Raw genomic sequence first — 117,443 nt, forward strand, 5'->3', positions numbered from 1 at the left:
TAAGTTTTTACATCCTTAACAAGCCCTCGCGCACCTTTTTCTGGATTTCTGATTGTGGGTATTTGAAGTACATTTTAGTTACAATCGCTTGTATTACATCCCATCCGTCACTCGGGGACGTTACATCACATGAGGCCATCCTCAGCCCAGCACGCGCCCAGGCAGTGCTGGCTGCCCCCTCCATCCCACCGCCTGCCCCCTCCATCCCACCGTCACCCATCCTGAGCTCGGCATCGGCGTTCCACGCCAGTCAGAAGGCCTCAGCCATGGCCTCCCCAGGGCCCTGCCTTACTACAACCCAGCAAAGCTGCACCCACAGCCTGCCCCGCACCCACTAGGCGGGTGACCTTGTCCTAGCAGGATCTCAGATCACCTAGACGGGACTTTCCCTTTGTAAACCCATGCTGTGCATGCCTGGCAAGGACATTGTCCTTGAAATGCCCGTCAGTAGCACCCAGTAGGATCTTCTCTGTAATTTTTCCAGGTACTAATATTCCAGCCTAATATTAGTACTTGGAACTAACTACAGTACCTGGAACTAATTAGCTCTACCCCAGGGAAAGGGGAGAAAGCAGCACAGGTGGGGATAGCAATGCCACCTGCACTGTCAGTAACACCGAGACTTCTTCTGCAGTTTTCAGGCCTTTATTTTCTTTTACTGCCTGAGAATCAAAGTGCCAGGAGCCCTTGACAGCCGGCACGTGCCCCAGCTGCTGGCCCAGCCCTGGTTTTGGCAGCACCTGGGGCATCTTCTAGTGCTGCTGGTGGGGTGAGCTCTTCTTGGCTGGAGAAGAGGCCTTGGGGCTGCTGGCCCTCCTCTCAGGGGGTCTCCGCAGCCCCTCCGGGGAGCATTCCCTGTCCCAGCTGGAAGTAGATGGACATGCTGCAGCCCCTTGGGGCTCCTCCTGGGGCTTTTCTTGCTCCCTGGGGATAGAAGCAGGGGCAGAGAGATAGCTGCCAGGACATCCACAGAGAGCAGCTGCTGAGGTTCTGGGGAGGTCCTTCATGTTGGGTCCTGCAGGGCTGTGGGAAGGGGCTGGGCCAGATGTGGGAGACCTTCCTGGGGAGGCACCAGGGTTGGGGGGCAGCTGCAGGGCCACCCTCCCACTGCCCAGCAGCATGGCTGTCCTCCAGGCCCAGCAGGTGGTGGGCCTCCTTGCTGCACTGTTGTATAGTGACATCAATAAGCTGGTGCACAAATGTCACCACATGGTTTTGGAGGTGGGATCCCAGCAGCTGGACCAGTAGATCTTCATCCAGCCTGAAGAGGACCAGGAGGAGTGTGACGAGGCCCTCCACTATGGCTACGCACCAGTGCTGGTTCCAAAAGATCAGTCCCAGCTCCAGAGGCATGCAGGTCAGAAGGGGCTGGAGGAGAGCTGGGTGGTCCCAGAAAAGGGAAGCCCAGATGCTGGGTTGGAGGCCACTGGGAAGAGTCCTGGGCACCATCCCCACAGGCTGTCACTCTGTTACCGCAGGTCTGCAGGCAGCTGGACAGCCAGGAGCTCCTTCTGCCTGGCGGCTGACGACTGATGACGCCACATGGGGTGTGATGGCATGCTCCTCAAAGTCATCCTCCACCCACACCAAGTGCAAGATGGAGACGATCCTCCTCTTGCAGAGGGGGCATTCAGGCTTGGTCTCAGCCCACCGCAGGATGCACGGGTAACAGAACTGGTGGAGGCATGTCATCACATAGCTGGCCTCCTCCCAGCTGTCCAAGCAGATGGACAGCAGTTCTCCAGCTCCGCGGCCATGCTCTCCACATGCTGCGGTGGGCTGGGGGGAGCCAGGGATGGTGAGCAGCTCCCTCTCACTGGCGCTGCAGCAGCGGGTGTCACGCTAGAAAGGGAAGAGAGGCCACGGTCACTGGCTGGCCTGGGGAGGGGTGGAAGACATGCCCAGGCCCCCCCAGAAGGAAAGCCTCCCTGCTCCCCAGGGCGAGGTGTCCCCTGCCAGCTCACCTCTGCTGCTGCGAGCGCCCCTCCTGGGTGCCCCGGCTGCCTGAACCTGGCAGGGCCGGGGGAAACCCTCCGATGGCTCTGGGCTTAGACATGGAGAGCTGCAATGCACAACTTCCCAAGCATGACACCAACACCAAAGGCCTTGCTTAATAATCCACGTGTCATGAACTCGGTCAGCTGGAGCATGGGCACAAGCCAGATGGGTGAGGCTCGGCCTGTGGATATTAAGCAGGGAAAGACACCTGGTCACAATGCATTGCTTGGTGATGCTGTAGCCCATGTCATGGAGTAATTCATCCCTCGGTGGCATCAGACCAATTGCTCAGTGACATCAGAACCCATTGCTCAGAGATACCACAACGGGACATCCTTGCCTGCAGCGCTCACCCCAGCAGTGCCCCAGGACAAATGTCTGAGGTTTCTGCAATGCCAATGCCCCTCTGCAGCCCCCCACCTCTTGTCTTGTGCTTAGCATCAGTGTTTCATGCCAGTCACCGAGGCCTTGGCCATGTCTTCCCAGGGGCCTGTGATGTCACACTGGTCAAGGCAGACATCTGCAGGCACATATGGGAAGGGGGTTCACTTGGTGACACCTCCTGCCTCTCTGGGAGGCTGCAGGACAAAGTCCTACAGGCTTTCCTCACACCCCAGCACTGGGCTGGCCAGCCCTCTGGGCTCCCCTGATTCCGTTCATGGGGTGTCAAACGCAGCACATCACTCACATAAATTTTCTCCTAACTTTCTTTCCCATCCAAACCATTCTATGTTCTCTGACTTTATACTTAGATCTTAATGGCAAATCTCTCATCCTTGATGAGACTCTGATAGCGAAGAACAATCTCCCAGACCATCTCTCCGTAGCCAGTGGTTTAGATTCATTGTAGGGTGTCAGAGTTACAAAACAGAAACTCCAGTATGTTATCACCTTTTATGATGTTTGTACTTTTGTTACTGACTTTATGTTTAATCTAAGGCTATTATCCTCTAAAAAGAGGAAATGTGTTGCTTTTGGCAACTCAACACTCTACCTTTCTCAGAGTTAAAGCTTTACGCATTCAAGAGACAGGCTTGAAAGAACCACCAAGTTAACATTAGTAATGAACAGACAGTAATCACAGAAGTTCAGTTGTTCACAGTCAGCCTTGATTTTCCACAAAACTTCTCATGAACTACTTGCTTTTTAGAAGAGGGAAAATAAAATATTGCTTTGTGGTCCAGCATGGGCATGATATCACTTTTTTCTATTATCCATGTTATTCCAAGATCCATCCGAAACAAATGAAAAACAAAGGAAAAAAATTCAAAGCATTTCCCTTCTTTCATTAGAAACTTTTATTACATTAACCTACAGGTATGTGAAGTGAAATAAATGGTAGTGAAGGACAGAATGATGAACATCAGTCATCTTTGGAAAATAGATATATTTTCACAACCAAACACTTTTTGTTACAGCTAAGAAAAAAAGCCAAGCATATTTGATAGGTTTTCTTTAAAAATATATTACAGTTCAATCATATCAAAGTGAAGTCTTGTGGGCTAAAAAACTGAAGACAGAAGAGTTAGATTCAGTGCTCTAGCACTAGTATGAGTGTACCAAATTACAAGATATTCTGTATAGTAATTAATAAACATGCACCCATCTGTTTTCAGTCATTTAAACAACAATATATACAATCTTTAATATAAAGCATTTTTGTCAAAATTAGCTCTGTATTCTTCAGTTTGGACTTTAGAGCTTCAGTATAAGGATTATTATTTGGACATGTATCTAATAAAAAATTCAACTGTAGTCACAGTACTTGGAAAATACAATATATTTTAAATAACGCATTCCCCAGTTTTGATTTTATTTTGTTCTAATTTCACTTCAATATGGACTTGACTTTGCAGATTGTCTCAGCAGAAAGTATGAGTATAATGAAATCTTCTTTCCCCTGTAATCTGCATGCACTTCTCCAATTAAAATTTATGGGAATTCTATGGATATCAAGATAAGGACAAATTTTGTGTGTAACAATGTGTTGTGATTAAAAATCTTTGATACAGTAAAAAGCCTTGAGGTTTATTATGCTTCTAAATGACCAGAATTAATATATCTACATTATTGAAAACCTAAAGTTTATACTCACTACTTACTTTTAAATCAGCCGTTAATTTTGTGCAGTATTTTGCACTTTATTAAGCTGATAACAAGTTGCTAGGGAATAGCTATCTCCATTTTCAATGCTATGTTTCTCACTACCGTAACATGAATATATATAGAGAGGCAAGGCATCTCTTTCCATTTCTGTCTGTGGTGAAGCCAGTTCTCTCGAGTAGATGGTGTTTGCTGAGATTATTATATCAACTTACTCATTAAGTTCCCACCACCATACAGTATGCGTGTTCAGAAATATTTAAGTTCTCTAAAGAGCATACTGCAATCTACAAAAAGAGCTATGTGACAGTCACAAGGACTGAGCTGAGGGTCTATTAAATTGACAGCAGAGCGTACTCCAGAGCAAGCCTCCCTAGTCACGCAAGAGACAGCAGGATTATGAATGCAAGTCCCATGTGCTTTTTTACCTCTGGAATGATACACAGCTATCATTTAAGAATAATGCATTACCCCTGCAGGCAATCTGTTTTCTGAGTGTCTACCAACAACCATTCACTGAAGTAAATTCACAAGTTGTTTACTTGACCTATATGTATTGCAAATCCAGCTCAGATATATGCATACATTGCTTATGCTGACTACACAGCAGGGGTTTTACCCACATATAGAAAGGCAAACTTTGGTAATGTGTATATTTAGAACATACACAATAGGCAAAATTACCAGAAACTCATCTGTTTTCATGAATATTTGGCTGAATAGATCACTTGAGGATATGGGACATAGTCAAAATTTTTAAACAAATACAATTTAATCAGCTCTTCACTTTTTCATATAAAATCAGAACTGTTTGTATTATGAAGATTAATTTGTGTAGTGGTCTCCACATTTTACACAGAGTAAGAAAATAAATTTTTGTGAGCTCACAATTGCTAAATACAGCATTTGCTATTCATGGCTTCAGAGAAGAAAGGTTTTATTTTAAAGTGTTTCACACAGTACAAACATGTATATACCAGTAGCTCTACATGTTACCTTTATGCATACAAACCCAATCGATACTTTGTCTTACAGAGGAATTAAATTGTAACTGGCTTTTGAAATCTTATAGTTAATTTCTGTACTTGCAAAATCCAAAGATAATAAAATTATTTATTCCAAGGATACACAAGCTATGCCCAGGGAATTGCAAAACAGACAGTGCTCATGGCCAGCGAGAACGAAGAATGTTATGGGGCACTTCATACAGGCGTATACATTGTCAGGCCTGGGCACATTTGCAACGATGTCTTCAGATGCACATCTCTCATCTGTCATCACTTCAGTTACAACAAATAAAAGTAAACTGTATTTCCATTTCATCTCTGGGGCTCCTTTTAAAAAAAAATTGTAAAAAATTTGTAAAAATTTTTTTTCAGGTTTTCTTCCAGTTGAGCCTCTGTTGTATTTAGTATTCCAAAGGCAACAGGTTGCAACTGTGGCTGTCACAAGTTTATTCTTTGCCTCAGACTGTTTTGCAGTCCAGAAGTAAAGACAAAAACGGTCATGGCACTCCTTGTGCTAAGCAGGAGAGCACATGCACCAAACTCTTGACCTATTGACTGCTCTTCACATCATTATAGGATGTCACAGGTGTCATACGCCAAAATGTGACCTCAATACGGAAAGAAGAGAGGACTGGTGCTTCCCATTATATGCCATACAATGCAACTGCCTGTATCCTTTCTCCATCCATTGGGGGTACAGCAACCCTCAGGACAAACTACTCACAAAAAGCTACAGGGTCACCTCTAGGACATGGTGGAAAAGCCTGCTGGGTGGGGTTATGTTATAAGCATGTTAGCAGGTAGCATCACTGACAGCAGCAGCAGCTGGAAGTGATGCTGCCACATCATTTTTAGGTTTCTAAAGGTAACTTTCCACTGAAAGAGAATGTCCAGTTTTATATCAACCATTTTATTTTTAGGCTGATGTGTCTAGGGGACAATTTTGCTTCAATGGATGGATACTTTGGCAAATTTAATTTCCACCAAATTGTGCAGTTCATAACAGACTCCCCTTTGGAGGGACAGAAGGCAGCCTTGTGGAAAGATAGTCTCCACCCATACAGTCAATAGAATAAGCTAAACTTTAAAAAGGGACTGTTCTTTACTTTCTTCTATATTTGTGTTATTATCCTTGACAAAAACACATTGATTTGTCTTCCCTATTAATTCAGTTATGCTATTATGCTAACCACCTCTGACAGACACCAGTAAGCCATGAATTCTTGCTTTAATCCTCTTCCCTCTGCCCAGAGGTCCCTTTAACCAGACAAAGTAAGGCCAGTTCACAAAAATGCAAAAGAAATGGACACACAGTAGAATATTTTTGCAATTACAAGCTAGATCACTAGAAACACAGACACATAGCATAAAAATGGAGACAAGTTAATGAAGAATGAGGGTATATGTGTCACATTATTAGCAATGCAAAAGACCAGCTTAAGCATGTGTTTCCCTACATCAGCTATAAAAAAGAAAAGGTGCCTTTTTAGCAAGTATGCACAGAGATTGCTTAGTTATTTCTAAAAAAAAAAAAAATCAGAACAACTTACTATTTTTATCCTATATTACAGTCATTATTACTACCTGTTTATAAAATGTAAACCTTTCCTTGCAGTTAAGATTTACAGCAGTCATCACCTTTGTCCACTCCTTACATAATCAGTCCATGGTGACAAAAATAAACAAACTGATTTAATGAAGTAATTACTGATATGTTATGGATTATTAGTTGTGTGTGGCAAAAACAGACATCAGAACTGCAAAATACAGAGTTGAACAGTAGCAAAAGATTTCTTGAAGATTGGTGCTGGTCTGGAGTACCAAGAGATCTTGAAACATCATATAATACTGATGTATGCAATGCTTTTACCTCCAAAACGATTCAAAAGTATACCCACCACCAGTAATGGACAAAAAAGCCTGTTGATGGATTTCCCAAACAATTGCAGCATTGTGCTTACTTATCCCCAGCAGATTTCTTAATACATCCTGACTAAAATGGAAGGTAAAATTTGGCAAGGCAGTTTTTCTTCTACAGAACTGGTGAATCAGATCACTTGTACTAGGTGGTATTTGGTAAATTGCACTGTCTTGGGAGTATTTCTACTCTGAAACATGAGAAATATGAAGTCTATATTTAAAGCCGGTGAAATCAGATGTTATCAAAACTGATCTTCAAACTAGTATTTTTAAGCCAGTATATTACAGTATAAATGTGTTGCATACATGTTTCTATAAAATTTACTGCCATGAAAAAAAGAATGATCAGGATCCCCAGAGTGTGGCATTTGTCCATCTGTCACTTTTATACACAATACAAACCTCATGTTGAGATTCTGTTTAATGTACAGCAGTTCTCTGCTGGACAGATTAGGAGCCAAATATGATGGTAAACTACAGAAAGGAGCACAATCATGCCACTTTGCCCCTTGAGAGTCCCACTGTGCTACACATCAGCTTTTGGGGTTATTCATTGCTGACCCCCTTCGCAGGGGATGTGGGGCTATCTCGAACTGGTAGCAAGTCATAATGACATGGAATATGGCTGTTTTTTGGAAGATCATAAGGATCCTGGCTGAAACGTCTGCTGCTGCTGAATGTTCCCTGGACAACACTCACCGTAGGTTCTGCGATAAAAGAGAGCACACACATTCAACACTACAAGTGGCAAACAAAAGGCAAACACTGTATTTCATTTCAATTTGTGTTACAAAATATCCTCTCCTTTCTGCTTGAAATAAAGATTCCTTTTAATGATGAGTCCTGAAATGCAGGTTAAAAGAAAAGGTTGATGTTGAGGGGGTTTGGCTTTATGGTGAGTTACACCTGTGGGCTCGCAGCAGGGCCCTGCCACACTGACAGAAGTGGACCAGCATCTGTTCTTTGTGTGTGGACAAACAAACAAACAAAAAAAAAATCCCAAATTTGGGGCTTTCAATCAAGATTTTATAAAAATCCTTAGAAACACAATAGGAATATTGACGGATTTCAGAGGAATCTCTAACTGGGGACAGAATATCCTACAACATGTGAAATACACTTTATTCCAGAGTACAGAGACCATTAGGATAATTACCATTCCACAAGACCCCAAAGTTTCCTGTAACTATGGTAATGCAGTAACTAGATAGGGCCCACAGCAGTGAAATACTATGTTCCTATGTCTGTGGGTGAAGATGCTGCTTTTGCTGATCAGGGGGAGGAAACAGATCTTTTCTATCCCTCCCATACACTTACTCAAGCTGCATTCAGTACTTAAAAGCCAAATCTAGAGCTGAATTGTATTGCAATGAAATGCTAAGTTTATCTCATGCTGTTTAAAGAAAGGTTTTCAAGCCAGGAAAACGGAGAGGTTATAAAACAGGGCTGAAGGTATTTCAAACTCTGTTCTTGTGAATTACACCACTTGTCTCAAAAGAATGAGATTGTTGTTATAGCTTTTGAGTAGAAAATATCATCTGAATGCATTATCATTTTTTCAGTGGTTTTTCATGTGTTTTGCTTAAACTGATTAAAATAAAAATGGCCCTGTGCTCTCGACCTTCAACATCTAGAAGTATATTTTGTACTTGCCAACTTCATAAACATTCTTATTGGCTGAAGCAGAGCCGGCGATCTCAGCATATGGGGAGTCCCTGCGTGCTGGTGACTTCATTTCAACATATCCGCATTCTGAACTTTTTGGTACAAGAGCTGGTGGGTCTTTTATGGTAGCATATGGGTTCTCAGAACTACTTAATGAGCAATTACTTAAATTGTATTCTGAGTTCTTCACTATATCTGCAAAAAGAAAAACATATTACTTTGTCAAGCATGCTACTTACTATGAACATGGCTACTAATCAGGGCTTTCTTTAATTTTGAGTTCTAAAAAGTAACTCATAAATGAACATTTAAATGGAAACCAGTCATAACATTTCAAAATAGTTATACAGCAATTAATGAAAGCACCTCTACTGCTATGCTCTTTTATGGGATTGATTTTGCCATCAGTGAACTCCTGTTTCAAAGTCTGAGAACCTTCAATTCTGGATAAAATAGTAGCTAGCATGAAATACAGCTAACATGTAGAATCAGTTTTTAATATGCACTTCAGAATACTTTTTGCCTTTCCAAGTGTTGAACTCAGGATGCTATTAAAATAAGTGATCTAAGACTGTTCCCAATAGCAATGTCTGGGCAGATGGTAAGGTGACTTCCATGGATGGCCTGTTTGGTGCAAAGTCTGAGTAAGCAGCCATAATAAAAGAGTAACAAGCTTGTCTTAAGTTTCTGTAAGGTGCACATAGAAGAACTGAAATGGACAAATCAGGTGGCTTGTAATTTCAGGATTTAACTGAAGGATAGATAACTAGTTTAAGAGAAGATGCATTTTCTTATGCTGGGAAGAGATTTTGTGGTGTCTGTGTTACTTTGTTCCTGTGTTCTTTTGTGATATGCTGTGTTATTACAGCTTTAGAGCTGAGACTTTCTCAGTTGTTCCCAGCATAAGACTGACCGCGGTGAACATATCAGTGCTCACAACTTTGTGACTCCTTTAAGATATATAAATTGGGCTTCTCCTAATAATAGAATCATAGAATCATTTAGGTTGGAAAAGACCTTTAAGGTCATTGAGTCCACCTGTTAACCTAACACTGCCAAGTCCACCATGTCCCTAAGTGCCACATCTACACATATTTTAAATACCTCCAGGACTGTGACTCCCCCCACTTCCCTGGGTAGTCTGTTCCAACAACTCTTGGCAAAGAAATTTTTCCTAATACCCCATCTAAACCTCCCCTGGCACAACTTGAGGCCATTTTCTCTTGTCTTATTGCTTGTTACTTGGGAAAAGAGACTGACAGAGCACTGGAACAGGCTGCCCAGAGATGTTGTGGAGTCTCCTTCTCTGGAAACGTTCAAAACCCATCTGGATGCAATTTTGTGCAACCTGCTTTAGGAGAACCTGCTTTAGCTGTGGGTTGAACTAGATGATCTCCAGAGGTCCCTTCTAACCTTGACCATTCTGTGAATCTGTCTCCCTACAACCTCCCTTCAGGTAGTTGCAGAGAGTGATAAGGCCTCCGTCAGCCTCCTTTTCTCCAGGCTAAACAACCACGGTTCCTTCAGCCACTCCTCGTAAGACTTGCTCTCTAGATTTTTCACCAGCTTTGCTACACTTGTTTGGATGCACTCCAGCACCTCCATGTCTTTCTTGTAGTCAGGGGCCCAAAACTGAGCACAGTATTCAAGGTGTGGCCTCATCAATGCGAAGTACAGAGGGATGATCACTTTTTGCTGGCCACACTGTTTCTATACAAGCCAGGATGTTACTGGCCGTCTTGGCCACCTGGGCACACTGCCAGCTCATATTTAACCAACTGTCAACAAACACCCCAGGTCCTTTTCCGCTGCACAGCCTTCCAGCCACTCTTCCCCAAGCCTGCAGTGTTGCATGGGGTTGTTGTGACCCAAAACCAGGGAATGTCAGGTATAATAAATCACTCCTTCAGCTTAATTGGTTTGCATTATACTCAAGGTGACAAACCAGCTGCTGTTGTATACATATTTAACTTATTATTCATATGGACTTAGCTACACTTTTTTCATTGTTTGGTTATCCAGGCATTCCAGTCACTGTTGGCATACCTTAATCATGTAACAGAAAGTGCCACATACCAGTATGGTCCAGTATGAAGTCTTACAAGAAAACTGTATAATTCAAAAGATCATAATATCACCACCACCCTACCTTTCTGTAGCTTTTCATTCCTCTCTATGTATTAATATTTTGTTACCCTTTCCAAAGGCCTGTACTGAATGGGATGAAGCACTGCAAGCTTGTACTCATGCAGTCCTACATTGACCACATCAGTTGCAAGAAGATTTGGCTCTCTTCCAAAGCCTTTCATGAGAGGCAGCATACATCCTTACCTGGCTCACTAGGCTGAATTCAAGGCCATCCCCCTTGTGCTGTCTAGAATGGAGCCATTTCGTGACTCGAGCATTACAGAAACGTTTGATGTATGTGACACATAGGGGACTTAGAAATGCTTGGTTTGTTGGTTTGTTTTTTTAAAACCCTCCCCTCAAAAAAAGAAAAAAAAAAGCAGCAAGCAAACTTCATGCATCAATTCATTATCTAGGAATAATGTAGTCCAAAATTATTTTACATTGTCTTTACAAAGAAACCAAAGATAATTCAAAAGATTAAACTGAATGTCTATGTCACTTCCTCTAAATGCAACAGAAAATAACCTCACCTTTCAAGGACTTTCCCAAATATCCTCTATCAAGTCCAAAAGCACCTGGGAAAAATGATGTAAAAAAGAGTAGTTTTAAAGACAAAGAAAAGTGATTAGATAACAGCTTCTAAAGCTGGACTAATTTCTACCTCAGCAGAATAATTCTCTTACAAGCACTGTGAAAGCGCACAATATAGGGTTTCAGAACCATTGTTATTACTTGTTTGCACACTTTCAAACAGTAGCTCTATGAACAGGGAAGGTAGCTAAGGTCATAAGGGACCATTAAATTATCTAGCTTAACCTCACAGGCCACTACATCTTCCCCAGTCACTCTTGAATGAGCCTAAAAATGAATGTTTGATTAAAGCATATTTTTTGTCTGGGTAAACAGTATCTACCAGAAAGGCATCCCATCTTGACCTGAAAATCTCAGAGTATGCAAAGTTTACTCCAATTCTTGGTACTTTGCTTCCAAAGTTAATCACTCCCATTGTGTTGTCCATGGTCACTCTGTTCCAGTCCCTTGACCTGCAGGAATGGCCTTAAATATGTAGCATCTACATATTTAAGACTACAGCTTTGCAATCATCTGTTGGTAATAGATTTCGCTCAATATAAATGCCAATATGAACATCAGCAAGCAGCAATGCCTGACAACTGAATTCAGAGCTTTGATTGATATTATGGAGTGCTGGTTTTTAATCAGATTGTGTTGTGGTACTATGCTAGAAGCCTTACAGAAGCCTATCACTTTATCTATACATCTTTATAAACAAAATCCATAGTTTCCAAGAACGAAATTATGTTATTTGAGGAGATCTGAACAGGAAACTGCCAGAACCCCTGCCTCAACAAGTTCACCAGATGCACACCACTAAGCTTAAGCCAGAGAATTGATTCAGCAGGTGGAGGTCAGTTGGTAGGCAATAAATCAATTCCTGGTAGAACTGTGCCCTCAGCCCCACAACAGAATTTAATTGATTTAATAGATTGTGCAATGTTAAAACCACTGATTAGAGGATTCTGTCAATTCTTAAACCCTATCTAGCTGCAAAACAGGATGACATTAAAAAAATACTGACTATAATAAAAAACAAAGCAATAATACTCCTAAGTAGCTCCCTACATGGGTGGAATTAATGTAGGGCATTGTGAACTATAGTAGTGAAATGGGCTGGGACGATACACCAGCTGAAAAACAAAACCTGAAGTTATGGGGAGGAGATCACAAAGTAAGACCCTTGAAACAGGGGACAGAAACTAGATCAAAGGTAAGCAAATCTAAAAATCCGTGAACCGGAGGAATTAATTATGGAAGGATGCATTAGTCCCAGGCATTCCCTGATTCCAGGTCAGCCTACTAGCATTTTTTTGAGTCTGACTGAAACATTCCAGAAACAAGATAACGGTGAAAGGAAGGAGCATATTTTAACAGTCCCCAGAAAGCAGACAGCCCTTTCCTCCTTCTTAGCAAGGAATTGAAGGACATGAAGTGAAAAAAAAAAAAAAAAAAGTAATGTCTGGAAGGCAATTGGGCCTTTGGGCCTGCCTGTTTGGAAAGTGGAAACTTATCAGTGGATAAGTGATGATGGCCCACAGATTTTAATTCCAGTTGATCCTTAGAGACAGTTGGCGAAGCTTTTAATAGACACAGGAGCAAAAAATTCAGTTCTAACACACCAAAATGCCAAGAAGCCGGGTGCGTGATCTGGACAGCAAAGAGTTAAGATTACCAGTGTGAACAGCTTGTAATCCTCATACTGATCTGGAAACCAAAATTTTAATAGGGACACGGCTAACAAACCTGTGATATTGTTTGAGATAATAGACTAAAACCACTTGTGTGTATTAAGGTGTTGATCTAAAATGCATGTGTTTGTATTATTAATTCGGAACTTCAGTTGTCATTTAACAAACAATAGTCCTAATACTATGTGTGAGTAGTTTTAGGTATATTTACAGTCCAAAGTTATCGTACCCAAATGAAACAAAGCTGTAGGCTGTGAGGTGAAGGATATAATTAGGGTAAGTTATGCTTTGGGTTAATATGCTTACGGATAATACTACACTTGGAATCAAAAGATACCCAGAGTAAAAACAGAACATCATCAGTCCAAGTCACCCATGGTTTTATAACTTAGTTCTAACCTTTACATAGGGATTTTCAGTTGCCTTCAATGAATCTATTATTCCTGCTTGTTTGCCTCTACCTAAATCTGTGGAAGACCCCCTTCCCATGGGTATTCTTCCCACAGACATAGCAGGGAGCTTGCTGAGATTGTGGAATATAATGGATACCCTCCAAACAGTGAATCTTCATTCCTCTGAAAAAAAAGTGTTGCTGTGCAATTCAGCTAGACATTTGATTTCCCCACCATTAGTAGCACAAAGTGTACGTGTTTTGAAGAGGAAAATGTAACTTTCCCTGACATCATATCATATGGGCAACAACAGATTTGTGACCGCGGATACAAGTAACCAACAGCCTGAACTATAATCAACTTGTAACTACATCCTGTGTGTACAGTGGAATAAAAGGCAAGATTGTCCCAAACCAGATATCTGTAATTATAATTGTGCCTGGTTCGGGTTTGATGAGAATGGACCTCAGGGTTTTATTCTGTTTGACCTGGGATTCTCTTTTGTCTCAGTGTCAAATGAGTCAGTGTTTTGGTCTTGCCAAAATGTGATAAATTGTTCTACTTGGAACCAACACGATTGGGTTAAATACTATTGGATGCTTTACATCACCCTAAAAATAGACTGTCTGTGCTGGAATCACAGTATAACATATAAGGCAGTAAATGTAGACTTTGCAGTGATTGCTGTGTTACCCCTGGTGACGCTCCAGATGGTTTGATCTGGGCCTGTAATGATGGTAATATGTATACCTCTTTATGGGCTGGGTGACCTGAACTCCAGTGTACCTTCAGCTTCCCAACATTGTGCTCCATGTGAAAAAGGACTAGTGTCCGACCCCACTGGGTGGTTCTCATGGAACAGATGAGAACAGAACTGAGAGGACATGTGGAGGGGTGGCAATACTCAGGAGCTGCCACCCGCATAACCTGGGGAATGGAAGGATCATGGGGATTTTGCTCTACTGAAGCCAGTTTTACAAGCTATGTCACAAATGGCTCTTTGGAATCACATGGCACTGGACTTTACGTTGTTACATCAAAATGGACTTTGTGGCTACCTAAACCTCCCCAGTACTGATTGCTGCATCTATATCCATGGTACACAGGACCTCAACATCCAACTAGAGAAGATATGACAGGTGGAGGAAGACACCTATGGACTTTGAGAATCAATGAGGAATAGCTGCCTTTCAAATGTGTTTCATTGGTTTGGGCTTGGTGTTACTAGTTGGATCCAAAGTTTAATACAATATGCTTTGATGTTTATTGTGATTATAATTATCATAACCATAGCAATATCTTGCATAAAATCAGCTATAATGAAAGCTGTTAACATTAAGATGATTCAACTTACTAATTATACACCTTTACTGGGAAAAGATGAAAACATGGGAGAGAGAGACAGACTCCTCAGTCTGTCTAAATCCACATTATATGGTGGTCCGCTTGGTGAGTTGTGACTAAAGTCCACAGGGTGGGATGTGGTGGTGTGCTCCCCACCTCCACCATCTTGACCTAACAATGAATGGCTGTATTCAGCTCGAAGTGGAGTGCGGAGTTTGACCTGAGCAGCAGCTCTATCCCACCAAACAGATAATGGATGCAGTCTGACAAGTAGGCTAACTGAGTGACACCCCAGGTAGGCAGGGACCTCACAGCCTGGTGTTGCTTCAGTGAAGACCAGGAAGACTCCTGCACATCTGTAACCATAAATCTGTGTCTGTACTGAATCCTTCCCACTCATGCACTGAGTCACTGGGCCCAACTGACCTTCCCGAACTGACACCTTGTTAAGGGCCAACTGGCACACCATCTTGACTTAGTCCCACCCTGCCATAAGTATAAAAACTGGCATTTTAGATTTTTTTTTTTTTTTTTTTTTTGAGGATGAGAACTCTTAACTACGTGACAGACTGACATGCCTGGACCTCTCTCCTCACCAAGAAGAGATGCCTCTTTGGTAAGATTTGCACCACTGACTACGTCAAATGTTACTTGGGATAATATTACTAACAGAAGTGCTCTACTCTTAACTCAAGCTCTATTTTTGCAGCAAGTGTATTTACCAACAGCAATTCCACACTTCTTGTATCTGTCACTTTAATAAATCATCTATTTGTTCAACTTTGTGAAACTGTTTCAGTGAAAGTCTTTAATGGGACTCTGACAGGCAAATGTTGACTCTCAGTGAAAGTCCTTAAACTGGGCTCTAACACGCAAATATTAAGTCTGATGAGTGGCTGTACATATAATCCTTTAGACTTAAACACATCGACCAAGTCTGAGACTAGGATTGGATCTAGCTGCACCTAGAGTCCTCTCTGAGGAGTTCAGAAAGCAAGGGGACCCTTTCTGAACCTCATGGTTCAACAGAAGGGCTGTCTAAAGTCTGTCTCCCTCCCCATCCTAGACGTATAATCCTTTAGGCCAAAATACCAACCAAATCTAAGACTAGGATTGGATCTATCTGCACATAGACTCCTCTCTGAGAAGGTGTCTAGAAAGCATGGGGATCCTCTCTGAACCTCATGACTCAACAGGAGGGCTGTATCGTCATGCTCGTCCACTCATCAGACACCCCATCTTTATTTATTTGATCTCATGTCAGCTGTTCTGTTGTTTTTACCAAGACTAATGCCCAGGTCACCAGCTTAGAGTAACCCAAGTAATCTCATTTGATCTTCTAGAAAACAGACATAATACCAGAATTCATCCAGTCCTCTAGAATCTCTGTGTTACTCAAGATCTACTGCAGTGGGTTAACCACAGCCATTATCTTGCAGCAGTCTTAAGTGCTAGTACAAATGCTCTAAGAAAATGTAAAGTTAAACACTGACAATTTTGACTGAAAACCTTTCCTAAAATAGATCTGAGCCTGAATTGTGATTAGACCAAGACTGGGGATGAGCACAAAAAATTTAATACTGCATACTGTTGTTCCGATTCCCACAATCTGATCCTGATAAGGACCAGAAATGAAGGTAATTAATTAAATTATACTGGCACTAAAAGTCCCTTTTAAGGCTTCCAGTGGTCAGAGATATGGTCAGTGCAATCCAATCTTTCTGGAATGCATGAGATTGGGAAAGGATGAAAAGACAGCAAAAGATAGCATAAAGCAGGATATGGCAACTCTCACCACTTCTCGGGAATTTTTCTTCCTAAGGACAGTGCTCTGTCTTTTGACAAACAGGAGGCTTAGTTGGGAAGATGCTCATAGAATTTACGTCTGAAACAGCTCAGATGAGAAACTACTTTCTAAAGCTTTGACTCTATTTGGTCAAAATTTAAAAAAAAAAAAAAAAGGATATATGTAACCTCTCATTTCTTTAACAAAGATAGGTAATTTTGCCAAAGCAGACTGTTAGTGTACAATACCCATTATTTAATGAAACTATTTAATAAGCAAATATTTTAATAAAAATAATAGGAGTTATTTTGCATATCATGTCTGCACTGGGCATGAGACTGATTCACCATTCCTTACAAGGAGTCACATTTTTACCTCTAAGGATACTACCTTAAAGGAAGATCAAACCTATAATCCTGAACCTCACACACAGTCTGAGATGCCTGGCATTACCTTGAGCAAAGAACCAGGAAAACAACCCTGCCTTCCAGCCCACTGCAAGCACAACGAATCATACCCACATTCTCCTCCTCTGTTGTTTTTTTTCCTTACCAAGCTCATTGAGGTAGCCACCATGTTTCCAGTCTGCAGGCAGTGTTCCTGTGTAGTCCATGACGGTGCCTCGTTTTCCAGGTTCCACATTTTTAAGGTTCACAAATAGCTGATTGTTTTTTGCCTGTTTCAAAGAAAGACAGGTAATAGAAATTAAAACCAATGGGAATTTGCTGAATTTCCATGTTATAATCAGGGAAAGCAAAAATAAACCAAATATGAAAAATTAGGGAAAAATGTAAAATAAACCAAAGGCTGGTTTACTCAGAAGCATCCAGATTTTTATGCTTTACCTTTGCCAGGGTCAGTCTGTCCATGTTGTTGACATGGGGGGGGGTAGTGCATTGAGTTAGAGTATGATAACTAGGGTTAGAGAAATAGTGACTGTTAGCATTTCCTCCATTACCGTGAGGGATGGTTTCTGAAAAGAAGAAGAAAGGAAAATGAACAACTAAAAATAACGTGCCATTTCTTTCTTAAGACGTTTTTGGCAGTGCTGCACTGATTTCAGAATCTGAATTAGTTTCTTGAAAAAAAAATCTAAAAATCTTGGACTCACTGAAAGAAATTAGAGATACAGTGCAGAAACTGACTAGTCATGCTCTTGCTTTCAGCAAAGTGCGCTCACAAGTGTTACTTGCTAACTTCTCTTTCTGCTGCGATGTCTTGCTCTCTTTTGCCTCTGTAGTCATAGCATTGTCCTAATGATATACACTTTTACCATCGAGTTCACAGCAGTATTTTTTAGTGCTTCAAGAGCATCACCACCTTTGCTGACACATCTTCCTTGACTCTGAAAACTGTTTCTGTTGGCTGCTGCTTTTCTTAATACCTGTGTGCAAAAAACACAGTATTGCCTGAAGTTTCACGTACCCATTGCATCCCAACTCAAATTCACTTTCATAGGTCGAAAGCGCCTGCTTTGTTTCAGAAGCATTGCTCCTTCCCTTCGTTTCAAACTTGAGCTACTCTGCAATCTGCCTGTCTACAGAATCTTGCCACAGCTAGTGTAAAATCCTGATTTTCTACAGCTAAAGCAGTCTTTCGGTATTCAAGCTGTTGGCATTAAATTTAAAGTCTCGGTAGGAACCATATTTCACCACACTTTTCAATTCTGTTTAAAAACAGGCACAAAGGAATAGAAATGCCCATAGTTCTACTGTTTCATGCAGAAAAACATTTGAGGATGCAAAATGTTACGTAATAAAGTGAGGTATCTGGTCACTTGTTCCTTATAAGTAACACATTTTACCAGGGTAAGCCACCTTCACAGTTTCAAAAGCAGAGATTAAAAGACTATGATGCAGAACAAACTAAGCAGCTACAGATATAGGGGCAGCATCTTTCTGAACTCAGATAAACTGTCTCTGATAGCTGAAAGGTAAGCACACAGGTCTACCATCACATCCCACTGGTCTCATGTCCCAGTTTACCAGCACCACTGTCAGTTTGATCTCAGGGGCTTCTTTCCTGTGAAAAGCAGTTGAAGGCACTATATTAGTCTTCCGCTTCCTAAAGAGGGCAATGCTTCCCTGCCTCTCTTTCCAGGAAGGCTTCCAAGGCAAAACTGTAGACACCCTTTTTGAAATCGAGTATGTCCTGTTCACAGCAGTCCTCGCTAATACAAAAAGGTGAAACATGCATATTCAAGCCCTGTTAGGGGCAGATCTGAACCCCTTCAGAGCTTAGCTAAAACAGCACAAAAAAAAAAAAAAAAAAAAAAAAAAGAGAGAGATAGAGAAAAAAAACCTGTTCTAAATATAGCTTACCTGAAATGGTATAATCTGCATTGATGACCCTCATAGCAGGGGTATAGGTCACTGCGGGCATATTTGTTTCTTTTCCTTTCTGCTTATGTCTGTAAATGATGAACAGCACTAGCAGGAAAAGCACAACCAGGACAAGAATGATGATGCCTGCTATAGCCCCTATCTGGTAAGAATCAGCAGGGATGGCAGTACTGGTACGGCTTAAACTGTTCAAGTTTCCCACTATAATTACACCAGCTGAAATACAAGAAGAAATGAAAATATGTGGCAGAAATTCAGAGACTTACGTGTCAAAGGCTGAAGAAAATATTTCACTTCTAAATCTTTCTCCTAATTTAACTCAATTTTTAATGCCAAAATGGAACTATGTCAGAAACCAGTGTGAAGACAATCCTAGCCTTAAGGAAAAGCACTCATCTTCTTCATAGAAAGAGATATTTTCATAGAGTTTAAAATGTAAAGAATATTCCCTACTCAAAAGCACAGAGCAGGTACAACACACGCTCTTATCAGCAGGTTTGGACAGCACAGCACTAAAACATTTCATGCAACCTACATTCGAGTGCTTCATTCCAATAACCTATCACTGAGGCATCTAATATTTACAAAATCTATAGAACATTTATAATTTAATAGCATGGACTATTTAAACACACATGCCTTATCAGATCGATTTAATTTACAATAATTTCATTGCATCTAGGGTTTACCTTGGTCACACCTAGCCCCTTTCCAGCCTGGGCTGCAGTAACATGTTCCCGTGATGTGATCACAGGTTGAGTTGTTCAGACAGTCACATATCTGCCGGCATCCATACCCATATGTACCTTGAGGACATTCTGCACAAAATAAGTGTGAATAAAAATCAGACATAGTCAATATTTCTTGAATCTTTTGGTGTTACAGATCTACAGCACCCTACGAGGTAGCATTTGTTTCTAACCCCATACGTTTCTGTACAGGGCCAGCAGATGGCAATGTGTTATTAGAGATAGACCTCTATGGAAAAGATTTTCTTAAGAGGGTATCTTATCTGTGTGTGTGTGTCTATGTATGTATGTGTGTGCTTGTAGGAGCAGGAAAAGGAGAAGGAAAAGGAGAAGGAAATAGTAATCAGAAGTGATTTTCCTTTACCTGCAAAGTTGCTGCCACTAAGACAGTGAAATTAGGGGGAAAATCGAAACAACAAAGATTAAAAGCGTAGAAGACAGTGAAGAAATGGTCAAAATGTGAACAAAGTACCAGTTCTACACAAGAATGTCAGCTCTAAACCACGTAATCGTATGAGTACAGCTAGACATGTGGACGGTGTTATGTCATATGACAGTTGTGCTGATGTAGTAACAGAGCAAGAGATTAAGTGCCATAACAACGAGTCTTATATTCACCACTCATTTACATAAAAATAAAACTGGTCCTAGGCTGCTTATAGCATACTTTGATATGTAATCTATACATTAAGAAACTACTTACAGGAGACTAATGCTAAACTATGAAGAATTAGATAACTGGAAGAGTTTTGCATGATTTTTTCTCTCCCAGAATGGTTTGAATACAATAATTAATTACTGATCAAAGTGTCTCTTACATCATGTAATTAGCATGGTAAAGAATTATCCTACACTGATAAAAATTCTTTCTTTTATACTGCTGCTTCTGTTACTGGGTGGCTTGTTACATTATTGTTCTCATGGTTTGAGGAAGTGTGGCATTTCTTCACCTTCTGAGACTCAATTTTCTGATATCTCTCAGGAGTTTTATAACTATACTACCTTGGTTTTGTTGTTTGTTTGTGTTTTTTTAAGAAGCTAACTCATCTTTAATGTATTCCTAATTTATAATAATTTGCAAGATAATGTAACACAATAGATGCCAGAGAAATGTTCTTGCAGTCTTGATAAATTGAGACTCAAGTGGAATTTCATGCTTATATACTTTCTCCTTTTGGTTACATTCAATAAAACAAGTTTATAACTACTGAAGTCAACGGCTGGGCAAAAACCATCACCCCATAATATATTTTGACATTTTGAAATCTCAGTTGGAATGACAAGTCACTTTTTAAAACTGACGTTCAATTCACTAATACCAAAACATTTGTTAAATATTACTAAATCATTATCAAATTATGGTATAAGATATAAATTCTATAAAACATAATCATAAAGTTAGATTTGCCAAAGTATTCAAAATTGTTTTTTGATATCATGACATCAAGAGAGGATCTTTAGAAGTTTATCTTTTCCCAAACATTATTGCTCTTTTGAAGTGAAACACTGAAATCATTGGAGTGGAATAAGAAACTATAAATAGGTAATAATTACATATTATCAGCTATTATTTCATTGAAATAAATATATTCCTCTAAACCATTCAGATTTTGTTGTAACTATATTTGTCTTAGAAAATAAAATCCACTTCCAAATTTTTAGTGGATTTATTATTTTTTTAAAATTTTTATTATTTATTGATTAGCCTGAACATATTTCCTGTTGCAGCTGGGGTTAGACCCAATGCCGGGGAAATAAAGTGTCTGTAAGGATGGTAACCTCCCCTCCCTTTTGTTACAGTGCTGCCAGGTGTGGCACATGCTATCTTGGCTACTGCACAGCCCTTCAGATCCAGGTGCTGCTAAATCAGTTCCAGTTACAGGTAATTCATAGTGTCCTACACACATCAAAAGCAAAGGCCTTTGCATGACACAAGGATAGGTTTAAACCTTCACAGTAGTGCGCTGAATGGATTGCTTTGCACTGCACTATAATGGATGAGGTGTGGGAGCACCACTCTGTGATGTTAGCAAAAGCTGGACTGAGTTCTGTGCTTATGAGACAGATTATTCTTTCAATGTTATACAATGTTATACCACCACTGATGTCAGTGATGTTATTCTTGATTTTCTTGGATAAAGAATGATACACATATGAAAACAAAATTCCATTTAATATGTTTTTATAATGCAATTGTATTGTAAAACCAAATTGCAGAGATTAATTTTATCCACGAGGATTGATGTGGTACTTGTTATCTTTAGTTTCCTAACTATCAGTTTTAGTTGTGGTTTATGCTAATGATAGTTACTTGGATTAATTTGTCGCTTTTACATGTCTAAGTTGTTGGGGTTTTCTTTAGTTTAAAAAAAAACCCAGAACATAATACAAATGACTCTTATGTGTACTTATAAATTGAAGTAAACAGCCATCAGAATCATAATCAGTCTTAATAACTACTTCTGTGGGCTTTTATGTTTGGAAAAAGCCTAGGTCCAACTCCTGAAACTATTTTGGCATCAAAATTCCCACTGAAGCCGAAGTGCTGTATCACAACACTGGCCAAAACAACAGAGGGTCAGCTCAGGGTTTAGTATTTGCTATCAGGCACAAACAATTCCCATCCCTACTCACTCTGCTCACAGTGCTTCCCCATGAACCCTGTGCGGCAAGTGCACTGCCCACTGATGTGGTCACAGTCCGCTCCGTTCTGACACTGGCATACCAATGCACAGTCCTTCCCGTAAAAACCTAGGGGGCACCCTGCAATACAAGGAGGGAGAGGAGAAAACGAGTGAAACAACCACTCTAGAAATAAAATGCAAATATTCTGGTTAAGTATGTTACCGAGAAGTCATTTCTGTAGCCCTGCTACTCAACATGGCATTCTATAAACACAATAGATCCAAGACCTACCCTATTTCAAGTGGTTTAAAATACACATTAGGCAAATGCTACATGAAAAAGAGGTTGGGGAATTGTGCAGACAGCAGATGTTCAGAAGAATGCAGCAAGAGGTGCTCCTTGAAGAAATGGGTTTAAGAAGATATTTGAAGGAGAAGAAAGAGGGCAGTTTGTGAACCAGAGCAGGGAGTCTGTTCAGTGATTAATGAACCTTTGGACATATTTTCTGGACAGTTGATGTTGAAACATAAAATAAATAAAAATAAAAACAAAATAAAAACAAAAACAAAAAAAACCAAACAAACCAAAAACCACCCCAAAACAAACCAAAACAAAAAGCCCAAACCATATTGTATCTCAGCTCCTCACAAAGATACCATTTCAGTATGAAGAAGACGTATCACTGCAAAGAGATCATTATTCACCAGCAGGAAGCAAAATAACCATGATAGCTGACAGCTGAATCAGTATAGTAAATGTCTTCCAGAGCTGCATCCATATGGCCTTATAATATACCTGTTATTTCCTGCCACTGACATTATTCAGTTGAAAAACAAGAGTTCTGTTTTTATGAAAAACTTGTATTTATACTCTGAATGCAAAACACAGTTAGCAGTCTTATTTTTCTTGAGTTCAAAGACAGTGATTGTGCCCAGATTACAAACAGTGGGGGTGCCTGGACTGAAGATAAACCAAACTGAAACTGTAATATAATAAAGATAAGAAGCCAACTTTATCAATATCTATCTAACAAATATTTATTTCTCAAACTTTGCATGAACTCTTACCCAGCATATAGTAAGTGCCATACACCTACACCCAGTCACTGTACAGCTTGTGCTTTTATTTTAATGAAAAGCTCCTGGAAAAAAACCATTATTAATACATTAATTACATGGGGAAAATTGCAAAATAAATTATAACATTACAGTCTAGTGAGGTGAAGTTTCTAAGTTCCAAATAAAATACCTTCTGTATCAGCATATGAATTGCAGCAAAGCTAAAGCTGTTGTTACAGTTGCCCCTGGGAGGCAGCAATTACAGATATGAGATGTACTGTACAATCACTTAGCAGTGACTCAGGGACTGTGCCTCAGTAGACCACAACCACAGCTAAGCTAGAAGCTATTCTCATGGCTTCAGTCAGCTCTGTGTTATCTGACAGTCTTGGTTGTTGGGTTCTTGCTGCTGGAATACTTCTTGGGGAGGTTTTGGAGAGAAATGTAATTAGATGCTACCATCATTCCACCCCGTGGGGAATGCCTGCAAAGCTGGCACCATCTACACTATGGACTACAGTCATAGCTGCCCATCTGCAGTGGTAACATCTGAATGTCAGTCATTCATTCTGCATGTGCACACGACACTCTATCCACAGGGATGCACAGCTCCAGCCAAAAGTTGTCTTCCTCTGAAGGATGGCTTAAGAGGAGCCCAAATGTAGTGGTACGCACTCTGCCAGGTTTACACAGGGGCCTCCCCTGCAGCTATGGAGTTAATGTTCACAATCAAAAAAGGCAACTTCACAATCAAAAAAGGTTCAGCAGCATCAGTGAATAAAGTATGAAAAAAACTGAAGGAAAATTCTGTCACGGATTTGTAGACCAAGAACGGATAACAAAAGTCACTTACTTTGTGTACAGTAAAGGCCAGTCCATCCTGGGGTACATTTGCACTCCCCATCATAGGCACTGCAGTAAGCTCCATTATGGCAGTTGCATGTATGGATGCAGTTTGGTCCCCAGTGGGAAGGTGGGCAAGCTAAAACAACCCAGAGCAATTAATTAACCACAAATGACAAAGATCCTTGATACCCATGAATAGAACTGCTTACATTCACATAGCAGCACTGCTTCATTTGGGGTTTGTTGCTTTTCTTTTGAACACATTTGTTGGGCTACTCCATTTTGAGCAAATAGCCACAGGTATTTTTCTTTAACTAAAAGATCATTTTACTCTAGATAAAGTTCTCGAAAAGATCCAATGTGTGAAAGAAACCAGTGATAATACTTGATACTGAGTAACTGGGACATTCACAGTAGCTTTCTCATAGAGAAGCCATGTAGGTTTCCTTTCCTAATTTATTTTTTAATCTGCAAACAGGTCAGTTGAGCACAGTCAAGGGATAAGCCTTCTAAGCCTCAAAACTGAAAGAGAACAGAGAAGGCTGAAACACATGCTATAGCCTACAGCTTTAGAACCAATACTAAGCTTACTTCTTTTACTTCCACTGTTAGATTCTACAAAATTGCCTATACATGGTGCATATAATCAGGACTATACCTTAATCAAGTTAAGTCAGTTGCTTCTGAAGGTCCATTAATCAATACAATATTTCTAAAAACCAAGTAATTATCTATAAAGTGGAGATTTTTTTCACTCACAATCATGTCAACATGTTATGAAATAGAATTTTACTAACTGCTTTGAAAAATGTCATGCTGAATGAATTTGATATTATGTGCTGCCATTACAATAGTGAAGTGGTTCCAAAATGCTAATTAGTATTCAGAGACAGCAAAAGATAATTTTCTTCATGTCAGAATATCACTAAATGCAGAGGGGACTCTAAGAATAGCCCCTTTCTACTGATTAGGATTCACATCCTTAAGTTTTGTTTGTCTTTTTAGTAAAGAGATGCATAATTTAAAAATAGTTTTGTGGAAGTACAACACAAGTATTTCACAGGAGAGAAGAAACAGGTCAGACACAGAAGCCTTGGCTTTATTCCTGTGTAAGTTTAAGAAGGTTGATACCTCCTTGTTGTTGTGTACTAATTTGGTTGTCCAGAGACCTGTCTGAGAGCAATAAAAATTCTTGAATCCTTTAAATGTTTCCATAAAGATTCATCTATGTGTGAGCTGTATTTTTGCAAAGTGTTATCTTTGCCCAGATTGTACTTCATTAGGAAATATACTATGTTGTATTGAAAAAAAAGTATACCAAGTTTGTTGTTTCCACTTCAATTGTGTGTTATAATGATTTTTATTATTGTTTTGTATTTGAAATTAGTGGCCAACTAAGAAGGAATGTAAATTACATATAGATGAAAGGTTAGAAGTTTCAAAAAGGTCACTAGTTCCAAAAAGAAATTAATGGAATCATTATTTTCCATGTGAACGAAAGGCCTTTATACAAAGCAAATAAACTTCCTCTGTTACGGTTCATGAGCACAGCCTCAATAGACGCTTCCATTCATATTGCTGGCACCATTCTCTTGTTATTGATTCAGTGAGTAAGTCCCTCCTCCTCCTAAATACCCCTATTCTGCTACTCTCCCAAGTACCTACTTATTTTACCATAAAAACAGGGACCTTTGTTGCTACTGCCGTCCAGAGGAATAGGCCCAAGATTTATTTTGGTATCATATTGAATTGTGCATGCTAATCACTTCACAGAATTTAGCCAGCAAAGGGTTTTTTTCCAAATTGACCAGATGTCACATTGCACTGGTACAGAGCCAGCTAACCTGGACCAGTCAAACCATAAATGATATAAACCAATGAGGCATGTTATTAGGAAATGCACCTCCCTGGAAACCCCAGCACAATGTCTTTAAATTTCTGACATATCAAGGTCTGGTATAGCTTCTTTTATTCATAAAAATGGGTTGACTAAAATTTTGGCATGTATGTGTTTCAGACTGTGCAGATTCTGGTACCTTATGGAATTGGATATGCTGTTTGTGAGAATTTTGCTTCAGATATTTCTTTCCTGTCATTGGTAATTTGCATAGACCCAGCAAGGCATCTGGAGAAAGCCTTATTATTTACTAAAATAACTCTATGAAACATAATAAAATCAGGGCCTAGCCCTTCCCATTTTTAAGTCTGTAACAAAGTCTTCACTGAGTTTATTGTACCAAAACAATACTCAGTGAGGTAGAATGACACTAAAAATGTGCATTGTGAAACATTTATAAAAGAAAAAAAGAGAAATATCCACCAAAAAGTTGTAAGCACTTAAAAAAAGTTATAGTGAAAAATTTCTTAACAAAATGTTCAAATGTTTAACAAGAATAAGGATGGTCTTGCAGCCAAAGCACTAACTTGCATCTGAGAAAATCTTGGCTTTGTTCTGAGCCTTGCCAGTTGCTCTCTATGCAATTGTAGTAAGAAAAAAATCCCCTGTATTTCAGTGCCTCAGCTCCTGATTTGTAAAATAATACCTTTGTTATTCATGACTGTCCTGAAGCCCTGGTACATTCACAACACTAGTGTGATAAAACTAAATAATTACACACAAGCAAACAACAGATCAAGAACCCTCTTTGCAATGCAAGATTCATCAACTCACAGACTTTTTCATGTTGGAAGAGACCTCTAGCATCACTTAGTTCAGCATCCTACTCAAAGGATCTTCAATGACAATAATTTCACAGCCTTTTCCAGGCTGGAGACTTCAGAGACACTCTGGACAGTTGCTATGCTTGACCACTTTCACAGTAATTTTATTTTTCTTTTCTCTAGTAAAAGTCACTCTTGCTGCAACCTGTGCGCATTGCCTCTTGTCTTTTCACAGTGCATTTCTGAAACAAGTCTGACCCAGCTTCTCTACAACTCCTCTTTGGACAGTGGAAGACTGGGAATTGATCCCTTCTAGGAACTCTTCATTACATACCATAAGGTCCTCATTTCTGACTTAATGTTTCTTTACCAAAAGGTAGAGAATTTAAATAGCTGAACCCTGATTAATGGTTGTAAAAATGAATAAAAAAAGTGGATACTTACGCTGAGAGCAGTCACTACCGATCCAGCCAGGGTAGCACTGACAGGATCTATCAATAGGATTACACGTTCCATTATTGGTGCAGGTGCATATTCCAATGCAGTTCTTGCCAAATCTGCCACTGGGACACACTAAGAACATATTGTCAGAATTAGAATTCCTTAGCAATCAGAAGAAGATTGTATTTTCTTTATTTCAAGAGAAAGCAACTGATGTTTGGATCAAGAAGCATATTGCTTAGTATAAAGTAAGGCATTATAAATTCTGGTAAGCCCATTATACACATTCATTATACAAATCATACAAATAAGAATACAGTGGGTTTCATACTTAAGGATCAGATGTTTAAGCAACTTAAACCTGCTTAAGATTCCTAATTTATAAACTGCACACACTAACCCTGAAATTATTTCTGATTTTATAGTTTCCAAGTGATGGAATGTAAATGATTACAGTGCTTGGTCTCTGGATCCCACAGAGTCTTTATTACAACTTGTACCTTCATTACAGAGGGCTCCTGTAAATCCAGGTAAACAGTCACATAAGCCGGTAATATGGTGGCAGGGACCACTACTGTGTACACACTGGGGGCACGTCTGGCTGCAGCGGTGTCCATAAAACCCAGGGGAACAAACTGGAATCAGAAAGAACAAACTGTCACTGCTTCCTGCACCTTCTATACAGCCATGAACTACTCTTCAGTGCACTTGTTCCTGATGTTGAATTAGCTCTGTTTTCTTTCTTTTTTTTTTTTTCTTCCAGTAGTGATTGTCATTATTAATACAATTCAATGCTTTACACTCATGAAAGGAGATCCGCTTGTTTTCCTCAAGGGTTTAATATATTCTGGTTAGTAATGACTTAGTTGACATTCTATTACTTGTGAGACCACACTGTACTTGGGTTATGTTTGAAATGCATATATACTTCATATATTATACATATTTGGCTATACATTATATGTCCTCTACAATATGAACATATTTTAAAGCATATTTGAAGAAAAGTAATTAAAAACCCCAGAGTGAATAGTTTTATCTGTGGATGAGTAATCTTAGACTTTGACTTCTTATGTGCTTCCCGACTTGGAATACAAATAGCCATTACTTCACAGACAAGAACGTAAATGTTTTCTAGTCATCCTTTTGTTTAGGTATTCACCGTACTCATTACATGATACAGACATCTATGCATCACCTAATATTTAGAGAACCTGAGACAAGAAATGCAGAGTTGTCCACTTAATACTTATGCTAAAGTCCCTAGTTTCTTAAAAAAAAAAGGGGGGGGAATGCTGTAACATAAAATCTCTTGCTCTTTTGGCATTTATTTCCTGATACGTTAGAATATTAGGTAATGCACCAAGAGAAATACCTGTTGCACAGCAGCAATTAACACTGACAAAAACTAACTCGGAATCTTTTCAATATTTTAATTTCATTCAAGATTCAGACTTTTAATTACACGCTTGATACGAGTTATGTGGCCAAATCTCTAGAGAGATTAACTTTTCCAAGTGAAACAGTGCCAAAAGGTCTTCCTGTTTACTGAAAGGCACTTTCTGACTGGGATCCAAATTATTCGTGTGACCTTTGTCTTCTTGGCCTCCAGACTGTGCATCAGAGAGGGGCACTGAGAGCCACTGGACTGGAAGCCTCTTCTCCAGGTTATAGGCACAGTTCCAAAACATAGGGAACATTTTTACATGTAGTGTTACACTTAGTCTGCCTTTGGATTAACTGATTAACTGCAAGGCCTTTAGAGATGAGATAGTGAGAATAATTACTGCACTTAGTTAGAAATGCTTAAGGAACACTAATGCCATACTAATGTGGGATTTAGTAGTGCCATAGGCAATCACATTCTTCAGCTTGAAATCTTGCTGTTCCCAGACTGTTAGGACTTTGCCCTCCTCTGGTTCTCCTACCTTCTAGTAATCATTTCATGTCATCTCCTGCCTTTTAAGCCTCTTGGAGGATGTAGTAGCATCTCTGCTTGGCCCTACTCCACCTGCTTTTGTACCTGGCTTCTGGGACACTTCTGAAAACAGGGCTACCCTCCAAGGGCAGAGGACTCACATTTCTCTTCTCTGAACACCTTTCCCTCACAGCTTGAACAACTCAAGCTGAAGATGGCTAGACTGCTGGTGAACTCAGACAAATCTTCTTGGGAGGCTAGATATTTTGCACATCATCCTATTTTTGCCTCCCTGTTTCTGGTATGATTTGCCTCAGTTCATCTGTAACTCTTCTTGTGACATTTAAACTTTAGAGAGACAAATTTTTCAAATGCAGCTATGGCTACCTATGATATCTTCTACTGACTGTGAGGCCCTGTACTGGTTCTCTTCATGGAAGCTGGTATGGGGCTATGTTTCGGATTTGTGCTGGAAACGTGCTGCTAACACAGGGATGTTCAGTCACTGCTGAGCAGCGCTTACACAGAGTCAGGGCCTTTTCTGCCCCTCGCCCCACCCCACCAGCGAGCGGGCTGGGGGTGCACAGGAACCTGGGAGGGGACACAGCCGGGACAGCTGACCCCAACTGATAGTCCATACTGTATGACACCACAATCAGCATACACAGTTGGGGGAAGAAGAAGGAAGAGAGGGAGGGACATTCAGAGTGATAGTGTTTGTCTTCCCAAGTCACTGTTAGACGTGACGGAGCCCTGTTCTCCTGGAGATGGCTGAACACCTGCCTGCCGATGGAAGTGGTGAATGAATTCCTTGTTTTGTTTTGCTTGTGCATGTGGCTTTTGCTTTACTTATTAAGCTGTCTCCATCTCAACCCATGAGTTTTCTCACTTTTACCCTTCCACTTCTAACCCCATCCCACAGGAGGGGGAGCGAGCGAGTGGCCACATGGTGCTCAGTTGCCAGATGGGGCTGAACTACAACAGGCCTGATCCCACTAGCCACTCTTTGCTGCTTCAAAGTAAGTGCTAAAAAAGTAGTAATTAAGCCAATGATTGCTACCGGACAACAGGCAGCTAAGGATTCTAGCTTCTAAAACTCATGCATGTTTTATTTGCCTACCAAAATACGTATTACAAAATTCATGTTCATCAATCACATTTGGAAATGCTTTCCTTTAGAATGGAATCCCCTACTAAATTCATTTCTTAGAAAGTCACGTGCACAATAATGTCATGGCACAGACAGTGAAAAAATGTAAAGTTGTACCATGACAAGAAGAGCACTACTAGCTGGAAACATCTACTAATTCCAGATAACAACTCACTTCTGTATATTCACACATTTTGACAAAACGTTCAACCAAGGAGTGTTTCATAGTACTTCATACTACAATTAACAAAGCATCATGGTGTTAGATCATATGTATTCAACGATCAATCAATGATTCAATGCATTAAAAAATCAAGAGATTTTAAAGCATTTATCTTGTTCTTACTTCTCTGACAAGTGGTGCCTCTGTATCCTGGTGCACACTCACAGATTCCATCATCTGGAGAGCAGGATGCTCCATTTTTGCAGTAACAAGACAATGAGCAATTTGGACCCCACTGTCCCTCAGCACACACGCTGTCACAGTGGATGCCTGCAACATAAATAAACAAAACTGTCAGCCTTTGCAAAGAACTCTTATGCATAGTTAGGTTAAACCGTTGGTCCTCAGAGGTCCTCAGAGGACCCATTTTAAAACACAGCTCACAAAACCTGTTTATGAAAGTATCACTAATATCTGGAACATAGAACAAGAACATGGTAAACTTGCATCTCTGTTCCTGCCTTCCCCCCAAAACAGTGAATTTCTTTTGTATTCTAGTTTTAACGATATGTACATGAAGGCTGATCCTGAGCTCTGTAGTAGGGAAGCACTTCTGCAGATTTACATGGAAGATAAGAGCTCCATGGGATGCTACCTCCAGGCTTCCTGCCTGCCGATATTTTAAGATCTCCAAAGATGAATGCAAACCTCTCAATAGCATAAAGAGTTCCATAATTTTCCAAGTCCTTTACACATACAAAATTTTAAAAAGGTCTTTTATTCCTCTCACTTTCACTGCTGGTATCAATAGAGAGAACTGAAAGAAGAAATTAATTTAAATGCAGCAAAATAATGGCTTTTGCCTTCTCCATAACGGCTGTTTCAAAAGAGCAAAAGCTTATTTTCAAATTTTATGTTGGAGAAATGCATGACAAAAGGTATTGCAGAAACTTTTCCTTCTGAATGTAAAAATTCTTAAGGTCTGACATAATTTTCTGTAATAATGGGGCACAGGACATGGAATGATTTCTAATTAGTGGTGAGCTGATTACTGCTCAGTCTCATACCAAATGGAAAAATGTAGAGCACACAAAAGGTTTCCAAACACACCATGTGAGCATTCCAAAATGCTTAGCTGCAACAGTGTTAAGGATGCTGGTCAGTCAGTGCTTTGTCTAACCATTTTGGCATAAAATTGATTACAGAGGCCACAACCTGAACCCTGTGCATAAATCACAATACAAACCACTAATTTTAATCATCCAATCATGGGATGTTGTTTTTCTTTGCAATGCAGCAACATTAATTATAACTTTCCTGTTTGTTTTTTCCACTATCTGCTTTTAAATAGCATGCTGCATGTTAAATGCCAGCAGGCACCACTGTGGAACTCAGACCATATTGTGTCTACAGTACTTTGCATTAACAATTAAGTATTATGGTAGTGCCTCTACTGAATGAAGCCCTTTGCTACGGGAAAAGTGGACTGAATCCAACCACAAGCATGTCTTGCTTTGTAAGTATTTCCAGCAAAATATGACACAGGCTTACTAGTTGCCAGAGTCCTAAAAAAGTAAAACAGTTTCACGTGTGACAAGAAAATAATCTTTTTAACTTTGAAGAACAAAACTTACTGTTCTTCACAATACTGAAAAATAATTACACTGTTTACTGATAGACCAGACTCAGAGGTGATTGACTCCTCAACCACCACAGCCTGTGCTTTGTAAATCTGTGTATATTCAAAGACTAACTCTCTAATCAGAGGAAAGGTAAAACTCCAGACTCTCACAATGTTTGTTTCTCTGCAAGACAATCAACAGATAGAATAATCAAATATGTTTCAGCAGACTGCACCAACTAATGCCAGCAAGAAAGAAAACACTTGTCTTTCAGAATCTAGATGCTAACTAGCAGCAGACAGTACATGGGGCACCTAAAAGCCCCAATTGTTCAATGATCATTGATTAATACTGACCTAAAACAAACTGTCAGAAAATGAAAGGCTTCTTATATTCTTACTTTTTCTTTATTGCCTGCATTGGCAATGTCATTCTCCTATCTTTATCTACATTTGAGAGGCAGTGTAGACTTGCTTCTCAGTAGCCTGGGTCAATTTTTTCATTAACTACCTATTTGTGGATAAATAGATAAAAGAGAGTGGTTTGATTTTGAGAGATGCTGATGTACATGAGCAGGATGAGACCACAGCATATTTTTTTTGAAACAAGACCACTTATTTCAGCTGCATAAGACTGCTCTGCTTGAGGTTCCCAAATTTGAGAACTCAGGTTTGTAAGTCTGTGAAAGCACAAGCAGACACATGCAGAGCATTTCAGCATTAAGCCTGACATTCTCTTCACATGTTATCTGTCATATCATACATAGCTTCATTCAGTGAACCCTGCTAGAGAAAAGACATGTTTCACGGAGTCTTAATGGGTTTCAGTGGTGTTCGGTACACAATGGTCACTATTAACAAGTCAGCGGTTGCCAAGAGTTACCATAGTGCATTATCTGAGATTATGTAGACCAGTGACATACAATAACACCAGGCTCAATTATATTATCTTGATCTGTGCACAGAGGATGCTTTATGACAGCATGGTGTCAAAGGGTGATACTGGGTACACTGGGATGTAAAAGACAAGGGGCCCTGTGCTGCATAGAGTCATGATACTTAAAAAAGCCAACAACTACCATTAAAAAAGGAAGAAGTTCCTCCAGTGCACATCAGGGAAAATGATCCATTAGGGTAACGGAAAAAATTAGCTTTTCTTTCCCACTTCCACCCCTTATGAGGAGGCAGTCAGGTGAAGAATATCCCTCTACTTAGCCAAGAAACAGCGTATCCTAAATACCACTGAATAATAATTATGACAATATATTGAGAGAGTGCTGAACATTACTTCTGTCTCACTGTAAAAGGAATTTTATTACATAGTCATTATTAATCATAAGCAAAACCAATTTCACTCCTTTGTGTGTCAAGAATGAATGTAGCAATGCAGAAACACTAATTTAATGATTTATTGCATCTCTACTTATAAAAGTAGTTTAAAGTCTCATTCACTCACTGTTAGGTAAGTTCACAAGGCACTTAAAAATGAGAAACTGAGTTTCACATCTTATAGCTGTAAAAATCAAATGTTTATTTTTGAGAAAATTTAGAAATATTAAAATGACTAAAAAATAAAAAGACATTTTCAGACTGATGTTTCATATGAAATTTCAGCAAAGCAAGCTACTTTTTGTAGAAAAACTAGAAATTAGTGAGGAAAAAGAAACATTTTTACTAGAACTTACAAAGCAAGATTAGGCTTAGCTTTTACAACAGTCGTATCAACAGTGTACTGGCTTACGATTGCCACAATTTCAAGTGAATATTAATCTTTTATGCAATAAAATTGTTTTTTGTAAGTTTTCACATTGATTTTGATACTGATAAGGATATCTGTGAGGAAATGTTTTCGCCAGAGCTATGGACAAAGAGCTCTTTGATGGCCTTCACGAGTTGCTAGGCAATAGCTGAATGGTCATGATAAACTTCAGCTAAGCTGCTCTGAAGAAATGCTCATGCATTTAATGCCCAGTGCTTTATGCTGGGGGCCTCACATCTAAATCAGCATTCCACCAGCATTTGTAATTGCATGAATGAAGTAAATAATTATTTAGAGATACCAGTGTTTCTGCCCATGCTAGCAGAGTGTTTAGATACTCCCTATGCTATACTTTTAAGTTGAGACTCCATGGTCCAGCCAAGTCAGATCAACAGAGAGCTAATTTGTTTTAGCACTCAAAGGGGAAAAAATCTACCAATTATTTCTTACAATCTTCCCAGGCAAATTTATTACTGGACTAAGTGCAATTTTCCATCTTAGGAGTCCATTAATCTGATTAAAAGTTATCAAAACTTTAAAAAAAACCTATTTTTTTCATATAGAATATGTATTTGCTATACAACCTATCTCCATGACTCATGGAACTTTCCAGTATAGTCTCATAGAATTAAAACCTCTTTGTATATTGGTATACTTCCTATATGTCAGAGCTAAATAGAGCATACAACAGCTTAAACCAGACAAGGATCAAGTCCTCAAAACTGGGGGAAATGTTGGTGTCATTAAAGCTAATGATACATTTCCATCATGGTCCAAGATCTCAACCTTCATATTTGAGAGAAACAAACACTTGATCATTACTGTTCAAGGACGCTGAGACTCACTGTGAGAATTGCTTCCCTACTTCTCTGTCAAATGATGGATGAGCAGCCTAAAGAAAGGGGAGAAAGAGCACAGAGAAGAGGTGAAAACTTCATAGGCACTATTCAGAAGTACTCTTATTGTCTTTAAGGGAAGAGAAGTACGCTGCTCCCTAACTGAAGATATCCAGAAGACTCAAAGTAAGGAGCTAATTGAACGTATCAAAGATTTTTCTCTAGGAATTCAGACCGCTGCTTCTTCACTGCAGCAGCAGGAGAGTTTGTGCCCATGAGTTTTGGTAGGAAGCCAGCTGCAAAAGCTTGTCAAAAAAACCAGCCCTGTATCAGAATTTGAGGACAAAAATCAGCATCTGCAAATTTTAGTGGCAGGATCACTTTTGAGATATCCCTGGTATCCTTCTGAAGGCCATACTGTTGCTACATACTGTTATCCACTCCAGTGGTGCTCTGCTTTTCATTTACTTCTTTTAGGTAGCCACAAGAAAGTACTACTTCTCCTTTTCTTATCTTCTTGATAGGCAGAAAATAAATTTACTTAATCTACTGATTTAAAGTTCTTCTTCTAAAAGGGTGGTATATCTTCCACATAAAGGACCACCACAACACACAGGCAATAAAGATACAGACACGGTGAAGTCCAGACATAGGGGCAGGCCAAACCTCTTATTGAAGAATTCATCTTCCTAAGATTGGTAAGTAAATAATACTGCTTATCACGACACAGTGCCCACATATGATATCATTTTGCAGTACACTGCATATCCATCACAATGGGACCTTGTGCTTCAGGAGCCATGGGGAAATTGGACAAGGTGGAGGTAGCCCATGTTCTTGCAGGAGGTTCTCAGCTTGGGTGCATTGGCGTGCCAGCACCATGCACGCCACTCCAGCAGCGGCTCGTTTCGCAGTCTTAAGATGAGGAAGATCATTGACAGTACTTTTATGCCTTTTTTCTTCTATGTAGCAGGGGGAAAATATACGCACACATTAAAAGCTAAGGAGCAAGGGAGAGTTCTAGTTGACACTTCCCAGGGGACCTGGTTATTTGCATCAGCAGGGCAGGTGTCAGATGACAGTTCTCCCTGTTATAATCCAGCAACAAATGTGCCTCTTAGAAATAATGTCAGGAGCACATGGAAAGACACAGCACTTCCTCACAGAAACAACACATCTGGTGATGGGCAATCTGACTAGTGTCAGCAGGTGTCCGGCACAGCAAAAAGTCACCAACACCCTATCTGCTGTAGCATATGGATGAATACTATGCATGCTGGTAAAATGTAGGCTGATATTACTGCATCTGTCTTTTCCAAAAACCAACGCTATTGTTTTGGTACAGATAGCAGACTAGTGGTATTTCATAATCCCTGGCACTGCATAACCTTTAAATTGATTTTAAAAATAACAAATGTTGTATCAGTATGACAGGACATTTCTTCACAAACAGAAAGGTCCAGCAGAACCGCACTCAAGAAAGCACAAAAGTGATGTGTTATCCTAACACCCACATTACCATAATACAGTAATAAACAAACTCTGAAGAAAAACCTCTGCCCTTTTTACAATGCTTTAATGTGAAATCTCAGTTTGCAAGAATATGAATTCTCTAATCTTTTAGGTAATTTGGAAAAATCGTATTTTGACAGCTGCTTGCAGAACAGATAAGATTAAGGGATGAAATGAACAGTTACTGTGGTGCTTGCTGGGTTGTGGTCACTGAAAGAAGCAGTAGAGGTGGCTCTTTAATGGAAGTTAACAAACTTTTGGTATAAATCATTAGGAGAATTAATTATCATCACCTACTAGGAGAGTACATTTTCTGCACCTTTCTTCTGCTTTCTATTTTAATGGTTCTTACTTTTTTCCACTGTCTAGTTATTGCACTCCCTTCCAATGAAGAAAAGTTATTTATAAGATACAGTGAAAATGTCAAGGGATGAGAGCGTTTGGGGCAGACATCATCCTCTGCGTGGGCAGATGTTTCTCTTTTGTGCCATCCTGTCATGTGGCTCCTGGAACATGATGGAATGGTCAGATTGCCAGGAAAAAAACATCACCCTTAACTCTTGCTTTTCTATGCAGAATTAAGCTGCTGTATAGGGAGCACTTGGTGTACACTACAGAGCAGGTAGGATTTCTAACAGGAGTCCTATAAACAAAGTCACTTTTAAGATGAAAAATCTAAGTATAATCCTACGAAACAGAATTTAAATTAAAAAAAGAAAATATGAATTAAAACAGAACCTCATTAAAACCATTTTTAATTATTTTGTGACTTTTGTAACAGGTCATGACAATGCAATAGTTAATAACTGAACTTACATTTTCATTCATAACTAGGACTTACAGAGTAAAAGATAATACATTGGGCACGTTAAAAACAAAACAAAACAAAACCCCTACATTAAAACCCTAAACTATATAATATCTTATTGTTGACCCAATGTCAGCTGCAGCTGTATTTTGAGACTAAAACACAGTAGCATGTTAACCAGGCTGCCCTTCAGTACATGACAACAGCACTTGTGCCCACTTCAGCAGCTCATAGTTCCCTCACTACCCAAGGGAGCATGCACTGTACGGGGCCAGTGACACCACCACCCCCACCCCCCCGGCCAGCATGTTTCCTGTTCCCCAGCATTATGGTACAACTATGTCATCCAGCAAGGGAAAAATCTTCCACTCTTTATTTATTTCTGCAAAGTTATACGAACTACTCCCTCTGATGAAACTCCCTGGGGAACATGTAGACAACTGCTCTGTTCACAAGGCTGAGAAAAATACTACATTTAAAGTATTTGTCTGGAAACGTCAGATAAATTTGGGAGCATCAAAACATTTGGGGAACTTTACTTTGGATCCATCAATTTATTCTTGTTGGAAAAGAAAAAAAGACTCACAAGTTCACATTTTTAAGCTTCCTCGAATGTATTTACTTTTTAATACTACCCTCCCAATGGTTATTAAACAACTAAATCCTTCATTTGGGTTAGATAAGTATTAGACTGATCCAAAATAAATTGCTCCCTCTCTCTCTCTTTTTTTTTGGTAAGTAATACTAAGCACCAAGAACTAGTAAGTCTGATGGTTACTTCAACAAATTTAACAGAAAAAATCTAAGCTGTTCTAATATAATTTGTTGCATTTTAGTACCTTTGTATGTTTTCACAAATCCTCCATCTGCTTGTCCACCTATTATGCATGCAAATATGTATACAACCTCCCTTCTTAATCCTACAATCTAATGCTATCTCTGCAATGTAACATTACAGTACAGCTATTTGGGAACCTGCTTCTAAAGTATTCTTTCCATTTTTTTAATCATTCTAAATATAAGTATCTACACAAAGACCAGATTCCTCATAGGCATTGCTCTAACATGTGAAGTGTAGGAGGAGGATTTTTTCAGACACTGAGTATAAAGCAAACTATGCCATTTATGTTCTGTTGTGTGTCTGGACATCACCAACATGTTGAAACTAGTCTGTTACACACACTGTTGTAATGACATCATCCAGGGACAGATGCTCAATTTTATCTTTCTGGTGAAATCTTTTTCCTTTCCAAATATGAACATGAAATCAGATTTCACTAAAGGCAAAAATATTGTCTCCTTCTCAATACCTGAGCTCAAGCACAATCAAGCTTCATGCTGTTCTTGAAGGCTTTGTCATGTCCCAGGCTAGTTTTATCACACTGGCTATGTAATTTTTATAATCTGTCATGAAAAGTTGCTAGATCTTTAGTATGGCCTTTCAAAACTACCTATTTTAATCTGGTTTCATTCATTAATGTACTTTTGGTTTCTCATGATTTCCCTTGATTTTAGAAAACTCACAAGCTGTAGTTTGAGCAGTACATCTGGAACTTTTGAACGGCTCTACTCCCTACACCATGGTTGCTCAAGATCAGCACCCGTTCACATGTTTTTTTAATATGGCTATTTGCTTAATAAATTTAAAAATTTAAGAAATTGTATTTTGAGCAGATCCAAATATAAGTTTGACAAAGTGTGCCCAAACACACACATTCACAATTACCTGAAGCTACCTGAAAGTAAGAACAGTCATCAAAGGCCATTAACATCATAACAGCATAATCACAGATTAGTGTCTCACAAAACAGTAATAGATCGCATAATGCTAGTAGTATTTTTTCATAATTGGCTCAATTAATTTTTATTATTTTTCCACGCTTGTGGCAGTCATTTCCCAGAGGTATCTCAGTGGCTGATGGTAAGTCACACTGCAGCCTGGGGGAACAGAATGAAATCAGCAAACTCCTGGCTCAGCTAGGTGAGTGCTAGCTCTGGAAGCTTCCATCTTTCACACTGAAAAGATGACAGTAGGGAGACTCAGCAGTGAGAGGGGCTCACTCAAAGAACTTGGCAGAAGCCTAACATACGGACAATTTGCACAAATAATAAATGGCTTGGTCTTTCAAAGCAAAGCAGGAGCTCTTCCTGCCCATGTCTGTTATCCCCTACAGACTTCCACTTCCTATCTCTCAATAATCATAAAAGTCATGTTCAGAACAGAAAAGTAGAAAAAATACTAGGTAAGCTGTAAACAACTGCAACTAATCAACCTGAACTGCAGACATAGAGTATTACCTACTTTGAACAAAATGCCTGTGATCCATCTCCAGAGCTAGAAAATAAAAGCACATAAAAATCTAAGTTGGTGAAAAAACTCAGTAAAGACTGGATCTGGGGGAGTCACAAGCTCTACACAAACTTTTGTGAGCACAATGATTTGCTAAACTTGTCAAATAAATGACTTGCTGCAGATTGTCTGCTCACCTCCACCTACTTCATATGGAAGCACCAGAGAAAAAAAAATATATATAATACATCATGAACCTGTACAAGTCAATTAGGAAAAATACTAATTTATAAATGAGTGAATGGATAATAAATAATACTGTTATATCTGAAATCTCAAGAAAGAAATAATCCTTTCTTTTCACAACAGAAACATGCTTTGTTCATTAAAGGCATGTTTTTCATGCTAATTCTAATTATTAAATGGAAGGAGTCCATACAGACAGGCAACATGTAATCTGACCCTTGCAACACTACAGTACCACAGTGAGACACCAAGTCCAAAACACTCTGAGATGCAAACTTATAGTGCTAATTAAACTGTATTGAAGATGGAACAGTCTTCCCTACACTTAGAGCTTAGAAATCTACATGAGAACTAAAACTACATTCCAGAGATAAAAGATAGCTTGCCCTTTGTCATAGTTTTATCACGTTTTCAAAAAAACTTGTTTTCCATAAACAAGAGTGCAACAACAGTCAAACACAAAGTTTGATGAATAATTAAAAAGATATATTTCTTAAAACAAGATTGAAAATGCTGGAGAAATTTTGTGAAAAAAGTGCAACAATTTTCATACAGAAAAAAGTATGTGCAGATAAACTTATTTTCTTCAAAAGTTTGAGAAACTCAAATGGCAGCAGAGCTTCTGCATGACTTACCCTCTTTATGGCTGCCTAAGGCAAAGTTTTCTGAGTGCTTGGATGTGGTGCTTTACCTACCAAAGCTGCCAGCACAGCCTTGAATATTTACAGTTATTTGCCACTTTCACAAGGAATCGTATTATGGAGGCACCCAAGTTTTAAGATTTCCCCTTCTGTTCCCAGTTTTCTGCACATCCCATGCTTCACAAAGTTTCCACAGTTGTGACTCACAGAAGGGACACAGCAGCCACAGAACTGGACCTTTTCTCTTTCCAACCCCACATACTCTCCTCAACCCCACATGCTCTTCTAAGCACAAAACTGAAAGTCAACACCAAGTACCACCACAATGGAAACTCTCTTTGTCCTTCATGACGGTCTCTTTTGTACCTGACCATCCTGGTAGACAGCGACAGTAACCCGTGGTGGGATGACAACCGTCTGCGTGGCTGCAGTCACAGCGTTCAGCACAATCCATACCATATGTGCCGTCCTGTGGCAACAACAACAACAACAAAAAACAGCTATGAGATGACGACAACTGGGAGTTAAGAGGAGAACAAGTTCTGGTCAGTACTGCCTCAAAAAGCAACCACAGACCTCTTCTGAACCCATGATCTACTTTCTTAATATAAAACATCTCTGCATTTTGGGAGATCTTAGTCTCCTACATTTTCATCCTTTCATTTAAGAGGGGAAGATAAACAATTAATTATATTCTCTTGAAAAACCCCAGACTAATGGACCTGGGGACAGTGATTCAGAACACAGTAACATAGACTATCAGAGGCTACAAGGAAAGTGTTCATGTAGCAGCCCTCTAATTTCCTTTACAGCTGAATTCCTACTCCAGGACCTGGGGGTCCCTTGATGGGAAAGCAATTCAGTCTCCTTTCTACCTCAGACCCTGAGCTCTCTGAGCTCTCTGTGTATTGCTCAAAAAGGATAACACATAAAGCCACAAAAAGCTTTCTAAAAAAAAGCAGTAAAACATTGGATTAAAATATATCTTCAGTGGGAAGTTTACTGCACAACAATGCAAACTGCATAACTTTCTTTTGATTAAGTCCTTCCCTCTGCACTACAGCATACACTGTGTCAAAAGGGAAGCTCTTTGACTATGAGACAGTACACAAAACAAAATTATTTTTTGACTATGCAACATTTTTGTTGCAAAGTGTCTCAAATGAGAGACTAAAATTACAAGTTGAACAACCCTCTTTGTGTATTCAGCTGTGCCAAAAAAGCACAGCTGATTTTCATGCAACTGCATCAAAACATTTGAATTTGCCTTTTCTGCTTCTTTCGTAGAAGGTGCCACATATATTTAGGGGTTATTCCATACAAAATCAATCTGAGAAACTAAAACATCTTTACAATTGCATTCTCAAAACAAGGCAAAGTACAACAGTAAATTGATCTGACAGAAAAAGTGTCAAAACCAAATTAAAAAACATGGAAAAAAGACAGTATAATCTAAGGTAATACTTCTGGGAAGTAGTAAAAAAAGGAAGAAGTAAAAAAAGTTAAAAAAACCACATCAGGTTTAAATCTCAATCATTTAAATTTGAGGCTAAAAATTTGTCTTAATCACATTAAAAATCAGAATGAAATCTATATGAAAATTCACCAGTTATTCTTCAATGTTTGTGCCTACATTTCTACTGAGTTCCACCAGATTTAGCTATTCAGTTCCATCTTTCAAGTCTCAAGTAGAACAAAATCTTACATTACTTGAGTATAAGGAGCCTTTTGCTTATCTCAAAAATACATTTTTATATCCAGAAAAAGAAAAGATTAAGTATTTCCTTTGCATATGATCAGGTTTGGAAAGAGTAAATCCTCAAATATGTTGTGGAAAAGCGGTATTTTTAGTCTGCTGTGTATTTGGACAGAAGTTCAAATCGGTCAAATTGCAGTAACAATCCGGGCAGTGATATTAATTTTCTGAAACTATTGAAACAAACTGAAATACACTGGACACAACAACTGGACACTGGCAGGGAGTGGTGGAATCACCATCCCCGGGGGTATTTAAAAACCACGTAGATGTGGTGCTTTAGCAACAGGGTTTAGTGGTGGACTCAGCAGCCCTGTGTTAAAGGTTGGACTTGATGATCTTAAAGGTGTTTTCCAACCTAAATGATTCTATGATTTGAATTAGTTTTCTGTTTATTCTCCTGCTCTGGAATTTTGAGGCAGAATATGAATTTGAAATATGTAAATTTTATGGCCATCATTTGACACAGACAGAGAGAGAGAACAAGACAACGAGCATGGGCATGCTAAATTATCTGATGTAGAAATACTAACACGCATTCTTTTGCTAAATTTGGAGCAGTGAAGGAAATGCCATGAAACTATAACTATCTTTTTTAATAAGTTAGTTTTGGAAGAGCTAATGGAGCTTGGAAGATCTCATCATCCTTCAGAAATAGACACTAAGTGATAAACAAAGCTCCTTTAGAAAAATTTAGTCTTCTGATGGAGATGCGTTATTGGAAACACTGCATAAACGTGTGCAGATAGTACACTGATTAGCTTTCCAGAGTATTTAGGAATTTGCTTGCCACTTCACTGACTATATTAGCGTAAGCTATAACTCATCTTAAAACCAAAACTAACTCCCCAAAAATAACTTCTGAGTATTCTGAGAGCAGATCAACAGAACAAATTTTCATTCAAAACAGAGGTGTAGTTTCCAGTCTTACGTTGTAGTTCAGCTACTGCTATAATTTCATTGCTCAGCAGAGCTAGTCCAAACTGACAGAAGCTTGAACATGATATAGGAGGGGAATTTACAACCTTTATGTTCAGTTCAGGTGATTCCTTTACAATTATATTAAAACAACAACCTGCTATGCAGATAGTATTGCACAGTGAAAGTATTGTGGAGAGAAGGAAAATGGAGAGAAGTTTATTAAAAAAATTAAGTTTGTTAATAATTTTCCAGGAAGTTGAAGTCCATCATTTGAAAAAATGGACTCTGGAAAACCCCATTTTTCATATATTTCATTTTTTGCATATGAAAGGTAACTGAAACCGAAATTACATAATAAAACAAATCAGTTCTGAATTTTACCATGTTTAGAATTTTGAAATTATATATTGTTATGGTGTCCCCAAACTACAGATTACAAGGTGGAAATTAATTGATGAGGAGTGTGCCTTTGTCAACACAATGATTTCTAATTATGCAGTTCTCAAAGTCTGGGAGGCAGTGGAAGTCAAAACCCTGGCAGAAATACAAAGACTGTCATGGGACTGGGTAACAAGAGTGCCTTCTCATGTCTGACTGAGAACGAATGACAGTTCTTCATTCATACTGTACTATAGATACAAGATAATTTAATTTAAACTGTGTTGTTAGATATGGAATTTATTTTTGGCCCCTTTTTTCTTTCATCTTTTTTTTTTTTTTAAAGTAATTTAACAGAAGCAGTTTGGATAGCATTTGATGCTGATAGACATGGAAAAAATGGATTCTGTGTTTTTCAACAAATTCTAAAGGATCTGCTGGAAAGTTTCAGGTCCACCCTTAAAAGTGTGAAAGCAGAAAAAGTGTTCTTATGGGCATTTTCATTTTGTGTAGTCATTTTCTGTGTTATCTGGTGTACTGCGCAGCAGAGTTCTTCCAGAAGAATTGTTGGTACATGTGTCTAATCTTGAACCCAGTCATATATAGGCTTGTGCAGTGCTCCTTAGGGACTTGTCCCCATGAAGTCAGAAGAATGACAGAAGCATCCACCTGCCCTATATTATCCTACAGTGCAAAAATCAGTGAAATTATTAAACTACCTGGCAAGGGAGTTCACATTTTTCTCCTCTCCAGCCTGGGGCACAGGTACAGGTTCCATCCAGAGCATTGCAAGCTCCTCCGTTAAGACACTGGCAAGTTAAGTTACAGCCAAGTCCCCAGGTACCACTGGGACAATTTATTGAGCAATCTACACCATGCCAACCTGCCAAAAATAAGAATTAAAGTAACAAATTAATCAGTTTTTTGTCCATTCCTAAGAACGTTTCACTCCGCCCAACATGTGGCCTCTCTTGGAGATGTGCAGTAGCAGGGTAACATTAACTACAGGCAAGTTATCAGCAGTTTCAGCTGCAGAATTGTCCAGGTTTGAACAAAGGTGCTCAAGGGCACCTTGTAACATCTGTGCACAGCACACGTTTTCAGATGGGTGCCAACACACAAAAGCAATTGATGGGAGATCTGGAATGAAAACAGAGACACCTTGAAATTTCACTGAGGAGCACTAAACTATACTGAACATTTTAAGGCATAGCCTGAAAAAAATTAGGAATATTTTCCCCAGACTTAAGCTGCTGCTTTCATAATATATGGTTTTAACAGAAATCTTCAACACACAAAAAAAGAGAAAACATGAAGAATTGTTCAAGTTGGATTTCTCCAAGGATATGTAAAAGACCTTTTAGATGATTTCTGTACTTCTCTCCAAATACAAAAAAGCATGAAATAGACAATGGTTCTAAAATGCAGCATTCATCACTGATGATGCCTGATAGCAATGATTCACAGACTCACACTGGACAAACAGAAATGTACATAGATTTTAAAAACTGCAACCACCTATTGGATGCAAGAGAAACAGCATGAGACAGTCATACATTATCATCAGTAATGACACAAGCCAAGTTTCTAATTTTATACATTGTTTACAGTAAGTGAAGGGAAAAATAATTCCGCACTGAGCCTAATCAATAGACTATGCAAAACACATGTACTGAAATGAAGCTGCCTCGTGCCCTGGATTGGTAACTTCAAATTTAGGGGTCATTTCAGGAAAAAATGTTATACTACATTAGCTAGAAAACTAAGACAGTTTCTCCCAAATGTTGTTCCAAGATTTATAAATTTCCTTCATTACATTACAAGTATCAGGGTTGAGTTTAATTTCATTTGCTGTCCTTTTTCATCATAGCATGACTAAAACTGCACAATGCACAAGAAGATAGGATTATGCATGGTTTACAGAATATTTTTTCTTCTCACCACCTAGCTACTTAGCAGTAGCTACTTTGCTACTTCTAACAGAGTTAAATCAGCTCCATTATCTCTGGCAAGAGTAGAAGCTGGAAACTCTCCACATGTGCTACACAACTGGTTTAATTGTATCAGTCCCTGACAAATTTTGTGGCTGTTTATCTAGGTAACTAACACTCCTCCCCTTCTCAACCTTTGAGGATTTTTACCAGAACATTTTCAAATGGGGTGTCTATAACACGGGCTAGGCATGGGATTTGCTTGGGAGCATTCAGCAGCTTGCCCTTCCCTTCTCAGCAATCCAGCATCACAGCTGAGGGACACTGAACTTTAAATGCTGAAAAACAGAACAGATGTATTGCAAGAGAGCATCCTTAAGTAAAGTTTAGTAGCATATTTTGGGTAGAACAGGAATATCATGTAGGCCTGCAGACCTTTATATGGGAAAAGATACAAAGATCTCTTTCTGCTAGCAGAACCAGTGCTAGAGGACATCTGAGATACGGTTCTTCCAGGCAAAGGCATGTGCTACTGGGAAAGGCAGAGGTGGGCAGGTACATACAGTTTCTCTCAGAAGTGCACTGGCCATCAAAATTACTGTTGGGAGGAGAGAGCCAAGCAGAGGGGTCAGGGAATGTGAGTCCACCTGCACTAATACTGGGACATTCAGCAAGTTTCTTGTGGAAGAAGGGAACAGTAAAGGACACAGGCTGGAAAGGGGGTTAGGCAATGTTTTGTCAGGGAATTGATGAGGAATAGAGCATTCAAATATAAATAATGCCAGTAGATACCAACATCAGTGCTAAACTGGCCGGAAGAAGTCTGTGATGATTAAAGGGGTGAGGGTGGCAGCCAGAGGTGGTGGCCACCCAGCCTGAGGGGAGACAGGGCTATGTACTTTGACTAGGAAGGCTGACATCAGATAAATTGCATACCAGTAGTCCTTCTAGCAGACCACGGCACTACCACAAGAGACAAGTGGTGGCCCATTTCAGGGTAAACACTAGTAATTCACCCAGCCACAGTACCCAGCCCACTGAGAACTGCCTCAAAGAAACACGAACACAAGGTATGCACACTCTTATGTGAGCAGATGTTTTCCTCATTTTCACCTCCCAGAGCAGCAGAAGCATAAAGTATTTTGTGATACGGCCTTCAAGGTGGTCTGCTTTTTATTGTTTCTTTCTTCTTCTCTACTTCAAAAACAAAATTTCATTTTATGATTACAGAAAAAGAAAATTAATCTTAAGAGAAGCTTACCTGCTTTGCAAGTACAAGAACCATCCACTGGTGAACAGATGGCTTCATTTTTGCAGTTGCACATGGATGAACAGTTTACTCCGTATGTCCCCAGAAGACAAGGAGTACCACAAGCAGCACCCTGAATTACACAAAAATAGAGTCTAAAAACTCTTTGATGAGATTCAGACAATACAACTAATAAATGACCTACACTGACTCAGATACTACAAAAGCCAGAAAACATAGAGCCCATGACTGTCCTAGGTTGGCACTAAGCTATCCTGAATTTAAGGGAGAGGGAGTCCTTCATCCTTCTTAAAGTCTACAGTAATCACTGGTTTTCTATTAGTTGCTGTGAGAGCTCAGGTCACATACATAACAGCACTTGGTTAGATCAATGGACATATTTTCAGTAATAAAGAAGCCCTTTATGAAACCAAAACACAGTAAGACAGCAGGTTAATGGAAAATAATATGGATATGTAAAATATATTTAAGAATTATTTGACTGAAGTTTTCACTGTTATTATTCCTAGAAAAAGTCATACTGTAAAACGTTTTTTATGTTAGATTATCATCCAATGCACAGGTAACAGCAAATGTACGCAAAAGCTGCAGAATAATCTGCCCTGAAATGCAAAAACAAATGTCTTTGTCTAGAGTTTCTCCAGATGGAGCATGAGGAGTTGATGTACAAGATAATGACTGGAACTTATCATTCTTCCCTTTATTTACACCTCAACAGCACACACTCATCTTATAAGACACATCACTTTTCTTTCTTAAAATGGCTTCATTTCAGTACTAAGAACCAATCACAAATTTGGCCTTCTCAGGGTCTTGCAACACACCCAGTGATACCTAAATATCTTTGCTTCTCTTTTACCATGGTGGGGAAAGGACACTCTGGCATCTTGAAGAATTTTGCACTTAACTAAAGGCAGTAGAGTCAAAAAAGGACTGTGAAAGTAAGACTTATTTACCTTAAATCCAGGGGCACAGGTGCATTTTCCAGTCACACTATCGCAGTCAGCACCGTTTTGGCAGCTGCAGATCTGCTGACATGACTCACCATAGAATCCCGGGGAACATGTCTCATTGCAGTAGAGTCCAGACCAGCCGGGCTTGCAGGAGCATTCCCCAGACATAGGGTGACAGCTGCCAGGAGGGGATGAAAGGATAAATAACTCAGGACTAAACATGACATCGTTTGTTTTTTTTTCCCAGAGAACAAAATGCTGTTATAGATAGGTTGTATAAAAGATCTTGCATGCTATGTGTAGGGATGGTTATACTCCCCAGACCACAAAGCAAAGGGTTCTGTATATGTATATACAAATGCATTCCAATTAAGACAAGAAATGTAACATCATATGACATATGATTCTATGATATAGGCATTTGGGGAGGACATGGAAAGAAAAGAAGAGGTATCAGTCTTCCATAGCTAGTTGAAAATAAACTATCTGAAACAAAGTTTTTACCATAAAATAGATATCCACGGTTACAAAGATTAAGGTGATGAAACCATTAAATTCCCCAAAATGTATTGTTAGGGTTGCACTCCAAATATAATAGGATCATTTCCATAACAGTGCCCAAACTCAGCAGCATATTGTCTGAGAAATACGATGCTTTGGTAAAATAGCATGGCATAATAACACAGCACAAAATGGGTAGCATGCATGCTCTTTTCTTTAAATAGCTGGTTGAAAAGAGGATAACTGGCATCTTTCTGGGAATGAAACAAAATCATTTGCATTGGGCAGAAGTCAGATACACCATCATAGTGACCTTTTGCAGACTATCTCCCCTATGTTGGCCATACCTGGTGGCAGACCAGCTGTCTCTACCTGGAACAGCAGTTTCATTGAAGGGCCAGTCAGACAGCTGTTGCCTCAGAACAAATGGACATCATCAGCTGTGCAAAGATATATGTGCTGGAAAAGTGTACACAATGGGGTACTCTGTAGCACTCTGGCAGACAAAGCACTCACTTAATTCTCACCAAAGGAAAGCCTTAATATCCAAATCCAATATATTTACAATGGGAAGACTGTTTAAATATTTTTTTGCCACTGATTGAAGTTCATTTAAATGTGCTGGAAAAAAAATATGCCTTTGTCCAGGCACATTAAATGACCCATGACAAGAGCCTGATTTTGCAAGATTTGCTGACTCCTTGTGGGGGGGTATGTTTGAAACCGAGCATTTGAAACTTTGAAAAAATACGTACTGCATTTTTAGGTACCATAACATAAGTAATGACAATATTCTTTGAAAAAGTTGAAACACAACAAGGGAATGCAGTATTATTTGAAAATGCTCTTGGACTCACTGTTGTTAAACTTAGATTCTCCTGTTGCCAAACACAACCAATTGACAACACTCTGCTGATCAAGGAAAGTATGAATTACAAAGGTTCAAATGTTATTACGCATTCTGGTCTCTATATCTTATTGCATACAGTATGACATCATAAGAATTTGGGGGTCTTGTAGATATTAAAATCTCTTTAACAATATTAAGCTAGTTTACATAAAGTGAGAGGAAAGGTCTTTTCAACTAAATGATATATTCAGAAATGTTTCAAAACTCACGGTGTTCATAGTCAATAGTCCTAGTTATTTGTTCAGTTATAAGCATACCTGCCACAAAATAAGCTGAAATAGAGCTATTGTCATATAGAGTACATGAAAATTATGAAAACACATGATGCAGCAACATAATCAGATTTGTTGCCTGTTCCTAACTTCCTGTAGGCACCCACTGGAATTTTGGATCAAATTCCCATGTTTCTTATCAGTGGAAGAATACAGGGTAGCAGATATTAAAAAATGTTTCAATCCACAACTGAATAGTCATTAGGATACGAATTAGAATATATTTACAACATAAAATTAGTAGTGCTGTCATTTTAAGACCTAAATCCCAGTGTTTTTGTTGTTGGATGTTTTTTTCCTTTCAGGGGAGGGGGAGAACACACGCATGAGCAAGCATTGGCTATGAAGCAGAAGCATTGATATTCTGTGCCCCCCAGTGAGTGTTACTAAGGCATACTTGCACATATATTGATTGACACCAAAATTAGTATTCCGTAATTTGTAATTAGATGTAGGAAGCTGGAGCACTTCTGAGGCTTTTTGATGGGTTCTCATGCAGTTAGCTTAATTAGCAATAAGATTTATATATTAAGATAGAGAAATAAGCAGGTGTTGAGAGATATTGCCAGTACATCTGCTTTTATTCCTGGTCTTTTGTTCACACTTTCTGGAAATACAACTATACTCTGTATTCTGTACAGACACCAAAAATATACTTGTGGGTAGTTGATACTACTTATTTGAAGGTCTTAAATGAGCTTAATGATTTTAATATGATTTAAAGAGGTGTTTCATGATCACAATATCCACAATAAATTTTGTAGCACCCTATACAATAAAAAATTTCCATGAAAAACTCTTGTATATGTATGTACAAATCCATTATAAAAATGCAAAATTGCAAGATGCCATCATCTTGACTTCAAAACTAAAACCATACTGTATGAACTAAGCTTGTATCACACCATAAAATTCCACTCAACCCTATATATGTATCTCAGAAAAAGTACAAGACAAAAGAAACCCCATTAGAGCTCACATCATGAGTAAACCCTAATTCCAGCCTTAACTATACCAAATCAGTTGGTGATACAGAATGACCCCAGCTGATCTTACCTACAGGTGTGAAGCAGTGGTGGATGATCACCAGAAAGAGCTTACAAAAACAAAACAAAACAAAACAAAACAAAAAACTAACAACAGGGACATCTCAGATTTAGCTTGGATATCAACCTGAAACCAGTGCATATGCTGTAACACAGGTCTGACAAATATCCTTTGTAAACCTCCTAGATAAATATGCAGCTACAGACTGCCCTCTTTACATTTTCTGAATGATCATCATGCGTCACTTGAGTAAAGGCATGACAAAATCCAGTCTAAAAGTTTAGGCTAGAAGAACATTCCTGTGCAAAATGAAGTGACAATGTTAATGAAGGCAGATTAAGGTCTGACAAGTTTTTGTAAACCCCACAGGCTGTGGATAGAAGTGGCAGGGACACATGGGTCTGCTCATATCAGCTCACAGCGCTGCTGTTGTACCACACTAAGGAAACATGTTTTATGTGGTCTTAGTCTTAGTCAGCTAGCACTCACTCTAGTTTTTTTCTTGACTACCAAATAAAAAGAGAAAAATTGAGTGTCACCTAGTCACAGAGAACAGAGGTCTGTGTCTGATTTCCACTCTAGCTCAAATCCTTTTATGTACATCAAAGGTATCATAGAGAAGAACCATTTGTGAAAATACTCTTGGCACAAGAGGGTTGTTACCTGCTGCTGTCCTCCGGACCCCTCAAAAAGATTAAAATCTCTCACTTATATCTATATCTAGCCCTTCACAAAGCATTCAATAAAGGCTGCTGATACAACTAAGAACAAGGATGGGCTTGCCTTTCAGCCCCAGGAGCTGCCATCAATCAATAGCAGCAGTGAAATCCCTGTAGATTAGCCTACCCAAAATGCAAATTACAATTTATTGCCAAAGCTGGTTTGATGCCATTTCCTCAATCAAAAAACAGTAATAGAAATATGTATACATTTTTAAACTAAGATATACCATGTTTTTTCGTATTTGAAGAAAATGGCTAGATACATACTTGTATACTGCAACTTATGTACACATATTTTACAGCAATATTTTTTGGTGCTAAGTACTTTTTTAACTAAACTTTAGTTCATTTCCATATCTATGAATACTCAGAATGTTAAGTAATAACCTGGGGCTCTGAGCCTAGCAACAGCTCCTCCTCAAGGATATCTAAACTAGTGGTCATACCCAGATGAAAAATCTTTCATGTTACCAAGGCCCCTCAAAGTCCTAACAGAATTCTAGACCTACAGACACATGAAGTGTATTTGAAGAAGGAACTGCACCCCCTTTTTCATGCCCTGGGATCACTGGTTGTTACATTGCTGCTAAATGGGTTAGTGCTATAAAGAACCTTTGGCTACAGCCAGCCCAAACAGCACTCGTGGTAGGGCAAGTAAGGAATAAGGCCCGGATGTGCTTAAAAAGTTGTCTTCTGGCTGACTGATATTTAGTGAGAGATGAAGACTGCCAGACACCACAGACTTCTCAAAAGATTCTTAAAAGTGTAAAGTGTCTGCAAGGAGCTTTGTCTTCTATACTATTAAACACACACCCTTTGATTTCTGTTATTTGGTGGTCTTAATGACTAGGAGGAAGGAACCTATATATGAAAAATACACTTGTGAAGTCATGAAAATCTTTGTTTAACTCATGGATCATTATGCCCTTGCAAATATGCTCCTGTACCTACAGGGCTGTTATAAGTGCCTTTTGATTTGTCATACAGATGGGGAAATGTTCAAAAAAAGACAAGGCATATGCTGCTGTTTACGTGAACATTTGTGATCTGATTTGACCACAAGCTGTCTTCCAGCGGCATAAATGAAGGAACAGCTGTTTGAACATGAATCAGAAGTAATCCCTGTAGTATCAGAAATACTATACAGTGTAATGCATTCCTGTCAAACAAGTCTGCAGACAAATTTTCAGGAAAGCAGCTAACCATAATTCTTAATACAATAGTATTCAGTCTACTACCATAATTTGAGAACTAGATAGGTCAGCATTATGGTGCCATTTATTCTTGAATGCATTGCTCAAAGAATGAATTGCTTGATTTTATGTTAAAAGCTCTTGTGTTTTTTCAAAACACATTTCAAGTAAATGGGATCAACAGAAGTGCAAGCACAGAACTGTAAAAACATATGAATGGAAAGGGAAAACAATTCAGTTTGCTGTCACATGGTTTGTCAATGAAAGGTATGTTGAACAACTCAGACAATCCCCAAAGTAATTTTTCACAGAGGCCTAAAAGAATAGTTATTTCCATGTATGTGCTTGAGTGCTTTAACATCACTGCTAAATTCTAACTAAAGGCTTTTGTTTTATTTATGAGGAAAAGTGCAACTTATATACAACATACAGCAGCATTCTATGTGACAATCAACAGTTTCCACAAATTTCTTCCAGAGCTGTTTTCAACAGCAATAATTTAGATTATGGTCACAAACCTTATCTAAGGTACTGTGATTAATAATGCATTTAAGTATAAGTGAATGCACACTGAACAAAGTATTTAATCAAAAAACCCTGTGTTTTGTAACAAGAGAAAGCTGTCCAGAATTGTTCTACAAATATGTTGGCTTGCCTCGACTGACATCTGACGTTCCTCCCTCACAGCTGAAAGTTTGTCTCCAAATAGCTAGATTTTTCATAACAATATGCTGAAACACTGCAAAATCCCCAAAGAGAAACAAAACTCAAAATATAGGAGTCATTATGCCTGAATAAGGAGAGATGGTAAAAGGTAAGCCAGTAGGAAAGCTATTTTCATTTGACTTCCAGGGATCAGATTTTACCTGCTTTCTAGAAAAAATCACTTGAGTAACAACAAAAAAAATATGTATTTCTGACACCCAGACTTACAATTGGTAAAGCTTCAAAAATTTTGTATTAAAATAGTCACCTACAGCAATTCTTATACACGTATACAGAAAGAGAGAGAGAAATGGACTCTACTTTCATGCCCTACTCCTAAGATTATACATCCATTGATTTTAATTCAGTTATTTCTCACTTACAGTACACCAGAATATGCAAGGGATGTATGACATCTACTGATTTTATATGGTGAACAATACAATATTTATTCATGCAGTAAGTACAGACAAAGGTCACGCTTTGTCTTAACATTTATTTCAAGGGTCAGAGACCAAATAGGGTGGTGAATATTAAGATGAAATATAGCTGCAAGCACTAAACTGCAGACACTCCTTTGGGTGGCTATTTTCTTTCTTGATGTTTAGAGAACACCGAATACTCTTACAAGTCTTTAGTTGCTTCAGTTGGCATGCAAGTACTAGAGCACTCAGGAAATATTTATTTTAAGGGTTTTTTTAATTTCTATATTCTATATAGAAAAAGAAAACGGGCTAAAGAGTGCAAAGCCTACCTCCAGGTATTGGGCATGTGGCAGGGACATTTTTTATCACACTTGAGACCATAAATTCCTTCAGGGCAAAGCCTTGTTTCACAGTGCTCTCCAGTGTATCCCGGTTCACAGAGACAGGCACCACTAATATGGTAACATTTCCCACCATTCAAACACTTGCAGGTCTCAGCACACTGCACTCCGTAAGTGCCCACTGGACACTCATCTTGACATCTGTGAGAAATACAAACAAAAATTAGTTTTATTGCCCATAAACCACAACTTCTGGAGTTTTAAGGCAAATACTGTTTTATGAGGAATCTTACACTGGTCTAAAATGCCTCTTAAGTAGAGCAGGAATTTATGTAACTTCATATTTAAAAGTGCCTGTTTCTCTGGTTTCTTTTGCTACTCAGATAAACAGGCTTAAAAACGTTGGCTCTGCAAAATCCTTTGGAAAAGGAAAAGGAAAAGGTCTCCCACCCCTCCAACAAAGAGGACAATACACAGAACATTGCAATTCACGTTCAGCAACCAGAACAAAACTAAACTCTCTTAAATCAGACCTGAAGTATGAAGGAATCAAGTATTTTGTCCCAAAAGCCATCCATCTGTAACTTTTTAACGTGATCTAGATTGTCCCCTTAGCAATAGTGTGAACAGCCAGCAGATGTGCCCCTGCAGATGCTCAGGCAGGAAGTTCACTGGCAATCACGTTCAGCAGTTTCTGATGAGAGAATTTTCTGTATTTCCAAACACATGATATTTCCAGAATACCCTTCTTTGCAGAATTTTTTTCTAAATGTTTTTGGTTGGGTTTTTTTCTTTGTTGTTGGGTTTTTTATTAATTTTGCTCTTCAAAAATCCATAGGACATGGAAAAATCTTCAGGAACCCAAAACCCTTCTTTTCATCTGACTTTTCTAATAGATGAAAGTGAAAATTAGTGAAGACTTGAGTTTCACCAATATGGGAGAGTAGCAATGATTTTCCTTAAGGAAAATATATCCTAAGAGAGAGACTTCTTCATCAAACTTTTTCTCTCTCATTCACAGAGCTTTTAGAAGCTGACTTCTCTAGCTAACATTGCTTTGAAGTTCAACATGTGACAGACATTATTAAGTATCAAACTGTATGTTCAGCTGTCCAGCCTGGTTACTAAAAGACAGTTTTCAATATCCTGCTTCTGAAACTTGCAACTCATTTACTAATGAGTTTCCAGGTAGCAATTTCATTTGGTAATGTATTTAATATATACAATATAAAATGAGTTCGCTATTTTCAGCTTTAACTTCTCGTGTATAACTGAATTGTTAAAATTCAGAATGCCAGTACTGCTACAGCATTACTAAAGGGTCCAGCACTAAGTGCAATTAAATTATTCGATTATGACAGACCTCTCAGCTCAACAGGTTCATGCCTCAGAGCAAAGGATGATAACATCTCATTGCCTATGTGTCAGGGAAAATTCCCACATTTTTCAGTATAAGCATCTATAAACTCTGAATTAGGTTGACAAAAAGACAAATCAGATAAATCTCAAAGCTTTAGGGTCAGAACATGTTGGAGTCCTGAGGTATGCTGTGAACTCAACAGGTGATATCAGGCACATAACATTCTCTGCAATTTGGCTGCCTCGAAGTTTCACCAAATTATAGATTGTATGAAAATATTACTTGATAAAATAGCACACTAATGATGTGTCAGTTTATAACCTGCTTATTTCCCCAGTCCTATAAAAGAATTTCCTTGGTGGTCTCTTTCCATTTTTCTTATACACTTGGGAGTTTTTGTGGCTTTTTTTTGTTGGTTTTGGTTTTTTTGTGGGTTTTTTTTTTTTTTGTATGATTAGTAGTTCATTACAGGAGAATTTCAAAGGCACGTGACACAAGGCACTGCAAAATGTAACAAAATTTGTCAGAACCCTCTGAGGTAAAATCAGTATACATGTTCATTTCATGCTTTTGCAGTATTTACCTCATTCTGATACTGTTACACAGAAGTTTCAAGGTATTCGTAACTCTGCCCTGACTGAAGCCAGCAATAAAATCTCCTTTCCTTCAGAGGTATAACATAATAATAGAGCTAATAACCCTGTCTAAATGTTTCCTAATGAAGTTATACAAATAAAGCTGAGAATAAATTTTCTCCAAATGACATTCAGGAATTCCAGACAAATTAGACAAAATTTAACCTTGCAATTTTTTACAGTTTTTTAATTGCATCTCCATCAGTTTCTGAAAGACCCTATTCCACTTCATCGTGAGGACAGATATCAATCAAAAAGTGTTAAGCAGAATTATAAATGTAGTTTAAACTAGATTCCCTTGTGTTAACTCAGATCATCTAGAAACTGTCAGATGCTCCAGGAGTCCTCTTTTTCTTGCTGACCGAGATGACCAAGTTCCAGGAGTCCACCACACCAAAAAACTCAGACAAATACTGTTAAGTTACACACAGAGGTAGAGAACAGCTTAGCACTTTTTAAAACCATCCTTTTGCTGCTGGTATGTACATGTTAGCTCAGCAAATGCCCACATATTTCTTGTCACAATTCCCTCCCTTGCCAGTCCACTGACATGAAATATGAACCAGATCTGCAACCTTGCTTCTGACCCATTCCTGCCCTTGAATTATCTTGAAAAAGAAAATAATTGCAATTATAGATTGTTTTGCAGGAAAATAGGGAGCTCAGACTTGCGACAGTGATCAAAATGCCTATAAGGCATCTCAGATTAAAGTCAGATTTAAATTCCGAGACAAAAAATTGAATTGCTTTTAGAAACACCAGTGCAGTGCATTGTATAGACTCATACAGATACTCCCTTGATTTCCCTGCTGACTTGTCTGTGTCTCTTTAAATGCATCTACCACCTTCTGCACTGTTTATTCACAGATGCAAATTTAATTTTGGCATCCAAGTAGCTCTGGACTAATTGTTTCTCTTCTTCATGAGGTTTTTTTCCCCCCTCATGTCTGGCACAGCTCTCTCCATGTCCTGTGAACACTTGCGTGGGAAGTGCATATGGTTATAATACCTACTATTGTTGGCAGAGATCCCCTGGACTGACCGCAGTGATTAAGCTGCTGCTGAGTTCAGCAAATGAGTCATGTGCTGTTTAAAATATATACAGGAAAACACTTCTTTCAACACTTTCTGCTGCCTTAAAAAATGGTGTCTTGCCACATTATCTTTCCAGTCTACCAAAGATGACTTTCTACAATCAAGTCAGAAAATCACGAAGTTTCACTTCTTCATTTGAATGAAATAATTTAGGAGACAGCTCTCCATCTTGCTCACTTTCAAGAGGAACCAAATGAGCTTCCCTTGCTACTATGATTGCCAAACATCTGCACAAAACCCAGCTTCCCTCCTCACTCCTTCACCATATCCCAAACTGCGTCATTCTGCAATCCACTGAAGTAAAGGCCCACCAGACACTGCCAGAGCATGAGCCACAGCAGGAAAATCCTGAAACCCAAGCAGTTCCTTCACAGGCACTTTTAACTTGTGACCCAGCATCAGCTAAGTGACACAGCAAACATTCCATAAGACTCTCTTAATTGTATCACAGGTATTTCCATTCTACTTCCTACCAGCTTCTCAACTTTCTCTGTCACAGCATACCCCTTGCAGTCTGGCAAAAAAAAATAATTTCCTTACCGTTCCCCCGTGTAACCTGGGCTGCAATGGCATTGACCTGTTGCTGAGTCACAAGTCCCTCCGTTGTGGCACTGGCACTCCTGGGAACAGTTTTTCCCATAACGACCCTCAGGACAAGGCTGACCACAGACCATGCCCTGTGTGTGCAGAAAAAAATCTTAATATTAGATTTGGTATCACAGTGTGAATGGACAAGGAATAAAGATTTGTAATGAAGGAAGATCAAGGAGATCTCATGCAGACGTCTGGTGCTGATCTTGGAAACGCCAGACTGTTCTCCAGCTTTAAACACAGAGTATGTTTCAGCACTGGAGGAATAATCTTCTAGGATTTCCATTTTGGAAGCCGAAGTTGATGAAAAATGCTATCTCTAAGTAACAGTGAAAACACTTAGACATTTAAGACTAATTGATGTCAAGCTCTTCTCAATTTATTTATCTGGAGTGGTATGTATCAAGACATCCGGAAATGCCCTCCAGTGAGTAGCAGTGTAGAAATCAGTAATTGCTCTAATGCCCCAATTATACTACTTTATGATAAGTTGTTTCTTTCTGATGAAAGGAAAAGCTGCTTGTAATTTCATTTAAAGCAGCACATCTTAAGAGCTTAGGTAGGATGTCTGCTTCCCTTCAGCGGGTTTTGAATTTCTGCACTGCTATTTAGATCCTTAGAATTAATTGCACCTGTGTAGTCAGGGAACCATCAGATCTTAAGACTTTTAAGAAGCCATTTCAAGAAAAACATATTTAAAGGCATTTCATCAGACAAAAGACATGCAAGTATTTCAGCGAACATAAGATACTGCAGAATTCATACCTGGCTACTTTAAACTTTCCTTACATGAAAAGCAAAAAACGTTATACTGTCACAATTGTGTTTTGCAGAATTGAAAAATCTAAAACTTAGGTTACGCTTAAGTTAACTTTAAGTTATGCTTAATAACTACTTGGAATGGAAAATTAGTCAAAGGGCTAAACGATAATTTGTTGGTTAAAACACACACTAGTATAAAATTGCTATCACTGCTTTATATGCTATCTCATTTTTCATTAGCTGTGTTTAGGCAGAGAAAGGGAGTCAGGAATTTATGCAAGCATTTTTATTCTATGACCAATAATTTCATTCTTCTAACACAAAGTGGAATAAGAAGTAGAAATGGCCATAATCCAAGTTAGGCAGTCAGGTGACTGGTGCTATTCAAATACACAGAGATGATAATTTTTAACTATGTTCTCTAGTTGGTAAAAAACTGACCTCTGCCATAGGTTATCCTAATATAATATCTCAATTACTGTCAGATAATTAAAGTTCAGTAAATGTGGATATTCACCCAAAATTGACATTTAAATAGAAAATATTATTAACAAATACTATTAATCAATATTATTTGCAAACGTATTTAAAGAAATTATTTGGGCCTTGATCACCTTCCACCTTCCAACTCCATTATTTGCCAACTCAGAGTCAGCAGCCTGGTAGCAGGGGAGGCTACTTGCAGCTCCGAGGTCAATTCTTTCTCTACTCACTGACAAAAGGGTAGAAAGTCTAAAGATAATATCAAAGTTCTGATGTCCCACTTCCATCACCAACATTTAACACAGTATCTGAAGGTTTGGGGGTTTTGCCACACATCCTAAACATATGAAAATAGGCACCAAACCCACTGCTAAAATACATAATGGTGTCACCTCCTCATAGTATCAAATTGTATCTAGAAATGAATGACTTCTAGACAAGATATAAAGGATGTTGCCTTGTCACAGTATGATTCATGTTTTCTGCTTCCCAGAATCTGGTGTGGTTAAAAAGGCAGCACAGAACTGGAGGATTTTCTGTAATACGTGGTTTTTTTATTCAGACAGTATTTTATTCCAATCCCTGATGACGAAATATGTTTCTCATTACTCCTGACTACAGGCAAACTGCATTTGCTATCCTCATTTGCTACCCTTTTCTGATGCTGCCCAAAATCTACAAATATGGAAGTTTTAAGGGGTTGTGTAGATTTCAGAGAGTGTTTTTACCATCCATCCAGGCGGGCAGGCACACTCCCCAGTGACGTGGTGACAGACACCTCCATTCTGGCATGGGCACCTCTCCTCGCACTGTGACCCATGCTTCCCGGGGGGACAAAGGTCCTCGCAGCTGGGGAGGTGGTGGTATACAACAGAGACAACCATTACTTTAGCATACGCTCCAGTCTCCAGCCACCTCTTTGTTTCTAATGCTATCATTAACGTTTCTAGCCAAAAGTATGAAACATAAAGCTGTCCAACATAAAGAGACACACACTGAATACTGTATAGCATCCATGCAACAAATCTAAGGAAACAGACCTAGCAATCTAGGAATTATTTCTTCTTAAAGATATTTCATTCTACACTGGTTGGTGCTCATCCATTATTATTGACAAAGCTCAAAATCTATTCTGGAATGACGAAGTCAAGTAGCTCCATGTTTCAATACGGTTTTCCAAACTTGCAGCCAAACCATTTTCATGGTGGTCATGAAGAAGCTCCTGCTGCTATTTTTTGTGGCTTTCATTTAGCAGTCCAGATCGAGGGCTTTCTCTCAGCTACATGTCTGTGTATTGCAACACAGTTTGCCTAGCTGCTTCTTAGCCAGTAGCCCTGCTTCCCTGCATTACAGAGCAGCCAGACCAACAGCTTAGTGTTAAAAGTTAATCTAAACTTGGTTTCTCTTGTTAACACTGTTTAAAACTTGTATCTCTTTCCCATAAATAATATACCCACTGCTTACAAGGCACCAGTGTATCCAGGAGGACATCTGCACTCTCCAGTCACGTGGTCACAGGTGGCTCCATTTTGACACTGGCATTTCTGATGGCAATCATTTCCATATGTCCCCTGATCACAGCGTTCCTCGCAGCGCCAACCTTTGAAACCAGATGCACAGTGGCAGGCTCCAGTGATGGGGTTGCACAAGGCTCCGTTTTTGCACTGGCAGCGGCTGCTGCAGTGAGGTCCCCAGTGGTCACTGTCACATGCTGCAGGGGTAGAAGGAAAAATTTAGTGTTTTTGTAACTGCTCATGTTGCAGCACTGAAGATACTATGAGTCAACAAAAAAAAAAAGGTTACAAAATTGAACTAGTTATATAGTACATCTTCAGTTCTCTTTGGTCCTCAAGGATCTTGTCAGGTAGACAGAATTTAATTTATGCATACAAATTAATTTCTTAAACATAAAAGCAAACACTTTACAATGTGAAGCTCTGAAGTAAATGCAAGTTCTAGTCTCCATTTTCAAAACTCTTCATTATGACTCTCCATCATCAAATGACACTTATGGCTCCAGGGAGCTTCCATTTACACAGAGAAGTCTTGCTAAATTTAAAAAGTAAAAAAATACAGTCTAAATCCATAAACAACTGCCTGAATCCCACAGGGAAGTTGTAAGACTTACTCATTATAAGATCATGATTTCTTTCAAATCCAGAAATTCCTACTTGTTGAAATAATTGCAAATATTTCCTTGTCAATCTTGCAATATACTGACAGGGCAAAAGAAAATACAAGCAGCGTTTCACCAAGCAATAGAAATTAACACTTATATGGTTAAACTTCATCTGGATGTTACAAATGTGGTTATCCAATGTGTCTTCACGATCATTCAGATGCATCTTTTCTCATCTACCCCAATGCAGCCCATTAAAACCACCCAGAGGTTATTTCAGCATCAAAAGAAAAACCTTACTGTTAAGGAATACATTTTTCTTCAGTAAGAAACACAGCAGTTCTGTAAAAAGCCAGAAGATTAAGGTCACCTAGAGTTCAACAGGAATGTGCTAATCATATGGTCAAATGATCTGATTTTACTTTTATGTTCTGTTGATAACAGCAGTACGACGGGAAGGCCTCAATTGCAGCAACTGGAAGCCCAGGATCTCCCCTTGAAGACTGACAACTATTGTTCTCCCAGTCTTTTCCTGGGGCGAAAAAAGCCAGGCAGAGAACAGGCACACTTTCCTAGACTAATGCCCAGTAATTCAAGAATCCTCCTCAGGGCAGGAATTATTCAGCTATAGGAGCTGTTCACTCAGGCTACACAAATAAGAAGAGATTAGGGTCTTTTAAAGAACCTACTCCTTAAGATATTTTTTTTTCCAGGAGAGGTCACTAGAACATGCATCCATAATGGAGATATTGTGAGCTCCAACAGACAATAAAATACAGAGCACTGGGAAGTACCGTATGCATCCTAAACACCCAGCAATACCGTCAAACTGACGGAACAAATGTCCGTCTCCTTACTGGCCTTTCTTTTTGAAGATGTATGGGTTTTGTTCTGGAGTATACTACAACACACTGTTGTTTACAGCACACAGCATCTTACAAGTTGCCTTTCCCCATGATAACTCACATTTATTCTGAACTGCTGTATGTTTATTTTCAACATTTCTGCATGGAATAGAAAGTGTAATCCTCATGCTTAACCAGTCCTCAAACTGTTGTCAGGAAACAAGCTATTTCAGGATATATATAAATATAAATGCATGTATGGGTAGTGAGACCTCTGAAACAGTCACATGTTCTATCACGGTTGCACAGACACTCTTACTTTCTGGGTTTTTTGCATAACACATTAGTCTAGATTCAGACAACAGTCTTCCTCCTGCTCCTAGACAGAATAGACAACTTCAATTTCAGCTATTCATCATGGAGTAATTCAAAATAGTAATTGTAATGATGATGATGACGATGATGATATTAATTAAAAAAAACAAAACAAAACAAAACAACCAAAACCACCCTGCCCTGGTATGTCTGAGAAACAGAAGAATTCAGACTGATTGCCAGACTATGACTGTTTCAGTGCAGATACCCATCAAGGGTGAATGTGGCCTGACATGCTACAGATACAAAGACATGACAGGCAAAAGAAGACTTACAAGCTTGCATTCTTTCACCAGTCACTGGAAATGGGATATCTGGTACAGTGCAACAACTTGCAGGTAGCTGCTTGAAGGCCCAGTGTAATGAGTCTCAGAGCCACAGGGATCAGAAACATCTACTACCACACATCTGCCATTGCATCCAACACCCAGGCACTGAGACTGCCTTTCTAGAAACCACAACACTTGTGAAGCAGTGGAGGCCTTGTACTCCCTCTGCTCTTTTTACAATCCCATCCTCAGAATGTCTCCCTGGAACGCACCCCGCTGTCTCCTGCAGATCTACTGATGTCCAAGGTGAACATGCTGTGTCTGTGAACTTGAACCTTTCTTGACTATTTTACCGTAAAAGCATGTACCACACAGTACATGATAATTTATTAGTTTCCTGGTGTGATCTTCTCTGTATGTTTTCAGGAAATCATTGAAATGAAAAGCATCATGTGGCTGCTGATAGGATTTCCAGTCTCACGACCATTCTCCTAGCAACACCCAGGTGGATAACAAATATTGACTATGCAATTTTTCACTACAGCATGATGGCGAAGCATTCCACCAGGACAACGGTGGTTCCACCATAGTATGACAGCACAATAGCCCTTTACGCAAGGTCTGTCACCAGCCTAGGATCCATCTGTGAGTTATAGGCAGAACTGCAGAGAAATTTGCAGGATTAATAACAATAAATATTAATTTTGAATGAGAGGGATAAATCACATTTTTTACCTCTGTGTCCCCTGACTAATAATCAATAATGTTCCCCATAGGAAATGAAAGTGTTTTGTCAGAAACTGGTGCTCAGTATACTATTAAAAAAGAAGAGTGCGAAGGGTAAAAATGTTTCCTATGGTGTGTTTGGTTTATTTTAAATTAGTTTTTGATACTAAATTTACCAGCTATTATATCAGACTGTTTCTGCTGCTTCCTAGTATTCAGACACTGAGAAAGCCGGGCTAGAAGTTGAACAGCTGCTAATCTGGTGGAATGGGATAGTCTTTGAGTTAATGACTACGGTCAGGTTACAGGCTGTCAGCTGGACTTTAATCAGAATAGCTGCTCTGACTGTCCTGACTGCAGCAAGGTCACAGGCACATGCACACAGGCAAACACTACAGGCACACACACAGAGAAGTGTCAGCTACTGGCTTCTGAACAGATTTGGCCTTGTAAATCATTGTCTCAACACAGGGTATATGCAAAAGGGAAGCAAATTACAGAGACAAGAGTCCCACGTTCAGAATGGGTTTGGTACAAGGACGATGCATCTCAGCCCAAGTAACTCCTGGAAACAGTCTGAATCCAATCCCGAAGAAATACAAAACCCAGTCAGTAAAGCACAGTTAATTTTCTCTAGATCCGTTCTGCCTTCACCTGATGCTGGGGCCGGGAGGAGGTGGGGGGTGGGGGTGGCGAATCGAAGTAAATGTTGAACAAACACTGTGGCATGAATGCCACATCTTCTTGCCATTTTTCTTTTTATACTTTCTGTTCACCTGGGAATATCCTTTTTGTCAGCGCAGTACATGCTGTACACATCACACAATGCCAGAAATACAGGACAGAGAACTTTTTTCTCCAAAGGTTACTCAATGAAAGCAAAAGTTTGCCTTTGGGAAGAAGGGCACTGCACTTTATAAACCCTCATTTCAAATGAGCAAGTATGGTATGAAACTCTAAGACAAGACAGGTCTACTACCATAAAGAAATGTTTGCTGAAACTAAGTGCCAAACAACAACTTTAGAAACATAGAGAAACTCAAGCATTGAGCAGTGAAAAACATCCTTCAAAAAGAAATCGAAATATGTGATGCAAATTGCTAGCATTTTGAGACCTTTTGTAGCATCTTTTAAGATGTAAAGTTCTGTATTTCCTAGTATAACTTTAATGCACATTGTTGTTATGCTGGGCTAGATGTGGTTTTATGTACATGTTTCTGTGAGTGGCTGGTGATTTGCAAATTGGAATAGTGGGACACCTGACATTTTATAGCACAAGGTATGAATTTTTATAATAACCTGAAGCACATCTGAAAAATTTGGTAACTCTTTTATTGCCCCTTATAAACAAAGACATTTTTAACTAAATGTGGTTACATACTTGTAAGGCAGTTTTCTGCAATTTTTTTTACTGATTTTTTTAAAGGGCAACAAAAATAGAAGTGCAAATGAGTCTGAGTTTATTCTTGACAAACCCACCTTGATCACCTACAGTTCTGTACTTCTCTAAAGAATGGCCTATAATGAGAACAAAATAAGGCTATCAAATCAAGTCAAAGAACAGTTCAGAAGAAAAACCTCCTTAGAAAGTCTAACTTGCAACTATATTTTAAGTATGCTACAGTTTCCTTTATAACACAATATTCAAGGGAGACAATGTTTATTTGAATGCTTTTTTTAAGATCTTTCTTCTCTTTTTGTCTTTCTTTTTTTGATAATGAGAAGGTGAAAGTGAAGAATCACAGCAAAACTAAGATTTACTTTTCTTGCTATCATTTTTTGTAGCTGTCTTATACGCAGCACCAAGACAACGGAATGAGATTTTATTCTGGTTAACACATCTTCCTGCAACACACACTGCTGTGTGTTTCTGGAATTATGTACCACTATCACCAAACCAGAGGAGATTCTTACCGCAGCATTAGCCTTATGTATTTTTATGGCCTTTTAAAACAACTGAAAACAAAATTCCAGACATAGAGTGAATGATATCTCACTTGGAATGCAATATTGTGAAGTGCACATTTAAATAAGCAAACCGTGGCAAATATGCAGAATTTCTGCCTCACCATCTCCTCAGAACTCCCAACATAATTTTGTCAGATAGGTTCAAGGAGCCACAGCCTTCAGTAAGTGAAAGCTGATTTTCCTTGCTCCAGCATGTATAACAAACTGAAACTTTGTTTTCAACTGTTTTCAACTCTAACTTGCGCATCATCTGTGACTAACCTTTCATCCTTTCCAGTTTGTCACATCAAGGACAAGTCTAAATCTGTTTGCCTTCCTTTGCATCCCTCCTTTGACTCTCATATCTCTATTGTCTTGTCCTTACTTTCACAGCCTTCATGGTCTATCCCTGACCTATAATTTCTCATTCAGTATCCAAATATCAACCTTCACATTTACATCACCAGTGGCATTAGCCCCTTTGTTGCATTTTCAGACTATCATCTTTCTTGTTTCTTGTCGAGTTGCTCTCCATACCCCAAGCCATAAAACTGCCATGATATCCTCCTTCACACCCCTACCTTATCATACCTCCTTCCTCTGAAGTCCACAGAAAGTTGATGTAGCAGGTGTGTTAAAACCTCTACCTGCATGGTCATTTATCAGTGTTTGCTTCTTTCCTCATTACCTACATGTTTCCAGCTTTGTGTTATCTCTTTTCTTTTCCTTCAACCACAGGTTCTCTAGGGCAGAGGCAACCTGTTCTGTATTTTTACTTGCAGAAGGAGTCCACAAATCCCCAGCAGGGACAGCTGTGAGGTCCACCAAAAAGCAAGAATGATCTTCATCTACAACTAAAAGTAGATCAACTGCAACTTGCCCTGTTTATAAACTACTCGACTTTTGGAGCAGAGGATATAAATAAGAAAAGAGTAATATTTCTAGGTGGGCCCACAAGTGACCTACATTATCAGGGAATGACCACCACAAATAGCCAAGCATAGCCAGTGTAAGTAAAATAGGCCAATATTGAGAAACTTTGATTTATCCAAAGCAGTAGCCCACTGACAATTTTTTTTATTATAAATTGCCCTAAGGCTGTTCATCATTTAGTGTTTGGAAGAATTACTCTTCCCTCTGTTCTAGAAACAAGAAACATGCTTGTCCTGACATAAATATACATTAGTGGAACTAATAATTCAGGTATCTAACTGGCAGTAAGTAAAATCTGATTAATCATTGTAAGAATTTCACAACAAAACAATAATTTTTTATGAAGATGGCATTTAATTTTGCAGGTGAGAGAAGCCATTCACCTTAACTCTCTCGTGACCTTAGTAAGGAAGCACAACCAGGACGAGTCCTCCCATTTCTCCATCAACAACAGATGCCCATCTAACTTTCAAGTGTCAACAGAAGGGAAATTTAGCTTTAATCCATGTGTTATGTAGTCTTGTATATTGCATACCTGAAAATGTGTTTATTGTTTTGGCCAAAAAGAGTGCCATAATTACAATATGAAGGCTTGCAAAGACATGGCATACACCCCATTCCAGATTAAAATTTCGTCAGAAAACTGGATGTCCTTCTTTGACAGAAAAGAAGGTATATCATATACCATGACAACAGTCAAATAGGTCATATATTACATTAAGGCATCATATACCTTCAGTCTATACAAAACTAGACTTGGATAATCCCTCATGGATCCTCAGTTCCTCTTAACTGATAAGGACATGAAAAGTCATAGCCATGTAAATGCTACTCTTAAATATCTTCACTTCTGAGTGTGTTTGTGTTCTGAACAACATTCATTGATTAATTCACTAAGTAAAAACTATGATAAAAATACAAATGTTGTCACTAACCTAAATCCACATTGCCCTGACTGAAAAGTTTAGACAGTATTCTTGAAACTACTCTCTGCTATCATGATTTGTTTAGCTTCAGACGTAAATTGATGGCATGTGTTTCCTTTAGTACATACAGGTAATAATTCTCCCAACTGGAATTTAATCCAAAAAAAAGTAAATTCTCACTGATCCTGAAAGTTATAAGTATTTAAGAGTGTTCAAAATTTGGCAAGATGCATTAAGACACTAGTGACATCAATCCGTATGTCAGCCTGGATTGCAAGACAGTAAATGTAGAACACAGCAAACAGAAATGTCAGAGATAAGTCAAAAAAGCCAGAAAACAAAGTCAGATATTCTGAAAAGTAGAATAAAAACATCCTATAGGAAACCTTTGAAGTTTTATTTAATATAAACATCAGTTTATTCTCCATATATTTTTTTATATGCTGTGTTCTACTCACCTCTGGATGTTATGAAAATACATGCACATGCCTATCAGAAATTTTTTTTTTTCCTTTAGAGAATCATCCATAATTATATAAAATCTTAATGCCTTTTAGCAAAAGACTTCTTTTAACTACATCCCAGACACAGAAATGCATCGTAGTGGGTTTTTTCAGAACACATTTTCTATTAAATTTGGATTTTCTTTCAGCCTTTTGTTTCTATCTTTTTTCATTTGTTATACTGTAGGCTTTTTACCCTGTGGCATATTTCTCATTCTTACTTTTTGTTTTGTATAAGAAAGGATTTTTATTCAAAATGCTAAGCTTTAATTTAATTTAGCAATTTTTTATTATTATTTTTACTTTGTAAAAGCCTTTTGATCCGTGAAGTGGAAGAACAATGAAAATGTGTTTTTCAGATCCCATAAAAGACTGGAACTACATGCCTTTCACATGTCATAAATTTCAGAAGACTCTTTAAAGTGCTTTGGACATCAGAACAAGGTTGGAAAATTGCTAAGGAAAACAAACACAGATGGTTCTTGGTGTTCATTTTATTGTGCTACTGAGATAAAACCTGTTAAAAATAATCCTTATTATAGGAAAAGTTACAAAATTATAGGAATATGATTGTGCTACATAAAATGGACTTTTGTCCACGATCCTGACTTTGTACAGATCTCCTTGTAAGATCATAAATTAGCCTTTCTCCTTTTTTGCAATGACTTGAAGGCCATCTTAATTTTTAAGCAACAAATGTTACCCTTCATATCCTTGAAAACTTGCTAAGTGAGCCACTAACAATACACAGCTCCACCAATATACAAGGCAGATTGAAATCAAACCAATACTAAAACCATGTTACTAGAAACACTGTAACTAGAAAAAAAAAAATTACACAGATATTATTCAAGAAATCAACTTAGGTAAATTTCACAAATATACGGAGTTTCTGAAATGGTGAAAAGCAGAAATGAAAAGCATCTCTGATACAGAAAATGTTTGTGAATGAATAAAACTATCACCATTTACTGTAATGCCTTCCTTCGGTAAATCTCAACATAAGTAAATATAACTTTATTTTGTAGAAAATATATTTTTGTTTCTGCTTTTGCTTAAAGATCGGAACTGTAATTCAGCAAAATGCTGAAGCACATCCATAAAAATCTATTAATTTTCCTAAAACTTCAAAACCAGAATACTTTATAGGGCAGAAAGTATATTAAATGTAAGAATACTTTAATTTCAATCACATCATTGTACTGGACTCCAGAAAAGCACAGCTGCTACACAGCTCTGGGACTTTTGATACTACCTACCACAGTGACACTGTAGTGACTGTCAATAATGAAGGTGATGGCAACTTCCATTAATACGTGTTTCCCTGTTTCCCTATATTGATTTAACTTGCTGATGGGTTGGTTTCTTGATACAATGATATTCAGCCTTGGTAGAGGAGAAAATAGAGTTCAGCTGGCAAAACTGAGAAGTCAGTTAGGGGAATTACAGAACTAATAATTACAGAAAAATCAAAGGTAGTGAAAAGCATGGCAAGACACATGTAATAAGAAAAGGTTAAGTTTAAGACTGTTAAATGACCTGCTGTCACTTTTGCTAACACAGGACCCATTTGCACATGTTGTTGGTTGGGAGCCAGAGCCAGGGTCAGTTCTGCATTACTTGAATGAGCTATTTCTCTACGTTTGCCATAAAAGCAAATAGCTCTCTGTCAGGACACTCTGCAGTTTCACTTGTGGGTTTAGCAGTTTCCTGGTTCTGGGAATCAAGCCTTTCTGATGCAAGCATGTGGTTATAACCAGAACCTATTTCTACAGCCTGTTGAATGGGTTGGAAAACTTAAGGACGAGCTAGCTCTTTAAGCGTATCTTGCAAGCTCTGTTAGTCAGAAAGCTTTTAACAAACAAAATCCCAAAGCAATGCCTTGGTTAAAGCAGCTCAATTCAAGATTCACAAGCTGTGCCGTCAGAGTATACAAGATGCTCCTAGGCACCTTGCAAGCTTTACCTAGGGGGCTGTTTTGCCTGGGGTGAAAGTGTGTCTGTGGAAAACAGTCACACACCCACCGCTGCAGGGTTAATGGAAATTACAAGCTCCACTGAGAAACTGGCAGTGGTTGTAACTCACGTGAGTGTCTCACACAAACTATGCCAAGGGATCCAGTTTCTGCCATCTTCTGTATCTGCCAAGTCCCATGAAGAAAACAGTGAGATTTTCATGGGATTTGCAAACTTTACAAACACCCATGACAGTAAAGGAAATTTGACAGCAGCAGAACTACAGTACCTTAGAAGTTTCCTTAACAATTAAGTGCATTTAAAGGTAAGATGTTTCTCTAAGATGCCAGCTTTAAACACTCAGCTTAATGTATTAAGGAAAAAGCCAGTTCTTTTCTCATGCTTTATAAAACCCTGGAGCCAAATTACACCTTAGTGCCTCTTGCTCTACTCCCATGCTTTGACTACAGTCCCAATGAAACTGTTAATCACCAACAGAATCAAATTACAAATTAAAATCCAGTGATTCAAACAAACCTCAGATTATTTGAATACAGTAAAAACAGAAAATACCTATTCATATTTCCACAAACAATCCTAACATACTTGTCATAAACTAAAAACATGTCATTCCCTTTTTCCTTTACTGTTCAGGCTAGCTGGGGGCATCACAAAGGCTATAACCTTTGCAGACAAGTCAGTGTAATATTGATTTTGGCCTTCTGCCTCTGCTCCAGCTTATTCAGAAAGTGTCCTATTGATTTTGAAGGAATTATTTGTGGACTACTAGGCATGAGAAGAAAAACAAAGATAGTGTCCTGATTGCTCAGCGGGGCTCTGCGTTAGGCTGCATGTGTATCTTGCGCACACATTCAAAACTGACAATCAGATCCATCCATGTATTATGTATTACAGCAAATACCATTGCAAGAGTGTGAGCAGAAAACAGGCGGAAAACATAATCTACAAATTTAGAACACTGATCATCTCTCAACTATCACTACATATAGCAACTTTTACAGAAGACTGCTTTACACACAGCCTGTAGTAAAAATGCTCTTATAACATATAACAATCCAATCCGATACAAGTTTAAAAATATAAACAATAATCCAGTTTGGGAGGGAAAGGTTGTGTTGGTTAGTTTGTTTTTCAATAAAATCTATTTGTTTACAATTTTAATATGTAAACATACCTATCTTTATTACTGTCTCCTTTTTTCTAAATTTTGTCCTTGTGGCCAGCCCAGAACTGATCAATTTATACTTCCGAAGTTCACAAACACTTCTTCAAAGGGGTGCTGACAGCAATGCTGGTTGTGCTGATTCACTTACTCCAAGGGATAGTTCAACACATCTTCCATCTGCTCCTACGCCACTGACCTGACTACTGTTTTAGGTCAATAAATATTTATTAGAATAAGTTGTTTCACATGACTGTCATCTCTCCCGCTAGAATGGAAGTGTTCTGCAAATGAGTGATATCTCAGTCCAATTAGTATTTCTTTTCAGCTGTATGTATATTATCATCATCTCCCCCATCACTTCCCATTGAAATTCATGGCAAGCAAACACTGCCAAATACTGTAAATTTCCTTTAACTAAAAAGAAAAAGCCTAAAGAAAGAATACGTCTCACATAGCTCCCCAAGGAGGTATTATGTAATTAGCCAAATTCCAAGACCACCACTCTGGTTTTACTCACAGAAGAATACATCAAAGCCCATTTTCCTCTCAGGTGGGACGCAAAGCATTCAGAAAAGCAGAGGATGTGATGGAGAGGAGAGTTATGGGCTGCGCTAGAACTAAGCACTGAAAGAGGACAGCCTCGGTAGTCTAGTCAAATCCTCCTCTCTCCTCCCCCTGAACTGAAAGCAGCCACTGACCTAGGCTCTTAGGAACTGGGTATGACTCATCACAAAAAGGAGTTAATGGTTGGTACAAAAGGAAATGGGAGTCTCCCAAAAAGTTCAGTCCCTTAGAAAGGTTATTAAGTGATAGCGCACAGTGATATGCAAAGATACGGGAGGAAGCTTGCCGATTCAGCTTTTACTGCACCATGCATGCATTTAGTCCATGCAATCACTGTCATTTTTGGAGAGAACATTACAGCATTTAGGAAGCACTTCTCTACAATTACCACCCAGAAAGCCAGTGTCACATAGAAGCTGTGCCATATGGTTTAAATTATATATTTTTTTAAACACACTGGGTAAATATAACTGAGAAACAACAGATAAAATCAAGCTGGGGGTTGGCAGATGGACAGCTACTGCAACAGGACTAACTGTTCTCAGAGACTTACAGACGAAATTCCTTTGTAATGAGAATAATCAATCCTAACAGAGAAAGAATAGTACTTTGGAAGAAAAAGTTCAGTCCTGCAGTTTTACAAAAAGTTTACTGCTTAGGTAGAACAGTTGCTTCCAACATGTTTGTGTCCATGAAAATGAACAGATTACTAAATCTGGAAGTTTGCCTAATGTCTCACACTTTAAGAATAACCTCTCCCTTTCAGTCACATCATTTTATTTGGTCATCAGTAACCATTAAACCCATGAGTGTCTGCCTTATAAAAATCCTGGCCTGCCTTGTAATCATTGTTCTTTCTCCATTGTTTAGTTAGCTAGTTACATAGTTAAAATGTTTATATGACACACATTATCACAGTATGGCAATTTGTGTATGTTTTTCTTGAATAAATAACTTGCCATATCAACAAAATTATTATTTTTTTAAAAAAGTATCTATTTTATCTCATCATACCTTGCTGCTACTAAAGCTAGTCAAGTTGGAGATCATGCAGGAAATACAGGTAAAGGCAAAATATGAAAATCTCCTACGCAGAGCAAGCAACAATAAAAAGCATTGCCAGAAAGCCAAAACGCTATCACTTAGTGTCTTTACAACACTACCCATAGCTCTTCAGTTTGATCTGCTCTCAGAAACACGGATAAGGAAAGCATGCACAGCTAGCAACAAACAGCAGCACTCAAACTCAGAAAGACAATCTGGTGAAAGCAACATCTTTCTTAAGTTTGCCCACACCAAATGGGATAAATTCCAAAACAAACGTCCCTGTAGCACACGCACAAAAATTTCTTCTTCCTCAGCCTACCTCCTTCTCCTAGGACTACACTAGTGATCCGAAACAAATTTCAGCATTTCCAGTTAGCTCTAACGTCACACAGAAACCTTTAGAGCATCAGCAACCTCTCCAGAGACCACATTGTTCAAACGTACATGAACAAAGGCTCTTTAAGCTTTGGTCTGTTGTGTACACACACCAGAGAGTAGTTTTGCTGTTGAGGCTGCTGTAACAAGCAATCAAAGGCAACCAACTGAGGAAGAAACAGAGGAAAAGAGCTGCTCATATATTCAAAATGAATTATACCCGACAGGTAAGGGAAATGGACCCTGGAAAATCCTGTGAGAGGAAGGATTATTTCCAAAGGCAGATTTAGATGTTTCTCTCTCACCTGAAGTGCCCTTTCAGCAAGTTTTGAACTTGGAAATCTCAACAAATACCAGTATCTCCCAAATCTACATTGTTTAGTGATACATGTTTTTTTCTGCAGGTTTCAGTAGTTACAGAAGAGCTTGATATATAAGACTTTCAGAAAGAAAGATAACATTTTTTGACAATTCAGCACACTAGATTATGATCAGTACTACAGTAACAGTGCATTACTAAGTCTTTCAGTTTTATGTCTTACACAAAACTTGGTGTTTCTTCAGAGCTGTTTATGAAAAGAGTAACATGTAAGTATATACAAAGATATACAATAAATTTAATAGTTTCTAAATGGTTAAGTTCTTCCTCATGTAACTTATCATCAATTATTTTTAACTGTCTCTCAAATTTCATGAAATATGCTGCCTGAATCAGTCCCAGATGAAGAGTCACTATAGCACCTTGTTTGCAAAAACCAGAACATCTCCCTATTTTTGTTAAGCAGAAGAAAATGAGGGTGAAAATACAGCCATATTAATTTTGTCCTGATCATGATCTAGGTTTTTCACAGTTGTTATTTTTATAGAAATCCCATACTAGGTAAACTAGCAACATAATTATCTTTGCAAGACATCAAGCTCTGGTTTATGAATTAGAATTTTATATGGTCTGTTAAATTTAAATTATAAGCATATTTTTTATTGTTGACTAAAATCTATTCCTTTCAAGGGGACAGTCACTAGTGGTGACCCACTTGTAACTTGATTGTAACAAAATATATGGTTGTAATGTCAGCCTAAGCATTAAATTTCCGAAGAACTTATAAAGGGGAACAGAAAGATGGAATAAGTAACACATTATAATGAATAAAAAAATCATTAATTACTCTGAGAAACTCAATTTCAAGCAAAGGGAAGAAAAAATAATAATTCATGGTCTGCACAAATGACTACCTTTGACGGAGGAAGGGACAGTGCACAAACACGCCAGCCCTGCCACTGAGGGGTTTCTACCCTCTGTTCAGACCTTATTTACTTCTGCAGCCTGCAGCACCTGGTTTTACGCTCAGTCTAGAAAAGAGCAGTGACTAAAAAGGTCATGAAGCAGTATTATTTTACTGCTTCGCTTTGTGTTTCTGACATCTTGCTGTTCTTGCATCAAGTGTGTGATGGCCTTGATCTTTGTAATTTCTTTACTGAGCGTGGTCACCTGCTCTCTGGGTTGCATGTGACTGCACCCACACACACCAAGCAGGGAAGATGCCAATCTGCCCCTGTCTCCTGGCACACGTGTCCTCAACACTCCTCTCTTGCTCCCCTCATCTCCTGCAGGCACTCTTAGGGCAAACGGGAAGAGGAAGGAAGTTGGAGAAACTTATCTAGTACATGAAAGTAAAATGGAAACAGACTGAGCAGACAAGGGAGCAACTAATAATGCAAGAGGGGGAAAATGCAAGTGGGAAAAAGGACAAGTTAGCAGCAGAGTGAAAAAGGAGGACAGAGTTGTGAGGAAGGCTTTGCTTATAGCTTTTAAGCATGTCTTAGCACCATCATTCTTTGTGTATCAAGAAAATAAATTTTAAAATAGAGTTTTTTCTTATAGTTAAAACATAATTTTATCTACTTTACTCCAGACACTAAGTTCTGTATTATCTGCATGTTTCTGAGCACAAAATAGCTCATAACATTTAGTAGTTGCTACGGGGTAACACTGTTTGCAAGTTCAGGTCACACAAAGTAACCTGACCAGAAAGCAGGAGCTCAAGCACGGGATCAATGATCATCTGTCCAAAAGAGAGGACAACACTGTAGAAAGAGCACAAGACAGGCAGAAGCAGGTGAAAACTCACCACTGGAGCAGTTGGGTCCTCCCCAGCCAGGCTCACACTGACAGGTGTTCGGAGCAATACAACGACCATGGACACATTTATCAGCACAATGAGCTGTCAGAGAAGGAAATAATAAAAGAATTAATGAACTCCTAGCACTAGCAAAAATATTCAAAACTTATTCCTCATTCAGATCTTCCATGTCTCAAACATCTTTTAAAAGCAAAACAAGCATGGGCGTATGAATGTTTGATGATATCTCTTCAGAATAAAATTTCTTACTTCACTCTCTTCTATTTCTCCAAAGTTTGAAGGCTCCAGCTAAAACCAAGTTGGTGCTACTAAAATACTTAAGCATTTGATGAAAACTGTCCACATTTAATGGCAAAAGAGTCACACTATGATATAGGTTAGAAACACATCTTAACATGGTCCTGGCCAAGAGGTTCTAGGTGGCCCTGCCTGAGCAGGGAAGCTCGACTTCCACATGTCCTTTCCAACCTCAATCATCCTGTGATTCTCTGAAGAAAACTCTCATGCCAAGAAAAGGAGGCGAACTTCTGCACATATAAAAAGAGGGGTTCTCCTGCAACAGCATGGATAAAATACAATTTTCAACACATCAGTATTTTAATATTGATTTTTCTGAATGACTGCACAGTCCATATGAAGCACAACAAAACAGTGATGAAGACTAAGGTAAGGCATGAGATATAAACCCTATGAATCACTGCAACCTTTATTCTAAGTGCTAAGCAGAGCTGCTTGAAATTTTTCTCTACAAATTTTTGTTTTAGTATTTTCAAGCTTCTACTGTTAAGGCTTACTTTGAAACAGAGCTCTTATTTGAAACCTTTAAGAAAAGCTTGAAATAGCTTTGATATCCAGCACATTGATGTAGATGACTCAGAATACTATACATTGAAGAGGAAGAATCTGCAATCAGCAACCATTTACTGGCATTATATTCACCACAAAACACCCTTAACTTTCAAAAATATATACACTGTAATATTTTCCTTCCAGTTTGAACAACAATAAAACTTAAAAAATGTGCACAGGATGGAAATTTTCTTTGTACCATTTCCAGAGGAATGACAACAGGAATCTGATCAGTGTACCAATGAATACAAGGCGAACAATGGGAAAAAGTTGGTGTTTATGTGAAGTTTAATGGGACTACACGTGAATCATTTTGGTTCTGAACAGACTGAAAATGCTCTACATTAATTAGGAAAAATACCTGCAAAATGTTATGGGTTTGTCCTAATTAAACATGATAAAGCATGTTGGCCATCTTTACATTTTGTGTGCCCAAGAAAAAGGAAAGGCACACTGGTATCAATCATGCATACTATTAATATTACTATCTTTGGTTATCTGGGATCCCAGCTATTAAATGCATGTTTTACAGCCTTTAATTTTCATTCTCAACTTTTATTTCTAATAAGCTACTTTTCAGATGTGCATTAAAATTATCTTCATTAGAAATCAACCAGGACACCGATTTTTAAACGGTACATGACACAAGGTACAAAGCTATTTCATTGTTCTCTATTTATTTATTATGAAAAGAATGACTTGAAATAATACATGACAATTTTCAGTTAGTCTTATAACTAGACATTAATTACTTGTATCTTTGAAGATTCTTGCCTAGTAAGTGCTTCCTTGGGCACTGAAGCTCTCCCTAAACCAAATGTGTGAAAAATCTTACCGGTAACCTGTAAGACAACAGATGGTAGCTGTACACATACACTTCTCTGCATGTGCACATGTATGAATAACTTAGTCTGTACCAACATACTCAACCCAAATTCCTGAGCAATAAGGCTAAATACAATAAAGTGACATTCCACCACATACTCTGTGAGACAGGTGGAAAAAAAATAAAAATCAAAATGTAAGAAAGGGGACCCATTGAAAGGTACAGAAGTTCTTTGAGCATCTCCTTGCACAGCCCCTCATGCCATGCTGAGCACATAGGTCCTTCCTATAATCCCTGCATAACAGCACGTGCTATGGCACTGTGCAAACAATCACCAATTACTTCCAATAGTTAAACAGAGTTATCTTAGAGCAAATGTAAACAGATGAAACTTTGGGTCAGAGCGTTCACAAAGCAGAGTCATCTCACAAATTAGAGCTGTGTTCCTTTCTTAGCCGCAATAGTATAAATCAACAGTAGCTTCTCTTCAGCCACTGGTGTTTCAGTTTTCCAGTAGCAGAATGTAAATCAAACACAATTCTTAAAAACAGGCTACCACTACTAAATCTCTATGGAAGTCATCTATAGGTAGGAATGTCAGGGGTTTTGACAGGCAAAACTCTGCTGACTCTAATGACAAAGAAATATGGGATAAGGACCACTGAAGAAAGTTGTATAATATAAATATTGCTGCTTCTAAGTAAATTCAATTAAGATATATACATACATATATATATATATATATACACGGCACACAAATACACAATTTTTTCCCAAAGCCAGGGTATATGTAATTCTTTACTTTGAAGAAGCTAAAGCCAAGAATATTCAAAAAACTGTTCAAGATATACAAAAGAATTAAAGATATCCAGTGTTTTCTTTTTTAAAAAAAAAGTTTCTTCTCTTAGTTTTGTATGGAATTATTGGACATGAAATAAGAAAATACTTACATGCAAAAGCAGGTGAAAAAATTAACATGAAGTCTTTTTGATACTTAGCAGTGTAAAGAAGCACCAAAAAATTCACTGGCAGCAGCAAATCACAAAACTCTTATGTTCTTTTGTAAGGGAAAAATAAATTATCATATGAAAAGCAATCTCATCTTAGTCTTGTGTATTTCTTTTTACATCCTATTTCCCCTTTTCTTCTGTGTCTTACTGTTTCCTTCAAAACTGTGTCTAAAACCTTGCCTTGTCCAACTTACAGGTCTGTTTCGGCATATCATATCCTTTCATTTTCTTAAGAAACAAAAGGCAGATTTGCTCTTTCTGATTATAGAGTATCAGCCTGCTTGAAGTATCTATAAAATATCTGCTGGAGTGTGGCAATTCCCTGTAGCAGCCCTTTCTGCACCACAGAAGGAGCTGCCCCAACGCCTGGACACAAGTCCACCAGGCTGCTTGAGCTCTGCTCCCAACACGTTTGTAGGCGCTGGTACTTCTGTAACCAGCTGAAGGAATATGCTCTGCTAAGGAAGCATAGCAAAGTGAATCATTGTGAAAAGGCATGTGCAACCCACCCAGACCACCACCAGCACTATTAAGCGATGTGAGGCAAGGGCTTGGCCAACAAGCTCGCAGACATGCCTTAGCACCACAGCTTTGCAAGGGGAGCTCATACCAGGGGGATTAAGCCATTCATGCTAGAGGCATAGAACATATAATACAGTTTTGGGTCAAGTTGCCACTTTCAAACACTGATGTGTCTCATACTGATATCAATGAAGAGAGGGAGAGAGTCCTCCAGCTCAAGAGAAGGTTGCAATCCAGATGTCTACTTATATGCTGATGGGCTCCAACATACTCCCTGCAGTGCAAATGCAGATTGCTCCTCCATTGTTATACCTACTTAAAGTATTACAGCTGAGTGGAGTAATTCCTGTGTCCTCCACTTCCACTTCTGAACTAGTGTATATACCAACATTGTAAAACTTGAAATTTCTGAATGGCATTTTATGAATTTGCTCTCCATGATTAAGAAAGTGACGTGAAGTTATTTCATTATAAGTGACCATGGACAACACTTAGACAGCTGTGCATTGCATTATCTGATGTTAAAAGAAGATACAGAACTTCCAGTAACAAAATTTGAAAAAATGTATTTTTATCTTTAATGAAAGTTTATGCAAGCATTTGAGGATTTGTTACTTTTTCATTTTGAAAAGCCAGACCTAAATAAATAAACATGCACGAAGCTTGAAATGTTTTGTTTGTAATTATGCACATAAATAAATGATCAGGAGAATCAACTCTGGTTCTACAATTAGACGTCCACCTTTTGAACAAATTAATCACATCATCAAATGAGCAGACACCTGAAATTATACTTGACTTCATGAGATTTCATACCTGAAATCTATTAAATAAAATTCCTATCAATTTTACAAAAAAAAAAAACACCTTTGAAATCTTTCATTTCAGAATCACGCTAAAAATTGAACAAACTTTGTAAACCAAAGAAAATTAAATAGAAGATTGCACTTTTTTTTTATAAAAACTTTTCAGTCTGTAGCTCAGCCTACTATCTATATGGCCAATCTCCTAGGGATTGCCACTGATATTAGGAGATTAGTGACAGTAAATTATTTGGAGTAAATAAGAGACTAAGTCAATCACTCAAGCTGGTATGGGCATTTTAAGGCCAGGAGTAAGTTCCTTTACAGAACTTAACTGAATGGTTCTAGCTTTGTATCTGCCTATGAACTGCATTCAGATTATCTCAGAAAGTCCATCAGATCTAAACATTTAGTACATTCACTATAATTTTTAAGATCAAAAATAAATAATCACCTGAACTCCAGTTAGCCTACTCTTCTGCGAAGACGGTGCACAACAGTGAAGTCAGAAATTGGCACATTACTCATATCCTTTATAAACAGTAGTTGTATGAGGAGAGCACAAACCAGGGTGATACTGGAAGTACTAACAGATATCTTCATGTTTATAAAACAGTCCAAGTACTAACCCCATATAATGTTGGAATTAAAGTATAATTTCTTTTAACCATCTGAAGACAAATCCAAATGGCACAACTAATAAAACACAGAATGATTTTTCTGTTCAGTGTGACTAAACGTTGCTTGCCATAATAAACTCAATCTGCAAGAAAATATAACTGTACTGGCCAAAAGTTACACACAAAAAATGTGCTTATTATAATATTTATTTACATCATTCAAAACTTCCCAAGAGGTTCCCTGGAAATCTTCCAAGGGCTGCAGATGGGGGCTGATTTCTGATGTCACTTTGTTGCTTACCAATAGTGATGTCAATGCAGCATCATTTCAACATACTCAGAAACACTGGTAAGAGAGGTATCTGAGTTGCTTAACAGACTTTTTTAAATTTATCATAGCTGTAATGGTGTGGTCTTTTCCATAAAGCTCTTAACAGATTATCTACTTCTAGTGTGATTGTCATCTTATCAGCAGCATTAGTAGAAAGAAGGGGATGCTAAAATTCTGTATGAGTTTGGACAGTTTACAGTACAATGGTTGTTTTTAATCTAGAGAAGAACAAACAGAACAAATATTTCCACACGAGGATGAAAAAGGCCTGTTTGTATATTTTCCATATATAGAGAGGACACATATATTCCAAATACATATTCCACATATACATATATATATATGTATGTATGTATGTATGTTTAGATACATATACTGAATCCAAAGAAAACACAAAAGAGATTTTCTTCAAAAAGTTAAAACATAACACAAGTTTCACCTGTAGAAAGTTTTCAGGAACAAGTATGGAAATTAGAGTCACAATTCCACAGAAATCTTGTATCCTAAGATTAATTCAAATTAATCTGTTCAAACTGGACTCCAAAAGACTAAAAAAAAATCTCACTTAAATTTCAGCCAAGGCTTTTCTCTGGCTGTTGGTCATTCTTTTCCTTTGTAAATACAACATTTACAGACTTCAGCAACATGAGGCTGGCACATTTTTGCAATTCTTTTTGCACTGACAAATAATTCTCTTGCCACTGTAGACAGTGAAATGGCATTACCTCTAGTAAGTACTATCTCTAGAGGAAGAGTGACTGGTGAGAATTCACACTGTAGGTTCCTAATTATTTTTAAAAGGAAGTCACAAGATTTCAATTCATCACTATGTACTGAAGCGTTGAGTCATTCCAAAATCATCTACCATTAGAATTTTCTAATAGAGTTTTCTAAATTGAGAAGTCAAATGAGGTAACAAACAAACAAACTAAAAAAATATCAACAGCACCACAAATATTTTAGCCTTTCAGAAGCATTCTACACTCTCCACTAAGTAAAACATACATTGCATGGAAAATAAAACTACTCTAATGGAAAAGCTGTATGCATTGTGGAGCAGCAACTGTATAAAAGCAGATATCCACAACACTTCAAATGGCTTTGACTCTTTTGCATATAAAAAAGGGGGGAGGTGCATGTGTGTTTTCCAATGCAGTTGCCATTTTCTTGCAGAAAAAGATTTTGTGTTGGCTTTCTGCCAATGATATTTCTGCTATGATAACAGTCCTCCCCATATCACTATCTTACTATTTGATCTCAGCTGACTACATCACACTTGCTTTCCACGTTAAACTGGATGACTAGTATTATCGCAGTATATGCAGGCATCACCTCTCCTAGTACATACAAGTCCACTATGAAGAAAGCTGGTTGGAACGATGGACAGTATGAAGTACTTGCTGCCTTCTGTTAACTAATGGGCTCCCTCATTGCCCTGAATCCTCAGCTCCAACTGAAGATCATAAGGACTGAAGGTCTCTCTATGCCTTCCAGGGCCAGCTATTACAGAATCAAATAAATGCAAGTTAGCTCCACTGAATGATCTTCACTTTTACATAATTTGAAGTCTCAGGGATTCCAAAGTTGCTTCAAAAGTCTCAGCAAATATGTTCCGAATATCAGCATTTGGTAACTTCTTATGTAATAACTAAAAAATTAGTACATCCAATGTGGTCTGAATGTACTAGATTCTGTAATTACTACATATACTATAGCTATGTAAAAGCTGTAGCCACGAGTCTCATCATCAGACCTCTCACTATCAAACTGTTATATACTTCAAGAAGTATACTAATTAATAAAAAAAATAAATATGACATTCATATATGCTGCATAATAACCAAATGTAGTTACAAATTGGTTCTTACAGGTCTAATGCATACACATTAAAAACAAAAAGGTTAAAAAAATTGCCAATCTGATCTCAGATAATCCATTTTTTTAAAGTTCTTTTTTTAAAAATATCATTTTGACCTTGCTTTTTCATGTGCATAAAACACTTTAAATCAAAGAGCATACTGCTGCATTTTCAAATTCCAGGAAGTGCTGTAAAAGAAAAATATAAATTAGGATAGCATGAGATGTTATGACATTGACAGGGTATAATTTTCCAGGGATACAAATAAATCCTGTTGGTCATTTTCAGTATGCGCCTCACAACAAGCAGAGAAGCACAAATTAAGAAACTATTTTGCATTTGTATTGAAAAAATAAATTTAATGTACATACTGATCCTGATTTTCAGGCTCAGGGAAGACCAGAGAATTACCCACAGCACTGCCATCTCCTAAACTGGGTTGCAAAATCCAGTGGCAATGAAAAATCTGTTATACATCATTCCAGAGAACATCTTCCTGGACAAGCTTTTCCATACCTTGATTGCTATGCTTCACCACTGTCATTATAGCCATAAGGCAGACAAAAAAGCAATGAGTATATCTCCAATTTTCTTATTCTCAGCTGTTAAAAAACCCACCAGGTAAAGCAGTGGACCTCAACAAGTCAGGCTGAAAGTGCACTGTTAGAGGGCCAGCCTTTTGCACGCACCTCAGTCCAGGCCCTGCCCCAGGGCTGGTGGGCTCCCATTTGACTTGGGGACATGACACAGAGCTTCACGTGAGAGGAGCCAAAGCAGCTGCTGAAACAGCTCACACGCTGTAGCTTTCCCAAAAAGCTGGCTTTTCACTTTTTCCTCTTGGCAAGACTTGTCCGTTGGTTACCTGTTCGGAAACTGGGTGGCAAGCCCAAGCACAGCCGCTGCATGCCAGAGGCCCCAGCCCCTCACCAGTCCGCTCTCACAGGGCCCAGCATTTCCAGAAAAAATCCAGCTATACTGCCTCAGTCCTTCTGACATTGTTCGATAAGGTTCTGCAGGTTTTTAAGATCTGGTTATTAGAAGAGCTGAAGCAAAACCAAGGAATGGTCAACACCACAAATTACATGAGAGATGAAAGATTGCCCCTGATGAGCCCAGTTTTTCAAGGAGATGAAAAGATGAAGAAATTTCATACCCTGACTTCTGAAAAACTTCACCGTTGCAGTCTGTGCTGCGCATGTGCATTCACAGGGACAAACAATTTGAAATACTATTGATTTCATTTTGCTTTTAGCCCTACACATTTGCCCATCCCTAAGGATACGCTATCCTTCACCACCAGTTACCTGTCACAAGTTCCCTGCTGCCGGTCCTGCCAGCACCAGCAGACACTAGCTGCTCATCCCACTGCATGGCTTCAAACAACCCTGTGTTAAACTATCACACGCTTCCAGGGCTCTGGATTAACACCTCCTCTACATCCATTCTGCCTTTCTAACAGGCTCTTGAATGAATACCATTTTAAGAATCAGACCTTCCTAGGTCTGCACAAGGTTGTACACGACAAAGAAAGCGAGCTGAGCTAAGGCCACCACCAGGCTCTGGACACAGCTCTTCCCTCTTTAGACTTAGGAAGATGTGGAGAGACAGGAGCACGTGCCACACGAAAAGGCAGCGCTGCCGCCTTCAGTACACTTGTCCTGTGCACTTTCCATATGGTCATCAGTTAGTATCACACCAAGGCTGGTTACTTAAGACATCTAAAATCCAATTATCCTGCCATTTGCATATGCAGAGCACCAACTGACTTCAACAAGAGCTGCATGTGCACCACTGATGAATAACCAAGTCCCCATAACTCAGCGTCCTCAAGTCGCCCATCAAAGGGGAGTCAAACCAGCATTGTGAAAAACAAGGAATTTCAAAGCAAAAAGAAGCTAAACTTACGGACACACATTTCCCTGCTTTCATAAAATCCAGGGCAGCACTGGGATTTACGCCTGTACATTGTTTTTTCACCATGTCTGTAGGCAGTACGGTAACTGATCCTAAAGAAAAGAAGGAATGGCTGTTTACATACAATTCATGGTTCAGAAACAAAACAATATATATTCTTACACATTTTAAAAAAACATTCAGGTATCAGTAAGAAGAGAGAAAAAAGGCTCAGAGAGACCTTGATTTATCTGTTGTTGAGTTTAAGAGTCTTAGTGGTTCCCCAGCAAGCCTTATGTCCGTGGGTGGCCAGACAGCAGGAAAAAAAGTTAAGGATTTTGGCTACTTAATTAATATGCAAACCAGAGCATCACTGCCTTCTCCATTAGCATCCCCTATGGAGGCTAAAAGCTGAAAGTACAAATCAGTTTGCTGGATTATTACAGCTATTGGTTTCCAAGGGAAAGACTTCTGGGGACCATCCTCCCCTGAGCGAGTCAATTTTCTAGGGGCAGAGGCGTCATGAGAAAAGAAGTTCTGGCTAAGGCAGGAGATGAGAGGACTCAAAGGAGAGCTGGGGCCTCTGAGCAGTCAGCATCACCACATGCCCCTCTCCAGGGGGGCGGCTGCATTTTGCTGAATGAAGCCCTGCAGGGCTGTGGTGCACAGCACACAGAGAAATCAGCACATAAACCCATCAAGAACTGCAGAAAATATAGCCTCCTTCCAACAGGAGCAAGTAGTATTTACCAGAAGCAGGCTCTCCCACCGCTGTCTCCTCTCTGCTCCCCACTGTGTTCATAAATCTCCACCCCCAGCTCTCCTGGCTGCTGACCACATACTCCACCAAGCAGTACACACATCCCCACACCGCCTCAGACAGCATGAACTCCCAGCAGAGAACAGTTCATATATAAACGGTGTCATAGGTAGGCAAAGTATAATCTCTCTTTGAACTCAGTATCTGCTTTTTACATACTATCTGATCCGTCTCCTCCAGCTGCTCTGCCCCAGGGAGCCTTTCCCACTGCTGATGGCTCATACTTTATGAGCATATCCCTCTAAGGAAAATGCCTTTTACAACTATCATCAGCTTTTAATCATTCACCCCTTGCCTACTTTTTGCAAGCACAAGGAGTTTCCTTTAACAAACCTTTTTATTTTCCTTTCAAGCAGCACACTTTCCCCAGAACATAAGGTAGCAAGCAACAAGGGGTCTCTCATGACATTGCTTAACAAATACACCTTACAGGGTCTGGGGAACTTTTGCACGTTTTCCCAACCCATTTGTTTTCTATTAGCACTCCACAGGATGATACACCCCGATCTGATAATAAAACATACATGACATTGCTTGGACAAGCATTTTACAGTTGACACAGACCACGGCAGTTAGAGACTAGTTACTATAGCTAAAATATCCTACATATCATGCTTGATTTTGACAGACACAAAATCTGTACAAATATCTACACTTAACAGTTTGATAGTATTATCAATTATACATCACCTGTGTCGTGTGCACTTAAACCAGTTTAGGATGTCAGTACAACTAGTGTAGTAAATTTGATCAAAAGGATGCGGATATGACTCTTGCACTGTAACTGAGTAACTGAGGGGAGAAAGAGAGAGACAGCAGAAAGATTATCAAGCAAATCCTTTCTACTCCAGTCTGATTTAAGTCATTTACAGAGTCCTGGTCTAGAACATAATAAATATAACAAAATATTCATGTGTAACAAAAACACACAGGTAGTTCAGGTTTAAATAAATCATGAATCAGCTAACTTTATAAAATAGAAGATATCAATTGAAAGGTTTTCCTTCCACGAAGCAAAGAAAAATATATATGTGGAGAGCCATCATGTCTCTACTGTCTAGCACATTTGATGAAATAGTACTACTAGACATTTAAATAAAAGTAATGTGAGACTAATTCAAGGAAAAAAACAAACACCTGTGTCTTAAATGAGCAGCAAATTGAAGTAGTGTGTAGTACATGTTCTCCCGTGGCAATAAACTTTTACTAACATCACTGGATAGCTGGAAAACTAATTAGGAGCCAGAAATATAGGTTTCTTCTGTTATCATACAAAATAGAAAAATCTCACCAGATTTCCTGAGGAATTTCTTTTAAAAACTGTAGCTGTATCCATAGCAAAACATATTTATCAGTAGTGGAAAAGTTTGCTAGTGTACTTGGATACTAACTAGGTGTTAGCAGAGAAACAGACCTAAGTAATAATTACTGAAAAATTATATAACCATTATACCATAAAACACTGTCTATTCAGCAATCAGAAATGATAAAATATTAAAGTCCATACCTTATTTTGTTTACCAGCTAATTTTTAACAGAAAAACTTTTCTTTTTCCAGAAATGGTACACTGAAGTCCTACCGTTATTTTCTGCCAAATTATGAGCACAGTGTCCTAGAAATAAATTCACATTCTGAAGTCCGGGGCCTGCAGAAATGTCAGTGGGGCAAGAGGAACAGAGCCCTGATGCAAAAGGAAAAATATTGAATCCTAGAAAACTCTCCTGCAAGCTGTTTGTGCTTGCAGTCAGTCAGTCCTTGATTGCACAAGGGGCTAGAAAACAGAGACGCATGGCACATTAGTGCAGTGGACTAATTCCCAGGACCAGCCAAAACACTTACTAACTGTGTAGCCGGCTCAGTTTTCATTCACTTTCACTCACGTCCTTTCCGACCTCTTAGCACCTATTGCAGCGTAACAGCTACAATCTCCCCTTCTACTGTCATCACCTATACTGAGGGAACACACATCCAGACCCACTTACTCTGACCAGAACGTACTCTCTGCTTTTCCTACATCCATGTGAAGGCAAACAACCCTAATCCATCCAGCTGTCCGACTTGGTCCAACAAAACATCAGTGGGGTGCCAAGGCTTGCCCAAGGCTCTGCGCTCTTTGTTCAAGGCAGGGCACACTCTACCCCTTCTTGCTGCGATTGCGGTTCATTTGTAAAGACCATTTTACTACCAGCTGGGGTAGATTATTTAAAGTATATAGCACTTCCAGTGACAACAGCAGTGAAGAGCTTGTAACTGGGGTTTTACTTTTTCATACCTGCATACCTTTGTCACCTACTCTGAGCAGAAGTGTGAATGTTTCGGTGAGTTTACTTGGGAGTTCCTCCCCATTTCTGAAACTCATCAGAAGGAAAAAAGTTCATGCAACAAAATGGGTACGCTTGCTAGATATATTTTTCTTTCTGTAGATCTTGACTAGCTTGTTTTAAAATATATTATGCAATGTAAATAGTTGGGGGGGGAGGTGTCCCATTTTGCTTTTGCTACATTGTAGCTTCCCTCAAAACCACTTTTATCTATAAGAACAGTAAATAAATCATACAAAAATACAGAGCAATTTCCTGTAACATTGTGTCTGAAGACTGTAAACAGCTATTTGGTATGGTAACTACTTCATATACACATTGTTGTATCAGCCAAATTGTAGACAATGGTAGGTGCAGAGACTCCAAATGCTTCACATGAAGCTCAGATAACTTGCTGTGGAAAGTTCTTAAGTGATTTTTTTAGACGGAGGGAGGGAGAGAGAGAGAAAAACTTCACAAAAAAGTAAACAAAAACTTTCTTTGTAAAGACTGAGCCATACAACCACAAATAAATGTATAGTGTCTTAGCAGCACTCCCACAGATTAAAGATAAAACAGAGTTTACCTTAAATGCAGGAAATACTGATGTCCTCAAGTGAACAGTTAAGCCTGTCTTAAGGACTAGCTGATCAATTACTGGCGTAATAATAACAATGAGACCATAAGGCTTTGTTTCACTATTGTAACCTTTACACAAGAAAAGAAGCACTGCTAACCCTTGTGGCTCAAAGTCTCCTACTCACTGTGGCATTCTCCTTGCAATTAACATGAAATCGGGTGAACAAACAGACTGACTAAATTGATAAATTTCTGTATGTTATAAATTTCTGAACCTCATCAAGGAATTAAACAAATCTTAATTCAGATTCTGTGAATGTTGAATAGGAAAGAATCAGCATAATCAAATTTGGCCAAACTCCAATCTGGTTAATTATATTTTGCATATGTAAAAGATTTTCATTTAAATTGAAGAAAGCTATTTTTATTCACTTCTTGTACCCAGATGGTTGTGTAACATTACTGGTGCCACTGTAGAGGTTTTTGCATTCTAAACCCTACAGCAAAGACTGCATTTCAGTCCAGTATGAAAGAGCCTTTTATATATCCATGAACTTACCTTGCCCATGCAGTAATGCACTTTTTTTTCCTAGTTCATAACTAAAAGCTTTAAATAATTTAAAATGTGCCAAGTGAAATAAAACAAACTTATTACAATCAGAATTTGTGTCATGAGTTTTCCAGAAGAACATATTACCTTTCCCAGTGGCTACACACATTGGGATCTTCCAGATTCAAAGATAAAGCTGTCCCCATCCAATGGTACAGGAGTATGACAGGGAAGCCAAAAAAGGAGTTCAAATGAAGAACCATCTTTCCAAAAAAGTGTCTGTAAGAGAAAATATTTATAATATGTCAACAACAGTATACAAATTATAAACAAGCTAAAAGTATTGACCCATATATAATCTACATATATGATACAAAGCAACAGTTACTTCAAGAAACACACATTGCTTGCCTAGCAGCAGCTGTACCCTGCCCATGTTGGAAGACGAACCCAAATCTAGTAGTTTCACATGAGTGGCAGGGCAGTCAGCTGATAAATAAACTACATTTTAGAGGCCCCGCTGTGCCATTAAAGTGCAGACAGCCAGGCTCAAACTCCACACCAAAACACAGACCTTCAACTTAAAATAAGGGCTGTCCTTTGCTCATGACCACAGGTTCAGCTGATGGCACACCATCAGAAATCCTACACATCACTTACTCACAGGAAGGGTTTCTGCTACTCCATTCATTGCCAGCAGCACTCCCAATCCCTGCAGCTTACACCAACTTCTTAAAAAAAACCAGATGCCGCTTCTTAAGCAGCATCTTTTGTAAAATACTCTTCCCCAAAATTACACAGACTTCATTACTTGGCCTCCCTAAGGATGCCTGAGCACACAGGACCCAGGCTAGCAAGGTGGGTGATGCTCAGGGTCTGTTTGGGAAAGGCTGCACACTAACACATGGGCACTACCTCAAGCTGGGTATCTCCATAAACTACCTTCTACCAGCACCCAGGCAGCAGCACCACGTGGACAGATGCAAGTTAAAGGAAAAAAAAAGTAAAGTATGTTCTCCAAGACTCAGAGGGTGGGGTTTTTTTAAATTTAAATATATAAATGAAATTATATATGTCCGTGAATACTCCTTATCAATTCTTCAAGATGCTAAACAATGCTACTGGAAGGTGCAATGCAAGCTCAGGACTTGCAAAAAATTGTGTGGTGTCTTTACTCTACACAACTTTTAATTCTCAGGCAAACAGTTAATCAGGGGGAGGGTTTAAATGACTGCTTTACACTGATAACAGACAGCCTCACATGTTATCATGCATTGTTACTGATCTTTAAAGTTGAATTCCCAATATATATATTCCCAAAAATACCCCCTGCTCTGCCAGTCATACAATTTCCAAATAGAATAAAAATTCTGCTTATAAAAAAAGTTATTCTAATAACATAAAAATCTAAAAGATAATCCAAACACTTTGACTAGGTCAGTCTTTGTTTTCAAGCAAATGATTGTAATTTGCATAACAAAACACTTTTAATCCAACCTGCTATTAATCAAAAAATACCAGAATGAATGCTGGTAACCAGTACTTAGTGAACATTTGACGTTACGTCATTATTTTCACACTAACTTTAACACTATGTGGCTAGAGAGATTAAAAAAATAATAATCATTGAGTCCAATCTGTAGTATAATAAGAAAAGTTTCTAATGAATGTATTTGTTTTGAAATAATACAAATACTTTAACAATGTAAATTAATCAGAAATAGGGTGTTTTTTTTACTTTAAATATTACTGAACAGAATAAAGCAAACCACACCAATAAGTTTAAGAGAAACAAGTCCACTGAGCCATGAAAAAAGAAATTATTGCATAGTCTTATTTTACAATACCTTCTTAAGAAGTCAACATAAAAAGGCTCACAAAAACCCAAACTATTATATTTAAGATATCTGAGGATACAGAGATGATCCCATTTTGCTAAATCCCTCTGGAAAAATCAGAGCTGCTGAAAGACAGTTCATGGTCTGTAACTGTTTCTCTGCAATCACACTGCATAACAGAGCAGTCAATGTGCAGTTGTATAAAACGCAGTAAAAGCAGCTGTATATTCAGCTAATAATTTCAACAAAGTGGTGATTTCCCTCAGTGAAAATAGTCACTTTGATTATGCAGACTGTAAACTATATTTCCTTTTTTTTCTTTTATTCTCAACTTCAGTAACTTTCCTCTTGGATACATTTAACAAAATTTAAAATTAAAAAAAATAATTTGCATGAACCCCCTAGAGTAAAACTTGATTGCATTCCAGATCTTTTGCTTAATTATTAAGGAAAATCAAAACAGAAAATCAGTACAACTGATTAGCATTGCTAAAGTGTTTATATTAGCTATAAAAATGTATATGACTCACTTAACTCTTGCTGTCTACAGTTCACACTGAGATACCCTGTTCAGAGACTGACTTTTCATATTATATATTGCTTAAATTATCTCACCGAATAATACATCAGTATCTTCACCATCTACATGTACATAGTACCTGGGGTTTACATACTGAAAATGCTCATGTTGGAGAATGCCTTCTCTGCGAAAATTAGTAATTAGTACATGATGAGAGAGCAACTCGTGCTGAAACACAAAGCTCCTCCGGTCTCCTACAGCATACTGTATAATTTATGTTCCTGAGCCATAAATGGGAATTTTGCTGCCAGGCATTGAGCATTCTACTGTGAGTAGCCCTGTTGACCCCCTTAAAAAAGAACTTCAGACAGGCAAATGGTTGTTCCCAAAATGCTCTCCAGCAACACGTTTGCTTATATGGGGAGGGGGAAGGTGTTTCTGAAACTTCATACAGACATTAGCAATACATGTTTTCCAGTCATTTTGAGGGTTAACCAGCATGTACAACTCTCTTGATGCTGACGAATTCTCTGACTTCACAACCCAACACACCACACGACAAATTTAACCTAGCCCATGGCATTTTACTGCCAGGTCTTTCTTCCACTAAAGTGCATGACAGAACATGTACATCTCAACAGAACACTAAAATCTTATGGCTCCTTAGCATTTGTTATGCTCTTTGAGGCAAAACCTTTTTTTAAAAAGTGGTTTTTTTAAAGATGACAAAGCTGCATCTTTACCCTCAACTGGCAGGACCTTCAAGGCAGGTCCTGTGCAATATGAGTTCTGTTTACCTCAGAGACTTCTCTCTTCCCCTGGACTTTAATACAGTCCCATAGTTTAAAAAGGTTAACAGGAAAGCAATGCAGCTCCATGAAGCAACCACAGACTACTCTCTTAAATTTCTGTAATCTAATTAAGGAAATTTAACTCATTATACATGTATTATATCAAAGGAAGATATTAACGAACATCAATAATAGTAACATTTAAAAATTAATCTGATCATCCCACAGCATATTATAATTACTAACAAGCTCATTTTCAAATGGTGTAACAGGTGCACAGGTATCCCAAAAATATACTCCCATAATTTACAGGTACTCCCCTAACATACATTTTAATGTGAGCAGCTACACAAACTAAATTCATCTCGCTAGTACGTACATGAAAAAAACCTGCATATGCACCATATAAACACAGGTGGTTAACCATTACTACCCATCATCTGAGATTTGTAGGCACTTTTTCTGCCACTAACATGCTGATAGTTTTGCACACATTTTGCCTTGGTTTGGGTTTTTCTTCGTATAGAGTTCAGCATCCAAACCAGAGAAAGAATAGATAACAAAAAAAAAAAAAAAGGCAAACAAATGCTTCTCCTCTATGTAGAAAACTGAGACATGATTACAAATTAACCTCTCAACTCCCCCAGAGCAGAGCCACAAGCAAAACTCAGGGCACACAGCTCGCCCTCAGATTTGTTGCAACAAAAGGTAAATAAATACAAGTGGAACTGGGAAAGCAGGGGAAGGTAAAACAATGCAAAACGTAAAAGAAGTGAAGGTTGCAAAGTCAAGGTTGTGAACAAGTATTTTTTTGGTCAGCAAAATCAAGTGCTGCTGATGAATTAAGCAGGATTAGAACTGCATGAGCAACAGAGAATAATACGATACAGTTGCTAACACGACACAATGGACCCAAGACCAAGGGAAATGCTGATGTAGCTTTCTCATTACCGTTGCAAAAGCATTTTTACCAATGCAACATAAAAAATGCAGCAGGAGCATGCTATTTAGTTAGAAGACGAACTTCAGAATAGTAAGAGACTTTCATACTCTGTTGGGGTATCTCTAAGGTTTTACAACACTTGTGTCTGCCTTTCTGCAGTGATACAGCACAGGTATGTTGAAGTGTTCTCTGGGCTGTAAATCCCATAGGCTGTTCTTAATTACAAAGCATTAACCTGCATATATACTGAATCCTATTTTAAAAAATCTTCATTCTGTCCATCACAGTTAAACTTTCAGACTGAACTAAACCACACAATCATTACTGCAGGGTCCCTTGCTGGTGCCTCTGCCTCCACACTCTCCAGAGCATGACAAAGCCAGCACCCTGTAATAGACTTAGCGCCTGCTACCCACAACTGGAAATCACAGCTCCAGACAAGATAAAGACTTCCTCTAAAGATTTTCTGATGAAGAATTGTTTGGCCCTTCTCTTCCTGCGCAGTGTTTTTCATAACATTATACTCTCCTCACTCCTGAGGTTCAGCTCCAGCTGCTCTATCAAGGGCATAATTTGTTTATAAAATCATCTCTTGCACTACCAATGTCAGGCAAAGCAAAATCTGAACCTGACCTAATCTTGTCAATGATGATTAGTCCTGTGTTAACATCTCTGAGAAAAAACCTGATTGCTTTTATTGATTACATTAGAGAATTAATGGGTGAAGAGCAGAAGGCTTTTTTCCTTTGGAAATCAGTATATCAGTTTGATGCTGCATCACATGAAACCTCACTCATAAACAAGTATGAATTAATCTGAACAGAGGCATTATCACACAGGCCCTAGACTGGCTGAAGAAGTATAATCACAGCAAATGTAAATAAAGTAACTGGTCTTTTCTCAAATCCTTAAAATATTTCACTCCGAAGGCATCACCAGTTAGGGGAGTTCAGAACAACTGACACACAGACAATCTGGCAAGGCTGAGACTGACAGAAAATGCGTGGGATCTGGACAGCCAATACAACAGTTTGCTAAATGACAACCCAATAGTGCCCTAAACTGAACGACCCTTTCACACCCCTCATGATCAGAGATTACAAGGGCCCTTGTTGATGCAGCTTAATCAAATCTGACCCTCTTAGATTCTGCTTCTTTACTTTTAAACCTCACTGCTCATCCAAACCTGTGCTAACGAACAGGTATGGCCTTAGCCATGCACTCATTGACAACGTGAACCTGCTGGATGAATTTGCTAAATATATGACCAGACATAAAATTTACTAACCCAATCACTGAGCCCTCCCTCAAAACCCTGTATTACCCTAGCACATAAAACGAAGAGCCCCTCCAGTTTTCCTCTTCACATGTTTGTTCTTCTGCAACCTTTTTCACTCCTGAAGTCCCTTTGGGGGTGGCAGCCCCTTATGCCTATTAAGACAAGTTCAGACCTACAAGCCAACACAGCCGCACCCCACGCTTCCCTTCTCACATGCTAGCGGGTCTTGGATGGAGAATCCCACGGAGTCACTCAAACACCAGTTACATCACAGACTCAAATTTGTGTTGGTATCTAAGATTCAGTGAAACAAACTGACACATCTCAAGACTCCAAAGATGTTTAAGATGGACTAAGCACACAAAATGGAAAACCAACTAATTTAGACAGGTACCAGAAGAATAACCAAGTCAGAGGCTGACTGTGCTGCAACAAGTCTCCTTTATGGATACAGATATACTGATACTTTTTTCAAGTGTCATGTTATTAAGAAAACTAAATCACTAACAAATTGTCATTTTTCTTCAGTTAATAGATTATTTTTATTTTTCTCTCTCTCTTCAATTACCAGAGGTTTCTAGGAAAATGAGGTTTATGTAATCACAGTGTCTGTGTATGTGTTCTGGCCTCATGCTCAGTAACTTCTAAATGCATTGGCCATTTAAACTGGAGTTTGCAGAAGTGAAGAAGTCTTGAATTTTCAAATTCCAGAAAATCCACTGATACCTCACAAGTCTGGAGACCAGGCATTATTTACCCATAAGTCATGGAAATATCTGTTTTGAAAGCTATAGCATCACAATTCTTGAAGTAACATTATCACTTCACAGGCTGCACATCTGTACCATTCCTTCTAAATATAAGAGTAATAACACATGGTCTGATCTTAAGTTACAGAGAGCACCTGTTGAACGATTTTGGAGTACGTACCTCCTAATTAAATACAAGAACTTTCAGGTGGAAGCCTGGAGAGTTTGGGAGCTGTCACACTACACATTGCTTTTTAAGTGTCAAACAATCTCTTCGACTGCAATTACAAGGACAATTCCATTTCCGGAATGAAATAAGGTAATGATGAACATTGGAGGAAAAAGAAATCTTTAACTCTCAGTGAACATCTGGTTTACACTAGCAATGTCACCCTGTGCCACAGAGTGGACCCAGATGGCTGGCCCCTCCATAGCACTCATGCCACAGCATCATGCTGCAGTACAGACCCAAAAGCACAGGGCTGTTCCATCACCTGCATAAACTGGGTCCTTGAGGACTCCATATTTCCCTGCAAGTCACTCAGCAGTATCTTTGACAAGACTTGTTCTTACTGTAAAAGATCAGATGGGAGTTTCCCTAGGATCTTCTGGCCTTTTGAAAAGCAAGACTCTTCTTGGTGCACCAATTTCACTTACTACCATGTGAAACTCTCGCTGTATAGTGAGTGAGAGTTTCCGTAGCTGCAAGTTGGCAGGGATGACATACCCATTTATCAGTCCTCTTCTCCCTCAAATCAGTATTAAAAGGAGAGTGAAAGAAAGTTCAGTGGAAGTCAAATTTGCACAAGGCAAGGAGGCACAGTAAAGACAAATGCCAGCATGCCAGATCCTTTGCAGATGGACTCATTATTATTCCTCAGGGGCAGGCTGCCAAACATCACAGGCATGGGGTCACTTCACTGTAGATGTCATTGTCCACTAAATCAGAGTACTGTTCACATTAAAAGATTTTTTTATAGGTCTTTAACATGCAAACTGTTATCATTAAGGTTACCTACAGCACATGGTACTATACATTTAAAGATTATTCACATGGGAAGTCGACAGGATGAACTGTCAACAAAAATCTTTTGCTTAAATGTGCTGTCCAGTCATTTTCCACTCAAATGAAAAGTTACCAAATAAAGACAGTCAAAGCTGTCCAGAATCCAAACCAAAGCATCTGAAAAGCACACTTTCAGAACATGAAACAGCAGCTAGAACATAAACACTGATATACTTATTTTACACAAGATGTTTAAGTGAACCATACAAAACTATGTCAGGTAAGTATACTGGCTATATATTTCTGTCCGGGGTATTAGTGGGCAATAATTTATTGCTTTAACTTCAGGCTCTTATACCAAAAAAAATGGGAAAATTCCTCAAGATGCTTAATGCTCCTTTGCCCCAAGCCAAATAACGAAACCAGAGAAAGCAATGGACAGAGAAGCTCTATCTGAGATGAGGAAGGACAAACAAAAGGAAATTGTTTCTAGAAAGAATTTATAATAAACTGATTTTTGTAGGCACAGACAACTGAAAATCTTCACAGGGTGTGTCTGTACTGTTGATGGTAGTAGCATTGCCTGAGAGGTGTATTTTTGGGTAATGGCAACGTGCAGCTTGTCACCAGGGGATGACTTGGGATCAACACTAGTTCCCCTGTCCACACATAGGGAAGGGCACCCAGGAGTTTGGTTTTAGAAAGGCCACCCTCAATCACCATCTCTTTCCGTTAAGCATGTGTAGATCTTCGGAGGTCGCCATTTCCCAGCTGACTGCCCATTTGCAGGCGAGCTATTGCAGCTGTTTGTTGGCTGCACCCTCCAGCCAGACCTTCAAGGTCTTCCTCCTCCCCTTCCAGCCCCTCTCCACAGCTGCAGACTGCCCCAGAGCTGGCCAGCTGCTCTCAGGGAAGCCATAGGCCACATTTTGTAAGAAAACAGTAGTGGGATGCAGAGACGTGTGGGAGACAGGGGCTGCCTAGTGATGTCACCTGGCTGGGATGAGGCTGTTGACAAGGAGACCAGCAGCTTTCAGTCTGTACAAAGATGGTAACTATCAGCCCTGGGCATCTTTCCCAGGGTGGCTGTTGACAGTTAACAATGAAAGCAAATAACACATATTTTAAGACAGGCTACAGGGCTCGATACAAAAATCTTACCCACACAGACTTCTTCCCTGCCCTTTCCCTATTTTTATTCAAGTAATGTAACCTGTTAGTGGACCATCAGTCCATATATTAATCACAGGGCTGTTTTAATACTACAGGTGAAGGCTAGAAAGCTAAAAGTAAAAATGGCTGGATGTATGTGTTTAAGGAAAGTTGTTCCTCAAGTTAGATGTTAGCGGCGTGTAACAAAGCTCTGTTTAATACAGAATAACATGATAAATCTGTATCGAATTTTTAGCACAGCCCTTTAAACAGACAGCATCACTGAACATCTGATACTTCATTTTCTTCTAATTGGAATCTCAAGAAAGGATATTGTATTCATGGATACAACCGTGAAAACTTTGTGGTTGCTGACCAGATGCCTGGGACAATCCTGTGGTTGCCTAAATACAAATGCCCTGGTTCCACTTCTGCGGAAATTCTCATTCATGGTTTTACCCTCTTGACTGTAGTTTTTGTGACCCCTTTTCTCCTACTATCTCAACTACCAGCCTTCCAGACACTGTGTCACTTCCAGTTTATTGCCAGTGTATAAGGAAGTACAATCACAGGACTCAGGCAATTCCTTTAGCTTCCTGGCCAATTTAGGATCCATTTCAAGTGTGCACGCCTTTCTTTAAAAGTCTTCTGCTTTCTTGCTTTAGGCCTCTTCAAAGACAACCTCTGTTTCCTTCCTTCCCCCATTACATACACACTCTCTTTTTGCACATACATTTCCATCATACGTTAGATTCTTCCCTTTCCCAGACACAGCCTCTGTTATCACAGGCAAAATTCTTCAGTCTGCAGCTCCCGACACTTGTCACAGCCTTTCGCTGGACCTTTAAGCTACAAAAATCAGACATACAAATACCCAGATTTGTTTATACCTTCTAGTTGCTAACAAGCTGTTATAATTTGCGCACAAATTTGTTGGTAACACTGCTTCAGTACATTTATCTTTGTAAATCATCCAAGGAAATGCCATTTTGTATATAATGCTCTAGAGAAAATAGTTGTCCTTTCAGTCAGCTCCTGTTTTGATGATTTAGACTGAGCATTTCACTCCTGTAAATCCTTATAACAGAACTTTGTTAGATTTCAATTTTCAAATTATCTCCTTTTTAAAAAAAAAAAAAGTTAATTAACTCTGATGCCATCTCATTTTAAAAGCTTCTGAACATTTCAGTGCATTACTCAACAGCTTTTCCACCTCCAGCAATCTAGTTCAAAGTATCTATGATTCATTGCACAAGCCTCCCACATCCCCACAAAGTAAATCCAAAACACTCTGGTAGAAGGATGGGGAACCCAGAAGTGTTTCCTTTGACATTTCATTCATTTACTACTTCCATCTTTTAGTTTGGTGTTTGCAAAGGTTAGAATGGATGTAGTACTTCTGCATTCTTTCCTCAATGGGGAAAATGGAAGATCACAATGCAAAACCAAAAGAGACTGGTTAATTCCAGATTTTTAACAAAACAACAATTAAAGGGACAAATCCTATTCCCATTAAAGTCAATGAGAATTCCGCCTTGAACAGCTTGCAGTGAGACTGCAATATAACCTGATGGAGGCCATCCTACAGGGTGAGCAACATCAAAGACTCTGGTTTTCACAGCAAAATGACTCAACGACATTGGAAGACCCTTTCAGTGCATCTTTTGAAGATGCTGCTAGCTGGAATAAATGGAAGGAGCTCTACAAACCATGTGCAACACCATACCCATTTTCCCACCTACTCACTTAAATTCTCACCCATGTCCCTGCCTCTGTCTACCACAGTTAATTTACTGCTGCTGAAGGCCCTAACAAGATGCCAGTAAGTGATCATAGTGTGTCCATTTATACTAATGGCAGCTGTGTATCATTGCTACTGCCCCAGCAGAAATGGGACAAGACTTAAGTTTTATTCTACCTGTACACTTTTCACAATGCTTGCACACATAAGTAGTTATAGAAACAATACCTACACCTGTGAGTGTTCTCCCTGACCTTTACTTACTAGCTTGTTTGATTTGCACTGCTCCCTGGCATTACAGGGTGACAATTTGATCTCATTATCCCATCTGTGGCCTGTAATATGTACAGATGTAACATGAACAACAGGTTAAGAAGCAGCTGAATATTTACAACACACAAACTCAATCTTACATTCTTTTTTAAAAACATTACAAACTTAAAACCATGTTTGCAGTTGTATAGTTTTAGTGCCTAGTCTCTCTGTCAGCAGAGGAAAAAAAATATATTCCTAGGGAGAAATTCAGCTTGCCAGGTGCCAATGGTGTCTGCAGGTCTTCCCTCTTTCATGTGTGTGCATGCGCCCGCACACACCTGCACACTAGTGCACATATATACATGCAGGTAAAGGTACACAGACACAGAGAAAGTGAGTATACTCCCAATAAATGCTTGAAGCTCTAAGACTAAAGCTGTGCTTTAGTAAATAAAAAAAAAAAGAAATACAACTGCTACCAACACTCATGATGGGCAGTAAGAAAGCATGTTTTTTCCACCAATGACAAAGTAAACAACTCTGTATTTTATGCACAAAAACACTCTGATACTAAAACAGTAATTTCATATCAAAGTTTCCAGTTCTGATTTATGTCAGTTTCAGTTTTCCCTTACATAATTTTGAAGACATCTCAAATAATTACATTCTTAAATTAATTTATTTTAATGATGAATCAGACTGTCCTTTAAAAAGAATGCCTGGTGCATCATTAAAACAAACTAATGAAGGCAAATGCCTTTGAAACCCTAACAATCAAAAGACTTTTCTGGTTGCAATTAGTATTTTTTCAAGATAATGTCTCTTATTAAAATATGTTAATTTACTTTGCCTACAGGTTATCTGAAACCTTCCTAAATGTCTGGGCTAATTCCAGCTGAAGGCAGTGTAATTTGAACCCAGAAGAATCAAGACCAAGTTTTTATTAACTTGAGCACAAGGCCCTAAATCCCTCAAAATGTTATCCTTCAGGACACATGTTGCCTTCTTTAAACCCATACCTCTTTGCAGTAAGGGTTGTAAAAGGACAACAGTAGCAGGAGCATATATCTGTCATTGCAAAAATGGTTTATTCATAGCACTGCCTGACAAAGCACTTCTAGTAACAAGGCACCCTATTCAGAGACCTGAGTTTTGTATGCCAAATTAAAAAAATAATAATCTCTATGATGGTGGGTTTAATGAGGTATTTTGTTACTTTCGCTAGTAAAAATTAAAAGAGAGAGACAGAATTCTTCAGTTTAATTGCCACATCTGTTATTAGGCACTTTACTGTGATTGACTGGAGTGTATGTGTCAGAGCCTGTGCCAGAAAACAGGCAAACTTTATAAGCAAACTTACAACTTATCGCTCAACTGGCATTAGCAGCATCTCTGTTACAACTTATGCTGCCACTCAGTTAAAACTAAGGAACGTTGGCCTTGGTTCACTTGTTCATTAAAAATAAAAAGTATTGCAAATTGTGCATGGGTGGTTTTTTTAAGGGAAATTAAAAGCATTCACTATTTGCAGAAGGTGTAAATGTGCCATCTCTCATTAACGGATGAGCCACATAAGCAACCCAGAGTTTGGAAACTGTTCAGGATGAAATTTCACATTCAGCAGTACATCTGCTGCCTTCCTGTGCTAGCAAACAACGAACCAGCCAAGAGGGCAGTGAAGAACAGCGCAGCATTTGCAGAGAGGCTGGACCATCACAGTGAGGGAGCTTCTGGAAGGGCAAAAACTGAATGGACGCTCTTCTGATCTGCATGGAAATCCGGGATGAAATGCAAACTCACTCATGAAACTGCTTGTTCTCTGTGAAATCCCGAACAGCCTAAGAGCCCAACACTGCCAGCGTCTGCCAGGTCACCTCACAGGCTGCAGCGGGGACACTCCAAGCAGCTCAGCAGGGTGCTTCGTGCACAGATAGCAAACCTGATTGCAGCTCCCTGGCAGACAGTGCAAAGAAGTAGGGGAAAGCAAAGCCCATGTAAAAGGCAGAGATCAGAGGAGCAGTGATGACAGGAGGGAGCACATCCTTCCTCCTGCCCAAGGTTACACGCTGGGTGGTACCGACAATTGATTTCTGAAGGCTGAAGACTCAGGTTCACAATCAAGACACCTGGTGAAAACTCCATGTTTGGGCTGACCAACAACTGCTATTACACCATTTTTACTACCAGCTGATCTTCTTTTGGCTCTAAAAACCAAGCTTTTAGTATCTACTAGTCCTGACATAGCAAAACAACTCTGATCTTACACACACTTTTTCCCTCAACTAACTGCTTCTTTCCAATTTCACACAGGCTTTCTACTAGGAGCACAGAAATGTATGTTGCTATTGTCAGCAGGGAAGATGGACAGGCCAGCTGCCATATTACTTAAAATTACTCCTTTTCATCCATTTTATCCAGTAAGGAGCAAGGGATTATTTGGCCTTCCCTAACAATATTCTGTGCTGCTCTAGAGTACAAAGACAGGCAAGAATGTGTAGGAGACCAACAAAAACTGTACTAATATCCATTGCATCCACTCCTGAAAGGCAGAAGGATGCCCCTGTGTTGAAAGCTAAAGCAAAGCTCTGTACCATGGGCTGGGGCAAGTGACAGGCGCTTCATCGGACCCAACCTATCAGCTGCCCAGTGAACTAAGCCATGAATAAATCTTTCTTCTCTCTGGAGGGCAGGTTGGGACACTCTAATTCTCTCCCTCCAGGAAAGCAAGTGACCACTTTTTGGAAAGAGTCTACTCTGATGGGTGAGATGAGCCAGGGCAGATGCTCTCTGTCACTGTTTGAAGGTCTTTGTTGTGCTCTCAGGAGTCCAAGGTTGCTCCATGCTGCAAGGGGTTCCAGCAACCTTCATGTGGCTCTCTGTTTTTGTGGTTTCTTTCCTGTCATGTTTGCGAACGCTCCATCTCCCTCAGACTCTTTAATTTAGCAAAAGATAAGATTTGCTTACTTAAGCACACTTATTTTTAGGTGTATGTTATGTAATAATCTCACATTAGTATTTTTATCAACAACGCACTACAAGATCTAAAACACTTTCCAACACGAGAAGGTTTTTTACTCTTAAGACTACTCAACACTGTATGTGGAAAATATTTAGACTCCTATCTAAATGTTTTACCTCATTTCATAAAACAAATCAACAACAGAGCTGAAAACAGGATTTAGGTCTGCTAGTCTCCATTTTCATCATACCCTTAGGAACCATGCTGCCAGTTCAATATTTTGCCACAGTGGCAATAATCTGCACATTGTGCTTACAGTACTAACCATAGGTGCAGCGTCTGAATTGTGAAATACAGACTTTGGGGCCTTAAGACATTTACAAGAAATCACCACAGGCAATACAACAGAGAGAATTTTTAACAGATTTCAGTCACCTCTGAAAAGGCCAATGACTTCTTGTCTTTCTGGCTTTTTATTTATTTTTTTTTATTTTTTCCCCATTGGTATTCTTGTTGTAAACTGCAATTTTGAAAAACACACACATATGCCTAAAAGAAAACATCAGTGTTCTAAAACTTTGGTATTTTCCTGGAAATAGGCAATACAACAGAAAGCAGACTAACTTTTGGAAGTGTAGTGAGAAACTCCAACAAGGGAAGAAGAGGAAGCTTAAAGCAAATCCTAGGATGCAGTCTCCAGAGATGTTTCTGAATGTCACTAGCCATTTTTTGAGTGACTGCAATTGATTTCTACTTAATTCCAAAAACTTCCTACTGCAGACCAACAGGCAGAAACCTCAGACTTTTTTTACATCTTCTCTCATTGTTAGATGAGAAAGAGCATCTGTTCCCTCCATCCCAGCACTACTTCACCAAATCAGCCCAAGCAAAACAAAAATCTATTGTCTGAAGTTGATCCGCTGTCAAAATATAAATCAACTTGTAAAAGGGTGTGGTACACACAGTAAGGTTGACAGTCTGCAAAGACATGCACAAATTCTTCTGTATTTTAGTGGCACAGACCAGAACCCCAAATCACTGCACCCTTTGAGGTTCACTTACCATGAATGCATATCCTGGATGGTGTTACTCATACATAATGCAAATTGGCATGAACTAGTGTTCAGCAAGAAAGAATGGAGCATATCCTAGAAGTGCATTAAAGTTGCAGCAGAACAATATTGTTCCAGAGATGAGATTAAGTCCCCCAGTTCTCTGAAATGGGTTATGGAGATGGAAAAATCTACCGACAGCAGTGGGGACACTTAAAGCAAGGAAGCATCTCCCTTGCTGTGTTTTTGTTTCATTTTTCAACAACTACTCACCCAATCTTCTCATTCAATAATTAAAAATGCACTCTTTTGTAGGTTCAGAGTCTAATCAACTTCCCCAGAACTAGTGAAATTTCTGTTCAGTACTATCTTCTGTCTTAAAGCCATGAAACCCTGTGGGATACCTGCATAGCAGAATTTGCAATATGTAATGCCTTTGATCCAAAACAACGTTAAAGCATAAAGAACACTAATATTGCTAAGCATTCTCAGCAGAGCCCATTACAGAGCTGGAAATTCAGCTAAAAGAAAATGTAATAATCTATTAGAGGCCAGTTCTAGCTTTTGGGGAAGCAGCTTTGGGATATCTGGATGACACAGATGTGCGTGTGTTCACAGATGCTACAATTCATTACCCAGGTGATGCACAAGGGATCTGTGTTCATGCGCCTCACCTCAGTTACTCTGAAAGTCCACTGGTCTCATTTGAGTTATTCCTGGATTACTCAATGCAAGTAAGAAAATCAGTCTCTCAGCCTCCCTTCTCACGTCTTGTGTTTTAAAATAAATGAAACTAGATAAAAATATTGGAAAAAAAAAAAAAGCAGCACATTCTTTGTATGTGGCTAAAATCTTAATGAAATCTACTCCTCAAATTAAAATATGCATTTCAACCTCACTGGCAGGTACCCTTCAGAAACAGCTGTTATTTACAATATCAGTTGTGGCAGGGAGGGAAGAAAAAAAAGATTAAAAGATCAAATTACTCTTCACTTCCAAACAAGCCCGGCCACAGCTGTACATCATCTTCCGAGCAACTGCTCTGCAAACACACAACAGGGCTTCTGTCTTCCCACAGGGTTTGCTCGGGTCACCCGCATGTGGCATGGATTAAAGCAGCACTAAAGCTCCATTACAGAGCAGGCGGAGGAGTTAGTTAAACGAACAAGTCTGCAGTGCCACTGGTAAACGTCCCGTGCAGCGCTCTGCCCCATGGTATCTCTGCCAGTGCCAGAAGGAGCCCACTCACAGCTCTCCCACGGTCTGTGGCTGGGGTGGAAAAAAGGACCCAAATGATTTTCTTTGCTTTTATGTTCTCACTGTCTAAACAGAAGGAAGTCGGAGGCAAGGAGAGAACTGTGTTAAGAGAAGGTTTTGTAAGCAAAAAGAGTATAGTGAAGCAGCAGCCTATGATTTCGGTGGTGATAGAGCAAGAGTCAGGCAGTCTGTGCAAATTGTGATTTTTTTCTTTAGAAACACCATTGTCAAAACTGAGAACCTGAGGAAGGTGCAGTGCCCAGATCAAACACCTGAGTACGTGGCACAAAGACTCTCAGCACTGGCATGCCTCCTCAACCCACCGGAAAGGCAGAGCTCATCCCTCAGTGCTTGGGAGGGCTACAGCCAGAGGGCTGTAAACCCTGGCCAAGGTTTAAGACATCAGATCCCTGCGTGGTAAAGGAAGGAGACAGTTTAACCAGGACTGTTACACTTGGTAAACCACCAGCCTTCACACACCTCAGCAGACAAGCTTTTCATAAACATGACATGGAGAAACTGCAAAGCGTTACGTTTTTTTCTTTCCTATGGGTCATGCCAGGAAGACAACACCAGCGCAAAGCAGCAGCAGCTGTCCAGCCACAGGTGCCCAGACCTTCATCATGACAGGAAAAAAAAAAAAAAAAAAAAAATCAATTTCAAATCAACTGGCATTCCTCTGCATAAAAAGCAATCATGTGGTTAATCAGAATTCACAAAAATAAATAAATAAATAAAAATAGTAATAATGGTAATAGTGAACTGCAGCCAGTGAAACACTCCTTACCTAAAGAGTATCACAAACTCCCACCAAAGGGAAAACCAACACCACCCTGCAGGAATACTGGCACCAAACAGTATTCTGCCTCTTCCAAACCCTCCAACCAACATACAGCTAATGTGGACAGCTATTAATTACTTCTTAAGTACCTAAATTTGCTGTTTTGGCAAATGGCCTTTGTCTGGTAGAAGGTACTGTCAAGTAGCAGCAGAGGACATGCAGTTTCTGATGAAAGAACCACCGAGGGTTTATGGGCATTCACCTGCTCACTCACAAAGCATGGCAAGAACTCACAAAGCAGGTGAGTAACAATTCTGGATGCACCATCACAAAATCAGGGGCAAACAGGAAAATGGTACAACTGGGCAAATGGGACTCCCATTTAGTAGTTCACTCTGCTTAGACTGAAGTGTCTGTTTATTCCTATTACAATTATTTAGATTTCCTATGAAAGCAAACACCGCTCTAGAGGCAACATAAAGACTTGCTGAATACAACTGATAAATCTCCTTCCTATCTTCCCATGAAATTGTTGAGGTGCTTAGATTCCTGGAAGTCTCCTAGTTGCATCATGAAAACCAAAATTTTGCAAGTTTCAAAGTTCCCATATTTTGATGTCACTGAATACAGTAATTTGAATACTTCTAATGCATCAGAAAATTCCACAACAATGGCAGGACCTGACAACATCACACAGGACTGCCACAGCTTACATCATGACAGAGAGCAATGCCTATACCAAACCGTATAGAGCAGGCAAGAATCATACAGCACCATCTCAGCATTAAGCGCCATGCATAATTTTTAAAATATATACTCAAATGTCCTTGTCTTTTGTGGTCTCATAACCAAACGTAGTACAGGTGGATGCGATTTGAATAGTAAAGCACTCCTGGGACATGAGCTCATTCACACAAATCCAAACATTAGTGTATGGAGCAATAATTTCCTGTTGCTGAGTTAAAAGGCCACATGAGAGATGGGATTTCAGATTCAGAGGTGCTGTTTGCTTTGCTGTCTTTAGGAGACGGACAACGTGCTGTTTCACATTACATGCACTTTCAGGACACTCATAGTGACATTATAATTGAAGAGATCCTTACGCACAAAGAAGTAATTATATGGATAATTAAAATCTACTGCTGTCATAAGGCTGCGCAGTGGCCTACAAACATCCTTTAATGGCAGCACATACAGAGATCACAAGCATCATTTCTATAGAGCTTGCAAGAGAAAAGGAAACCCTAACTTCTGTGCAGTCTGGCACCCTCCTAACACAATTTTTAAAAATTGAGTACCGATCCTTTTCTTGAGGACTGGGGAAAAACAGCCCATCTAGCCCAGCTTTACCCTCAGCAAGCATTTATTCACCTGACTTAATTGGATCACTAATTTCTTACACCAACAGCTCATTCTCCCTCTGAGACCAGCTGGGCTGTATCCTCAGTATTTATTTCTATCAAAAAGATTTACTAAAACCTCTAAGGTACGCATTGGAGATAGAAGGTGGTCAGGCATCTAACTACGCCAGCCTTCCTGTCCACATCAAACACCTCCTGTTTTTTCACCAGGAGCAATGAGAGTCTTCATGCACGCTAAGGTTAAAGAAAGAACCAACAACCACCAAAAAACCATCCAAATGTCAGGCCAAAACTGGCTGGGATTTTTACTGACATGGCAAATTCAGACAAAATCATTAAGCTCTCTAGTTTTGACCCTCAACCACAAGCAACTTGGCATAAAAAAGAATTTGGCAGCAAAAGTGCCAAGTTCACAGAAAACCTGCAACAACTCCTGAGTCATGTTTTTGGAGGAGGGGGGTGAGCGTGAGGAAGGGCTGGCTGCTGGGGGCAGCCCTCAGCACATGCTGGATGCTTGGCCCTTCATTGGTGCAGGCACGAGTAACGAAATCATCAGCTCTTCAGGCACGTGTATTGTGCATTTAAATAAAGCTACCAATATACCATGCTTCATCATTTATCATTTGCACCCCAAACACAAAATACAGCCTGACCCTCTTCGGATTAATTCTTGATGACACAAAACACTTAATATAGGCATAAGTAATTTTGGTGATCACCTCTCCCAAAGGTATAGACAAAAAACCCTCCAAAGAAAAGTCTAATGACAGAGAACTGAATAAATAAAAAAAATGAATTATTTACTACTACTCTGGCACCAGTTGCAAAAAATGATCTGTCCCTTTTTGCACTTCAAAAGTAAAATATTCACTCAGAAAGTGTAAAAAAAGTAGGAAAAATGTGTCAGTATAAACAAAACACAACTGAATATGAATATTAATTATGAAATAATTCTGTATTTTGTGTATTTTGTATATTTTTATTTTGAATTTCTGTATTCAGAAAGTATAACAGTGAGAGCAAAATTAAAAAAAAACACCTATGTCACATTAAAGAAATTGAACTCATGGTGCTTTCTTTTTATACCAGTATCAATATGCCAAAACACAGGCAAAGACTGCCCTGTAAATTACATGTTTCCCTTAAGTTTTTAGGAAGTTTAGGAGCAAATACGTTCAAAAGCAAATGCTAGTTTAATATGGTCCTCTATGTAAAAGGAAAAATGGAAGAAATGGGGGAAAAAAGCTGCTTACAGCAGTAGCTAGGGAATGAGGCCAAAATGCCTTTGCCAGGTGTGATCACCAGTGACTCCAGTCATCATTGGGTGCTACGTCCTGTGTGCTGGAGAAGACAATCCAGCCCTCAGGGCTGCAAAGGCGAAACAGTTGTTTTTAAACAAACACACTTCTAATTGAAGAGCTTTCCCCTCCAGCTGCTGTATCCTATTTTTTAAGTAGATTTACAATGGCTGATGAAAGTATACTGCCTTTGAGGCCAAGACTGCCACAGCTGAAAAGTTGTCAGGGACATTTCTTCATGTATCAAGTGCCCTGATTCTTGCCGGTGGTCTTGAATCCTTTGAAGGGGGTTTGCAAGTAATCAAACAAATGCTTCCCACAAATACACATGAGCATTACTTGTGCCCAAGTTCCAGTGATCATAGTATGTGTCTGTTGACAGACCAGTGCGGTCCAAACTTTTGTAAACACTCTAGAGGAAACTAAAACTCAGTTATAAATGCTTGAAAGCACACTGTAGGAAGCAATCTTGTAGCACGGAGGAAAGGAACTGAAAGATCTACTTGGTCTGTTGACATACTCTGTCTTTTTCCCACCATGTCTGTCCTCAGTGCTGCGTTCCATGGTTTTTGCTGATTCCTGACAGCAACTTCTAAAAAACCCAAACAATTATGACATTTTGTACTTACAACTTAACTGGACCTTGGCACGCACACACTTATGTGTGTACACACACACACACACACACATCTTTTTCTTCTTCTTTAACATGCAAGTGCTTCCAGCGTATTCACATTCTCGGGGTGACCAAGCTTAGTGTGACTATTGGCTTTGGGAGGAATCTGATGCCAGCCAGCCGAGCATAATGGCCTCTTTGTCTGGCTGTCAGATGAACAGCGTTGTGTTACAATCATTGTCACCCTGGGCTTAAACTGCAAGGCATACTTTCACACAAAACATTCACTTTGGGGGCTCTTTTTAGCAGAGCCCTGTGATCGAAACTCTTTTGCTCCTCTTCAGTTAATCAGTTCAGCAACGCCGAAACTTCAAAAGTCAGGATTCAAAAGCTCTCATCCAAATCAACTGATTCTGAAACTTCCTTATGGCTCACATGAAGAAGAGGCAAGTAACAGAAAATAGCCATCATCTAAATCACTCTGCATGAATCAACACCAAAATCAAGTGTTGAGCAACACGTTTAATAAAAAATAGACTGCCATAGTACAAGAGGTCTGAATGAAACCAACAATAGTTAGAACAGAAATAAATTTGATTTAGTTCACATTTGCAGTATGTGAGGCCAGAGGGACACCAGCATGGTAGCCGGATCTCCCTAAAAGCCAGTTTAGGAGAAGACAAGCACAGCATTGCAGCTGCAAATGCCTCACCTTTATTCAACAACCTGACCTTGCAGTTCCTGCCTGTGTCTACAATGCAAGACAGACACACCCTGTAGCTCTGAGCTTCAGATATGAATTATGAAGGTCAAAACTGCACATCAAAATGAGACTGCAGCACACAACTCCCTCCAGCACACGCTGGCTAACCATGGGAAACCCCAATGCATGGGTAGAGCCAGAGCTAGGGAGCTCTCAGACAGCTCCTGCACCCTGGGCTGGCACCGTGGCAGAGCTGCAGCACAACTGCAGAGTATAGATGGTCCACAGCACTGCCAGATCCACTGCAAACCATGAATAAGGTTCTCATCGTGACATTACCTAAGCCCTTTGATAGGAGAGTATTTTGTTTCACATTAACAGCTGGGGACCGGAAGAATCCCAAGTCAAAGTTATCTCCACCTTGAATATTTTTATGTTTCACGTTAACAGCTGGGGACCGGAAGAATCCCAAGTCAAAGTTATCTCCACCTTGAATATTTTTATCCTGCGCTTCAGAAAAATGTCTGCAAGATAAAATCAAAACATTTCCACAAGACAAATATGAGTAACTTACCAAGTGACAATGCTATTACTTGCTGTGTAAATCCTTTAAGTTCACCAAGTGCCCCCAAAAAATCCTGAAAAATAGATAAACAAGACTCCTGTATAGGAGAAACTTCAAAAGATGCTGTGAACATGCTGAACCCCTTGAAACCCTGAACGGATGTCTTTTTTTTTTTTTATTAATAGAAATATTCTCGCAGGGTTAAGACCAAAGTATGCCAAGAATGACATCCTCCTGCCCTTACTGTCTCTCTTAACCATTTTGTGTTGCATCTATCTCTCATAGAGTTACTTATGGAATATAGCACTACTCACTTAGAAAAGGATCTACTCCTCAAGAAGGTAAGCACAACATGGCAAGAACTCACAGCATAATGCTTGCAATGTGCAGAAAACTTTACAAAGCCATGGCTTCTTTACAAAAGAAATGGGAATGTGCATGGAAAAACAAACTACCAGCTTGCTGTTTTCTTTCCCATTCATTTTCCTTTCCTTTGCAGTCCATCAAAGTAACATAACTTCTGCCAAACTCTGGTTTAGTATTCCACCCTGCCACTGCTCACAGATGTGTCAGTTGCCCTAAACACACATTATCACTGTCTTGATGATTTTAATTTCTTGGGCAGCCTTGACCAGCCCTCCTTCTCTACATCCTTCACCACTGCTTCGAGCACACTGTCCCAGACCAGCACTGCACAGGAGAAACACCACCAGGCTGGGTCAGGGCCCCCCAGTCTCATGCCTGGACAACTTCATCCAAACCACAAAACCCTACTGGTCTTCTCTTCCCCAGCCTGACAAACCCACCTTCTGCACTGCCTTAAGGTCATAACTTCTCCAAGCTTCTCCTTGCCTTTCATGGTCTCTTCACATACCCAGAATTTTTCATACTTAACAAGATGTTGATCCCTTCTTTGGCAGGGCCATGGTACCCACCTTCATTGGTGGTCTTTCAGAGAAATAGTTCCATACTGTCTCCTATTTGAAGACTCACCTTAAAAAAAACCCTAAAGGGATTAATGATAAACGTTTTCATTTCCATGATTTTTGATGAATAATAATATGACTGTGGTTTGACAGCTGTTTTCATGAGTTCATTGTCCTTCCTTATTTCCTGTTGTCTTTTGTCATAAATTTTAGATTATAAAAGGCAAGATAATTTCTACTATTGTTTTGTGCTGTTCTACAGCTCCTGTGATGGTAGTGGTGGGACGCTAGAGCCATACAACCTACAGCTGTTAGTGCTAGTGTTTCTATTTTAAATATGGCACATTAACATGCAGTCTTTATATTCAAGTTTCTTTGCAAGAGTTAACTTGCATCTCTGCATGCTCAACAAAAATAATTTGTTAGGCTTAGAAGAGTGTTCTTTTACAGCAGCAGAAAAAAAAAGATTCAATTGCATTCCTGAGGTCACACAGCAACTTAATGTCAAAGTTAAAATTATGCTTTCTGCTTCCCAATCTGTATTTTTTTGTTGTCTTACACATCCAAAGAGCTCAGAATTAGCACCTTGTTGCCCACTATGTGCTAATTTCTCTGACAATCAGATACAAAACAGATAAAACATGAAGAGCTGGCTGTCTACATTTTAATATAAACCTAATGTGCACATCCAAAGGCATGAACCACAAATCCTTACAAAAGCAAAACATCAATTAAAGACCAGACAGTTTGAATAGGTTAATTAACAAGAATGCTGACACAATCAATAAAACTATTCTAGTAAAGCAAATCCATCCCTCCACAGAATACTACTCCTATTTTTCTAAGAGACGGTTTTCAATGATACATACTCTTTTCATAAGAAAAACATTTGGAATATCAAGGTACAGATTCTTCTCATAGATGAAAAAATAACGCAGTTATATCTAAGTTCATGCTATGCTAATTCTAGCTTCTGTTTCAAATCTTAAAAGGGGTATATGAGTACCAATTACTGGTAAACTTATCTCTTAATATTAAAAATCAGGGTCAAATTCCATTGCTGACTGAGAGTTGATAGCATAACTTCTATACAGTGAAATCTGGTGCCACTGGCATCATTCATCAAGGAAGACACTGCTTAGTGGGAATAAGGATGTAAGAACTTTGGCTGTAATTCCACTCCACATCTAAAAAGAGGTTTATAGTGGATCTTTACTGCTCCACACCGTGTTACATTAAAAAAAATTAATATACTGGATCACATCCATGTTACGGTATTGTTTATGAAGGAATCAATGTTTCTTAGCTTTGACTAAAACTGTAGCACATATGCAAAGAATCTGTTTATTTTTTTCCTTCCTAAAAGCCACTTACTTCCCCTAATGAGAAGAAGTAAAAATACCTAGCAGAGCAAAAGCTATGTAGAGACACCGTGCAAAACTCCTGCCAAATAATCTGAATATAAATTCAAGGGATTCTTACCAGCTGCAGTCAAAAGCCCACTCCAAACTCTGTTAGATGTTAATCACACTTAAGTATGTTAATGCACGGTTCCTGTGTTCTTTGCATAGATGAGTTAACTGCTTTTGTTAAACAGCATTTGCTTCTTTAGGTGTATGTCCCCATACAGTAGAACACATCCCTTTGTGGAAAACGTGGTTATGAGTCACTGAAGGACTGTTCACACCATCAAACTCCTCTGATCGCCTGCAGGGCAGGAACAGCTCATTTAACGCTGTAACCACTGTATAGGTCCTCCTGGTGCCCAACCTACGAGGATGCAAGCCCACACCTCCAGCTGCCTTTAAAGTACTGGCAATTAGCTATGCACATTTTAGCTAGAGCAGCTAAATGGTAATATATATGGTATATAAAGGGCTATAGCATCATGCTATTGAGGCAAAGGCACTGCAGTTTCCACCTATTGGGGCTGTCTGGGGTGACCTGAAACTGGCATGGACAGCCCTGCCCCTAGTGCAGGCTAGAAGGCACCCTAGAACAGCGCAGGCTCTTGACCGTTTCACCAGCTGGTACGCAAAACTGGGCAAGTCTGGTAAGTGATTTCCAGGGAAATTAAATAGACACAACCACCTTACTTCACACAAGTCCCTGAGCAGCCAGCAGCTGAGATTTTTTTTTGCAACGCGTGGATTGTAATAGTGAGCAAGACACAGAAACATCATTGCCAATCCAGTGAATTGCTCATCATAAAAGTCAGCAGAGACTTGTAACATTCCAGGCTCGCAACTGCTTCATCTTAGAAGCCAAACGCAAAGCCATGCCATCTCCACAGCACATTAACAATCAATACTGACACGATGCAACTGATCCTTCTCTTGTGGGAGTGATAAACATTTAAATTTGATTATATGACAAGGTCTCATGGTGATTACAATTGTCTGTCTAAGAAAAGTTAAATAAATTTTACTAGATAAAAGTCCCATGTTTTGATGCTGTGCAAGTGCATGAGTTATGTGAGCAAACAAGCAGAAACTTGGGCTTAAGTTATGTTGTTTATCCAGTTTATTAAAAATCTGGAGCACACCTGCCCAGCTGGCCTTTCTGACTTGAGAGGGAAAATAAAAATAGGCTTCCTAAGATCATTTCATTTGCCGGGCCATTGAGTAGCAACTGAAACTGATAATTTGGCCGCCCAGGCTGTTATTCTCCTAAATTTCATCTTCAGCCCAGACAGTTGCATGCCCCCCCCTGCATTTAAAGAACGCACATACCTAATTACGTATGCTTTCCACCCAATATTGTGTTATTTGGCACAAATGCCATTTAGGGGTGTTGACAAGGGAACTGAAGCTTGAAGCCAGCTTTCAGTTTCAGTCTCACGTCAGACATGCTGCTCAGTCAAAGCATCTAAGACTTTTCAGCATAGGTCTGTAGCTTATCTACTGGTAAACAAATGCTGCTCTCCAAACTTCAGTTTTTCGACTTTGTTCTTTCAAGTTGCTGGATAGAAACATTTTTTGCTAAATAGTGTCATTGTGTTAATCTGCTTTCTAAACTGCTGCTGCCAAAGCTTAGTTACAAACCTGAGAAAGTATGCCATAAAACACCTTCAGTACTGATGGCGTGTTTCAAACTGAAGTTTTAAACTCACTTGATAATTAGAAGTTGGTACTTGACAAAAACTTCAGAGCTGTGCATGATTCTGGGAAATACATGTCTGCTTTGAATACATTTAAGTACTCATAATTGGCAGCAACATCCAATTTGTAAGATTACCAAGAAGTCCCGCATTCCCAGCTCATTCTAGGAAAAACAGCTGCTTATTTTTTCCTAATTGATTGGGCCTGGATTTCCAGATCGAGCCTACTTGGCTGAAACGGAGAATAGGAAATATTTACACTGCTATGACTGTCGCCAAAAGAAAAATCTGTGCAGGATACCACACAACTGAGAATTTCTCTAGGCAGCTTCTTCTGAAAGACACACGCTGGAACGAAGTCGAGTTATTAAAGAGATGTGCATTTTCACGTGCAGGTCATTGCTTATTTACACGTACCCACAAACACCCCTCCACCTCGGCGCGTACGCTCGTCCCAGGCTCTGACCAGGGCTGCCAGCAGCTGTCCGCGGGAGCGCACGGCAGCCTGCCCGAAAAGATCCCCCGCGCAAATCCTCTGCTCTGCGGTGCGCCTGAACCGACCCGTCGCGGCGCCGCACCGCTAGCGCGGAGACGGAGCGATGCGGGACGCGGAGCACGGGAGGAGCCTGCCCTCAGCCCCCACGCCGCCCCACCGCCGCGGCCACCCACCGGCGACAGCGCGGAGCAAGGCGCGGCGCCCGGCTGCTCTGCCACGGCGGCGGCACCGCCGAGCGGGCCGGCCCCCAGCGCTGCCCGAGGGGCGATGCCGCCTCGGCCCCCCCGCCCAAGGGCGCCGCCGCGCTGCTCCGCCGCACCCGCACCCGCGCCCGGCACCGCGGCTTCCCGGCGCCGCACCTGCGGGGCGGGCCGGTCCCTGTCCCTGCCTACCTGTCCCGTAGGCGCCCGCCCCGTCCCACTGGGCGCCGGGTGCCGCCGGGTGCCGCCGCCGCTGCGCCGAGCGAGGGGCGGTGTGTGCGGCGGGGCCGGCGGGGCACAGCCCCTCCCCCGCCCGGGCCGCCCCCGCTCCCGCCCCCGCCCCGGCCCCAGCCCCCGGCCCAGCCCCGCCGCCGGGGCGGGGTAGCGTCCTGCAGCGGCGTTCGGTGGCCGCGGGCGGGCGGGCCGGGCCGAGCCACTTACACGCTTCTCGGGCTGGTGTCGCCTGTGGGGCGCTCCTCGCCGCGAAGGCTGCCCCCCCCCGCTGCCCCCACCCCGAAATACCCTCCCTCCAGTCACTCGCAGGCAAAGTGAAAGCCGCATGGGGGGCCCCAGAGGTCGTTCGTTCAGCCCGGTGGAGGATGGTACCTACCGAACGGGTGACAGAGGAATAAAATCGTGAAAGCTCCTTGGGTCCCGCGAGCTCGAGCTGCTCGGCTCCTCCGTCAGAAGACCCAAATCCTCACAAAAACAAACGTAATTTGCTGCCCTGCGGTACTGCTTGAGAGAGGAAGGACACCGTTACTTTTCCACTTCGGTATATATTTTTGCATAGTTAACCGGAGATACCTTCTACTCCCCAGATATTTCAGGTAAATCAGACCTGTGAGCCTGCTTCGTCGCTAAAGTTGCAGCATGGAGCACGGAAAAAGAAAATGTTCCGTGAAACCAAGCAACCGCGACATGTGTCTTTATACGCAAGAGACTGACAAATGTCGTCGTCATTCCCCCACTTTTTTAGCACAGCCTCTGCACAATACACAAATGTTAGTACGTTTTAGACGTGAAAAGTAATCACAGATAATGAGGACAGTAGCTAATCTACCAAATCAGCTTTTCGAAGGGGAAGTCTCCCTGGCGTAACTGGTAAATATTTTTGCCTATAGATGGGATTTTGCTCTTTGCCCTTCACATACTGGGAAGTTATGCCGTTAAAGCATCTTTGCCTTACCGAAGAGCGGGCATGTTTTACTGCTGGCGGTGGGCCAGGCCGGGGTGCTGAAGCAGCGCCCCGTTTGCGGGGCGGGGGGGGGAAGCCCCGGCCGGGCTGGGGGGTGCTCGGGCTGAGGCGGGATGTGCGGGAAAGCAGAGACACCTGCTGTTGCTGCAGGAGTACAGGTCTGAGAAACCCGTTCGAGTACAGTACGGCAGCTACACAGCTGTAACAGCTGTAAACCTGTCCGTGGATGATGTCTTCGATTTACCGAAAAATCGATAACCCAAATATTCTCGTGGCGTGTATTCCTAATCCTTGCACCTAACCTTGGTAGAACTGATGGCAGTTTTGCTCTGATCTCAAGCCTAAATGATTAAAAAGCACTAAGAAAAAGCATTAAGATGGCAAATGCAAACAAACAAAACAAAACGCAATCGAGCTGATTCAAATTAAGTACCCTAATTACAGCCATCTATTTTTAGGCAATCAAGAGCAAAATGCTAATTGTCTGTACAAGGAGCTGATCTGACCAGCTGAAGATCACCAGTGGTGTTTATATGCTTGTTGCTTAAATTTGGTTAGCTTCATAACTCCACTGTCCTATCTGTTTGCTCCTTCTCAATGGGTGTACGTTAAGACTCATCAGTGTTTTAGAACACTACAGTTTGTCCAAAGCAGTAAGTTTGTAATTTAGTTGCACATGATTGTTTCTCCAGTTTTGGTGTCAGAAAGATATATTCATTCTCACATCCCCAGTTAACACATCAAATGAAGTCATGCCAATTGTGTTACTCCTTTTTGACATCTCTTAGAACCTGAAGAACTTCCTGTGTCTTTTAATCATTTGCTCATCTGTAATCTATGCATATAAAAGTTAAATAGTAAAAAACATATATTTATATATCTTGTCCTCTTCTGCACTGAGAACCACATTCTTCTGTGAATTTTCTTTAAGGGAGGTTGTGGAAGAATAAGTAAGTAAATAAGTAAATACTTTATAAGAATATGCTCATTTGAAGATAACTTCCTATGTACTACACTTGTCATGGTACATATACCAGGCAGAAAATGAACAACCTTAGCATAAAATGATGCAGACATGTTCTACCAATTAACTGGGTCACTTTTGACAAGAAGCTCGTTCTTTTGTTTGTTGGTTGTTTTGGTTTTTTTTGGCAGGGGAGTGGTGCCTCTCTTCAAGCTGAACTTTTCAAAGTACTCTGAAGCCAATAACCCTGTCTTACTATCAAGATAAGAATTAGTTTAGAGATGTGCAAGATGAACAAATCAGGGCCAAAGCCAAAACTATTTGCTTTAGAAGCCAGTTTCCACATCTCTCCTCAGTCTGAACATCCACACTATTTCCCAGTTGCTTGAAACATTGTTCTCACTGATAACAAATGGAGAACAACAGTACAGTTTGTTTCCACTGTCCTAAACTGATCTTCTTAATCAGACAAAGTTGGAAAGTTGAAATTGTTGTTCAGTGAATATGCTCAAAACCCATCTGAAATACAATGGCAAGTGTCTTTCTATAAAAATTTGTGAACCTGCAGAGGATTATACTAAAACCTAGTGATCCCTAAAACTCAAACATCAAGTTAAGCTAGTCATCGATGCAAAGGGCTATTAAGCTGTCTTGGGATGGGGTAACGTAGCCTCTAAAGATGTTTGTCCATCACTACTGACTAGCCATGACTTAGATATGTTAACTTTTACACTGCAACAGCTGACATGAAATGAAAGCCACCCTGTGTTGCGTACTCAGAGATGTGCTAGGCAGCGTATCCAGATTGTTGACCAGAAGCACACACAAAGCTACAAAGCCTTTCTGTGAAGAAGTTTCTATCAAGAAGTCAAGATTCTCAACAATTGATTGCAGCAATCAAGAAGTAATTCCTGTTCTGAGTGGAGGAGAGAGCTACTTATCTTGAATACCACGAGATAATAAAAATCTCTGACTTGTTAATGAAACCCAAATAGTCTTAAATAATCTGAGGACTACAGGGCAAAGAATGAGACATTATGTTGGCACTCTGCTGTTACCACTTACGCTCTTCAATTAAGCCAATAAGGCTTCATTTCAAAACACTACATGTTTTAAAGTATGTATATGGTTCACATGATTTCTATGCAAGCACTATTATTTCTCCACACAAGTAACACCTTAAAATAAGTATTAGCCAGTCTCACCCTCTGACTCCCTAAGAAAAATTAATTGTATGATGATGTCTTTGATCTGGTTTCTCTTTGTATATGGAAAACCTCGAAAATATTGTGTGGAACATCTGGATTCTAGACAAGAGGAGAAATCACAGGGGAGATTGTCTTTGACCATATCAGCATCTCAAGGCTTTTGAGCACACCCACAACATTATGAGTACACATAAGTGACACTAGGTAGTAGCAAACCTTCAAAACAAAGAGCCTAGTTCCAGAAGAGGAAAGGTATTGAAAACTGTCTATTAAGAAAAAGAGTGAAATAAGCATAAAATATGCACAGAAACTGTTATCTACAGTTATACAATATTTTCCACTTCTGTTTACTGCTATGCCAGCCAAATATTATCTGAGAAAAAAAAAAAACTGTATAGGAAAATACGTAACATGACTGATTCAGCTGATACACAGAAACACAATTGCATTAGAACACAGAACTTTTACTCACAGTCCAGACTGTGTCTACAGTTTGACAGCTGTCAGGATTTCTGGATGATATATTCCTTCTCAGAAAATGAAGAATGAAGGAGAGAAGTGGCATGACTGTGAGTTACAACTGGTTTCATCATTCTTAACTTCGAAGAGACAGGATCACAAAGTAACCTGCTGCATTCCCTGAGTACCTCGTGCATATGCTGTTTATAAGGGGAGGAGTGCTGTCTGCTTTCAAACTATAATTGTAGGGAAAAGGAAAAGAGAAAAAAGGGGATCACTGAAATCAGGATGACTGTTCTTATTCGTGCTTTGGCCTTCAGAAGGCTACGGTGAAATGAAGGGGTGATCGTAGGCTGGCCCTAGGCTTGAAAGTAAAACGTTCTGGGGAGTGGAGACAGGAAACTGGAGAACAAAAAGGGGTGAAGCATTAGGGGTTGGGGAAGAAAGGATGAAAGTGAGGGAAAAATACAAAGATAGTAAGGAAAAAAGTCCAAAATAAAACACAGAATGAGGAAGGAGAAAGGCAAAAGCAAGATAATATGAAATAAATAATGCAAGAATGGTTTTTGAATTGTCAGGAACTTCAAAGACGTCCCTCCTGCATTTCAAGACAGGCAATATTTTTAA

At 39.3% G+C, this 117,443-nt stretch overlaps 1 protein-coding gene across 2 annotated transcripts; it reads right to left on the reverse strand.

The window, feature by feature from the left end:
• Nucleotides 1–3,255: 3,255 nt before the first annotated feature.
• Nucleotides 3,256–113,283, reverse strand: MEGF10 (multiple EGF like domains 10). 2 transcript variants are annotated; one of them, XM_055699722.1, is made up of 25 exons: nt 113,180–113,283; nt 87,547–87,678; nt 84,660–84,761; nt 83,162–83,262; nt 74,426–74,518; nt 59,991–60,237; nt 59,255–59,375; nt 57,231–57,367; nt 53,589–53,801; nt 47,488–47,662; nt 46,523–46,643; nt 44,050–44,213; nt 40,642–40,744; nt 30,746–30,892; nt 27,832–27,966; nt 27,335–27,463; nt 24,237–24,365; nt 22,335–22,463; nt 19,641–19,769; nt 18,931–19,167; nt 17,455–17,582; nt 17,162–17,285; nt 11,354–11,398; nt 8,682–8,888; nt 3,256–7,735 (listed from the first exon to the last, which is right to left on the reverse strand). In XM_055699722.1, the coding sequence occupies exons 2-25, from the start codon at nt 87,660–87,662 to the stop codon at nt 7,575–7,577; spliced, it is 3,393 nt and encodes a 1,130-aa protein (XP_055555697.1). In that variant the 5' UTR covers nt 87,663–87,678; nt 113,180–113,283; the 3' UTR covers nt 3,256–7,574. The 2 variants fall into 2 exon arrangements, with proteins under 2 accessions (XP_055555697.1, XP_005437112.1); XM_005437055.3 differs by lacking the exon at nt 113,180–113,283 and adding an exon at nt 108,275–108,341.
• Nucleotides 113,284–117,443: the final 4,160 nt, after the last annotated feature.

The sequence above is a fragment of the Falco cherrug genome, chromosome Z, assembly GCF_023634085.1.
Source record: "Falco cherrug isolate bFalChe1 chromosome Z, bFalChe1.pri, whole genome shotgun sequence".
Taxonomy (NCBI): Eukaryota; Metazoa; Chordata; class Aves; order Falconiformes; family Falconidae; genus Falco; species Falco cherrug.

Coding starts and splice junctions, on each gene's coding strand:
- MEGF10 (XM_055699722.1), bottom strand. CDS start 87,662: ATGGTTCTTCATTTGAACTCCTTTTTTGGCTTCCCTGTCATACTCCTG. Junction 30,893..40,641: donor CTGTCTACCAGGATGGTCAG/GTACAAAAGAGA, acceptor TTTATGTTGCAG/GCATCCACTGTGACAGCGTG. Junction 7,736..8,681: donor TAAGAATGTTTATGAAGTTG/GCAAGTACAAAA, acceptor CTTTTATCGCAG/AACCTACGGTGAGTGTTGTC.